This window comes from Delphinapterus leucas, chromosome 7 (genome assembly GCF_059928025.1).
Source record: "Delphinapterus leucas isolate spDelLeu-1000000601 "Yukka" chromosome 7, BTC_Dleu_Yukka2, whole genome shotgun sequence".
Taxonomy (NCBI): Eukaryota; Metazoa; Chordata; class Mammalia; order Artiodactyla; family Monodontidae; genus Delphinapterus; species Delphinapterus leucas.
The window spans coordinates 23,251,332-23,373,227 of NC_143135.1; the positions used below are offsets into that span (position 1 = coordinate 23,251,332).

The following is a 121,896-nucleotide window of genomic DNA, read 5'->3' on the forward strand; positions in this document are numbered from 1 at the left end:
TTGGCTCACGTATACTGCTGCTTATGCAGAGGAAGAAAAAGGGGTTATTGACGGGACAGAATTGACTGGAAGAAAGGGAAAGAGAAACACCAAACTAGTTCATGCTGTCATTTTGCAGCTCGCTGTAGACCTGAACTAAGATGTGTCAAGAGATCAGATCAGTCCAGGGAACAGCAAAGATTAGCTGGCATTTAACATAAAACTCTTTAACCAGAGGTCACCTAGAATAACTCTCACGTATGTGTCCATGAAGAGACCCGAGGACCATATTCGGAGAAGGTTAGTACCCACAAACGACCTGGGCCACAACCTGGGTTATTTTCCAAAGGCAAAGCAAAAACCCATCCCCTTTCTGTGAAATTCTTAGGTGGAGTTGATCCATCCAGGGAATTGAGGTTTTCTTGTTTCAAGGAGGTGTCCCATTTTGTGGGATTGAGGACCTAAGAGTATTGGCATCACATGGTTTGGGAAGCTGCCTAGCATCGTTTGTCTGATCAAATCAGTGAGTACTGGGGTTTTTTGAAACCCGACCAAGGGATTAAATGATAAAATCAGGTGGGTTATGAAAATATGTGAGTCATTACAGATCTGACCTTTTATAGATTTCCTGGAAGAATCAGACATCCTCTTTAAGGTAATGAACCTGAACCCAGTGGAAGCATTCAAGTAATGTCTTTTGCTGTTGGTGCCTAAATGGAATCTAATAGATGTCACGAATGATGATCATGGAAAGGAGAAAAAAAACACAGGTTTTTACTATACGGATGTCTGGACTACATTGAACCTTTGTTTTAGCTGTTGGGAATTGCCACGCGATTAATAGATTGCCCAGAAGTTGTTCTCAGAGCGGCCTTTCAGTTGGCTGGTTTATGGCAGGATGCTGGGATTTAAATTAAAAAGTTCAGCCTTGTAGGGTAAGCATGAGTCAATTCTTGGGACAGAATGTACTTAGCATTGTTTCCACCCATGTGTGAGCGGAGGAAGCATATGTACCCTGGACATATGCTTCTCATTGGGAAATGTGATCAAATGTCTCTCTCTGGACTGGTTCTCGTGGAAAGTCCTTGGCATCTTCTCAAGCCTCAAGTAAAGGCTTCTAAGCTCCTGAATTGCTAGGTGGTCTCTCCCAAGGCACGTGTCAGAGGCAGGGGTGCTTTGCTCTTTGTGGGTGGGAGTTTGCTCATTCAGGATTGCATGTCCCTTTAAAAAATCTGCGTTGCTTATTTAAATTGAATTGCCTAAATGTGCTGAAGGTTTCTGGTAGTTTTGTGAATCTGTGCAGCCCAATAACAATGTTAGTAATGATGATCATAGCAGGAATAAGAGCTAACATTTCTAAAGCACTTCCTTTATGCCAGACACTGTTCTATGTGTCACAAGTTTTAATGCATTTAATCCACAAACAGTGGGGTTTCAGGTTTATCCCTCCATCTTCTCCTTCTCCTTTCAGAGCTAAAATTAGCCAGGATGCCTATACACCCTTTCCAAGATGGCCAAGTAATTGCCAACTTTTAACTGTATCCATACAGATTTGACTTTTAATAGAGTTTAACTGAAGAGAGCCACGTGTTATAAGTTTGAATAAGAAGAGCAGTGGACTTTTAGAGTTGCTCATAAAGACACAAATTGCTGATGTGAACGGAAAGGGTGAGTGTTTTCAGAAATGAAGATTTTGGCAAATCAGTTCAGGTTTATGACAATTTTAAACTGCTTCAGATTAGTCGTTAATGTTCTTTTCTAGCTCTTCCTCTGCCTTTGTGGAAAGATGTATAATATGTAGCCACGAGCTGCTCTAAGGCTATTATCTTCCCAGGAGGTAGGGTCCCCTGAGTGTCCTGTGTTTCATCACCCAGACAACGTTTCAGAATAATCGGTACCCAAAGTGCTACAGTACAAAGGCATCGGGCCACTTCCACTGTGCCTGTGTTTTAGAATCTGGGGATTCGGTCCTTTCCTAAATTCATGTATTGCTTTTCCTTTTGAAACGTGCGAATGCACTTGTGAGGTAGGAGACAGTGGTATTGCTGATCCTGTTTCCAAGTTTGAAACCAAAGGGCTGGGCCTGCGTTTAGGAGAGCTTGTCTGGTTCGGTGTGGCTTTATTCTGGCTGAAACTGCTTAAGGAACTTCCAGGTGTAAGGCTGGTCCCATTTGCCATGTGCAAGTGTTTTCATTTAGAATTGCCTATTTTGTGAAATGGTTTTTCTTAAAGAAACTCACATTGGAATGCAGGAGAGGGGTATTTGCAATTTTCTAGATAGCTTAAGTCATGGAGGTGTCTAAAATAAGAGATGTAGGCCCCAAACAAAAGAAAACAAGCAAAACAAACAAAGCAAAATAGACAAACAAAAACTACTCTAATTGTTCAGGGTCTGAATAATCTGGATTTGATCAATGTGACAGGCAAAATCAAGGATAATGGCAAAATCGGCATGAATATGCCTATTCAGGCATATCTTTTAGGGTTACTTTTCAGGGGCTTTGAGAGGAGGTTCATTTATTCTTAGCTACTTTATTTTTTTTTTCACCTTGTGACTCTGCCTTGGGAATAGAATGAATGGAGAGAGCATGAGCTTTGGCCATCAGGAAGATCCGGGCTTAAAAAATTCTGGTGTGGGGCTTCCCTGGTGGCGCAGTGGTCGAGAGTCCGCCTGCCGATGCAGGGGACACAGGTTCGTGCCCCGGTCCGGGAAGATCCCACATGCCGCGGAGCGGCTGGGCCCGTGAACTGTGGCCGCTGAGCCTGCGCGTCCGGAGCCTGTGCTCCGCAAGGGGAGAGGCCACAACAGTGAGAGGCCCGCGTACCGCAAAAAAAAAAAAAAAAAAAATTCTGGTGTGGCCACTCAGCTGTCTGGTAACTTTTCTGAGCCCCAGTTACTTCATTTGAATATGGAGTTGATAATCACTCCTCTTTGGTGATGATCAAATGGAATGATGGATGTGGAGCAGCTGGTACATAGCGTGTGTTCTGTGATATTCATCTGGCTCACTTTGCATCTCACTCTCTGAGTTGAGGACAAACCAGAGGATGATTTGATAGAGAGAGCCAGTCCAATTTTGGCTGAAATAAGAAAGTCGACAAAGAAAGGGAAGCCTACAGTCTCTCATGATAACATGGTTTTCATGCTATATCCCAACTCTACTCTTGACTTGCTGTGTGACCTTGAGAAGCTGTTTAACCTCGCTGATCCTCAATTTCCTGATGAGTGAATTGGGAATAATAACAATGGTTCCTTCCCCCCGAGGGCTGTAGAGAGGATAAAATGAGCTAATGCAGGCAGAGTTTTACCTCAGTGCCCTGTACATAGTTTCAGGGAGCCGTGCATCTGTTTTTCCTTTACCCCTCTGGCTGCCGGCTGCCAGCCACCTTGACCCTCATGAAGACTTGGTTCTCTCTGGCTTGCCCATTCCTCCTTATGTGTGTCAAATCCATGCCTACGAAGTGGTCCTTCAGCCTCCAAGGGATCCAGGCCTTTCCTGGGCAGCGGCCATCTACCTGTGGGTATTGAGTAGATTTGTTGAATAGCAACACTGAGAGTGGGAATCTGAGAGGGAAAGATGAGACTGTCACGTCTTGAAGCACGTGTAAGTGATCCGTTCCTTTTTCTCTTCCAGTTTTACTGAGCTATAATTGACATGCAACACTGTATAAGTTTAAGGTGTCCAGCATAATGAGTTGAATGACGTACCTCATGAAATGATTATCACAATAAATTTAGTGAACATCCATCATCTCCTATGGATACAAAATAAAAGAAATAGAAAAAAATTTTTTCCTGGGGATGAGAGCTCTTAGGATTGACTTTCTTAACAACTTTCATATACAGTGTAGAGCAGCGTTATTATAGTCATCATGTCGTACATCACATCCCCAGTACTTATGTATCTTATAACTGGAAGTTTGTGCCTTTTGACTGCCTTCATCCAGTTCCCCCTCCCCCAATCCCCACCTCTGCTAAACGCAAACCTGGTCTCTTTTTCTGTGAGATGGTTTGTTTGTTTGTTTGTTTGTTGAAGTATAATTGACCTACAGCACTACGTTAGTTCCTGGTATACAACATTGTGATTCAGTATTTCTATACATTTAAACCTGTAGTGATGGGTTTTTCTGAAGAAGATACAGGTTTCTAAACCTAATCATTGCCAGCTTTCCTTTTTATTGTTGTTTACAGTTTTTAACAGATTTAATGTCAAATCAAGATAACTACTTATTCACATACATAGGAGGAAACAATGTAGCTTGATTACAATTACAAAGGTAAACACATTAGTTTATAAACCGAGAATGTCAGTGGTTTTGATCCTTTTGTCAACAACAGATTCTAGAAAAGTTTTAGATAATTTCAGACTTAAAGAAGAACTGTAAAAATAATATGGAGAGTTCCCGTATGCCCCTCACTCAGCTTCCTGTAATGGTAACATTTTACATAACCACAGAATATTGATTAAAACTAAGAAGTCAACCTTGCTCCAATGCTATTAGAACTCTTTTGGATTTCCCCAGGTTTTCCAAGAAGGTCCTCTTCCTGTTCTGGATTCCGATCCAGGATCCCACGTTGCATTTAACTGCCCTGTCTCTTCCCGTCTGTGACAGTTTCCTTGTCTTTTATGACTCTGACACTTTTGAAGAGGACTGATCAGTTATTTTGTAGAATGCCACTCAAGTTGGAAGTATCTAATAATTTCTCCATTTCTAATTTTTTAGTTGGCTGCTCTATATACACTTGACTACCTAGGCCAAGAAACCAGTTGCAAATGAATGTTTCAAGATCTAATAAATCTAGTTGCTTCTGAGGCTAGCCTGGTGTGGGTATTAGAGAGCCTAGAGGTTAAGAGTATGGACTCTGGAGACAGAGAGACTGGGTTTTGTTCCTGGCTCTATGACTTACCTACTGTGTGACCTTATGAATGTTACTTGACCTCTCTGTGCCTAGTGTCTTCAACTACAAAATGGGGATAGAAATGACTTCTTCGGATTATGGTGAAGGTTGAGTTAAAATACAAGGTGCATCAAACAGTCCCTTGCGGGCTTCCCTGGTGGCGCAGTGGTTGAGAGTCCACCTGCCGATGCAGGGGACACGGGTTCATGCCCCGGTCCGGGAAGATCCCACATGCCGTGGAGCGGCTGGGCCCGTGAGCCATGGCCGCTGAGCCTGCGTGTCCGGAGCCTGTGCTCCGCAACGGGAGAGGCCACAACAGTGAAAGGCCCGTGTGCTGCAAAAAAACCAAAAAACAGTCCCTTGCATGTAGCCATCACTCAGTGTGTCTTAGCTGCTACCATTGCTGCCGTCTGCAGCCCCACCCCACAGAAGTTCAGGCCTAGTGATATCCTGGTGTCACTTCTCAGGTCTGCAAATTCAGGTGTGGTTCTGGCCAGAGTGATGACTTTGCAGCAAAGCCCTGAGGTTTTGGACATGGGCCTCAGGTCCCATGGAGAAAATCCATTTCAATGGGAGGATTGAACCTTGGCTGCCGGGACCATATAGAGGTTCAGTCTCCAGGGCCTCCTGGCGGTGCTCAGCTCTTAGAATGTACTTGTTGCATCCCCTACCTTGCCCAGTTCCCAGACCAGTGTACCCCCAGGCCATGCTGTATTAGTCCCGCAACCTCCCCTCTACCAGCAGATGGGCTCACCCACAGCCCTTCACCTTGATACAGCCCTTCACCTTGATACAGCCCAGCCTGCAGTCCTCTATCTGTTTCTGATCTACTCAGTTTTTAGTGTCTTTGCTCCTTTTCTATTTAGTTTCACCTGCACCTCCAATGTTTGGTTCTGCTTCTCTGGCCCTGTTTCTGCCTTCTTCCCCTCACCCACAGCTGGCTTCATGCCTACCCTGGACCAGTTGCTTCCTGTCCCCAGGCTCAGCCCCTGGGACCTGTCGTGTGGCACAGACTGAGGCAGGTCCTTGTGACTGGTGTCCCTGCTGGGTTTGCCCATCTCATGAAGGGACTCTACCCTGTTATGGAAACAGCAGCACTTGGCCATCGTCCTCGAGGTCTGAAAGAAGGTATTCAAGGAGAGGGGAGTGCAGAAGGACAGCTGTAGAAGGGACAGGGGGCAGGAGCCAGCCAGCATTTTGTTCCCTGGTCCCAGGAAGCCCTTTTTCTCATCCAGTGACTGGAGGCCCCTCTTGTTGCCTCAGGCTGCGTTCCAGAGACCGTGTCTGAGAGGAGGCCTTCTCCATGCCCTAGATCCGGCTCAGGCCCTACTTTGGCGAATCCCGGTGCTTCTGAAAGTCTGCCCCCTGGGTTGTACACAGACCTGAATCTCTGACCGTGCTGTAAAGCAGGCAGGTGTAGTGAGCAGAGTCCAGATGCTCCAGCCGGAGTGCCTGGGTTTGCATCCCAACTGCCACGTGACAAATGAGCTCCGGCAGGTTACTGCAATCCTCCATGCCTCAGTTTCTTCATCTGTAAAATGGAGCTACTAAGGGTATCTACCTCACAAAGTAATTTTAAGGAAGCTCAGAAGGTGTTGATCCTAATTATTTTTATTAGCGGGAATTTCTCGAGGCCACGTACATCTTACTCGTATTTGTGGCTGGTCCTGGGCTAGGTCCTTCCTGGTTATTGAGAATATGTTTGCAATAAGTACCTGAGGATTTGAGAATAAATATCTCAAGTTGTATGGAGTGTGCACTTGGGAGATACTCCAAGAAGTAGAAAAGTTAATAGTCTAGCTCAGAGGGTTTTAATGTGGGCTCCAGGCCTGGGCTCCAGAACCACGGAAGCAGGGGAGATGAGGCTAACATATAGGATGAAACCACGGAGAATAGTAACCAAGCAAAGCCATCAGCTGGGTGGTATGAGCTGCTGCTGGAGGCTCTGTATGAAATGATGAGATTCTAAGTCTGGCTGAACATGAATGAAAGAAGCATCCAATCCTAAGAGACAAGACGGCAGGGAGCATGGCGTGGCTGCCTGGAGGGGTGATGGGGGGAGGGGCAGGGGGAGGGTAGCCTCATCATTACTCTTCCCAGGCACGCTTCCTTCTCTTGCCCTCTCCATTCCCTCCCTGCCTTCTCGCCAAGTTGCTTCTTTGCTCGCCCTTCTCCCTGCCTACACTGTGCCCACACCTTGGGGAGCTGCCGACGGTGGCAAAAGCACCAAGGGCTGAAGGGGGAGTCGGATTGTGGGCCAGACCCCCGGTCTCCTTCCTAAACTTCCCATGAGGATTGGTGGTTTCATGGCTCTCAGGCTGCTCTTACTGTGTTCCGTTGTTGTTTTTTTTCAAATTAAACAAATTTTAGACCCGCAGCCTAGTCAAATGAGTTTCCAGATCAGGTAGAGAGATGCTTCTTAAACCTCAGAGGGTTTAAGGATCACCTGGGGATTCCGTTAGAAATTCAGTTTCTCATTCCTCAGGGCTGGGCGGGGCCTGAGACTCTGCATTTCTGTCTCCTAGGTGACGGTTGCTTGAGTATCTGCTGATAAGCAAGAACTCCAGCACATTAATTCAGCCAGTGGCACTTCTGACTGTTTGATAAAGAATTAAAAGTACAAAGGTGTTGCCTTGAGCCTCACTGCAGGTGTTGCCTCCTCCTAGAGATGGTAAATGAGATCACAGTCTGCCTTGGCAAAGGTTTTGAGGCATTGTTGGCATATTCCCTCATCTGCTGGTACCAAGGAAAATGAGGCCACAGGTTCAAAACCAGCTTTTCAGGGAGCAGTCAGCTTTACTTTGCTCCGCAGATGTAGACTGTAACTCAGTAGCCATTGGCCACCAAAGTCACATGCAAGGGCCGGCGAGGGGAAGAGAAAAATCCACTGTGATTGAGGGATGAGGTCCTGAGGGCCCAGCCGGACCATGGTAGATGTTTCTCCAGGTCAGCACGAAGGGAGTGAATGTGGCTCTGGAGGAGTTGGTGCCATATCCAGGTGGTAAGGGGAAGCCGTAGACAGGGGGTGAATGGAATGATGGGAAGCAAGGGGATGGGAGCCATACTGGAAGTGTCCCTGATGGGCTGCGGGAGGGGACTTGCTCCGGATGCAGGAGGCAAGGTCCTTCTCACTCAGGGTGGCCACCAGGCTTAAAGGTGCAGGGTGAGAGTCAATACGGGTGAGTCAACCCATTCCATCACCTGGTAAGGAAAGAACTCAACACTCACCCTGCTGATGGGAGAGGGGCTGCCCCCCCTTTCTGGTTCTCTGAGCCCTCACAGGCTGTCAGATAGGGAGGGCAAAAGTTCACATCTTCCACCCACTCTGGCCATCTCTTCTTCCCCTTCACTACTCAGCACAGACAGCGCATTCTGTTCTTGGTCTAGGAGGTTATGGAATCTCTAACTGTCCACCAAAATGCCGGGAAAGAAGACTCAGCACTGAGGCCTCTTACTGCCCGTAGTTTCTCCCCTCTGCCGTCAGACTCAAGTGAGACAGCCACTCACACGGAATGGAAAGAGATCTCACCTCACCCTGCTTGGTCCCCATGCCCCTGCTTAGCCCTTCTCTTCACTTACCGCTCCACGTGGAAGAGTCCCGCTGCCCCCCACTAAAGAGCAGAGGTACCTTCTAACAGCCCCTCTGTTCTTTGCGCTTCTCTTCCAATTTATAATCCTGTCTGTCGGGCTGCTGGATGCGGGGACTCCAGGCTGCTTCTCTCGTGGCTGGCGGGGCATAGTTACCGCCAGGCCAGCATCATCCTTGTTCACTTGAAAGCTCAGGTAACTCATGCAGTTATCTGAGGACAGTCTTGGCTACTTCCTTGAGGAGGCTTAGCTCTGCCTGGAGTACAGGTGGACCACCACCAAAGGGAAGTAGGAACGGATAGTGGAATGTTCTACCGTCACCTCTCCCCCATCATTTCCCCTAGAGATCCTTGATTTCCACAACCAGATGAGCTCATTACTTTATTCCTATGTGAACAGTTTCTTACTTTTCTAGCTCTGGATACTTATCATATTCTGATTTTCGTTAGCATTAGTTATGTATTTGAGTTACTACCATACCATCCTACCCAGCCCCCTGCCTCACCATGTACACCCCGCCAACATCTATGATGATCAGTTGTCAGACAGTGGGGTCTAGCCCTGTTCGGCCTGCAGTGGGTGGCATAGAAGGCAGTCCATGAAAATTCAGAATAAATGTGTCAAATCCTGATATGGAAATGCCAAGCCCCTTTCAGGCCCTTAGATATGGCTGTATCATTCTCTGGTGGGTGTGAGGGATCTAGAGTTAGGGACAGTGCTTTGACAAGTATCCACAAAGCCATTTTCATAAATGAAAGAACATAAGTTTCCATCCAGAACTTCCCCCCTCCTGCTTCCCATGAATGCCCATGGGCAACCTGGGGTGTCCGTAGCCACAGCACTAAGTGTCCTTCAGCTGCTGGCCGGCCAAGTCCCTTGGGGGGCTCCCTGAGAATGTCCAGACTGTCCTTTGCTTCCGAATCAAGTGATCAAATCCAAAGCAGACAGAATCCAGCAGGCACTGGGGATGCAGAGTGGCTTTTTCTGGATGGTTCCACTTGTCCTGGGACTCCCAACCTCAGCCAGGGACTTTTGGGGTGCACTCTGGGTGTGGCCCTGTGGTGGGTCAAGAACACCCCGGGTCCCCTTTCCCCCAGTCCCACAGACCATGTACCTCCTTTATCCCCAAGGCCCCGTGTCTTTATTTCCAGCCTCCAGCCTGGGTTTCCATTCATTCTCTGCACATTTGTTTTACTTCAGTTTGGGAGAGGCAGGGAGGTGCAAGGCTGCTGATATGGAACCTGGAGCCTTGTAAACAGATTCTTGGATGGAGCATCTACAACACAGGGGATGCTGAAATATAACTAATAATTTTTAAGCTAAAAGAGTGTCTGACTCACTCCACCCTCACCAATGCCTTGAGTTCCATGACAAAAGACCCATCCCCTGGGTATTACTTTAGTCTTCAGAGCCCCTAGTCTCTGGGAAGGCGGTGGGGAAGAAAACTCCACTCCGGGATGTGTTATTTCTGCTGCCTTCACACTGTCAACTCCAGAGCAGGACTTGATGTTGGTGCTTTAAGACCAGGGTATGGGGAGGGAAGGCGAGTGACATGTGTCGTGCGCTCGCTCTCTTTTCCGAACTTGTGCTTCTCTGTCATTTTACAGTGCTCTCTGCAGATGGTGATCTGAAGTAGAGTCGGAGTAAAATCAGGTGAGAAATGTATAAATGGAATATTAAAAACAGAAAGGCACAGGGATGACAGCCTCGTCCACACTCACCCCCATCACAACAAGTAGCAGGGCTCCACACAAACGATGTGTCTCCAGTGGTTTTAGATGAGATCTCTGACCTCACGTGCTGTCCTCCATGAAATGATAAACCCCGGCACAGGTTGGCACACTTTGGGGGTCAAAGACAAGGCAGGCGCATCACAAATTGGGCCTGAATCTGCTCCCTATTGCTTATGTCCAGGAAACAATGCCCTCTGTATTTTGGTGGGAGGCAACCAAGCAAGCTTGCGGAGTTAGGAAAAATAAAATAAAACAGGACAGGAGTAAAAATACCTGACTTAATATAATGACAATCCTGGTTGCTCTTTCAGGCAGTTGCTTATAAAAGTGGGAAAAGCGAGGCTGTGTGACCTTGACAGATTACTCAACTGGGCCTTCCTTTCTTCATCTGTAGAATGGGCATCAAAATACCTACCATACAGAGTGAACAAGGATAGATAATAATGACAGGCGTAATTTAGTGGGCCTGACTGTGGGCCAAGCATTTTTCAAAGGTCTGCACATTACAAAGTAGGGACTATGATTATCCCCATTTTGCAGATGAGGAAACAGAAACCCAGAGAGGTTTAGTGACTTTGCCAGAATTGCACAGCTAAGAAGTGGTAGAGCAGGACTCAAACCTATGCTGTTAATAATGAAACCACATGAGGTAAGGATCCAAGGCAATGATACAGCTTTACTCAAAGCGTGAAACAGATGCTCAATGAAATGAAAGACGATTTTAGAGGACACATGAGATGATTGTTCACTGGCGGCAAATTGAGGAACATTGCATCACGTGGTGAGAAAATTACTCCCTTTTCAAATATCTTCCAATCTTTCTGATTAGGACAAAGTTAAAACCTTGGTTAGGTGCTGCTAGGCCTTTATCACTGTCCTAAAACCTTTCAACTTCCCTTTTTTTTTTTTTTGTGGTACGCGGGCCTCTCACTGTTGTGGCCTCTCCCGTTTCGGAGCACAGGCTCCGGACACGCAGTCTCAGCGGCCATGGCTCATGGGCCCAGCCGCTCCGCGGCATGTGGGATCTTCAGGGACCGGGGCACGAACTCGTGTCCCCTGCATCGGCAGGCGGACTCTCAACCACTGCGCCACCAGGGAAGCCCTCAACATCCCTTTTAAACCAGGAGAGCAGGAGGCCAAGGCTTCAGCAAACATCCAGGTAGAATTCAATAAAGATGTTTGTTGTCACATTTGTTTTCACGCTTACCTTCTGTTTATGACAAGTGTTACTGGGTTTTCATTGACAGTAGTCATGTAATATTCCCTCTGAAGATACATGTATTTAAGTACAAAGAATCCATCAGTGCTAAATATTATTAAGTCTGTACTAGTAGAGGTGGTATTCAGATATGGCAAAAATAGCAAAGGCCGATGTGAGTGACTCAAGCATGAGAAATCCTGTGATACATCATGAGTAGGTTTCAGCCTGGTGGGTTGCGCAGGGTTCATACTTAAGTGAATGTTAAGGACAGAGGGAAGGGAGGCTGCCAGTCTCTCTTTCCATCTGCGAACAAAGGACAAGAAATGAGCTGTTGGTAAACTGCATGCGACGGTCTTTCCCTTGAAATTTTGGGTCTGATTTTAGCTTGTTCTAAAGACTGATGGATCAAGCAGGGGATGAAGAAAATGAGGTTGGTTTTGGTCTTCAGCGAATCACGGAGGCTGAGTGCTGGCCGTGGACCTCAGCTCTTAGGGTCAGACCCCAGGTTACAAATGGGAGGCTCCAGAGGAAGAAGGGGTTTCCCCCAAGGTCAGCCAGGCAGAGAGAGCCGCAGTGTGACTAGTGCCTTCATCCGTTTCTAGGCCAAATGCCTCGTCTTAGTCTCTTTTCCCAAAATAGTCACCAGGCCTGAACTGGTTCGTGGTAAAACCCAGATGGCTCAGGGTTCAGTCCACCTCTCTAGGTGCTAACCGGTTCCCAGCACTGCATGAGGAACCATGAGTTACAGGAAACTCCACAAAGGGAAGAAAGTAAATAATCATCTCCAACCTCAAGGCTCTGCTGTATGATTTTGCCCTTGGACGAGCATCATTTGGGAGGTAAGTAGCCCAGGTTTTCTAGAATAGCATCAGTTAGGAAGGTCCCTCTAGGAGTGATAAGCCCTATACTAGTCAGGTTTCACCAGGTTATGCTTCAGTAACAACAACTCCCAGATGTCTGTGTCTTACAACCACGGAAGTTTGTTTCTTGTGTCTTTACCTGTTGGTTGCAGGCCAGCTGCAGGTATCCACCATGTCTCCTCCATGTGGGACCCAGGCTGAAGATGCAGCCCTTAGCTGGGTCATGCCATTGTTGTAGCAGAGGGAATAAGAGCAATGAGAGAATCATGTGAAGGTTCTTGATGCTTCTGCTGGGAAGAGACATGTGTTATTTCTATCTGTGTCGGTTCGGGTACCTAAGGGCAGATTCCAGAACAAGGATTCCAGCACAAGTAGTTTATTTGGGAGGTGCAGGAAATACCAGTAGGAAAGGGAGAAGTGGAACGGCAGCCAAGAGAGGGTGGGTTATCAAGCCCGCTACCACTGTGGGCAGCTCCAGTTTAACCCATGGGGAAGTCTGTGGAGACAGGGCAAATCACATGTCCTGTTATGCTTGGAATCATGTGTCCTGTTATCCTCTCCAGGAATGAGGGAGCAGGTGTATTTACACATTCAAACCTGCCAGTCCCTGGTTGAGGGCTGCTCCTGGCCGGGGCATTTAATTCCCAGGCACTTCTGACCTGAATGGGGGCAGAATAGCCTTTTAGCTTCTGAGAAAGCCCTCAGGCAACGATACACAGACACTGGCGATTGGAAGTCAGCTGGAGTGCATTAGAGTGATAGGCGTGTGCTATGGGTGAGGCAGGGAGAACATCTGAGACATCTCTCATCCCATTGGCCAAAGCGGAAAGGCAAAGCATGGCATCAGGAATGGAGACATATAATCCTCCCACAGAGGTGCAAACAAATATTTGAGGTCTGAAGCACAGTTTGCAGCAGGCCCTGAGCCATGATGTACGGAGTACAGTAAACTCTTTAGTCAAGAGCATCAGTGATGCTTAATTGAGAACTACTAGGTAGATGAGGGTGTGTTGACCTTGGCACCATTGACATTTGGGGCTGGATAATTCTTTGTTGTGGAGGGGATATCCTATGCACTGTATCCTATGCACTTTAGCAGCATCCCTGGCTTCCACCCATGAGATGACAGTAGCATGTTCCCACCTCCAATTGTGACAACCAAAAATGTCTCCAGATTTCCAGGTGTCCCCTGGGGAGCAAAATTGCCCCCGCAGAGAACCCCTGATGTGGATTATGCATGCATTGCTATTTCCCAGAGAATTGAAATAAATTGCTAATTCCCAAAGAATTAAAATAAATCATAGGTGCCTGGATAGAGGAGTTCACAGCCTAACTGGGGAGACAAACAGCAAGTCACTCAGTGTTGCAGCACTTCGAAATATGGAAAGGAAGCAGAAATATGTAAAAGAAGCAGAAATAGTTCAGGAATGGAAAACATCCATTCGTTGAAGGATGGGGATGGACAAGGAAGGCTGTATAGAGCCAGAAACAGCTGAGTAAGGTTTTGAAGGATGAAGAGGAGTTTTCCAGATGAGCGATACCACAGGTAGAAGTTAAATATAATCTTTGATGATAGTGGAGACTTGGGAATGCTATAATAATTGATGTTGGAAATGCTGACTTCAGAGCCTTCTCACACTCAGGCCAGTATGCAGGACTGTAGTTGAATCATCTTTACCTTGTGATGACAAAGCATTCTGAGTTCAGATGGACCTGGGTTCCAGCCCTCCTCTGCCATCCACCAGCTGTGGGCTTCTCTGACTCCCTCCCCATTTTCTTACCCGTAAAATGGGTATAATACCTACCTTATGGGATTGCCTTGAGGACTAAATCATGCTATGTCTATAACTCTCAGCCCTGTGCCTGGCACACAGTATGAGAGGAATAAATAACAGTTAATCATTACCATAAGTATTATGAAATATGCTGAATTTGCGTAATGATAGCTAACTTTTGTTGAGTGCGTGTTATGCTCCAGGCACCATCACAAGGGCCTATATGTATTAGGCTTTGAGTACAGTAGCTCTTGTGACTATTATCTCCGTTTGACATATGAAGAGCTCAAGGCACAGAGTAGTATGTGTGGTGGGTGAGTGGCACTCAGGCGCCAGCACACTGTCTGAACGGGCAATCACTTTGCTGGATTGTTTAGTACTTAGCATTTCCCCTTAACTTTTTGAAGAGAGATCAAGGGCTTGGCTATAAAGTTGTTTCCACCAGTTAGAGCCAGTGTAGCAACTTTTGGATAAATGAACTTTTCTCACTGTTGGCTGAAGGTCCTTAATACACTTACATATTATTAATAAGAAGGTGGGTGAGCAGAGACTATTTTTTTGTAAATAAAATTAATTTATTTATTTTTGGCTGCGTCAGGTCCTCGTTGCTGTGCACTGGCTTTCTCTAGTTGCATCGAGCTGGGGCTACTCAATTGCGGTGCGTGGGCCCCTCACTGCGGTGGCCTCTCCTGTTGTGGAGCACGGGCTGTAGGCGTGCGGGCTTCAGTAGTTGCAGCACGCGGGCCCAGTAGCCGTGGCTCGCGGGCTCTAGAGCGCAGGCTCAGCAGTTGTGGCGCACGGGCCCAGGTGCTCCGCGGCATGCGGGATCCTCCCGGACCAGCACTCTGTTCCACGAACTGGTTTTAAATCCAGCCTCTGTGTACCTGGTGACAGCTATGGAGATCAGCACAGGGTCCCAGCGTCTGGGGGATGCCCTTCTTCTGCCTGTGGCCCTGTGTTTTGCTAAGCTCTCATCTCTGATAGCCTCTTCTTGTAGGAACAGAAAATACAGCTCAAAAAAAAAAAAAGAAAGAAAGAAAATACAGCTCAGTGAGGGCATGGACCTCAGTGAGGGCATGGAACTACATATGGACCTGCCATATGTAGTTCTGCATCCTGGACCCATTGTAGAAGCTCCAGCAAGAAAGAGTCAGTGAATGAAAGGTGTGGACGCTCCTTCTGTCACAACACCGCCCATCGAGTGCCTAGACTGCACCTGATCTGAGTTTCTCCCGTCTTGGGCTCAGGTCGTGGCTCCAATTCTTGCCGGCTTCATGTTCCAGGGTAGATTTCTTTCCCTCTCTACGTCTCATCAGTAAGGTGGAGAGAATAATAATTCCATACAGAGGGTGGCTGGAAGAATTCAGCCTAGAGCACCCGGCTTATAGAAAGTACTCTTGGTGGTAGTTCTTCTGTTTGTCATTTCGAAAATGGAGCTGGTTCTGTTGACGGGGGCGGGGGAGAAGGACTGACATCCTAGAATTCCACAATGTGGAGGGATCTTAAGGTACCCTCTGGTTCTGTACCCCAAATGATATTTGAAACCCTCTGGTGACCCCCTGTTGTACAAGTGACAAAAACCTTGGCAACCTAGAGAAAGAGGCATCTGTAGCAGCTTTGCTCTCATTAGCTGTGTCCCAGGCTCCAGCTGGGACCCCTTCCTTGCTGCCACGCAGCAACCTGCTCTCTGCCTCCTACTCAGGCATCCATGGGTCTGCGGCAACCCCAGAACATTCTGGGGCAGAATGTGAACGCGGCTCAGGCTGTGCCTGACTAATTGATTAGCTGGTTGTTTTCTCTGCACGACACCCAAAAGATGGTCCCACTCTCTATGCCTCACCAACACCCACCCCTGCCTCCTCCACTTCCCATTCTTTCTCGAATATTCATGCCTCACACTGCCCCTTCTCTAGAGAGACAGTAAACCCCTCCAGGGAGAGTCAGGGTCATGCGATGGTTCTGGGCATAGGCTCAGGAGTCTGAGTTTGAGGGTTTGGATCCCAGCTCTGCCATGGAGCTGCTGTGTGACCTTGGGCAAGTTACTCAGCCTCTCTGTGCCTTCTCCTGGTCTACAAATGTAAATAATAGTAGCGCCTACCTCACAGGGTTGTTGAAAGATTTAAATTCGCCAAACACATGTAAAGCATGTAGAACGTGCCTGGCACATAGTAAGTCTGCAGTGAAGAATAGCTAATATCAAGATCTTACAGTGACAAATGGCACCAAGAGAGGATGAAGATGCTACAACTAGAAGAGCTTGAATGTAGTCAAGCTCCCAAGGGGATCTGAGATCTGAAAATCCAGTTGGCTGTGGATTTGCCATGGATTCTAATGGCAGCTCTCAATAGCAAAATTGTTCAAAGGACGTTAAGGGCTCATAAAGGCAATGGCTATTGTACCTGAGAAATATTTGTGGATTGAATAAATACTGATGAAAATAATAGTTACTATTGTGTTGCATGCTATCCATGTTCTAGGTATGTACATGTATGTTGACTGATTTAATTTTCACAACAACCTTGTGAGGTATTATATTATTATTATTATTTATGAATGAGGTATTTGAGGTTCAGAGTTGTTAAGTAATCTGCCCAACGTTACACAGATCATGAGTGGTGGAAGTAGGACTGAAATCTCAGGTGGAGGCCCAGAAGGTGTCCACTGCATGCTATAGACTTACCCATGGCTGAGATTAGGAACCAAATAAAATACATTTTTTTCCCAGATGCATAGCTCTTGTGAAAATTTCGGATCGATTGGAAGGCTACAACATCTCCGAACCTTAACAGGAGAGGGTTACTTTCATTTACGTTGGGAATTAGAAGGTAAAGACTCAGTACTTTGATGACTCCAGGTTAAGTGTCAGGGAGCGAGGCTGCCAGGGATGGAATGGTTAATGATCGCAGTAGCTGTAAGGATAGTGATAGAGGAGTGAGGGTAAGTGCCAAGGGAGGATGGTCTCGTGACAGTGACTGGGGCTTGCCAGCAAGCTTCTGGGCTCGCCGAGTGGAAAGTCACAACACCTGGATAGGAAACAGGTACGGTTCCTGCTTATGGAGAGGAAAGGGACATCAAAGGCCTAAGGTGATCCTGATGAGGTCTTTAACTCCCATAATTACACAATGTTCAAACAAACACTTAGTGACCTTGAGCTTTTCAGCTAAGTGACAACAGTCAGTAGGACAGTTTGTTACTTCTGTGACATGAGAACTCTGGCTAGGTAAACTTTAAAGCAACGGGCAGATTTTTCTCAGAGGTACAACAGCACCGAGATGGAAGACAGAACTCACTCCGGTGCTACGTGGCCAGTGCGTTCCTGGAGACGAGAGGATGGTCAGGTTAGAAGCCTTGGGTGGGGTGGCGGTGGACAGTGCGGGGCGATGAGAAGAGAGGAATCCCCTTATATTCCTGGAGGAAGAGGAGAAGCAGAAGGTGGGACAATGGGTTATTATAAAACACTTATTGGAGCCTATTTTGGTATTTGGCAAAGACTCTTGCTTTTCCCAGTGGTTGAGATAACGTGGGCTTCCTTCTGTGAACCAGGTCTTCCCTAGAAATGTAGAGGTTTCAAGAAAGAAGGAGTACAAATTGGGAAATATAATCTGTTCATCAGAAAAACAATTGGCCCTGAAACATCTCAGGCTGGTGAAGAAAATGTGTGGGTCCCTGCACCCCAATGCCTAGCAATGAACCAGGCACATGGTTTGCTTCTCAATGAGTATGTTTTGAATGAATCAGTGAATGAATAAATGATATTCATACTTTTTCATATAGACGTTTTCTCCTTTAGATGATTGCTTAAATAACATATTAATAAGGTGTTTAGGGATGAGTTGGAAAAACTGTACCTTGTACCAAAATCATCACCCGTGATTGCATCTTGAAGAACTTAAGGACCCAGAAGAATGACACAGAGTCCTTAACGAGGATGTCTTCTGCAGTCAACCCCAGACTCTTTCTAGAAGTTCCAATGTTAGCTAGCGTCTTCAGCAATCATTGCTGAAGAAATTGGTCCAGATAAAAGTCCATGCACCTCAGCTCTGCCATTTACCTGTTGTGCGGTAACTGTATTCCCCTGTGCAAGTGCACGGTATGTGAATGACTTTATTAAGACTGTATCATCAACCAGTTAATCCTGCTGCAAAAGGTCTTGGGACCAAAGATTGAAAAGCGAAAGTGTAAGTGATGTTGCACTTGGTGTGATGGAAAAGCCAGCAGGCTTGGTTTACATGATGGAAAGATATTTTCTGATATTGCTAAATATGTAAGGTGTTTGGTCCAATGCTCTACTCAGGGACCCTAGCATTTCTTATTCCTCTTGCAACACAAAGTGTAGGTGTTACAAAGACCACCAGCTCCTCATGCTGTTTTTCCCTTCAAATCACTCTTTTTTTTTTTTTCCTCCATAATTGGGAAGACAATGGCTTATGTTCATTCTGTTCTTCAATCATATCTTTTGAGTGTTTTCTATGTTTTGGGCCCAGTTTTAGGGTTTACCAGAATTGGAGCAGTACTTAAATACTCTATCCTTTTACATGCTGATTTCTGTTTTTAGAAGCTCAAAAAGATGATAAAAAAATAATGATGGGACTTCCCTGGTGGCGCGGTGGTTAGGAATCCACTTGCCAATGCAGGGGACATGGGTTCGAGCCCTGGTCCAGGAAGATCCCACATGCTGCGGAGCAACTAAGCCTGTGAGCCACAACTACTGAGCCAATGTGCCTAGAGCCCATGCTCTGCAACAAGAGAAGCCACCGCAGTGAGAAGCCAGCATACCCCAAAGAAGAGTAGTCCCTGTTCACCGTAACTAGAGAAAGCCTGCAAAGACCCAATGCAACCAGAAATAAATAAATTAATTTTTAAAAAATGAGTCAAATGAAGCAGAAAGTGCTGATAGCAATAATTCAGGAAATCAGAAAGAAGAGATAAACTGTGGAAAGGTTGGATTTTGGGCGAGGACTCTATGTATTTGACACAGTGGATGACACCAAGCTGTAAAAAACCTGATGATTTTCCTTTTTCACAGTAATATAAATGACTTATGCTTTTCACATTTTGCCTCACTGTTTAAAACTAAGTCCTAAAGGTTCATTTGTTTATAGTTTCTTTTTTTAAAAAAAGGTTATTAATAATATGATCATAAAAGTTCTGTATGCTCATTTCAGATAACTGTCAAAATATTTAAAAGTATAATTAAGGGGGAAAAAATCACCTGCAATTCCTTCAACCAGAGATAATCATTATTAGAATGAATCTTTTTCTAGTCATAGTATAGGATAATATTTGAGATCATGTTATGTATCTTTAGTCTTATATCTGTATTTTAGGCTGCCTTCCCCCTCCTCCCTTTTTTAAGAAAACGAACTCAAATCATTTTACTGTAAACTCCTGTTCTAACGTCCCTTCTATCCTCGTGGTTTTTCTTATGTCCGTTCTTGTCTTGTACAGGCCTTGTGGAGGACCTGCTTTATGCCCAGCTGTGTGGACGGGCACTAGGTTGCCGTGTGGGAATGTGGATAAGAAATTACATCTTTAACTGGTTTCATTATACTTCACTACTGTTGTGGTATCATTTGCTTAACCTCTTCAGAGTGATTGAATGCAGCTGTTCGTAACTTTCTTATTATCTAAATAGTGCTACAAATGACCATCTTTGTCTGAATTTAATTTACTTTTCTTGGACATTGTTCCCAAGATGGAGTTACCAGGCCCATGAATATAAACAGATTTATAATACTTGTTACCTCTTTCCAGAATTACTAACTCCAATTAATACTCCCACTTATGATGTCCAAATGTACTTGTTTGCACAAAGCCCCACTCCTGTCTGATTTAAGTCATTATATTTATATTTGCTGCCTTAACAGGGATCTAAAGTTAAGTTCAACAGGTTTGAATTTACTTTTGAAAACTTGTACCTTTTCATAACCAGAGGTACATGCAATGCTTGCAAAAAAATGTGCGAATTAAAAGAGCATGTTAATTATTAACAATAAACAATACTTTAAAATATGTAATGTGCTAGTAGAAAGTTAATTTCTACTAAATAATAAAATTAACATGGTATTTTGTGTTGGGGAAAAGCTCTGAAAGAAAAGGATTGCTTCCATTTTCATTTCCCCTCATTTTTCTTTATCTTCTCTCCAAATTGTCAAAAATTTTACACCTCTCAATGCCATTCACCTACTTGCCCTAAATGTTTTAAGGCAAGCCTAAACAGCAAGAGAAAAGTGATATTCTAGACCTTCAGAACCAGTTTGCTTTCAAGTGGCAGAACAGGGTCCTTAAATTTCCTTGCCTCAGAAAGAAAAGACATAATGTATTCTTGACCCAAAGTGACTGTCTTGGAATGTTAACCCCTGTCTGCTCACCTCCTAACCAAAGGCATTCTGCCCAGAGTTCCAGGCGAGCCCTGGTTGTTGTCTGGAGTCTTAATCTTAGCAAATGCACAGCCATAACACTTGACCAGAGACATGCATAAACATTATTAAATTCTCTCCAACTAAACCTTTCTACGATGCAGGGATACCAGTGGGGTCAAAGATCTCATCCCTGTACATTTTATTGAACAAAGGAACACAAGCCCCTATTATACCTTATTTTTAACTAATTGTTAAAAATCAATTAGTGGAACTTCCCTGGTGGCGCAGTGGTTAAGAATCCACCTGCCAATGCAGGGGACACGGATTCAATCCCTGGTCTGGGAGGATCCCACATGCTGCAGAGCATCTAAGCCTGTGGGCCACAACTACTGAGCCTGCGTGCCACAACTACTGAAACCTATGTGCCTAGAGCCCGTGCTCCACAACAAGAGAAGCCACTGCAATGAGAAGCCCACGCACCCCAACAAAGAGTAGCCCCTGCTCGCTGCAACTAGAGAAAGCCCATGCGCTGCAACGACGACCCAACGCAGCCAAAAAATAATAATAATAATTAAAAAAATCAATTAGTGATTTTGTATGTGTTTATTATAGGTTTGTGAGGATGAACTTGGAAAAAAAGTCACAAGCTGCCCCCATTTAGATGTATTTGATAGCATTCAACCCATTCAGGATTACCCACTGTGTGACTACGTACCAGGCTATGGAGTCTTTAGAATCACTGTGGCTGGATGTCTTACAACCCGCTCAGAAGACCAAAACAACTGTTATGGGTAGTTGGCCATGCACTGTGTATTTCACATGATTCTTTTATTTATATCCAAAAGAAAAAACAACTCTGTAGTGGGCAGTGCTATTATAATCCCCTGCCATTCTCCATAGGAGAAAACCGAGCTGTCAAGAGTTACCTAAGCTTGTCCCGGGAGACAGTCGGCCAAGGTGCTGAGTCTAGGTCTGTAATTGGCCTCACTCACTCCAGAGCCATTGTACTGACCACGCCCTGCTGATTTGCAGCACCCATGCAGTCAAACAAAGTGGTCAGCAGGCAGGACCCATGGGTGCTGTCCTCCTAACGAGCCTCGGAATGCCGCCAAGTGCTGACCACCGGAAATGGTACCAGTTATGGGAGAGAACAGAAGAGAGACAGTGGGGATGAATGGGGTGGAGATGCGGGAGGAGGGTGCTGAGGGCCAGGAGGAGGAGGGAAGACCACCTGAGGTTTTAAAGTGAGCCCACCATGGTTGGTCTCATCTCAGACCCTCAGGCTACTGGTTGTTTTTCATCCTGAGAGTAAAGTCTACGCTTTGAACTTTTCTACCAACGAGGTGGAGGCATGTGACCTCACACTGGTGGAAAGAGCCTGCTGCAAGAGAGAAGTTCTCTGAAGGCTTGTGTTTGGTCTTTGTCTTTCAAGCACATTTTACATCACACTCCATCGTCTATTTGTGTTTATTTCTATGTGTTGTGTTTTAAACTACCATGTTTCTCTGCTTCTGACACATAATCGTTTATAAGAGTTTCCATTGATTTCATAATAGCATGGGGGCGGGTAAACCTGCATTAATTATAAGGCACATTCCATTTTCAGAAATATTAAAATACAGGAACCAGATGTATCTGAGAATTGAGACAATTCAGTGAATTCTGAGTAAAATTGCTGCTCCCAGAAGATGTGTCATGTTTCTGGTGGCTCTGGGGCTGTCCTCTGGTCCATATTTGTGTACATACGGCAGTAGACAAGTGCCTTGGTATATGATGCACAACCTTAGATGTGTTGTGGTGAGGGGAGCATGTTGTGGTTGGGGCCGAGAAGCGTGAGGAATTGCCCAGAGCTCATTCTGGGTCCTTTTCTGACATCTCTCAGGGCAGGGTTCCTTGACCTTTGCACTGTTGGCATTTGGAGTCAGCTAACTCTGTTCAGGGAGATGTTTAGCAGCATCCCTGGCCTCTGTCTGCAAGGAACACCCCTTCTCTTCAGTTGTGACAACGAGAAATGTCTGCAGATATGATAGAATTGCCCCTGGTTGAGAACTGCTGTGTTAGGGCGAAAGAGAAGCGCCTGAAGCAGTGGACCAATACAGAGCCTTTGGCCGTAAGCTTTCCCTTTTATTCTAGGGGGTCTCTTGTGCCAGGATACACCGGTAGGGCACCTCTGTCATCTGGCGGCTGATGTTGTCTTTGGCCTTTATCTGCCAAGTGGCCAGATCTGAAGGTTTCTAGGGATCCTTCTAAGTGTGAAATTTTTCTCAATGGTTGAAAGGATTACAGGATTTGAAAGAGTATCAATAATAACCTATCGTACCATTCCAATACCTCTGTTGAAGTTTTCCTTCCTCAAGGTTTAAAATGTATACTATTATTGTACTAAATGTTGTGGTCATATTATTTATTTAACATTCATTCAAGTGAGGATTTGGCTTATAAATGAAAGAGGAGTAAGAAAGAGTCACCAGGAGCCAGTACAGAAAAATAATAAATGCCTAAATATTATTTAACAGGCAGTGAATTAAATATCAACATGGTCCAGAAATGGTAGGAAGATGGCAAGACTTTCTTCTCTCCTGAAAGTCTAGCTCGTGTCCACCCTTGTAGGTGGTGATATTTGCCAAGAATTTTTTTTTTTTTTTGCGGTACGCGGGCCTCTCACTGTTGTGGCCTCGTCTGTTGCGGAGCACAGGCTCTGGACGCGCAGGCTCAACGGCCATGGCTCACGGGCCCAGCCGCCCCGTGGCATGTGGGATCTTCCCGGACCGGGGCACGAACCCGCGTCCCCTGCATCGGCAGGCGGACTCTCAGCCACTGCGCCACCAGGGAAGCCCGCCAAGAATTTCTGAAAGGAATTTGGAATCATCCAGCTCTCATTAGAGACTCAAGTTTATTCATGAAGCAAAGAATTATTGAAATTCCTATTGTGCTCTCTTTTTTTTGTATTTTCAAAAATTAAAAAAAAATTTTATTGAAGTGTAATCGATCTACAATGTGTTAATTTCTGCTGTACAGCAAAGTGACTCAGTTATACATACATACATATATATATATTCCTTTTCATATTCTTTTCCATTATGGTTTATCACAGGATATAGACTAGAGTTCCCTGTGCTATACAGTAGGACCTTGTTGTTTATCCATCCTATATATACTAGTTTGCATCTGCTAATCCCAAACTCCCAATCTGTCTCTCCCCCAGCCCCCTCCCCTTTGGCAATCACAAGTCTGCTCTCTATGTCTGTGAGTCTGTTTCTGTTTTATAGATATGTTCATTTGTGTTGTATTTTAGATTCTACATATAAGTGATATCATATGGTATTTGTCTTTCTCTTTCTGACTTACTTCGCTAAGTATGATAATCTCTAGGTCCATCCATGTTGCTGCAAATGACATTATTTCATTCTTTTTATGGCTGAGTAATATTCCATTGTGTATATATATATATATATATATATATAATATTACATCTTCTTTATCCGTTCATCTGTTGATGGATATTTAGGTTGTTTCTATGTCTTGGCTATTGGGAATAGTACTGCTATGTATTGTGCTCTTAAATGGTGATTTAACTGTGAGGGAAAAAAGGCCCAATCCTGCCCTCATGGCAGGTACAGTCTAGTGGAGGATGGTGGACATCAATCCATTACACAGACAAATAGGGAAGTTAGACCTGATCTTCGAGGTCAGGAAGGCTTCCTGAAGGAAGAAATATTTGATCCAAGACCAGAAGGATGAACAGGAGTCCGCTAGGTGAGGCAGAGGCGGGGATTTGCTTCTGTACATTTGTATGAACGGCTTGAGTAGTGGAAACCTTAACAGTAAAGAGACAAGTGAGTGAGAAAGTCAGTGCATATGCTTCTATCAGAAGGTTCTTATTTATTTATTTATGGCTATATTGGGTCTTTGTTGCTGCCCGTGGGCTTTCTCTAGTTGCAGCGAGCAGGGGCTACTGTTCATTGTGGTGCTCGGGCTTATTGCAGTGGCTTCTCTTGTTGCGGAGCACGGGCTCTAGGTGCACAGGCTTCAGTAGTTGTGCACAGACTTAGTAGTTGTGGCTCACGGGCTCCAGAGCACAGGCTCAGTAGTTGTGGCGTGCGGGCTTAGTTGCACTACGGCATGTGGGATCTTCCAGGACCAGGGCTCGAACCCATGTCCCCTGCATTGGCAGGCGGATTCTTAACAACTGTGCCACCAGGAGGCCCTATCAGAAGGTTCTTAAACAGCTGCATTTACTCCATCCTAAATCACCCTTAGTTGTAATCTGCAAAAGCAATTTAATAATAGTTTTTTCAAGTAGAAAGGCAAACACCGCAATAGATGTATATATTGAATATTATATGCAAGTATATATTCCAATTTCAGAAGTTCTAAAATATTTAAAGAAAAAAGAAAGCTTACCTTAGAGCCAAGGAAATAAGGCATCAAAATTCAAGTGTCAGAGTCTCAGAATTTCACAAATCATCCAGGTGGGCACAGGATGTTACTGTACTTTATGATTTACATGAAATTGACTTGAAGCTCATACTTGGAGGGCCACTGAGCCTCTCTTCCATGGATTCTTAGAGGCTTGCATTTCTCCAAGGCACCTCCCAACCTGAGTCCTGCTTCTGTTGAATTCTTCCTCTCCACCCTGTCACCATCTGTGCAGGCTCTTTCCACCCTGCCTTCCCTCCCTGGAAGCCGTTTTGATGCCCCGCTTCCCAGGGTTCCACAGCCTTAAGGCTGCAGACACAGCAGAGCTTACTGATGGTCTGAGCGGCGAGGGAAGCGGGTGGCTTACACTGCAGAACAACACAGCGGGTGGGATACAGTGGTCCCTTTGGCATTTCTGTTCTTAGGGAAAGAGTGTGTAGTGATGTGGTTAAGAACAAAGTTTCTGAAGTCAGGCTGAGATTTTCAAAACCCACTTACTCTGTCACTTTGGGCAGATAACTGTACTTTTTGGTGCCTCAGTTTCTTCACCTGTGGAATGGGGATGAGAGTAATACCTACCTCACAGGATCGTTGTGGGTATAAAGTGCTTGGAAGGACATCTGGAGTTAAGTGCTTTGGAAATGTTAGCTATCATTACTATCAACATTATTATTGCTATTATTATTGAAGGTCCTTTGACCACCCCTGCTAGCTAGGATAATCTTCATTGGCCATCTCCGCCACGCAAGCTCCCACCTCCCCACTGTGTTGATAGGACCTCTTGCTTCCTGGTCAGTATCCTCCCTTTTCCTCCCCAGATCCCTTCTCCCCCACCCCCTGAATTCCCATTTACCATTTACATCTTCTGCGGCACTGTTTACCCATTGCGTTAGCTTACTCCCAACTGTCTCAGCCTAACTCCTGGAGTGAACTGTGTCCTTTAAGGTGCATTACAAAAGAAGGGCAGCTCGCATTCTCTCTCTCTCTCTCTCTCAGATTTGGTACAGCTCACTCTGAGATGTTTTTACAAATCTAACTGGGGATGATGTTATTAGGAGGAGAAATTGTGCCAGTGCTTTGGAGAAGCGAGCTGGAGCCTGGCTGGTTCCTCAGCCATTGGAGTGGCTTCTAGAAAAACAACCTTGGCACCGGGACAAGATGAAAATGCCTTGTCTCTGTGACCTCTGAGGCTCGGCCAAGGCAGGAGTGGATAAAGAGCTATCCTGCCCCGCCTGCCAGCCAAAAATAGGCCAACTGCATCACAAGGCTGTCGGTAAATAAACCTTCCCTCTGCAGAAGGCTGTGGCTCAGACTGGAAAGGGGCCAGGGACAGGTTAATGTAATTCACTCCCAACCCTGACATTCCTCTCTTAGCATCAGAGGCAGGCTTGGAAAGCACGTAGTGCTACATGGAAGTGTAAAGTCGTAACCAGGCACGACGTGTTAAGCAGCCAGGTGACGGAGCATGTGCCAGTGAGGTTACTTACAGATTAACTATTCTTTGTCTTTACCGTGAATAATGTAGACTTATTTGGGGGTCAATCGGCTTACTTGTGTAAGTTTTTTGTTTCTTGTTCTAAAGGTTAATTTGTGTTTGTTGTAGAAAGTTTGAACATAAAGGAAAGAATCAATAAGGAAATAAAATGCATCCGTCAATATATAAGGAAATAAAATGCATCCGTCATCCTACCATTACAGCCACTGGAAACTTTTGGTGCATTTTTTTTTTTTTTTTTTGGCATCTTGATGCAATGTACGGTTTTCCTAAAATTGTGATCATATGCGGTTTTCTGTCTTGCATTCTAAAAGTACACACAGAGTACTCACAATGATACTGTCTCTCATGAGGTCACTAAATATTACTTGAAAACCAGATGGTTTTTGGCTTATTAACCTCCTCGTGGCCGGGCTGAGTGCGGTGGAGTGGTGGCACACATGTCCACGTTGGTAGGAAAATATGCTAGTCTGGAGTGTTCTTCAGACTCCACAGTCCCAGGTGCCCACGTGCCATCTGTGAGAGCGGAGACGTGCTGGCCATTCAGGGAGGTGGGGAAGGAATGGGAGGCTGCCCCAGCTTCCCTGGAGAACGTGTGACACAGTGAGTAGAGCCTGGCCTCCTAAGGAGAGCATTTCTGGTTTGTATTCTGTCTATGCCACTAACCAGTTGCCTGACTTTGATTAACCTATCTCATACTCTAAACCTCAGTTTTCCCATCTGTAAAGTGGAACTAATGATTGATTGTATCTATTTCTTTGGGAGAGTACCTGACTCGGAGTAAGTACTCAGTAGCAATTGTTAGTATACTATTACGATTAATCTCTCAAATGAAGACTGGGTCAGCTGATTCCATTCTATGAGGATAATGGGTAGATGGGTTCACTCTGTAAGCAAATCTCTAAAAGGAAATAAAAATGTGGGCGGGATTTAGTATGTTCTGTCAGAGAGGTGGTATGGTCAAGGTGCAAGATGATACAAGGAATGGAATTAAGGCTCCTTCCATTACGCTTTTAAGGCCATGAGTGGAGGGTGCTTCCAATGCCTGCTAGGAGGTCACCCACCCCAGGGTCTGGGTCTAGACCAGAGAGAGGCTCCAACCCCAGGCGGGCATCTTCCCAATCAGACTTGATGGAGCAGCTAAGAGTATTTAATCCATCGTCGAAAGTTTTGTTGCTTCTGCCAAGCTTGTTAGGGCCTGAAATTGACACACTGGGATGACATCTTATCTTGGTGGGCCTTCGTGGACGGATCCCCAGGTACCGGGGGTTCAGGTCTGGCTCCAGTCAAGAACGGGGGAAGCATCTGAGGTGGCTGGAGAGGCCCGGGTTTGAAGCCCAGCTCTGCAGTAGCTATAGGACCTTGGGGAAGTTTCACACCCTCAGTCTCTCTTTTCCTTCTCACTTGATCTGGGTTAAACGTTTGTACCTTGTGGGTTGTTGTGAGGATTAAAAGAGATAAAGCCTAGGACATGCCTAATGCCATGCTGGACTCACTGTAGATGCTCAGTAAATGTTGATAGCATCTTCCACCCCTACACTCTGCAAGATAAAACAAGGAAGAAGAAGAGAGTCTCTTGGTTTCTCCATCTGGAAATAAGAAGGGTTGATAAGACTTAATGGCTCACTCAGCCTCTGGGGTTTGGGAGATGTTGTCTCGTCCTCCGAGTGTGAGTCCTAAAAGTCAGTAGTGATTCCTGGCACATCCTGGCAGGTAACCAGAGTAAATGCCATGTGCCGGGCACTGAACTGAGCCCTTTGCATGGGTCATCCCATTCAGAGCTTACATTCCAAAAAGGAGAAAAACTGAGGCTCAGAGATATTAAGAAACTCACTCCAAGTTTCTTAGCTGGTAAGTGGTGGAGCTGGGATTTGTACCCAGGTCTCACTACCTCTGGAGAGCTTGTTCATAACTAAAGACTTCTTCCCCCTGCTGGAAAAAATAAGTACAAAACAGACTAGAATGGCCTTTTCAATTGCTAAACTGTAAGCTCCCTGAGCCCAAGGACTGTGGGTTATTCACTCCATCCACTCCCAGGCATGCAGCAAACAGGAAACTGTGGACAGACATCCAGAAAATCTAAGCATCTGAGCCAGGCTTCCTTTAAATGCAGATGTCCTGTGAATAGGAAGTGCATTAGATACATATCTTTGCTATGAGAGACACCAGGACTTTGTCAGGTCTCTGGGTGAGTGCCCAGAGCAAAGGAGATTGCAAATCTGGAGGGGAAGGGCCTTTCCTCGCTTTTTGTTCCTCTACAAAAGGAAGGGAGGAAAAGGAGCTAGGATGAAGAGGACAGCTCCATAGGTTTCAAAAGAAAAAAAACTATCTGAATGATTGATTTCTGGGCCCTGGGCATTTGCCAGACAAGGTTTGGTGGTCTGCAGTCCACAAAAATATCCATGTTTCTAAGGACTTATAGAAAACTGCCACTTCATCCATCCTTTGATGTTTTGTTCCTAGGGTCCTGTTGGCCTTTGATTCCCTTTGCACCTTTGATTCCTTCCTGATTCTCCCTTTCAATGTGGGCTTGTTTTTTTTTAATCATCTTTATTTTCATCCATATAGTCCACACCTTAATTCCGGCCTCATTCCTCACTGCCTGGGCCCCTGCAGTGCCCCCCATTCACATCCCTGCTTCCAATCTTGCTTCCTGTTTCTCCCAGATTCTCCTTCCACTTTGTTCCTCCTGTTGCTGAACTTTGCCTTTCCCGTCCTGCCTCCAAGCTTTTGCCCTCCATTTCCTCTGCCAGATGCCTGTCTCCCCTTCTCTATCCCTATCGAACGTCTACCTACAGCCTTCCAGACTCAGCCCACACTCTTCTTTCTCCTTTGTGACTCTGTTCCAAACTGTCCCATCCATCTCTTTGTAACTCCGGTAGCACTGATGCGTGTGTGCATCGTTCCTTCGGCAGTTAATTATGTGCTTCCTTCCTCCCCATCTATTCAGGAGTTCTTTAAGTGTCTGTCTTATCACTGAGTCTCCACTACATACAAGACACTCTGCTGAGGGTTGAGGGACAGCAAAGAGGATTATAGGGTTTGCTCATCAATAAATACTTGAGGGAAGACCCCCAGAAATGGCTGTTCATTGGCTCAACCCATTGCTAGAAGTTCTTTCACTAACCGCAGGGGAGGCCAAGCTGGGCGTGTCTCTGCTTTTGACGTTCCACAAGCCTCCTTTGCAGAAGCAGATGCCTGGGGAATGCTTTGGTGTCAGCCTGGATTCACAGGCCTGTTCCTAGTGAGGCCGTGCCCATCAATTCCAGAATTTATCAGCTATGTTAGTAACATCTCTTGCAGGGCAATGCATGGATGCTGTCCGTTGGCTGGGTACTTTCCCTGAATGAGGGCAACCTCAGCTCAACCCAAGAGGAGCCCAGACTGTCATAGGGAGTTTGGCCCCTGGCAGGGTCAGAATGGAAAGCTGGCTTCGGACGAAGAAGGCCCTTCTGCCACCCCTGCATTCCGAAAGCTCACAGCACCCAACTTCTTTGTCGTCATTGTTCTTAGGAACAAATGAGTGTGATCATTCATTTAAACATTGGCTGAGCACAGTGATCTCTGTTCCCTAGTGCCTACCTGGCACAGGGCCTGGCACAAAGATAAATATGACAGTCTCGGGGCTTCCCTGGTGGCGCAGTGGTTGAGAGTCCGCCTGCCGATGCAGGGCTCACGGGTTCGTGCCCCGGTCCGGGAAGATCCCACGTGCCGCGGAGCGGCTGGGCCCGTGAGCCATGGCCGCTGAGCCTGCGCGTCCGGAGCCTGTGCTCCGCAACGGGAGAGGCCACAACAGTGAGAGGGCCGCGTACAGAAACAGAACAAAACAAAACAAAATATATATATGACAGTCTCTGCTCTAAATGAGCCTACATCTAAGAAATAAAGTGTGTGCAAATTACTGAGGCAAAGGTGGCAAATATGGGCAATCAATTATGTGTCCATGGCAGACATTTCTAATCTATCATAGAACTCATTCATTTTGAATCTGGATTGAGCTTCAGAATCCTTCTCAATACATTGCTCCAGGCAGCCACTATTTTTGAATTGGATTTTGCCCCAAAGTTGATTGGCTTGTGATCCATTCTTATCTTTAAGGTGGTCTAAAGGCCACTGAGACAAGGGGAGGGAGGCTCATTGTATTGAGTTACTGTGTCTGTCCCTTCGGTGGGAGTGCTAAGAAGTAGCACTGCTTTTGGGGAAGCCCCTTAAGATGGCTCCTCATGACGCCTTCATGCTTCTCCTGCTCCTCATGACTCCTTTCTGCCTCCTTTTTGGAGGATTCTCCTTCCTCCTCTTTCCCCACAAAACTAGTTGCGAGATTCAACTCTCAGCCTTTCTAAGGTCCTTGTTCTTGCCTGTTCTCTCACTTGGAGAGCTAATTAGAGCGGTTAACTCCCAAATCTTTATCTTTAGATACATCTTTTTCCCAAGTCTCCCCTCATTCCTTTGGCATTGGAGCACCGGTATGACCTGAGCCTACTTATCTTTCCCACTCCCTCCCCAGCCCCCGCCCCTTGCCTCCAGAACCTCTGCTGGGAGCACCTGGGTCCAAGTCCTGTGGAGTCAGCCGTGGGGTGTCCTGCCCCCCTTCTCTGCTTGGTCACGTCTTATCCAGCCTCTGAGTCTCAGCTGAACTGTCACTTCACCTGGAAAGTCATACCCAACTTCTTTATGATTTCAGAAGAGCACCACGGGCCGAGATTCTTATTATCTTACTCTTTCAGGCATTCAGCAAACAGCTACTAACCGCCTCCTTTGAGTCTGCAGTGAATACAATACAAACCTGCCCTCAAGGAGCTTAGAGTCTGGCCACACTCCTGCTGTTAGCTCTTGTTCACATGTCATGTCTCTGCCATCAGACCAAACCCCTTGTGGTCACTGTGTCCCCACCATCCTGTACATATAGTTGACGTTCTCCACATCCTGAGTGGACTGAAAAGTGGCCTCTTTTCCTTTTTGGTTTGCTGTCAACTCCATCGAATATGTGGTTCTCAGGGAAGCTCACAAAGGGTTGGAGCGCTGGCAGGAGAAGGAACAGCCCGTGGGGGCTGGACCCCAGAGCAGTGGGAGCTGGGTAGAGATGGACACCTCGAATGGAAAGCAGTTCTGATTAAAATGCCATAAGAACAAGGTCTGGGTTTGAATTCCAGCTCTTCTGCTTAATAACTAAGAAATGTTGGCAAGTCACTTAATTTCTCTTTGCCTTGGTTTCCTCATCTGCAAAATGGGTCTTAAAGTAATGTCACCCCTATAGTGTGGCTGTGAGGTTTAAATGAGTAAATGGGTTTACATGAGCGTAAAGCACTGAAAACAATGCTTGGTATACGCATTGGCTATTACTTAGACTTTCCTGGCAATGGGATTTACTGGGGATTTTCTTTTTTATATCTTTCTGTAAACAAAGTGCATATTATTTATGTAATCTGAGAAACAGACAAAATTTTTTTTTTAAGAGACAGGGAAAGAGTCTGGTGGGTAAGGGGGTCAGCGTTAGCCCTGCTAACCCCTGCTCCTTGCCCCGTGTGTGTATTTCTTGGTGCACTTCGTGTAGGAGAGGTAAGCTTCAATCCCCCTGTCTCCTGTCTGTCCCCGTTGGTCCCTCCTAGCCTTTCACAGTGTAAAGCTCCAACCTTCCTGGGTGCTGTCATCACTGATGCCCAGAAGTCTTGCATGGAGAAAAGGAATGAAATCACCCAAGGGTTCCCTCGCAGAGAGAATTCGCTGATCAACGCAGTGGCAGGCGCACCAGGCCGGGGTGGGTTCCTCAGGACGGCGCAGAGGGCTCCAAGAGTGGGAAGGTGTGTGTAACGCCGAGCGGAGAAAGGAAGAAGGGCCAGACTCACGTTTGCAAAAGCAGGAGCCAAGTCCACACATTTTATGAATTTTTTATGGTGAAGCTGTAATTGGAACCCTCCTATTTAGCAAGAATTATTACGTGTGATGGTCTTAACACTGAGAGCCCTGTGGGGACCTGAGAAACTGGCAGGGGAAACAGGCAAAGTAAACACCACAGAGTGGGTTGCTTGGATTCAGCACGCTGCTTAAATCTGCCTATTGATTGTTTTTTTAATTACTGTTATTAATTTTTTACTCTGGGGCATTCAAAACTCAACTTAGAGACAAACAAGGAATATTTGTCAGTTACTTGCTGTCTCTCTGAAACAGAGCTGCTAAGCCTAATTGAATGGTTCGATTCTCTTACTATTATACCTTCTGGAGACTAAAAGTGCCTCTGGGTCACTTCCAACTCAGAAGGCAGTGGGATCGGATCCAATCAGAGTGCTCAGGACCCAGAAGGCTTTCCCTGCACAGAGAGGGGGCAGTGAGCAAGCCTGCGATTGATCCTGTTCATCATTGCCCCAGGTTAATTTCTCAGTCTCCCAAGATGAGGGAAGGGCCTCCCATCCCTTTGGAAATTCAGAACCAGCAGGTTGTCTGAAGAAGGAATTCATCTCCTCTTTGTCTCTTTCATCCCATGAGGGATGGCAGCCATGATTCAGCCATTTGGAGCCACACTAGCTCCAAAGCCACCATCTTCAATGGTTGGAGTAGAATAGAGTTTCTTCACTGGGGTCCATGGACAAAAGGCTCCAGGGGTCTTGGGGTAAGGAAAATGTTTCTTTCTGTGCATTTTCAGGGGGAAACTTCTTGAACTGCATCAAACATGTGCTTACAGAATTTGCCTGTGTGCATGACGGTAAGGAAATCCTCCTTGCTGTTTTTAGAAGTCACCACCTTGCCTGCTTCAGGGCCTTTGCACTTGCTGTCCTCACGCTCAGAATACATTTCCCAGGGATTCCACATGGTCACCGTTACTTTCTTCAAGTCATTGGTTAAATGTCCCCTCCTGACCCCCTTATATAAAATAGTCCCCCATCACTCTCCTTCCCACCCACCATTACATCACTCCATTGTTTTCTCACAGTACTTTACAGTACTTATTACCATATGACATTAATTATTTGTTCATGACCTCACTCTTTGTGAGCCTCTGTTGTGTTCACTGATCTTTCTGTGGTATGTAGGATAGTGCCAAGCCCAGAGTAGATGCTCAGTAAATATCTTCTGAATGGATGAGTAAATGAACGAATTAATAACTTTGATCATATTTGGGTCTCAGATGTAAAAAAGTATTTTTGAAATGATGGAAAATGAAGGTCTGAGTTCTTTTTAAAAAAATTTTATTGAAATATAGTTGATCTACAATTCTGTGCTAGTTTCAGGTGTACAGCAAAGCAATTCAGTTACACACACACACACATATATATATATAAACATATGTATTCTTTTTTTACATTCTCTTCCGTTATAGGTTATTACAAGACATTGACTATAGTTCCCTGTGCTATACAGTAGATTCCTGTTGGCCATCCATTCTATACACAGTAGTGTGTGTATTCCAATCCCAAACTCCTGATTTATCCCTCCCCCCGTCCGGAGCAACCACAAGTCTGCTCTCCAAGTCCGTGAGTCTATCTCTGTCCCGCAAATAAGTTCACCTGCATCACTTGTCTAGACTCGCCACACAAGCAATACTACATAAGATTCATCCTGCTCTGTCTGGCCCACACCACCTAGCACGATAATCTCCAGGGCCATCCATGTCGCTGCAGATGGCAGCATTCCAATCCGTTCCATAGCTGAGCAATATTCCACCACACACACACACAACACATCCTCCCTTCCATCCATCCCTCGATGGCTTCCCAGGCTGCCTTCATGTCCTGGCCACTGCAAACGGTGCTGCTGTGAACTCTGCCACCTGAGTTCTTAGTGTGGCCACTTCTCAGCCATGTACCTTGGGTTTCAAGAATTTCATCTGCTGTGAAATGCTCACCTGGGCACTGCAATGGATGTTTAGGCAGAAGCCTTCTAGGGATTTCACAGTGTTGGTGCATCTATCATTGATTTCATCAATCCTTCGAAATTGCCAGATCTGTGTGTGTGTGTGTGTGTGTGTGTGTGTGTGTGTGTGTGTCTGTGTCTGTGTCTGTGTCAAAATGAAGGGGTCAGATCTTGGTGCACCGATATTATTATTATTATTGATTGTTATTATTCTGGTGCACAGATAATGGGTTACCCCCTGTGAAGATGGAGTGCTGACATTACAGACACATCACCGTGTTTGTTGTTACTTGCCTGAGCCCTCACAATGTGTCAGGGCGGGACAGTGATGAAAGTCTCACTTGCAAGCAGCAGCCCTATCCTAGAATCATTATTATTAACATTCTGGGGAAGATGTCCCAGTGTGGAACGTAAGTGGCCAGGACCAGTTTGGGGCTAGTATTTTCTGTTACATGAACTGCTGTGTGAATGGGATGCAACTGTCTCTGTTACTGGCCAAGGAAAAGTGGAATTCAGACTAGGAAAAGAGATTCTGCATTTTCCTCTAATTTTAAAGAAGATAAAAGGTACCCAGTTTTCCAGGAACTGCATTTCCTCTGGTCCTTCTGGACAGGTTATTTGTTTTGTTTCTTGGGCATAAACCTCAGAATCATTTCGGACTTAAGGTTATCTTTTGTCAATATCTGTGTTGGGTGAGCTTGGAAGTAAATTCAGCACAAAGGGCTTATGACCTCCCTGATAACTCCTTTCTAAAGGACAGCTTCTAAATTTTGTCTTTTAAAAAGTTAATACTTTCCTGCATTAAAAAATTTTATGTCCTCTTCAAAACATTTTAGATGGCTGATTCACCATTCCTCAAAATAAATTTTAATTATAGAGCATGACACATGACATTCTTAAAAAGTCAAAACCTACACACACAAAAAAAGCCTGCAAAAAATGTGTATACACACACCTGCCTCGAAAATCCTCTTTTATTCCCAGAGTTAAACCCTGAGAGTATTTTTTTGCTTCTCCTTCTAGAATTTTTCTCCATGCATTATAAATGTCCATTATAAATGTATAACATTTTCACATGTTTATATCTTGGAGATTTTTCCAAATAGGGATACATCAGCCTTTTTAACACGTACATAGTCTTTCATTGCATCAAAGTGTATCAGAATTTTTTCAACCATTACATATTGATGGAATTTAGGTTATTTCACAGGTTTTACTATTATAAACAATTCAGCAAAGAATGTACATCTCTGTGCACAGACATACACATTTCTCTAGGACAGATATTAAGAAAAAATGTTTCCGGGGTGGGGGTCAAAGGGTATTGCACACTTCTTATTTTGATAGAAACTACCACATCAACCCTCCCTCCACCCTGTCTTACCAATCTAGACTCCCATGTTAAATTTCCCATGTCCTTGCCGATCCTAGATGTTATAACTTCAGAGTGTTTTGTCAATTTGATGTGAGAGCTGCTGTTTTCCTTTGCTCTGCCCTGATTTCCAAGGTGATTGAGAATCTTTTTGTCTGTTGCTTGTGATACTGCCTAGGTTGGTGGGTTTTTAACATGGTTTTCACAGATTTTCGTTAATAAGACTATTTCAGAAATGCCTCTCCTCCAGGGCTGACACTCAGGTGATAGTTAAAATGTTGAAATATTTTGCAAAAACAACCAGCTTTTACCATATGTGTATTGATAGTGATGTGAAAGTGATTTGGAGGTATAAAGCATTTTCTGATCTGGAAGTCAATATGGAATCATAGCTCTGGTTATGTTATATACTTTAATAACTCTGAAAACACAGAATCCTATGGAAAGGAATATGTTGGTGTACATAGCTGGCTTATAACCATACTTTTAAAACTAATGTTAGAAGAATGAGACTCCCTCTGTCACTGATGTGGTCTGTGGCTAGGTAATAAACCAGATGAAATAACCAAAAATAAATAAAATATTGAAATACTTTCACACTTGTTGGTAGAGTGCCCTGACCTCAAGTTTCTGTTCCCTCACCCCCTGCCCTGGACCTGCCTGGGAGGGCAGCAACTACGAGGTTAATAAGCAGGCTAGAGCGGCAGGGGACCTTCAACGCCCTGCCCTGTTGCAGTTCCAGCCTCTATTCAGGTGGTTTGGCACCCTGACGTACCATTTAAAAAATATTTCGACAATTTTCTCCCCTACTCTCAACCAAATGTACTCCACCTGTGTTTTAAGCCATTTGGAAGTTTCTGGCTTCTGAGACATTCACTGGAACATACCGCTGGCTGGCTTCTTGAACTGGCCTCTGCTTTGTTTGCCGATTTCCCAGGATTACGCTTACGTAATTTCCTTTTGCCCTTAGCCTGCACGCCATAATCCCAGAGGGCACACTGGGGGAATAAGATGCCCCTTACGTAACTTGTTACGTATGAGTCCAAAGACCCAAGTCTCACTGGAGTGTCTGCTGAGTTTTCTAAGAAGTGTGAAAATTCACTTTGACAAGGGTTTATGTTGTCTCTTTTAGTCAATTGAATGCTTTAAAAAGCATTTTGTTATTTCAAAAATAGCCGAAGGAAATGGGGAAAGAAGAAAGGACAGTACTGCTACTCTGTGGCAGACACTTAGCAGAAGTTATTGTATCTAATTTAGTCTTCTCTGAAATCCTCTTTCCTTCTAAGAAGACGGAGGGATGAAAATGAGTAGCTGAGGCTCATACAGCTGGAGATACCAGCCCTGGGCTGTAAAGCCAGACCCAGGTTCTGCCTATAGAATGTGCGTGTGTGTGTGTGTGTGTGTGTGTGTGTGTGTGTATGTGGACAGCTCTGTTTCATGTCCTGTTCTCTTGAAGACAAACTTTGCCCACTGACATAAAGCTGATAGGAAGCTGAGACCATTCTGAAGACTTCCAGTACCTTGGGGGCCAGGCTGAGGCCAGCTCTTTGATCTCTGTGCCAGAGATACCCTCCCTGGACCTGGCTCTGCCCAGATGGACTGGAAGCTTTGTGGCTAGAACACTGGCTCCTTAATGATCCCCTTCCCCTTTACCTCAGAGCTATGGCAGACCCCAAAGCAGCAGGTCCTGTGTCACATGCTTGCCTGTCACGAGCTGGGTCCCATTGCTTCTTCTCTCTCTGTTCAGGGAAGTGACATGGAGAAGAGATCACGCCAGGGTGTATGTTTGCAATGGCCAATCTCACCAAGCCTCAAAGAAAAAGCTTAACCAGGAAGCTTGAGGAAATGGGGTTCTGGTCATCTAACTTTTGAGTCATTGGGAGATGAAACTAGAAGCGTTTGTCGTTAAATATATTTTTGGTAATTCTCTTATTTTTAATCCTTACATTGAAAAAGTAATTAACACACAAGGCAAAACGTTCAAATTTTGCTAAAGAGGAGGTAATAATCAATGAGTCTCCCTCTCACCTGAGATGCCCATTTACTCAGTCTTCTCCTCAGAGGCCATCACTATTAACAGTGTCCTGTGATCCACCAGAAATATTATCTGTAATCTTTGTGAATACAATAGCAAGCGTGTATAGTTTGTATCTATCTAATCAACTGTCCATCCATCTAACCATCCATTCTTCTATTCCAACGTATGCTTAACTCTTGTTGAAAATCATTTGATATTCTCAAATTTATTTTCTCATCTTGGTTTGGTGTGTTAGGACCAGTACACCCTGACAGAAGGTCTTGTGTGTCCCCTGGGATGCCTGTCTGAGGTCCAGTCCTCATTATAAAGTCCTCCAGCTGGTGAAGGTATAGCACTGAGTCACACACCAACCTCCCTGAGAGGTTGTGTTGCCACACCCTGCGCCATACTCCTCCTGGTGTCCGTCCTTCTCTTCAAAGCAGAATATAAGACGATGCTGTAGGAGTGGGGTGATAATTTTCCCTCTGCTCTTCTAGGTTCTTGGCTGATAGCTCGTGTAATAAAAAGGCAGGTTAACAGGAGAAAAACAAATTTAATTACTTATGCACATATGTACAAGAACTCCATAAAGATATGAGACCCAAAGGCAGCCCGGCCGTCGAGACTTATATACCATCCTGAGCTAAGGAGAAGGATAGGGGTCTAGGGCTTCAAAGGGGAGGGAGGCAGTTTGCAGGGAGAGAAGAAGAGCAGATATTTGGCAAACAAACATTTGCCCTGCCATGCAGTTAAGTCTCTCAGATGAAAAGCTTACCTCTGGTAATAGCTTTCTTCCAGAGATACAGACCTCCTTTCTAAATTCCTTTAGGCAGTTAGGGGGAAGGTAAAGAGCTTTAACTGAGCCTGCCGGGTCTTGATTGACTCAACTCAAAATAATCCTCATACCAAAGAGGCATATTTTGGGGTGGCATGTTCTGCTCCCCTTCAGGGCCCTGTGGGATGGATGGATCCAGTTGGGTGAGATTTCATGGAGTCCGTGCTTCAGCAAAGACTGCCCTTACTGATCCCTTGCTAGAGAAGGATCCTGATTTATAATCCTACTCCCTACATGGAGACTACCTTTTTACATAATGTTGATTGCTAGATAACCGTATGCTCCAACAGAGGGAGGTAAGTTTTCTCTCCAGCAAATTTTTTTTCCCAGTTAAGTATGGCAAGAATGAAGGTCTGAGAAATGGCTAAGACTCCAGTTTTTATTACAACTTCCTCTGAATTACCATGTGAGAAGCCAGTACTCTACTGGGCCTTGTCACGGGATAGTCACAAGTAGAAGGCACCACAGAGATATCCAATGCAAATGCCTCATTTTACCAATGAATCTTAGGCCCAGACCAGAGACAGCACGTGAACAAGTTTATACAGCAAACTAGTGGCACTTCAGAATTTGTAGCTGTTACCTCTGGCCCTTCTCCTGCAGTTTTGAAGGACTCTGCCCTGTAGACACATGGTACACCTAGGACGTTTTTAAACAGAGGTAGAATCAGACCATAAACATTTATTGACTTTTGGATCCAAACTGGGTAGCGTGGTGACTTAGTATCGGTATTATTCTTGGCACATTCTTGAGCCAGTGGAAAGACCTTATTCTGGACCAGCATGTGTTTTTATGACTCAGGAGAACTCCTTGCTGTTGGGATGACTCCGATGTTTGTTTTACATGAAGATTACCAAACACCTCTTGGTACTTTTGAAAACAGTGTATAAAATGGATAGTTACTCATTGCCTTGCTCACTGCCCTCTGTCACTATTTCTGTTGGCTTGGTATGCCGGTAGCCATCCAAACATCTAGGTTCCAATTTGGCTGTATGCTGATGAAAGGGTTCCCCTCAAATCCGCGATCAACATGGACAGAGAGAGGCCCATGGGCATTTTTATCTACACTAAGTGGGTCATACGCTTTGGGCAAATTCTTCATGACTAGCAAAGCCCTCTGTGGGTTTTGGTTAACCGGTCATCCTGCAGTGATCCAGAGGTGGATATTATAGGACCACAGCTCTTTAGCTTTTTTTTCTTTTGCAAATTTATTTCCAACTTTCATTACTCAGGGTCATTTACATAAATCAATGAAAAGAAAATTTTCATGAATCAAAAACAAGCCATATAGTCCTCTGGTCTCAAGTACTACAGAGACCTCAGTAAACAGAATGGAACATTTGGGATTTGGTTTACTGTCCCTCTAAGCCAAGGGTCAGCAAACTTTTTCTGTAAAGGTCAGATAGTAAATATCTTATGCTTTGTGGTCCGTTTGGTGGGCCATGATTTTCTGACTCCTGCTCTAGGCTCTAGTTAGTTAGAAAAAGAAGACCAAAGGCTGGAGTTTTTGAATTGGCTGCCCAGTTATTTGAATGTACTCTTTAAAAACGAGCTTTAGAGTTGGACAGATGTAGGTTTAGTTCTGTGGTTCTGCTGCTTAGTGGGTAAGTTTAGGCATGTTAGTTTCCTTGTCTATAAAATGGGGACAGTAATAGTCTCCCCTTAAAGACTCATGAGGATCAAGCAAAGAAAGTCACTTGCCACAGGGCCGGTATCTCTAAATGATGGCATAACTAGCGCTATTACTGATAACCAAGACCAACGACTAAGAGGGACTATTCAATAACGTGCAACTGAGGAGCTGACCTGTCGGTTTACCTTCACAGGGAGCGAGGTAGGGGATGCCAAGAAAACTCTTCTCATCATCATCTTCTAAGGGGGAAAATCTGAGACTGGATCACACTGGCTTTGCATTGTTGCTAGGAGCCTAGCGCTAACTCCTGACAGGCCGTCTTCCTTTCTCCACAAAATGAGTCCTTACATCATTCAGACGAAAGTGCAAAACAATAATCCCTTTCTTCTACACACACACACACACACACACTCACACACACACTCACTCTACCTGGAACAATTCAAGCACAGGTCTATGATGCAGTAATTCAAGGAATATCTAAGAAAGCATTCTCATCTGGAAGTTCCAGGTTCTCGCAGCCAACATATTGTGGTGGAAAGAGATCGGGTTTTGAATGAGCACAGATCAGCTTGTCATTTCCCGCTCTGCCCTTTCCTAGCTATTTGACAGCAGGCAAGTTACTTAATCCTGCTTCCTCAATTGTACACTAACTTACAATCACTTCTCACACGGTACAAAATGTCTGTCTTAAAAGATGCTGCAAATAATGGCTGCCCAGCCGGACCGCACAGGCTGGAATCCCAGTGACCAAATCTGCACACCCTGCCCTTTATGGCAGACTTGTAACAAAAAAAGGCCGAAGTGATTCTCAGCATTTTAGCACACGCTGAGTCATTACTCTAGAAGGTTCTAATCCTGCAACCATGATATCAAGGAGACCTGCTGAGAAGACAATGTAAAGCCTACTCCACCCTCTGTGGCATTCTAGCCTGACATTGATTGTACCTCCTCCATTGGCTCTATCTGCTGTCAGGTCACTTGCTTTTCTGTGTTCACAATTGTCCCCTGAGAACCTTTGCTCAAAGTTGTAAGTCATGTGACATCTTTAGTAACAACATGATTCACTCTAAACCATGCTCTACCTGCTTTGCAGCCTGGCCAATAAATCTTCATTCCTTGATTGGGGATTTTATTTCAGCACACAGGGAAAGGCCTCCATCTATTCAGTGAGGAAACTAAATGGGACAAGGCCTGCTAACTTAACAGGAGCCAGGCAGGTGTGCAGATGAAATCAGGAGGTAGTTTACTCTCCTGTTAACATTTTTCTTTTCAGGCAAAACAGCAGTGCAAGCATGATGACAAGTGGTATTTGACATTTGGCCTTCATGTCAGGGAGCAATAGGTACTGGTGGGGACTGTGGCAGACTGGAAAATCTGTGTCTGTCTAAAGGACAATCACTTCTCAGTTCTAGCTGATTGTCGCCACTCAGGAATGAAGTCTGAGGATAGCTAGATTTTTCCAGTACTTTAAGAGATGGGAGAAATCTGGATTTTGATGTGAAATCTACTAGCTTTTACATTTTGTTAAATAATTCAAATTTAAAAAACAGCAACAACAACTGTGTGTTACTCTTGCATTTATAAGCACTTACATAACCTGAAAGAGAGAACTGGTGGGGAAAAAATGAAGTTGGGATGGGGGAAGATGGTCTTGTGGACCAACACCTCAAAAACTGTATACAGGGCTTCCCTGGTGGCGCAGTGGTTGGGAGTCTGCCTGCCGATGCAGGGGACGCGGGTTCGTGCCCCGGTCTGGGAAGATCCCACATGCCGCGGAGCGGCTGTGCCCGTGAGCCATGGCCGCTGAGCCTGCGCGTCCGGAGCCTGTGCTCCGCAAAGGGAGAGGCCACAACAGTGAAAGGCCTGCGTACCGCAAAAAAAAAAAAAAAAAAAATTGTATACAGCCTTTCTTGTAACACACTCCAAGTGGAAAAGCTTGCCTATTGCATTCAAGTTTTGTCACGTTCCTTAGACATTACTTACTAAGGCAGGAAAATGGTCAAACACCTTTAGTACTTTTCAATAACAAGGTCAAAACGAAGAGTATTGATGTTTAGTTAAGAAAAATTTAAATGATTAACAATTTATTGGCAGTTAGCACTGCAAATTAAGAGGTTTTTAGAATTAATTCCCAACTTGTTATCGTTAACAGTGTTACGGAGTGTTAATAAGTTACTGCTGACTGAACTTAACAGTAAAGAAAAGGAACCCTTGCCTAAAGGAGTGAATGCGTTCTGTGACTTCTCTCCATTATTTTTAGTGTAAAAATATATGAATATATTCTTAGTGGCTGAGAAAGAGACCTCTTTGGGAGGACTTGACATGCTGTGTAGACAGGGGGAAGAGACACACTCCAAGGAGCATGCTGGAGGCAAAACAGCTGGGCAGCTGTTGGACAATCCATCAGGCTCGTGTTTTGCTCAATGGACTATGGAAATTGAGAGTGAGAAATTTGGGGGAGTCTGAGGAGGAAGAACAAAGATGCTTCCCACGAACTTTTATTAGGTGTTTGCTGGGTGATGTGTGATGTAAAACCTCTTCCCCTTCTCCCCATACGATAGTGATTACCGTGTATTGGATTGTGGACTTGCATCTGCTTTCAAGTAAGGGACAGTGGGCTGACTGTGAGCACCTAGATGGGGTGGGTAGAGGAAGGAGGCAAAGTCACCCATGGCAAGAAAGCCTGCCACTTCTGTGTTAACCCAAAGCCCTAGGGTGTCCTGGAGTCCAGGACACTGATATCAAGGAACACTGCAGATCTCACCCAATCCCTACTGATCTCGGAGAGGCAGCAGTGAGCGGTGGCTTGAAGTAAGATCTTAGTTTTCTGCCCAGGAATTGCACCAGGGCAGCCTGGATGAAAACCAGGAATCCTGGCTGCTCGTCCACCAGAGTCTAGAGGCTGGAAGCAAAATCCCCCTGGCCCTTGCCCCCATTGAAAAATGCATTTCTCAAGGAGGCAAAAACTGTAAAAACAGGTACAAAGTTTATTGTTAGAGACACAGCACAAGTGGAAGATCACACAGGGAAACAGTTTGTTTAGTTAAGGCAGAAGGCAAGCAGAGAGATACATACCAGGAGAGAAAGGGTGTGGGCATCCCCCCTAATAAGGAGGAGTGCAGTAAAGAGGCGGTTAAGTCAGTTATATCGGGCAGCTCTTTCGGGTCTTTGTTTACCTTTGGCCAATTACCTGGTTTCTTTTTCCACACCTGCCCTGCCCTAGGGCCCTCCTCAGCATGTGTGCACAACTCTTTTCCAAGATGGATTCCAGCCCAGAGGCCTATGGGGGCCTTGGCATCACCTAGTATGGGGTGGCACCCCCTCCTTTTTGACCCCCAAGGAACCTTTCTGCACATGTGCAGTGTCTCCCTTGCCCCAAGGATGGGAAATATGTGACCTCTTGATCTTTTACTCAGACAGGGCCTAGCCCCTCCCTGTCCCTGCCATAACTGTTATATTAAAGTGTCCACAGGAGGCAAAGTCCAGCGATTTACTCTGTTCTTGTTGTTATTTCCATCTGGAAGTGCAGACAGGAGGCTGGTCATAAATATCTAGCCTGGAGCCCACTTGCCTCCTGCCTCAGGAAATGTAAACAGGAGACTAGTTGTAAATGTCCGGCCTAGAGCCCATCTCTTTCCTGCCCCAAGAAATGTGAACAGGAGGCCAGTTGTAAATGCCTAGCCTGAAGCCCATCTATCTCCTGCCTCACTATAACCATATTTTATCCTAGCACTTAATTTGATCGACTGGTTTTCACTGAACACCTTGGGTGTCTGGCATTGTACATGCCATTATATGGTGGATACAAGGAGTGACAAGACATGATCCTTGTTTTGATGTCATGATTTAAGAGCCAACCAGATAAGGCCTTGACACAGAAAGAAACCACACTCAAATAAATGAAAGATTTTACAAGTTGAACAAGATTGAGCCTTTCTTCCCAAGCACCTGGGATGAAGGGCTTTCACCTCAGTTACTGTGGAGTGAAGTGGTGTTGGTGGCCCAGTGGCCAACATACCAGACCACTTCCAGGGGTGTCAGGGAGAGTTGCTGCTGGAATGACTTCAGGAATGCATAAAAATTCAAGGTATGATCACCTATGTTAATTAGAAGCCCTGGTTGCTTTTGGCAAGGTCATCAGACATTAGTTTGAGCTTCTGGTCAACTTCAAGGCTAAGGAGTTTTGTACATCCTTTCCTTGTGCTTTTTTTAGGCTCCTTTCCAAATCTGTATCCATAGGAGGAGCCTCTTGTTCAGTGCCTGAGTTAGGAAGGCTTCTGCCACTTACCAAAGTTACCTCCTAGATCCTACAGACTTGGGTCCCCCTTGTACCTGTACCTTAACAAAGTCTTAATGAGCACCTAATGAGTATTGGGTCCAGGGGTAGATACAGACCCTTCCCTTTCAGAGTTTAAAGTCTAATGGGGAAGACGTTCAGACATCAAGGAGACAATCTGAATGTGATGAAATGTGAAGTGCAGGATATTACAATAATGAAAAGTAGGTTGGGGGCTCAAGATAGGATTACTCAAAGAAACGACATCAGAGTCAATTAAGATTTCAGGTTCTAACGTAAGAAGTAATACAGTTCTAGAACGCCATGAACTGCGACTGGCTCTTAAAAAGGGGGAAATGGATCATGAAAAAGGATGTAGTCCACTTGTGGGCTGTGCCATGTTTACATAGAGCACCGTGAACCAATCTGCCTCAATAAGCTACCAGTTTGAGAAATGCACGTTCTTCTCTTAAGAAGGAATTTTCCTGGTGAGAGGATTACCCTTCTGTGGTGATTGAATGACTCAGTTTATCACTTGTGAAATAAACATATAAAACTAGTTAAGAGGAGATTGGGCAGTCAATCTGGTGGAATTAGCAGGGACTGAACAGTTGACAGACCGATAGCCACATATTTAGTGGCGTATTAGAAGGAACCAAAGTAAGAAGAAACACAAGTCATCTGGGAGGCCCTGAGATGCTTCCTTGGGTTTTATTGTTAAGCTAAAGCAATAAAACAGCCAGTTACTTTTACCAGCAAAAGAGGCTTACCCGGGAGCAGTGAAGAATTGCAATTTGGAACATGCAACTATGGTGAAACATGGGCAGGTCTGGTAAAGCAAAGGAGAGGCGACTCTTTTATGGAGGAGAAGGGGAAGTTGGGAGGGGCTGTTATAAACAAAAAAGTCCATTGGAGGAAACTGGGGGTTCAAAGTCTAGGGGCTTTTCATTGGCTGAGTTGTGACAGTCTCTCACTGGCTGAACTGTTGCCAGGCAAGCAGAAATTTCTCTTCCTCCTGCTCAGGGTAGTAAAGTAGGGTCTCTCCCTGCTGGGGATGCAAAGTATGTCTCTTCCTGTTGGTCTGTGCATGAGAGCTCTCCCTTCTGGTCCTCTGACTCCATTGTAGTGGGGTTTCCCTTCATTAATTTTTACAGGTGATGGGAGCCATTTAGAAGCATGATGTTGACCAACCTTTGAAACAGATTAGTGGTTAAGCAAAGGTTGCTTTAGCCTGTGTTTACCTAGAGCTTCCCTCAAAGCTGGAAGAAGGAAGGAAGGGTGGTGTCGAAGAATTCTGCCTATATCTCAGTAAGGGAGGCTGAGAAGCAAGTATTCGAGCATACTGCCTCTCCGGACAGAACTGCAGAAGGAGAGGAGTGGATACTGATGAAAACTCTCAGTGTCTGCCACCTTGCCTCTTAGGCTTATGATAAACATCAAATAAGATGCTTAGCCTGGGATCTGGTACTACACTAGCTTTCTATTGTTGCTGTAACAAATTGAGTGTTTTAAAGCAGCACAGATTTATTTGTTTTCTTATAATTCTGCAGATCAGAAACAAAAATGGGTCTCACTGGGCTAAAATCAAGGTGTCAGCAGGTCTGTGTCCCTTTCTAAAGGCTCTAAAGAAGAGTTTGTTTCTTTGCTTTTGCCAGCTTCCAGAAGCTGTCCACGCATTCCTTGGCGCATGGCCCCATCCTCCATCTTCAAAGCCAGCAATGTTGGACTGGGTCTTTCTCATGTTGCCATTTCTCTAGCTCTCTCTCTCTCACCTGCCTTCTTCTACTTTTAAGAATCCTGGTGATTGTATTGGTCCCACTTGAATAATCCAGAATAAACTCTCCATCTCAAGTTCAGTTAATTAGCAAACTTAATTCCCTTTGGCCATGTAACTGACATAGTCACAGGTTCTGGGGATTAGGACATGGGCATTTTGGGGGAGTGGGCATTATTCTGTATCCATATTATTATGCTGGTACACAATAAAAAGTCAATCAATGGTCCTTATTTATTACCAGTACTCTTAGTAACTTCCTTCTCAAGTGTGAAGTTACCTACTGGCCTTCATTCTTCAAATGCAGGACTGAAGCCTCAGCTCTGGTAGATTTTAGAAAGCCTTCCCTTGACTGGATCAGGGGGGCAGAGACGTGGCCAGACCCCAGATGGAGGGCTGTGTCCGGTCTAGGAGGAACATTGTAATGGGATGTAAACGGTTTGAGGTGCTGCAACCAGGATGGTGAGGAATTTGAGGAAGAGAAAAATCTGGGCAGAGAGGAGAGCTTCCTTCATGCGCCTGGAAAGCTGGTGGGTGGAGGAGGAATTAGGCTTCACGTATTACAAGCGTGCTGTGATTAAGAGCATGCACCTTGCACAGGTAGAGCTGGGTTCACATCCCAACTCAGCCACTCACCAGCTGCCTGGCTTTGGGCAAATGACCTCACCTCTCTGATCTCCAGTTTTTCATCTATAAAGAAGGAATAATAATAGTATCAACCTCGTGAAAGTGTTTCGAGTGGTCAGTGAGACAGTGCATGTGAAGTGTCTAGTACATTGCCTGGTGCTAACTACTATTATTATTAACTGGTTCCACAGGGTAGAAAAATAACCAGTGGGTGGAAGCTACAGGGAAACAGATTTAGGCTCATGGTAGAGGAAGAGCTTTGTAATAGTCAGAGCTGTCCAATGGTGAGATGCTGAGACGTGTGAAGTCAAAAGCTCTCCTTCACTGCACCTGTTTGGGTGTTGACTAGACATCAGTGCATGGACTGACGACACCAAAGTCAGCTGGGTGCTTTCTAAAAAGTCGGGAGGTCTAGGACCCACCTGATGTGCTGAACTGGGATATTGAGGGATGGGGCTTAGAGATCTGCGGGGTTTTTTTAAATTAATTTATTTATCTTTATATTTATTTTTGGCTGTGTTCGGTCTTTGTTTCTGTGCGAGGGCTTTCTCTAGTTGCGGCAAGCGGGGGCCACTCTTCATCGCGGTGCACAGGCCTCTCACTATCGCGGCCTCTCTTGTTGCGGAGCACAGGCTGCAGACGCGCAAGCTCAGTAGTTGTGGCTCACGGGCCTAGTTGCTCCGTGGCACGTGGGATCTTCCCAGAGCAGGGCTCGAACCCATGTCCCCTGCATTGCAGGCAGATTCTCAACCACTGCACCACCAGGGAAGCCCCGGTTTTTAAATAGACTTAATTTTTAAAGAAAATTTATGGAAAGTTTAAAAGTTAAAGTTTTTAGAAACTTTACAGTTTTAGATTCACAGCAAAATAGAGCAGCTGGTACAGAGAGTTCCCATTGACCCCCTTTTCCCACATGTGGACATCTTCCCTCACTAACAATACCCCACCACGCAGTGGTACGTTTGTTACAATTGACAGACCTACACTGACACGTCATTGTCATCCAAAGTCCATAGTTTATATTAGGGGTCACTCTTGGCGTTGTACATTCTGTGGGTTTAGAGAAATGTACAATGACATGTATCTGCCATTATAGTATCATATAGATACCGGTTTTACTGCCCCCAAAGCTCCTCTATGCTCTGTGTTTTCATCCCTACCCCTGGCAAACACTGATCTTTTTACTGCTTGCCTAGTTTGCCTTTTCCAGAATGTCATATAGTTGGAATCATACAGCAAGTAGCCTTTTCAAACTGGCTTCTTTCCCTGAGTTACATGCATTTAAGTTTCCTCCGTGTCTTCCATGGCTTGATAGTTCATTTCTTTTCTATTAGCACTGAATAATATTGTATTATCTGAATATACCACAGTTTATTTATCCATTCACATAATGAAGGGCATCATGGTTGCTCCCAAGTTTTGGCAATTATGAATAGAGCTGCTCTAAGCATCCGTGTGTAGCTTTTTGTATTTTGGATCCAGAGACAGATTTGGGGCTCCAGACCAGATAATCAGGACAAACCAGATAATTTGTCTGAGGCTGAGATTGAGGGAAGACCGAAAGCTTCCCTGGTTCTGAAATTCTAGAATTCCATGTAGTTCTTGCATCAGGCTTTGGTTTGGACTAGGCATTTGCCTTCTCTCCGGACTTTTCTCCCCCAAACCAAAATCATTCTCTTGATCAAAGGATCAGTGTCGATGTTTGTGGTTAGCACAAAGTTATCTAATATAAAGAGCAATTTTTCTAGTTCTGGAGACAGAGAGTGGGCTGACCTGTTCTTCCAAGTTCAAGACTGCCTGGGTTCAAATCCAGACTCTGCTACCCACTAACTGTGACTTTGGGCAAATCTTTTCCTCAGTTTCCCCTTCAGTAAAGGTTGCTAATAATATATTTACCTCCTGAGATTCTCGTGGGTATTAAATGAGTTCATACACATAAAACGTTTAGAAAGAGCATGTCTAACTGCCTGGTACAAAGTAAGCTTTGCATGAACGTTACTTGCTATCATTATTGTCATCATCATTTTTATCCTTATTATTACAAGTTACCAGACATGTGAGTGCGTCTGAAGTGAAGAGTCCTTCCTGGTGAAGAGGTGGGGGAGCTGGAGTGACCCCTGGAGGCATCTCACACCAGCCTGTGCTTCCTGCACGCTGTGGTTGCCTGAGGGGAGGAGCCACTTCAGTGGATGCCAGTCCACTCTGGTACACCTGAGGCCGCAGCGGGGCGTGGGCGTCCAGGAGCATGGATTGTCCAAGACGGGCAACAAGGTGATGGCTTTCCAGAGCTCACAATGCCTTTTCCTTCCCCTAGGGGCACACTCCTCTGTTGTCCTTCTCCAGGAGCTAGGATCACATGTCCCATAAGTTGCTAGTGCCTGGGCAGAGACGGAAGTTTTGTTGTGTCCATCACTCTGCAAACATCCCTAGAGAGGATGTAGCCAAAGGACCCTGGACTCAAAGGCAGAGCGCAGCAGAGGTTTAATTCTGGCTGCTTGACCACCTGGTTCAAATTCCAGTTCTGCTGCTTCTGAACTTGGGCGAGCTTCAGAATCTCCATTTCTCTCTTTTTTTTTTTTAACAACTTTATTGGAGTATAATTGCTTTACAATGGTGTGTTAGTTTCAGAATCTCCATTTCTAAGACGGACTAATTCTTTTCCTCTCAGGGGTGTCATGAGGAAATAAGTCAATGGGTGTGAAAATATTTTGTGAACTATGCATATTTTAAGTTATTATTAACTTATGTGTTTAAAGGTCAACAGATGAAATGTTGGTTATTATTTATAATTTAAAAGATGAACACACAGAGTGAATTAAGTCAGAAAGAGAAAAACAAATACGGTATGCTAACACATATATATGGAATCTAAAAAAAAATGGTTCTGAAGAACCTAGGGGCAGGACAGGAATAAAGACAGACGTAGAGAATGGACTTGAGGACACGGGTAGGGGGAAGGGTAAGCTGGGATGAAGTGAGAGAGAGGCATGGACATATATACACTACCAAATGTAAAATAGATAGCTAGTGGGAAGCAGCCGCATAGCACAGGGAGATCAGCTCGGTGCTTTGTGTCCACCTAGAGGGGTGGGATAGGGAGGGTGGGAGGGAGATGCAAGAGGGAGGAGATATGGGAATGTATGTATATGTATAGCTGATTCACTTTGTCATACTGCAGAAACTAACACACCATTGTAAAGCAATTATACTTCAATAAAGATGTTAAAAAAATAAAATAGGACTTCCCTGGTGGCGCAGTGGTTGAGAGTCTGCCTGCCGATGCAGGGGACGCGGGTTCGTGCCCCGGTCCGGGAAGATCCCACATGCCGCAGAGCAGCTGGACCCGTGAGCCATGGCCGCTGAGCCTGCACGTCCGGAGCCTGTGCTCGGCAACAGGAGAGGCCACAACAGTGAAAGGCCCGCGTACTGCAAAAAAAAAAAGAGGGGAGGTCAGGACACTGGATGTGAACTTCGCTACTGCCCCAGGCAGTTCGGAAGTCACTGAGTTCAAAACTCTGTGGCCACAACAGGGTTTCTTGAGGCTAGCAATTTTCTTTTTCCTTTCTTTTTTAATTTGGAGGCTATGTTCACATGTGTGTTCAATTTCTGAAAATTAATCAAGCTAGTTACTTAAGATCTATGTGCTTTTTTGTGCACCTTAGACTTGAATAAAGACTTTAAAAATAAACAAGCAAACTAAGTAAATTACGGTGTTAGAAGTAAATATATATTATATTTCTAGCTTGGACCCCAAATGGCTGATTCCAATGGCAGTGGATTTGCCAACAAAAGAACAGGTACTAATTTGACCCAGAAAACACCTTATATTTGGGGAACATGTAAAGGTCTCCTTCAGGTGAGACAAAAGCAGTGGGGCTTCTGGGTAGCCCAGGTTACAAGAGAGTGGTCTCACAGGCCAAAAAAAGAAATTCCTGGTCTTTGTCTGCCTCTGCTTTTCCATGCCCATAACTGCAAAGTACTCTCACACACAGTTTATCTTCCAAAAGAAGATTCCCTGAAGGCTCGTCCCTTTGTGTTCCTCTTTTATTTTATTTATTTATTTAATTAATTATTATTATTATTTTTTGCGGTACGCGGGCCTCTCACCGTTGTGGCCTCTCCCGTTGCGGAGCACAGGCTCTGGACGCGCAGGCTTAGCGGCCATGGCTCACGGGCGCAGCCGCTTCGCGGCATGTGGGATCCTCCCGGACCGTGGCACGAACCCGTGTCCCCTGCATCGGCAGGCGGACTCTCAACCACTGCGCCACCAGGGAAGCCCTCTACCCTCTTTTTATTTGGCTTCTGGGTGTGGTTCTGGTCAGGACCTGTGTCGAGAAGTTTTCCCCAGCAAGTCTTGTTCTTCAAGATAGATCTGAGAAGCTCCTTCTCACTGGGGTGTCAGTGAATGCTTTCCCCTGGATTTCTGGCTTTAATCTGGCCTCCTGCGGGGATACAAAGGAACAGGTCTCTCTCGAGAAGGAATTTCAAGGCCTCTGGGAGCCAGAAGCGGGTGAATTTGAAGAGCAATAGAGAAACCTTAAAGAAGCCCTGAAGCATCACCCCACGGTGTGGCCTTTTGAACGCCAGCCCTGGGAGAACTGACCATTGGCATGGTCACGGTGGTGACTTGCCTTCTTGCTTGGAACTAACACTGTGTTTCGTGCTTGTCTGCTTGGTCTAAAAGGTGAGAAAAGGCCCACAGACAGACTGCTCTGCTCACGAAGAGAGAGAGGACTGCGCTGAAGAAAAGCAATTGTAGGGTGTGACCAAAACGCCCAGAAAGTCTCAGCTATTGGACGCCTCACCCAGTTTCTGCTGGTGCCTGAAGGCCCTGCAGCTAATTAAGCCACTTAGTCAACATTCCAGCCACTCCCCTGTCTGGGGCACTGATTGGGAAGGCTCAGTCTAGGAAGCTTCTGGGGCTGGAGAAAGAAATTCTCAGGCCTCAGGGCCAAATCCAGAGCTCTGTTAATCAAGGGAGCACCTCAAAATCAGAATCCCATTGGGAAGGGAATAAATGCCCAGGCTCTTTGGTTGAAAGATCACATTTTGGAGAATCCAAATTTAGGGATGTTGATCTTGGCAGTTGAGTCCTAAGACGTCTTCCTGCGTCCTCAGCAGTTTCCCCTGAAGGCCACGTTAGCTGAGCCCAGATTGGTTCACGGCTCCACCTCCCCCAAGAATGCTGGAATCCGTGGAGCCACCACGTTTGGGCAGGGCCGCTGGATCAAAACCAGCAGCAGGGAAGGGCCAGCCCTGGGTGGTGCTGACCCACCCCTTCCTGCCACCCACTGGTTTTTCTAATGCAGGTGTTTGTGCTTTTGCTCTCATCTCTCTTCTTCTCAGATTTCCTAGTCTTTGAGAATACTACCCTCTAGAACTGTGTCACACAGAACCTGTGACTAGAACATGCTTTTTATTTAGTCACCCCTTCATTCATTCATTCATTTATGTTTTTAAACATACAATAATTGAGCATCTACTATATGCCAGAAACCATGCTGAGTGTGGGGAAGACAGAGTCAAGTAAGTCAAGATCTTGCCTTCAAAGAGTTTATACTCTAGGGCTTCCTTGGTGGCGCAGTGGTTGAGAATCTGCCTGCTAATGCAGGGGACACGGGTTCGAGCCCTGGTCTGGGAGGATTCCACATGTCGCGGAGCAACTAGGCCTGTGAGCCACAACTACTGAGCCTGCGCATCTGGAGCCTGTGCTCCTCAACAAGAGAGACCGCGATAGTGAGAGGCCCGCACACCGCGATGAAGAGTGGCCCCCGCTCGCCGCAACTAGAGAAAGCCCTCGCACAGAAACGAAGACCCAACACAGCAAAAATAAATAATTAATAAACTCCTACCCCCAACATCTTCTTTAAAAAAAAAAAAAAGGAAAAACAAGAAAGAAATTCACTAATCAAATAATAGAACTATTATTCTAAAAAAAAAAAAGAGTTTATATTCTAGTGGGGAAACAGACAAGTAAATTGTGATAAATACCTTGAGAGAGGTAAGCACAGGTAAGCTCCGGTAAGCTTACCTGGGGCTAGGACGCTCCTTTGGAAGGAGCGTCCAAAAAGCAAATTTGGGAGTCAACAAAGGCTTCCTGAGGGAAGTCACACTTGAATTGAGTTTTGAAGAAGAAATAGAAATTAGTCTACGAAGGCTGGGTTGGAGGGTAGGGTGGGGAGGACATCTTAGCCGGAAGAGACGGTTTGCCTCAAGGCAAACTGATTGGGGCCAAGTTCCGTGTGGCTCAAACCCAGAGTGCATGCCCCATGAATCTCCTCCAGTTGATTGAAGTTATGTGAAGTTTTCAAATGTATTTTCATGTTGTTCCGTGAACCAGAGGGGGTGGCATTTACTTCAGAATCGACATGCCTCTGGGGACTGGGCTGGCCAGTGTGCTCCTAGGCCGTGGCTCAATCTTTACTTTTCGATAGGGTTCCCAATTTGGGAAGATCAAACACCCCCATCCCAGTCTGTCTCTTGGGCCTGGAGGTTTACTGTGCCTTGGTGTCTTATTTCTGTTTTGGGTGGTGAGCCTTTCTGGAAATGGGCAATTCCACTGGGTCAAGGCCGACTTAAGTCTCCACCCTGGGGAGGACTTCACAAAAGTCCAAAGGTTTTATACTTGAGACTGTATTCCTGATGCTCTTTGAGAGGTAGTCTAGGCCTTTCCACAGTGTGGAAGCCTACAGCAGTGGGAACTTCCCAGGCTCCCACCCACTTGGACCCCCTTCTGGGACTTTCTTTTTGTAAAAAGCACAAATACCATTTGTTGCTAAAGTGACTTATTAAAACTCAACAGTAGCTAAGCTATCTGAATGGTCATTTTGCACCATTTTGGGCATTTAAGACAAAGAAAGCAAACTAAAATTGAATATCAATTATATGTTAGATGCTGTTGGTGCTTTCATAAGTATTATCTTATTGAAGGCTCTATAATGACCCAGTGAGTTGAATGTTATTGTCCAAGAGATTAAATGAATGCCTTGTCCCAGCCACAGCTGCAAAAGGTAGATTTTAACCAAGAATCTGATGACCACGTTATTATGTAATTTCATTCCACTGAGGTGCCTTCTCTCAACTGCTAATCAGAGCCAGTGTTTTGACTTACGGCTCTTGGCAGAGTGAGTGCGATTTTACTTAATCCCTCATGGCTTTGTCTCCCATTACTTCTTCCTTCTCTCCTACTACTTCTTGTGTGAGAACATCCAAAGTCCCACCTGACTCTCTATTTGCGATTCATGTCATTAGCCAGTTTGAGCCCCTTGGCCTGGGAAGTGATATGGAGAAAGGATTCCTTTCCCTCAATTTTTCATCTTGAATGTTCCTGTGAGTGCATCCTGTCCAGTTCCACGGGACTTGACTATGAATGAGATAGGTGGACTCTCAGTGATTCAGTGGTGGATTTGGCTATTGGCTGGTCCCAATGCCAGTTCACCTGTTTGACTATATTCCCACGGCATTGACCTGCCCACCTTAGAAGTCTAGACTGAGAATTGGTCAAGCGTGGATGGGGGATTAAGATGATGCCTGTGTCTGAATTGTATACTGAATTTGACCCCAAACTCAGCTTTAGTAGCACTAGAAAAACATGTTTATGTAGCAGAGATAGGAAAGGTAAAAACGGAGATAAAGACATAAAGAAATGGTTGTCACTGTTATTATTGGTTTGTCTCTTATCTCTAAGTCACCCATGATCTCTAAGCTCATTCAGTGCTGGATAGAATAGAAAGGAGGCTGCATCTCTGGAACTGAAGGCTATTGATTACCACCTCCCACCCCAGGAGAATTAGAGAATCACAGAATTTTAGAACGTTAAAGAATTTCTAATCCAGCCCTCTTATTTTACAGATTAAGAGCCTGGGACCTCAAATATAAAAATCTGCCCAAACTGATACCTAAACCCCATTGGTATTTCATGTTAAGAGTGTGTTTTTATCATTTCGTAGTGCTTTACTCTTCTGTCTGTTATGTCAAGTAACTTTACATTAATCTTATATTATTTCTGACACAGCCAGTTAGCAGCAGCCCTGGAGTTAGAACCCAGACCTCCTGACTTCCCATCTCATGTTATCTACTAGGTCCAATCCCGTCATAATTTGGAATAATTGTAAACTGTGCTCTTTAGCCAGACCTTCCGATATTCAAGAAGAAGCTTAAGATGTATCATTTGTGAAGCCTGGTGTTCACTGGCAGGACCTTTCCAGAAAGCATTTATGTGATCTAGGAAATGGACACAGTGAACAGAAGGGACTGAGGAGATTTTGGAGGGTGTGAACTTCTAGGTTTCATTCATTCTCAGGATCGATGAGGACACAGTATCTGTCAGAGAGATTCTGACTTCTTGGTCAGTGAGCACCCTTAACATGGTTAAACCAGGTCTTACAGGATCTAGCACGGGTGAAGAGACTGGTTGTTGGAAATTCCCAGCTGTTTTAGAGTTCCAGTCCCTTTTCCTGTGGGTGTGACATTCTTTAGGGAACCAGGGAATTCCCAGATATGGGACAGTCGCAACTGTAATCGCCGTTCTGTGGTGCTTGGAGCTGACAGCACTGGTATTTCCGGCATTCTTTTTCAAGTACCTTGACCACCTTGGGGGAAAGCCCCATCAACAAACACTATTTTTGCTCTTGAGGGTCTGACCTAGTGTCCCCCCATTAGGGCCATTTCTGGACATTGTCTCTTCTGTGCCTCTGAGGTCTTTAGACTTGGGTAGCAGAGGGTCAGATGGTGATGCCCATTGCAGACCTCACATTCTCCAGGCAAAAACACACCGGTTGCTTTTAGGTTCCTTGGGGAACATTCTGTTGTCACCTCATTGAACCAGCGAAGGAGGAAAAATAATTTGGTGCCAGATAAGTTGACACAGAAGTGTGCCGGCAGGAAATCCGAATCCAGCACCACATCTAATGAGCCTGTTATTTTTATTTTATTTTATTTTATTTTTGCCGTACGCGGGCCTTTCACTGTTGGGGCCTCTCCCGTTGCAGAGCACAGGCTCCAGACGCGCAGGCTCAGTGGCCATGGCTCACGGGCCCAGCTGCTCCGCGGCATGTAGGATCTTCCTGGACCGGGGCACAAACCCGTGTCCCCTGCAGTGGCAGGTGGACTCTCAACCACTGCTCCACCAGGGAAGCCCTAATGAGCCTATTATTAGAGGCTCTTGGCAGAGCAAGGGAAAGCAAATGCAAATGAAAAGCAGGTCCTGAGAACTGTTTAAAATTTAGCACCAGCCCCATTACACGTTCCCTTTGGAGTCACAGAGGATGTTTTGCATGATAAGCTGAGCTTGCCTTTGAAACAGGACTCACATGGATTTGTGTGAGAAAGACGGGGCAGTGACTGCAAAATTAACAGCTGTTTAAACAGTTTAGTGGAGAAGCTAAGGCTGAAGGCAATTATAGGCTCATTGTTCAAGTTTAAATTATACAAACTGCTCTCACATCGCATGGCCTTACTTTGCTGGGCAATGGAGAGAGATGTGGCCTAATTGGCTTATACTGTAGTAAAGAATTACATTGCTAAATCTTCCATCCGGAAGGCACCCGGGTAGAAATAGAGGGGGTGAACAGTGTGGGGAGAGCATCAGGCTTGATGGATTTGGTATAACCAAGCCATGCCTGGGCTTTCAAAATCCTTATTTCTTGGTTCCGTCTGCATGGCCACGAGTTGTAGGGAGGGAACATTCATGAGGGAATAAGTGTGCACACTCGAAATAACTTATTGTCTTTATACAGTGGACCTACCCAGATCAGGCCTTGCCCTTTCTGTTCATTGCCAAAGAAGTAAATCTGTAAGCTGTCATGACCTCAGGCCTCCTCCTGTGTCCAACTCACCTTTCTCTGATATCCATTTCTTTTGCTTGGAACTGGGACAGTCACTGAACCTCCACCATATTCATGATGGTAATGGGATGCAGCATTACTGCCTTGACTCTTATTTGAATCAGTGCCTGTGCTAAAAACCAATGTGTGGACACCAAGATTGGCATCTGGTGGGAGCTTCGGTCTCTGGTTTGGACCAACAGATTTCCAAATTGTGTGTATGCCATTTATTTGCTAAGCTCTGGACAAACTGCATAGGTAATTTAGGAGACCCCTTATTCCTCCAGGTTTCTGTTCAAATGTCCCCGTATCACGAAGCCCTCCTTCTCTGACCACTGGATGCAAAATAACTCTGCTTTCTTCCCACCTGTCACCCACTTCCTAGCACATTATCTCCACTTGAAATATATTTATTCGTTTATTTGTCATCCCACTAAAATGTACAGCCTGTGAGAGCAAGGGCTTTGTCTATTGTGATATTTTATCACCTAGAATAGCATGGGGCCTGTAATATATGGCCAGTGGGAATTTGTGGAACAGATGCAGAATGGTAGGAGGGGTGCTAGGTGGTATGCTGCCAGTCTTCTGTAGAAGGGCCTGGTTCCCAGGAGAAAGCACAGTGCCCTCTATAGTTGCTCTCCAATTCTTAATTTCTGTGAGCAAACATTTATCAAGTGCTTGGGACCAGGTGTTAAAGGTGCTCTTAGGGTTCAAATATTGGTAGAGGATGTAGACATTTAAATTAAATCCATCCTTTAAGATCCAGCTCTGGTATCAGCCCCTCCTGGGGGCCTTTCTTGAACAGGCTTCTTCCCCAAAGCTAGGTTAGGCACCATTCTTACCGTGTCCCATAACATCCTGTACAGGGCCTTATCATGACCCATATGTAAAGCAGACAAGTACCACGCAACGTGCTTTGTGTTTCGCCTTAAGAGCTCCTTAAGCACGAGGATTACACCTTACTCATCACTGACTATAGTGTTGGACACACAGAGTCCTCAGTAAACACCGGTTATCCTTGTTATTGCCGCTGTTACTATGTGCATTCAGTAACCAGCATTCACATAGCTGTGGATGTGTGTAATCTCATTTGAAAAACTATATCTGTTCTCGGGATGTAATGAAAGTTGTTAAGAGAGTCAATCCTAAGAGTTCTCATCACAAGGAAAAAATTGTTTTCTATTTCTTTAATTTTGTACATATATTAGATGATGGATGTTTTCTAAACTTACCGTGATAATCACTTCATGTTGTATGTAAATCAAATTATTATGCTGATCTCCCTGTGCTATGTGGCTGCTTCCCACTAATGACCACCTAGAGGGGTGGGATAGGGAGGGTGGGAGGGAGACACAAGAGGGAGGAGATATGGGGATATATGTACATGTATAGCTGATTCACTTTGTCGTACAGCAGAAACTAACACACCATTGTAAAGCAATTATACTCCAATAAAGATGTTAAAAAAATTATCTTGCTGCTTACCTTAAACTTATACAGTGCTGTGTGTCAATTATATCTCAATAAAACTGGAAGAAAAAACCCCAGAATTATAGGAAGAAATAAAGAGCATTGGAAATGGTGAATATAAAATAAAGCAAAAGCAAAACTATATCTGTTCTTCTGAAGATATATAAGGCTTAGAAGCAGCTCTGTATTATGCTATACAATATTATTTAATGTTATGTTCTATAATAGTCTCCATTTCAAGCTCTCCTTGTGTTCTGGGGGCTGCAGGGATCAGTTAGACTGGTCTAGGATCTTTACAAAGAGTTCTCCAGGGACTCCCTGCATCCCCAGAGGCCAGCCAAGGCTCTGATGCACTTTAATAATGATTTTCTATGTGCAGAGGTTAGGAGCTCCTCTGAGCCTGGAGCACATGTTTAACTTCAAGAGGGCAAGTGACAGGCATTCTCTCAGTACTTGTGGGTTCATGACATTTTGATGCTGCCACTTTGATGCGGCTGTTTTGATTCAGGGCTTCAGGGACATTTTGTCATGGCTTAAAAGACAAATCATTAAACATACAGCGATTTTGTGCAACTAAGAAGTGTGGCCAGTAGGCATCCGACCACACTGCTGGATCGGGTGTGTACGTTAACCTAATAATTGTGTGTTTTCACTTGGACACGGCTGCCTTGATGCTTGACACTTTCATCACATCATATGGATCCTGCCAGGATGTCTGGTTTAAATACGTGTGAGTCTCACTGAAATACCAGCCATGTGCCTGATTCTAACTTCGGTGGCAGGAGGGCTTCGAATGAAGCAGAAGGCAGGGGATTCCGCTCTCAAGGGGCTCCTAGAGTTTTTGCCAAGGGCTGGCTAACGAACGCATTCACCACTTCTGAACGCGTACGGCCCCCATTCTCCGTTGGCAGCTTCCTGGTTTACAGCTTCAGATTACTGGCTGGAGAAGTGTTTAAAAAATATAAAAAGATCCTAATGCAAGCATAGAAATATGGTCTATCCGTGTTAAAAAGATAGTTATGATCATTTTCCCTGCTGTGCTGTAAAAAGAACTTTTCCGTCTGTTTCACTTGGTGACAGGAGGAAGTGGTACTTACTGCTCACCGGTCAGAAAGCCCCCGTCTGCTTGCTGTGAGCTTCATGCCCTATTTTCTTCTTTAGACTGTCTGAGCGATCATTAACACACACGTATGCCAGATAGAGATTGCCCCCAGACTAACTAGATGAGTAGAATATTAGGCCATTAAGGGAAGCCCAAGAAGCTTATATTTTGACTAATGTTATCATCTGGGCGTTCTACCAGACCATGTCACATTATTCCTAATTTTAAAATATTCTGTTATTTATTTATTTATAATTTTTATTGGAGTATAGTTGATTTACAATGTTGTGTTAGTTTCAGGTGCACAGCAAAGGGATTCAGTTATACATATACATATATCCATTCTTTTTCAGATTCTTTTCCCATATAGGTCATTACGGACTATTGAGAAGAATTCCCTGTGCTATACAGTAGGTCTTTGTTGATTATCTATTTTATATATAGTAGTGTGTATATGTTAATCCCAAACTCCTAATTTATCCCTCCCCCCCCCACCTTTCCCCTTTGGTAATCATAAATTTGCTTTCTAAATCTGTGAATCTGTTTCTGTGTTGTAAATAAGTTCATTTGTATCGTTTTATTCTGGAAGCAAGTATATTAGGCAGCCTGTTATGAAAAAGTAAGTCTTGCGTTGGGTCCCTGGTCTTGACTCTGAGATTCTGGAAGCTAAGCTTGGTGTCTTGAAAGAACGATGGTGCAACTGGGTGGGTCCCCGAACTTAAATGTCACGCTTGTCGTGAATGTTCCCCGGAGAAAGGAACTACTTGTGTTGGCTGCCATGCCAGGCCCCCAACATACATTATCATGTTTAACTTCCACAAGGTAGGCCTCGAGCCCTTCTTTCTATAAACCACACAGCTAGCAAGTGATAGAGTCATGATTTGAACCCAGGCTCTCTGTTTCCAAAACCCACACCATTTCCATTATAACCAGTGATTCCAGACCACTAACCTGAAGAGTTCTGTTGGTTCCAAAGGAAGATCTTCCCAGTCTGTGGTGAGAATATCTGGGTGAAGCTGACACCTGCCTATCTGGCAAGGTATTGTCGTTTATTCAGAGACTGTGACTTGTCTTTCTAGGTGTTAAAGAACTTGTTTTGTTTGTTTGTCACATGATGGTGGTTGTAAATGGCAGCTAACAAAGGCGTCCTAAGACGTCAAAGTGAAAACTTGGCCTCCCTATGTTGGTCCCCAAGCTTAAATTTGAAATTTTATTGGCCTGGGAAGTGACATAGCTGGAAAAAAAGGCAGTATACCCATTATCCTGGCAAGGGCTCCATTGGCAGAGTCTTAGCATAGCTTGGGTTCACATGGGGTTTTTCTGGAAGAGGGCTGGGGTGCCTCTACGGGTGAAGGTGATCGCATGCTTCTTAAAGCCATACTTCTTTGACACGGGGTAGCATGACTATTGGCAGCTTAGAGGAGTCCTGATAATGCAAGTGACCTTTTAAAAACCACAATGGAATGAATTTTTTTTTACTAGATAAACCATCTTTTCCAAAAGAGAGGTAAAACTTGGACTGCTAGCATTTATGACTTTTCTGTGTCCAGAATGGGGAAGGCTTGAGCTCAGAGGCATTTAATTTAGCAGTGACTTAGGCTGTGACGCTCCTGACCTTAGATTATTCAAAAGCCATCTTCTTGCTGTTGATACAAGAATGAAAGAGCTCAGGTTTTGAAGCCAGGCATATATGGAGTTTGACTATCCATTCCTTTTAGCCTGTGACCCTGGGCAAGTTACTTTCTGTAAAACAGGGCAGAGATACTTGCCTCAGAGAGTTAGCATGGTGGGCAACTCTTGGAAAAACCTCCCACTGCCTATGTGATGCCTTTTTCTGTGATGATCCAAGATACTAAGGATAAAAGCACTTGGCGTGTTGGCGTTCAGCGTGTCCTAGTAACCTGCTTATAGGCAAACTGGAATTCAGGGTGCCCTGAATTGCCCTGGTTTTTACTTTCCTGCCCATGGTTCCAGATTCCCAGCTGTGCCTGGGGAAGGCTGTTTCGCCTCCTACAACCTGAGACCCTCAAACTGCAGAGATGCCCAGCGGACTCTAAGCACTGCCTCCCCTTCTGTTTTAGTGCCAACAACATGCCCAAGCAGGTGGAAGTACGGATGCACGACAGCCACCTCAGCTCGGAGGAGCTGAAGCCCCGGCATCTGGGGCTGCGCTTGTGTGACAAGCTGGGGAAGAATCTCCTGCTCACGCTGACCGTGTTCGGTAGGTGACAGGCTTGCCCCACCCTCCCCTCTTCCCCTGGTCTCTCCTGGCTAAGTGTGGAAGCTGCTTCTGGAAGCCAGCCCTCCCCCTGGAAAGCAAGCCACACGCTCTGCCTAACTCTGCCTTTACCCAGGCACGGCTGCCTCAGTGATGCCATCTTCCCTGCCACCTGCCCTAGCCATGTTTGCCCCCTTGGGATTCTTGTGGTTCTCAAATTTCAGTATGCGTGTACATTTCCCATGGGTATGTCAGCATGCAGGTTCCCAGGCCCTACTCACAGAGACTCTGGGCCACTCGGAGTGAGACCTAGGAATCTGCATCTTAGCAAACCTTCTAGGTGATTCCAAAGCAGATGGTCAGTATACCACATTTAGAGAAGTACCTGTGTCCAGAAAAATGCAACAGTTGCCCTAAACCCCACTAACAGGGCTCCCAAAGTCTGACCTTCTTCAAGCACCTCATTAACTTAGATTCAGTTAGCACATTGGCTAACGAGGTCCGTGTGGAAGAGGCTTGTCCCAAAGCCTTGATCCACTCCAGCTCCACCTCAAAAGCCTTACTCCCCTGCCTCTGGCCTCACGCAAGCTCTGGTTGTCCTTTCGTGTGACTGTTGATACAGACTTGGCCTTGGGTTTTCAACCAGGATTGATTGAAAATGGGGAAAATTGCGGTTTCTTATAGTGACAACCACATCTTTTCCTTTCTCAACGCCCCCTCCTTGTTCTTCAACTCTTATGAGGCTATACAATGAAGCAATGAAGAGCCATCTACACACACACACACACACACACACACACACACACACACACACACACACACATCGTCCATGGCTTCTCCGTCGAGTCAGTCATCTTGGATGTCGGTGGACTAGAGTCAGGACTGGGAACTTGCCCCCCAGCTCAGTTCACTTAATAGAAGAAGACCACAGGTGTGGTAGGGTTTTCCAAGGGTTACCCTCCACAGAAGCAAATTTCATTCATCATAGGTTTTGAAGAAGTGTGTTTGTCACCTGTGGAAGAAAAAAAGATAAGGCTTTTGGCCATGTTACTCCCTTTGCATATCTGGAGTTAACACCATAGCCACATACCTAGGACCTCCCTCCCCACCTTACTCCAGAAGGTAGTTTATGTTGGCCACCAGTTTGGAGAGATCCAAGGTTTTCTTGTGGAATCCCTGTGTATGCAAAGTGAAAGGCTCCTGCTAGCATCTCTGCCCAAATTGTTTCCTCCCAAATTATATATTTTTAGACACCCACCTTGACCTCCCCTAAGATCAGCAAGTCTCAAGATTATGTACAAGGACACAGAAGTCAAAGACAAAACTTCTTGAGGATAAGCCATGGGGAAATTACCGGAAGTCAAAGAAAATAGAAGAATAAAGAAAACACCCCAGCTTGGTCACTTAAATGTTCCTTTTATCTGGTATTCAGTTCAAAAGGGAAGAAAAACATTAAACACCATGGAGTGTGGCCAGCCTAGGCTGCGAAGAGAAGCAGTATCTGGCACTGTGGATTATTTCTGCTGACAATCTGTGACTCTGCAAGTGGATGATATCCTCAAAGAAGTCAGAGTCAAGTTGCCAGGTTACATTTCCCACAAAGCCTTGAGAAGGCTCTTCTTGACTCTTCCGGTGCTGCCTTCTAGAATAGTTGGAGATACAAAGTATTTTCTCACGAGTCATCAAAATTCACTTTTCTAATGGTATTTTTGTGATGTGCTAGTCATCCTCTGATGACGGAGAAGTATGAGGAAGGTCAATGTCATTGAACTACATCTCTAGAGCTATTCATTTGATGAGGGCAAAAGCTAAATTCATATTTTCCCCCCTTTCTGATAGGTGTCATCCTGGGGGCGGTATGTGGAGGGCTTCTTCGCTTGGCATCTCCTATCCACCCTGATGTGGTTATGTTAATAGCCTTCCCAGGGGATATACTCATGAGGATGCTAAAAATGCTCATTCTGCCTCTAATCATCTCCAGTTTAATCACAGGTAAGACCACCTCCCTGGCACTGGGCCAAAGCGGGTCATACTCCCACTCCAGCTTTTGGATTGACCATAGATTCTCAGTTTGGTTGAATCAGTGAATGTGATCATCTGTGTCATTTCACTTCAGAGCCTCGGTTTTTCCTGTCTCTAAAATTGGGATAAGCAACCCTAAAAAAAGAGTTTGCCATCTATTGGTTGGTCCATCTGTCTGTCTAGCAACAAAAGATAAAAAGGAAATAGCCGCATGTTAAAAGTGATCATATCTAGTGATTTTAATTTTTAATGTATACTTTTCTCATTTCCCAAATTGTATTTGTTCAGAAACTGACAAATAAAGGTAACAAATAGAAAAAGAAATTTTCTCTTTACTACTTAATTTGGTGTAGAGGGAAGTGGGTATTAAAAATAAATGAAATACTAGATATGAAACCCTTCGAGTTTTTCAGAAGAAAGGTACCCTTAATGTATAGGTCATGTTCACTTGTCTTTTGGCTGAAAGAGTTGTTTTATTTGAAAGAATTTTTTCCCCTCCCTGGGCTTATACTGGTAGCTTCCTCCTTACCAAATAATATTATTCAAACAAGGTATAAATTGATGAAGTTTAGAGGCTAAGCTCTGAGTTAGGGATGAAGAACTGGGCTTTGGTTTATATCTGGGTGCCAACAGGCTGGGTGACCTTGAGAAAGCTGTACCTCTGGACCATCCACCTTATGAAGGTAGTGAAGCTCTGGTAACTCCAAGAGATTCAGATGCTACAGTCTCACAGCTGGTTGATCAGTGAATCCAGTGAGGGAAAGAGCTAGGACTCAGTGTCAGGAGGATCTTATCATTCAGCCCCAGATTGAGTGAAGCTATGTTTTACTTTAAATGCTCCTTTTTAAACCAGAGAAAATTTGTTCTCCATGCCTGTTTAACAGATTGTACACTGGCCAACCTGGTAAGGAAACCTCACTTCCGTTGGCCAGAATTAGACTTCAGGTTGTAAGGCGAAACGTGTCACATATGGGTCAGCTTCATTCAGAGAATTATTAACATCAGTAATAACTTCCTCCCCCACAGCAAAAAAGACTGATCCCCAGAAAGGGTTGCATCTCTCAGTCTAGTAAAAGCAGGAACTGAAACCAGGAAGTAGAAAAAATGAAGAAACTACTGGAAAAAAAACCCAATGAAGGCTGGAGTTTTTGTGACTTGCTTGGAATTTCCGCTAACCATCACAGAAGCTCCTGAAATATAGATGAAGCTCCCACCCATGCTGGGTGTTTTGTGCACCTGTTCTCACATCCCTACTTGAGATCAGAAAATGTGGTATCCATCAAGTTTCACCTCAGGGGAATGAGAAGGCTGTGCTAGAATCACTTTTCCAGACTTTTGATTTCATGACCAGTAATGTATTCAAAAGACGTTTTGAATACACAGGGCTACCAATCTTTTATTTTCCTAAGCGAGGATATTAAAACCAACAAAAAAACCTAGCATGTACCAGGACCACCACTTCATAAAGAAAGGATATCTTAATATCAAATAATTGGGAAGGACATAATCTCAGAATTAAAAATTGAAGAGAGTATTCAATTTTAACTCACTCTTGCAGACTGACAAAAAGTAGTCACCAACCAGTTTATAAACCCTGAACCAGATGTTCTCCAACTCTCCCCAGTTCTCTAGAATCTCAAAAATATCCTTGGAAAATTGAGTTGTAAACTGTGGAATTGACCAAATATTCAGGTGAAGAAGCTTTAATTAACCATTAATACGTTTGAGTAATACGAAGCCGAGGGTTGGTTATAGGTATGCAGAGAGGGGCTAGTAACAGGAAAATAATAGAACTAATAATTCTGGATTTCTTTTCCATCCAGGGTTGTCAGGCCTGGATGCTAAAGCCAGTGGCCGCTTAGGCACGAGAGCTATGGTATATTACATGTCCACGACCATCATCGCTGCGGTGCTGGGGGTCATCCTGGTCTTGGCTATCCACCCGGGGAACCCCAAACTCAAGAAGCAGCTGGGGCCTGGGCAGAAGAACGATGAAGTGTCCAGCCTGGATGCCTTTCTGGACCTTATTCGAAATCTCTTCCCTGAAAACCTTGTCCAAGCCTGTTTTCAGCAGGTAACCTAGAGTTCTGATATCCATTGTTCTCCAAACTCCTAAGTTACAAAGGTGGTAACTTAGAGACTGTTTCAACAAATCAGCTCTGGGGGGTAATTTTTTTCATATTTATACTCTGCCTAGGGGTTGTATGGGGTCATCTGGGGCAGGAGTTTAGGATTGGAGTCGTGTTGTCTTTGTTTTTTTAACCTTCCCTTTCTTTTGCAGTACACTTAATAACATTTAGCTCTGGGATCCCTCTTCTCCTTTTTTTCTTTGATCTCTTTTTCTTCTCTTTGGTTCTTGTCTCTGTGTCGTCCAAGGGGACATTTTGATCACCCTTGCCCACAACTCTCTAGAGTACTCAGTGGTTCTTGATCTTAGCAGTATAGCAAAACCACATGTGGTCCATTTAAAAATGCACGTGCTCTACAGAATCAGAATCTCCAGGGTGGGCCCGGGGACTGGGTATTTGTCAAATTCTGGTAGTAATACATGAGGATTTTGGAAAGTTTATAGATGCACATAAAGTAAAAATTCAGGTCCCCACGTCGCTTCCCTAGAGCTACTCATGTTTCCTCCTATATATTTTCTTTGTCACATACGCGTGTGTACGTGTGCATAAAGTTTTAAAAAGTTCAGCTTGGGTGGTGCTGCATCGTACATACTGTGTTACACCTTGCCTTTTCGTTTAACAGTGTTTTAGCGTCATCTCTCTCTTTCGTTTTTCATTGTTGTGTAGTATTTCCAAAGGATAAATTCTAGAAGCAAAACTGTCCTGCCAAAGAGTTGATATTTTGAATTTGCTGGATGTTGCAAAAATAGCCTTACAAAATTTGTATCGATATATATGTTCCTACCAGCTGCACACAGGCATATCTAGTTTTTAACACACGACTTTTAAAACCAGTTGATTCTGCTGGGTGTGTTACCGACCAGGGTTCTTGGACTCTTTAATCAATAGAAATTGATAAGAGGCCAGACGAGAAGTTCAGGCAAGGCTTTTTTGGACTTGTGCTGCCATACAGCGAAAACAAGTAACAGCTTCCCTCGCTCCCTCCCTGGGGGTGGGGGGCAGGGCCGGCAAGCTGGTCCCTTAAATGGGGTGAGGGTGAGGATGGGTCCAGGGCTCAGGCGGGAGGGGTGGCTTGGGTGGCGTGCCCACCCCCTTGGTGGTGCTGTGTGCAGCTTTTGCTTTTGCTCCAGACACCTCAGAAGTGGCAGTCGGGTTTTGGGTCTTTTTGTATCTGGTTGTTCATAATTTGCCCCAACTGCGCATGTACGCAGTTATTTTTAGTCCCTTATAGTTTCTTTGTATCCTGCTGTCTGTCCAGGTGCAAGCACTGCAGCAAAGAGTCCCAGATATCCCGGGTCCCAGATCCCAGCCTCTTTCAAGTGGAACCACTGAGTTAGCTGCCCAGGCCCCCCTCACCAGCCTGTTGTCTAGACCTACGTTTAGGTTCGAGTACACCTCAGTTCACATTAACTCTGGTTGGAAGTAAACTAGAATCAAGGAACCTCCTTCAACCATTTCCAGGGAATCACAGAAGAATACATTGAGGAAACAGGTCGCAGAGAAGAAAAGTCTGCATTCCCAGCTGCCCCCAAAGTGCCATTGCCCATCACCGCTGAGCCCAGTTGACTCTGGATAAATCTGGAATATGGTCTCTGATTTCCAATACCACTTCAGAGGCACTTGTAGCAAGGAGCTATATTAAAGGAAACATTCCAGGCAGGGGAAGTTGGGTGGAGAGTGAATAGAACCAGGCTAGGGAAGGGGTGCTTACCGGTACCCTCTCTGTGCAATGTGCCTGCCCCTCAGCCAGCCTGCTTAGAAAGATGAGTTTGCTTGCTTTGGGGTGATAGACGCAACCGGGTGCCAAGTCTATTCTTAACGTTTTGGAAAGAGCGCTCTGGAGCTGTAGCAGCTGGAGGCTGAGCTGGTAGGAGTCTGGGGGTAGGGGTAGCATCGGAAGGACGGGGAGTGACAGGTTTGGGCCTCCCTTCTGTGCCCCATCACGACCACGCTCCATGCAAGAAGGAGTCCCTTTCGTCTGAGTCAGTGAGGCAGAACTGAGAAGCAGGCAGCACCCAGAGCTGTTGCTCTGGGCTGGGGTGAATTTCTGTGGTGTCAGCCATGCTTATGCTCCCTGACCTGTCTGGTCGATGGGCAATCTCTAGTGCCCCCCAGGGCAAGGGGCACTGGGGGACACTAGAATAGAGGACCATGCCATTCCCTGCCTCAGCCCTGCCCTGGACCCACCCCTCCACTGACAAAATTCATCTGAGGAGTGAGCCCTTAGTCCTCCAGCTATAAGCCCAAAGACATGGTCCTTTGGGTTAGATCACTCAGAGAAGTAATCATGTGGAATATTTGACTGCAGGGTGAGGGAGGGTGCAGCTTCCTTAAGCCAGACTCCAGGCAGCCCAGAGGAAAGGAAGCTTAAACTAGGTGCAGTCGACAGGCTTAGGAGGGTCTTGAAGAGGGTTGGAAGAAAGGGAACTCTTTGACGGTGACATGGAATTACCAGAGAGAAAGGGTGCCGGGTGATGCCTTCCGTGCCCTTGGGGTACAGCTGGGAGTGGTTTCAAATAACCTCTCTTGGGTGGAGGGAGCCTCAGGACCAGAGTTAGACACAGAGACATAAAGAGAAAGGCGTGCTGTCTCCAGTGCAGAGGCTCCTCCCCCAAGGTGGCAGGACCTGTGTCTCTGAGAGCAGGGAGGCCTCCTGTTCACTGCTTCGGGCTGACTCTGAACCAAGGTGAGGTTTCCAAGGTGGCAACGGGCTGTCAGGTGTGGCCTGACCACATTCATCAGGCCCAGTGAGAGTGACCACATGGGGTCCTTTCTTCCGGGGAATTCACTGAACTGGGTTTGCTCCTTTGGCCGATATTTGGGTGCACAGGATGCCACAGAGAATGAACCAGTCGGGGTCCCTGCTCAGTGGAGCTGACTTACTTTCAGGGACTGTGGGGAGATAGACCAGAACAAATGTCAGGTAAACGCACAAGGTACTTGAAAATTAAGGTAAGTGCACTCTGAGAGCTGGAGCAGGATGATGGGCTAGTAACTGGGGGAGACGTCTGAGCTGAGACGATAAAGGGTCAGAATGAGCCAGCCCGGGGCTTCCCTGGAGGCGCAGTGGTTAAGAATCCACCTGTCAATGCAGGGGACACGGGCTCAAGCCATGGTCTGGGAAGATCCCACACGCCGCGGAGCAACTAAGCCCGTGCGCGACAACTACTGAGCCTGCGCTCTAGAGCCCGTGAGACACAACTACCGAGCCCACGTGCTGCAGCTACCGAAGCCTGTGCACCTAGAGCCCGTGCTCTGCAACAAGAGAAGCCACCGCAACGAGACGCCCGCGTACCGCAACGAAGAGCAGCCCCTGCTCTCCAGCAACTAGAGAAAGCTGGTGCGCAGCAACGAAGACCCAAACGCAGCCAAAAATAAATAAATAAAATAATTAAATTTATTAAAAAAAAAAAAAGAGTGATCCAGCCTGAGGAGAACTGGGGGAAGAGCCCGCTAAGCAGGGGCAGAGGCTCATGGAGGTTGGCAAGCATTTGGTGAGAAGAGAAGCAAGGCTGCTGCTTGGGGAGTGGAGTGGGTGCAGGCGGACCTGGCAGGCCAGGGTCAAACTCTGGTTCTTACTCTAAGAGTTTAGGCAAGGAGATGACTGTTTTTCTATTTTTATTTAATTAATTAATTTATTTATTTTTGCGGTACGCGGGCCTCTCACTGTTGTGGCCTCTCCCGTTGCGGAGCACAGGCTCCGGACGTGCAGGCTCAGCGGCCATGGCTCACGGGCCCAGCTGCTCCGCGGCATGTGGGATCTTCCCGGACCGGGGCACGAACCCGTGTCCCCTGCATCGGCAGGCGGACTCTCAACCACTGCGCCACCAGGGAAGCCCTGTTTTTCTACTTTTAAAAAATCAACCTGGTAGCTCTGGATATAGACAGAGCTCCAGGTAGCTACTTACCTGGGGATCGCAGGTAGCCAGGAAGAGGAGGTGAGTCACTGAGCAGGCTTTTGCAGGTTTTAAGGTGAGAGACCCTGGTGGCTCGGACTGGAGTTGGCAGCCAGCTGGGGTTCTTCAACCCAAACAGGCTTGAACTGAGAATTCAGAGAACTCGGCCTGTCGTCCAACCTTCCACTCAGCTGCTGAGCCGTGCTCTCTGGAAGCTAGATTTTGGAGCTGAACATAACTCATTTTGAATGCTGCTTCAGTAAACCACTAGCTGTCTGTCCTGGGGTTAGTTACTCATCCCTGTGAGCCTTGAGGGGCTCCTGTTGAAACAAGAAGTAATAGTTGTCAAAGGTGGAGCAGCTGGCCGCCCCCCTGTTCCTGGAAGCACCATTTATTCAGGCCCATGGCCGTTACTCCTTTGAACTTGAACTTTGGCTTCTTTAGCCTTCTCAGGATAGGCCTACAGTTGGCTCTGATCCCCACTTTGTCCCCAGGAGGGTGACTCTGTTGTTCATGGAAGCTTCCCTTCAGATCCTTCTTGCGTTCTCTCTTTGTGCCAGCGTTGCCCAGACCAAGGGAACCAATGAACTGCCCGTTCCCATTTAGCTGGGGCTGCCCTTCTCCCTGCACAAGTGCATGTGGCCAGGTTAGAACACAGAGTACCTGCCTTGCCTCAGGGAATGCTATGCTTCCCTCTCTCCCAGTTAGGAGAGCTGGTCAGGTCAGCCTTGCTTACTCTCGGGCCCAGCTGCTGTACGGTTGGGTCCATAGAGTTTATCAGGCAACACAGGTGGTGAAAGACCTCAGTGGTGGTCAGTGCATCTGAGTTGAGGTCCCAGTTCTCCCAATAATTCTATGACGTCTATGAGCCACTTGACTTCTCCATGCCCCCTCTTCTGTATCTATTCAGGCTTCAGCCATCTGTCGCCTACTACGTGCCGGCACTGACGTTCTAGGATTCTGCATGACTTCTGTTTTAATGCCCCTGGAGGTAGTGTTTCTCGGGGCTTAGACGTGAGTTTTCACAGCATGCAGGGTGCCTGGCACCTTTAAAAATAGGGTGGCCGCCCCAGATGTCGAGGAATAGCGTGAGAGCTTCTTAGGGGGCCGTTTGCACAAGGATGCTTGGGGAACATTGAGCAAGGCTTGGCACCACCGCCCCGAAGGAGTGGGTGTCTTCCCACCTTACATATGGAGTATGAGCCAGTGACCCTGCCATGGGGGCTGCTGGCAGCTACATGGAGCTTCCCAGCAGAGCCAGGCTCTGGGAGGAGCCTCAGTGAGAGTGGGCCTGTGAAGATTCCGTGCGACAGGAACCAGGCAGGGAGAAGCAAATCACCTGGATCATGAGGTGCTGATCTGACTTCCAACAAGACCCCTGCCCTCCTGTTTGTGACCAGATCCAGGACCCTCCACAGGGGCTAGCAGGGCATCCAGCTGGGTCTCACATTTGCTACTATCTCCACGGGAATGAAACAAGCAGACAGGCATCCCTCAACTTGAAGCTTGGGTCCCATTACCAATCACACTGCTTATAGTAGTTACAAAAGAATGTTATAAATCCCGTCATTATCGTGGGATGAGGACAGTCGTATCCCACTGCATTTGTGCCATGAAGCGTCACTCTGTCAAGCACAAACATATAAAATATTCCCCGATTTCATAACCTTGTTTGGCCATTTCTTAATTATAATATTTTTGACATATTGGGAATTCAAACATTTATGTAAGCGGCCAGGCTTTTGGTGACCTTTTACACCAAACCTCTCATCTTTATGGTTTTTTTTCCCCACTCCATTAGATTCAAACAGTGACAAAGAAAGTCCTGGTGGCCACTCCATCAGACGAGGACAGCAATGCCACCAATGCTGTCCTCTCGCTGTTGAATGAGACTGTGACTGAGCCGCCTGAGGAGACGCAGGTGGTTATCAAGAAGGGCCTGGAGTTCAAGGACGGCATGAATGTCTTAGGTAGGCACACTGGTCTTCATCTCCTTGGGGGAGGTGCCTCTGCCGGGGCCACGTGGCCAGCTTTCCCTGCAGGTCAGCACCTAGGCATCCTGGCTTCCTTCTCAGAAAGCCGATCGCCCTGCTGTCCTGTAGGTGGAGCAAGAGGCTGTCTCTGGGGAGCGAATTCGAGGGTCACTGGGACTGAAAACTGAGAGGGGAGGGGCGAGGGAGACGGCAGGAGCAATAGCACGTGGGGACGTGGCAGCTGGACTGGGGTATGGGCGAAGCGAGGGGACTGACGTTCGCAGGGCACTTCCCCCCACTTTCTGCGTGGTGTTGGCAAGTCACTCTCTCTGACTCTCCATTTCATGAAGTTACATGTCCAATCCTTTCATTTCCTAAGCATTTCTTTTTGAGGCGCCCTTGTGTCTGTCCCAGGACTATGCTAGGCATGGGGGCTGTCCCACCCCAGCCCTCACAGTCTGTAAACAAATGCAGTGCTATCAGGAGCGAAAGTGTTGGCACTGGTGCCAAAACGAGCTTGTCAAAAGGAGACTGTCTGGCTTAACTTTCTGGGATTTCAGTGAGCTTGGAACCTTCTGAGAGTGTCATCCCAGGGGTTCTTTGGCTCTGACGTTAGACTGTTTTGTATCCAGTTTGGATCCCTTATGGACCACTCACCGGTTATCTAATCGTGGGCTGGCTCCTCCACTTCTCAAGATTCATCTGTAAAGTGGGCATGGGGTTGGCATTTCTCCTGTAGATCATTGTGAGGATTCAATGAGATTGTGCACGTAGGCACGATGGTACGCGCCATATGCTTTATCATGTGAGCCGCTGTCATCATTAAAGGCCGGGGGTGGAGTGCTAAGTGGCTCAGTAGAAAACACCCCACAGGGGATAGAGACTCCCCATTGTGTGGGTGACTCCAGTTTGCTCACTTTACTCCCCATCCACCCTCCGGGTTCACTCCCCCACCCATAATAACCCCCATCCACTGTTAGAATGGTGTCCCAAGACAAGACATTTGGTCATAAGCTGGGAGAAATGGGAGATCTATGTGGAAGAAGTATGTTGATCCACGCAAGCGAGATTTCTAAGGATTTGAATGAGAGCTGTTTAGAAAAGGTTGAGCTCACTTTACCATCTAGGAGATCAAATGCCCTTGTCTCTTTGCTAGGGGCATCAGATAAAATACAGGGTGCCCAGTTTCATGTGAATTTCAGATAAACAACAAATAATTTTCAAGTGTTAAGTATGTCCCAAATATTACATGGGATATACTTGTACTAAAAAATGTTTTTCATTGTTTTTCTGAAATTCAGATTTTACCTGGGAGTCCTTTTCGTTTGTTCTAAATTTGGTAACCGTTCTCCTTACTTATCCAGAACGGTGGAGAAACAGAGGCGGAGGGAGAAGGATTGCCCGACCAGTGAAAAGTGTCTTTTTCTTTGACCTGGCAGGAAGCAGAGAGAGAGGGAAGAGATAAGCTGACCGGGTTGCCAGGCAACAGAAGATCAATAAACATGGCTGACAACCAGTGGGAGGCGAGAGGAGAAGATAGGAGAGTTCCTCTGAGAAGGAGGGTTTGCAGATATCCTCAGCATCCAACCCTGAGTGGCTCTTCTCTCCCACTGTCCAGATATCTGTGACCCTTTCAGGCATTCCCAAATCCCCTTGCCCCACAAACCCTATGGTCAAAGTGGCCCCACTATTTTCTACTGTGGCCATGAGTAATGGGGCCAGAGCTTTGGGGTGAATCATTCAGAAGACTTTTGTGGTCATTTCCAGAGTTCTGGTGGATTCTGGGAAGTCACATGACCTTTGGCTGTACCAGGGAGTTTCAACACAATTCACGACTCTCTCAACCCCAGTGACCAAGTCTAAGAGGGCTTTGTTCAAATGAAACACCCCTGTTCCAGCGACTTCAATGAGGCAGTGTTTACAGAGGGAAATGCACAAGCTGGCTGTGGGTTTCCAAGTGCAAATTGAAGCTCTGGAAAGCTAAGGGAAGTTAGATTGTTGAGAAACTTCCCATTTACAAATCATGGCTGAAATAAGGTTCTTTCCATTGTCTTCCAAGGGCGGAGATGGTGGCCTTTTGGTTTTGGTTTGTTTTTCGGCTTTGGAAAGTCCCAAGGATCAAGCATTGCAAGAGTGAAGAGAAAAATCCTGGCTCTGGCCCCCACTTCTTTAAAGACTCATTTCTTTACCCCCCAAAACTCCAGACTGCTCTGGGCTCTACTTCAATCCCAACCACTTAAATCAACTCCTGTGAGAGACAGCTCCTTTCAACATCTCTCTCTTACACTCATAGAGATGGCCCGTTCCTGGTGACCCTGCCAGGGGAGCTATTTTATTCTAGTTCTTGGGGACCTTGAGACCTTGAACATTTTCTCTTAAAATTTCCAAATGGAATTAACCAAGTGATACTAGCTTTTCTCAGCCAGAATGTTCACAGATTATTGCTCACCACACACCTAGCAAACTCCTCTCCATGGGCTTGACGAGAGCCTGAATTTGATTTCCTCCATTACCACAGAACTGGGTCGCTCTCTTCTGTCACTCTGATTCTAGGTCATGCTAATTCTCATTAAGCCTTTGTGTTTATGGCCAATAACTCACTTATAAGTCACTAGTTAAGCTTTCTGGCCAAGAGCTAAAAAGGGGAAATATTAACTACCGAGGATTAACAATTTCAGTGCAAGTGATAGATTCTTTTTGCTGAGGGTAGCAAAGGGTAGTTGAACAGTCTGGGTTAACGTGTGCTTGGTGTGGGAGGTGAGTGGTTTCGGTGACTAGAGAAAAGGTAAAAGCAGAGGTTTAGAAAGAATTTTCCCCTAAGAGAATCATATTATAATGCTATCATTTACTTTGATACAGCTCAAGACTGCAGGCATAAAAGGACGGACGCAATAGGAAATTGGATGGAATAGGGAGGGACCGGAAATGAAGTCTGCCAAACTGGGACAGGGTAGGTGTAAGGAGAGGAGGGAGAGAGAGGGAAGAGTGGATGGCCCGTACTGCAGGTCAGAGAAAAAGTCAAATGGGCAAACAAGGGCTTGTTGCCAAGGGGACAATGACATTGATTTATAGTCCATGCAAGCCTTCAGCGTTGGAGCCCCAAGATTGGCAATAACAGATTGGGAGCTGGGGGGCGCATGATGACTGGTTATCAGAAATCCAGAGAGCCTTCAGGCAGTAACAGGGACATCCGTTAGCCATGGGAGGGTCTGGGTGAGACTCCAGGGTGAGAGGCCGAGGAAGAGGGGTGGGACAGAGTGGAGCCAGAGAAAATATTCTGGGGAGAGAGAAGCCAGATCTTGCCTTGGAGGAGCTAAGGTATCAGGCAGGTTCCCTGGACGGATACTCAGGGAATGAGGTAAAAGGTAACATAGAAATAAGACCCAAGGTTGGCTGTTGGGCTTGGTCCAGGACCTAGTGCAATATGATGCCAGCATCAAGAGGTGGGAACAGGGTTCCTCAAATCCTCCTGGCCTGGGATTAGATTGAGCCTGGGGGCTGGGGGGAGGGGGGCTGCATTTAGATGGAAGTCAAGGGATATCAAGTGAAGGGAGAAGAGGGCCAAGGAAGTAACAAAGACTATGTTCTCACTTTATGATCCTGAAAAAAAAAACACAATAAAAAAGAAAGCATTCTAACCATTTTGACCATGGAAACAATGACGATGAATTAATAAATAACAGGTTAAATCCAAACAAATTGGGTCATTTGGGGTTTCCCAACTGTTTTGGATTTTTCATTGCTTTCCCTTGGATTTTTCGAGATTCTTCCTCCTTCTCCAATTAGGCACACAGCAACAGGAAAAATATTTTATGTTTAGGATTTTCCTAGAGTGAAACATACCAGCCATGCATTAACTTGGGATAACACCAAACTAATACAGACACAACCCTGGCAGAGACTGAATTGGCTAATTGGTCTCTGCTATTCTAATATTGGCTCCAAAGTTTGCATGGTAATCCCCAAGTCCCAACAAGCCTTCCTTCTTTAATCTATGTACTAATGGAATCTGCTTCCACATGATTTCATAAGTGAGGAGGAGAGAGAAGAGAGTACTTTTCAGTTTGGAATGAAAATGAATTCCTTTTCTGCAAGGAACTAACCTGCTTACATTTCCACTTGCTTGTGTGGAAAGGATTCAGGAAAGCCATAATTATCCAGGGGAAAAGTGTGAAGCGTAATGCTTTTGTCTTTTAATGCCTAATTCATAGGGTAACAGGTGGTAAGAATGTGGCTCCATACGCGGGGGATAGTAATGAACAAGGGAGAAGAAACACATACTTGGTAATTTGTCCTTCTGTGTCCTGTGATTCACCCAACAGGTCTGATAGGGTTTTTCATTGCTTTTGGCATTGCCATGGGGAAGATGGGCGAGCAGGCCAAGCTGATGGTGGAATTCTTCAACATTTTGAATGAGATTGTAATGAAGCTAGTGATCATGATCATGTGGTAAGTGGGCTTGTTCTTACTTCACGGTGGTGGCGTGTGAGATGGCCTTGGGGTTGCCAGAGGACACTGGAGCCCTCCCAGCAGGAAAGAGTGGGCAGGTGTGAACCAAGCAAAGGGCACTCCAGAAAGACTTTGAGAAAGGGATGCAAATCTCTTTTTTGGAGCTTTCACTAGAAACTGGGCTGGAAAACTATAGCCTGTGGGCCAGATCTTATCTGCCATTTGTTTTGTATGGCCCGTGAATTAAGAATGGGTTTTATGTTTTTATTTGACTGAAAAAAAAAATCAAAAGAGAAGTAATATTCCACGACAGGTGAAAATTATGTGAAATTCACATTCAGTGCCCATAAATAGTTTTGTTGGAACCCAGCCATACCTATTTGTTCATGTATTGTCAAGGGTTACTTTTGTGCGAAAAGACAGAGTTGAGTAGCTGTGACCAAGACTGCGTAGCCTTGTAAAGCCTAAAATATTTAGTACTTGGCCCCTTACATAAAATGGGATGGCCCCTTCCATCCCTGCCCTGGAAGAAAAGACGTAAAAAAGAAAAAAAGAAAGAAAGAAAGAAAGAACAGAAAAGCTGAAAAAACCAATTAGTAATCCTGAAGGTGAGCGGTATCAGGATACACTACACCAAGACAGGGCCAAGATCTCAGGGATATGGCATGACCCAGGGTGTCTGGGAGAACCACTGCGCCAGTATTCTGGTGTCCAAAAGCAATGCACCTTAGACCTGGGTTACTCGTGACTCATATAAAAAGAAAAGGCAGTTCTCAGGCCATGCAAGAAAAAGTGAAATCACAAAAGATTAGAATTGTAAGTGCTCTTGGAAATCTGGTCCCACTCTCTGGTTTTACAGCAGAGAAAACTGGTCCAGAGACACTAAATCTTGATTCTTTAACATCATCGTGACCACCATCATCATAAAAACTATCTTTTATTGATTTCCTCTTATCTGCCAAGAGCCATGAGAGTGCTTCATACCTATCAAATGTAATCCCCACAACCCTGCAAAGATGGTGTTATGGTTCCCATGTGACAGAAAAGGCAACTGAGGCTCACTGAGGTGAGTTAACTTGCTTAAGAGTGTATAGCTAGGGAGAGGAAGAGCTGGGGTTTATGCTGATATCAAAACCTTTGATATGTAAGCGGGTGGGGGTTTTTTGTTGTTGTTTGAATCATGTAAGCAATATTGTCTCCACTTCATTTCATGTGTGTTTATGATCAGTGGTTCTGAAGTATAGGGTAGCCCAGAGCATAGGTGTTCTCTCCTTCACCAAGGAAATTGTGTCACCTCCAGTCACTGGAAACTTCTCGTGTCCGGTATCTATCAGACAGAAAGATTTTTACATACGTTCATTTCAGACCCCTATGACGGTCCCGTATGCCTGCCTAGAAATAAGGCCAAACCACATGTGTGCTCTATTTGCCACAGGAATTCCGCATTACAGATTCCCTGTGCTCCCCACCAGCCTCCCCACTCCTCCTCTGGTCCTCCTCCGATTCCATGTGTCTTCCCCTGAAATTACACCTTCGTTCTCTCTTCTTCCTTTCCTTGACCCTTACTCCCAACTTACAAGGGCACAATCTGTTCTCGACTTGTATTTTATCTCCAAACATGATGATGTGCCTGTAGTAAATTCTTATTAAAACTTGAGGAACGAGGGGCTAGCTGAAGGCCCCAGGGTCCTAGATCAAGAAGATGTTTCCCGTGATTTCATGAACCGTATTTAATAGGTCTGGCTGGTGTTGATCATTGCTTTCTTGTACTTTAGAAACATGGAAAGGATGCTAGTGCAATAGTGTGTTCTTTTCGATTATTGTACTGATTCTTCAACTTCCCAGTCAATGCTAGTTTTCTGAATATTTCTTTTGTGTGAAGACTTAAAGTCACACACGAGGTCATGCTGTAAAAATATTTTTAAAGTCTTTTAAATCCATTCTGAGCTTGCTGAGAGATTAATAAATGGTAATACACGAAGCAGAATAGGCCTCTTGGTTTTAAACCTTAGGATCTGCCTTCATTTCCTAAAATTCCTAGCAGAGTGAGCACCCTAGCTCTAAATATGCAGTCCATTTTTCTGTATAATGACGCCAGCGATGTGGGTAATGTATGAAGATTCCTTCCTTTATCCATACCACTGTCATTTCCACTGAGCCCTTGGAGCAGAGGGAATCTTCTAGGAAATCAGATGAGTCATGGGATAAAGTGTAGCCTCCCTTCTCTGCAGGGATGGAGTGGGTGTGGATCGAGAAGTTTCCTCTTCACTGAAACCAAATATCCTAAAGATTTAGCATCATATCCCAGGAGATGAAGAGCAATTGTGAGTCAGGAATAAGACCTATGGAACAGTTTCTGACAGCTGTTGGGTTACCTCATCTAGGCTAACCGTCCGGAGGGTGTAATATGACGTGAGATGCCAATCCTACACATTTCTTTCATTCTTTAGCTGCTTCATCAACAAGTGAAAACGATGTGTGTGAGAAGGTTCTGGATAAAACAACCAACCACTCCTTAACTGACACCCTCAAAGCTTAAATCATCAGAGTTCTTTCATAGTCTTCTCTACGTGGTAGTAAGAAGAGTAGTGATAGCAAAATGCATCTTTGAGGACATTACTATTATTCTAACAATAATTATTATAAAATTATAACAGAATTATTAAATTCTTGCTATATGCTCAATTCTTTTTCAATTACTGTCCTGTACCTATTACCGAGAAGATAATAATATTATAATTATTATTAAATCACAACTAAGATTTACCAGATTCCTGCTGTATGCTTAATACTATTCCAATACTTTGCATGCATTGACTCATTTATTTTTCACAATAATACCTAGCAAAAATAGGTACTTTGGTGAGCCCTATTTTCCAGAGGAGAAAACTTAAGCACAGAGGTTAACTCATTGCACAGCCTAAGTAATTGGAATTATAGAGAAGCATTACCTTAATCAACTTCCATCTGACCTCAGACTGGATTGAACCCAGGGTCCTCCTCTTACTAGCTGTGTGACTTTAGGTAAGTTAGAAACACTCTAAACCCCTCATCCTGATCTGTGAAATGGATTGATCATAGAATCCGTATCATAGGGTTGCTGTGAGAATTAAGTGAAATTGTGACCAATAGTTATGGAGCATTTCCTATGTGCCAGGACCTGTCTGAGCGTTTTGTATGAACTAGCATTATTATTGTTGTTACACTGTAATTACCATTATTATCAATTCAATCTGTAACCCTTTGCTTCTCTGTATTTGTGAATTCCTTAAGAATCCCGCAAAGCCCTCTGTTTTTGTTTTTGTTTTTTTTGCGGTACGTGGGCCTCTCACTGCTGTGGCCTCCCCCGTTATGGAGCACAGGCTCCGGACGCGCAGGGCCAGCGGCCACGGCTCACGGGCCCAGCCGCTCCGCGGCATGCGGGATCCTCCCGGACCGGGACACGAACCCGCGTCCCCTGCATCGGCAGGCGGACTCCCAACCACCGTGCCACCAGGGAAGCCCCCGCAAAGCCCTCTGAATCACCAAAAAATAAGAAAAACCTTCATTTCAGTGTGATTTTCATATCCTCATTTTTTCACAAAGTGCTTTAAAACATGTTTTTCAAAATCTGCAAAACTTAAATAGAAAGTAAAACTTTTCATAATCTCACCACCATAGAAACATAAAGTGAGAAGTGAAATCTCTGCTCACTCTTTCAATTCTCCCTCCCAGTTAACCCACCACCACCACTATCCATCCATCCACCAGTCCACCCATCCATCCATTCATTCCTTCACTTCCTAAATACTTTTGAGCACCTCTGCCATGCTGACAACAATTTTAGGCACTGGTGATATAATGGAGCCTGGAGGCTCCATGAACTGACTTTCACTGTATCCTGATGAAAAGTTCTAATCCTCATAGGGTAACTCCCAGCAAAAGTCACTCCTTGGATACCCAGAACCTTTCCCTAAGTGGACTGGGAATATGGAGATTTGTGTTACTTCCTTACCCTGAGTACCGAGAGCACCTTAGGTAACTCTTGGAATGTATGTTTAAGTCTTTATTTTTTTTTATTTTTTTATTTTTTATTTTTTGCGGTACGCGGGCCTCTCACCGTTTCGGCCTCTCCCGTTGCGGAGCACAGGCTCCGGACGCGCAGGCTCAGCGGCCATGGCTCACGGGCCCAGCCGCTCCGCGGCATGTGGCATCTTCCCGGACCGGGGCACGAACCCGCATCCCCTGCATCGGCAGGCGGACTCTCAACCACTGCGCCACCAGGGAGGCCCCTGTTTAAGCCTTTATTGACAGACTTGCAACTCTGAGTTCTCTCGAAATCTGTCCCAAACTGGCAGAGTGGTGTTGCTGTTGGCAGCATGTGGGACAGAAGCAGAGTGGCTTTATGGCAGGACTGAGAAAGTCCCTCCACTTACCTCCACTCCAGGTGTCTGGCCCACCATCTGTCCAATGCCTGAAAGTCCCAAATTTATCACTTTAGTGGGTTAAAACCAAAGGCCTTGAATAAGATGCAGCTAAATAAAGTAAATGGTTTCCAAAGACTAACCAAGGACTATCTGTATTTCATCAGTTGCAGATCAGATTTTATTCCTGGAAACATTGATTTATTTGGAAACATTGATTTCCAAACACATTAGAATTACCCAGGAACTTGTTTGAAATATAAATGTCCCAAGGCCAGCTCCAGGAAATTCTAACTCAATAGGTATGTGGTGGGTCCAGGGGATCCATGTTGTTTCGGGCAGGCCAGGTAATTCTGAGGCAGAAGTCTATGGATGCACTGACTGAGTTCAGGGTATGTTAGTGCTGTGGATGGGTCTGTTTGTGGAGTAGAGAGCAGACCTGAGGGGGCATCTTGGCTGGAACCTTAGGATGACAAGGACTGAGGCGCAAAGTGGGCAGAGGCAAGAATGGGTGATGCAACGGTAAGAAAAAGATGCCACAGGCCAGTCCTGGATGAATCAGTGGTTTTGAAAATGAAGCCCAGAGCTGAGGATATAGCCAGTCTCAGGGCAGCAAGGGAGCCATTCCCTCTCCCAGCTCTGTAGTTATGTCCTTCTAATTTAGAAACTGGTCCAACAATTACTGGGCATCACTTGGCTTCAGAACACTCAACGGAGCTCTCAGCCTCTTTATGCACTTTAGTTTATGGCTTTGTTTGCTTCATCTCAGAAACTTTAAATGGTGACCTTGAGCCCTGAACATTTGCCTTTTCTTTTCCATTGAGTATATTTTCAACAAGGTAATTCGTTCATATGGAAACCCAGGAACTCAGAAGCTCCAGCTCCTGAGTGGAGGCTTAAGCTACCTGCTTTGAAAACAGGTGCAGGGAAGTCATGACCCTAAAAAACATCATAGAACAAAGCCTCTTTCCCTGTCCTAATTAATGCTCATTCTAGTTCCAGAGACCAAAGTGTTTGGGTTAACTAGGGCCCCTGCTTGCCATATTTATTTACCCTAACACTCTACCTTCCGGCCTTTGAATGACACTGTCCATTGATATTGGGGACTCAGGTTTCTCCCAGCGAGCTGAGTGCTCTGGAGATAACCTGTTACCTCTCTCTAACATTGGGCTCCGGCAGATGTGTCCTCCAGGGGTCTCTATAGCTGGTCTTGCTTGGCAAAGAGCCTTGAACACATTTTCTCTCCATTCTACAAATCGCTTGTCCTAGAAGAGCAGGAAAATTGAATGGCACCCAAAACAGCTCGTATTTGTGTTTTTCTGGACATCTTTAAGGGGTGACTGGTGCTTGGGAAAGAATTAGTCTCTTGGTTTATGAAGCTAGATGCTTGTTGGTTTTATCAGAAAGTGCATTCTGCTTAGTTGTTTACAATCGCAGGGAACACAGAGCTGGCCCCTGAGACCACCCGACTGATCTATGAGATGTTGTGACTATGGGCACAGCAAGATAATATAAAATGGTGGGAAAGCCGAAGGTTTAATGACTTGACTCCCTAATTCCCGGGAAAGCAGCCCTCAAATATTGCCAGGCTTCACCTCCAGGAACGGAGAAACGGAGACTACAGGCTAGATGCTCCTCAGGGAGAGTAGCCACGCTCATGTTTTAACTACTTAGTGTCAGTTACAAATCAGCTCTTTCAGGAGAAGATTCCTCTTGAGAAAATAGTTTGCACATAAAAACATGTGCAGTTGGGTGGCAGTAGCCTGTGGGATGCCTTAGGAAACCTCTTCAACTCAGACTTGACTCATTACGCATAAGTGATGAGGGGACATGGGGAAAACAGAACCTGCAAGGGACTCCTGTGTCAGGAGTCAGAGAACTAATGGCACTGACAGGGATGGGGGAGGGATTTTTGATAGTGCGTACCTATGCATGTTCAAAAACTTAATCCTCACAGCAATCCCATGAGGTTGCAGGTAGCCTCTCTACACCTCGACTTGCACATCTGTAAAACGGGAATAAGTCACTAACCAAGGTCATATAGCTGGTAAGTGGCTGGACAGGCTCCGTGTCTCGTGTAATCGTGTATATGACTCTCGTCTACTCCTCATGGCTTTGCTTTAACCCAGGAAGTGCTTTTGCTCCAAACAACTGAAAAAACAAAAGCCACCCAATCTGCTTGCTGGCCCTCTCTTTTTCCTGACTCCCCTCCCCAGGCTGGGAGCGTGACTTCATTTGCCCCACAGTCTTTCTTTCAAATATGTTCATAATTCTTAATAAGGTGTCCACGTTCCCACAAACATTTTCATTTCAGTCAGAAGTGTTACAGGCTGAACAAGTTCATGCTCCAACACCACCGGATTAGGCAATAAAAAAAGGGTGTTGCCAAACGTGCAAAAAGTATACCCAAGGCGAGAGAGAGCATGGTTAGCTGACTCAAGAGTGAGGGCAACAGTAGATTGTTTCCAAGCACGCTATAAATTAATAATAATATAGAAATATAAAATAAGTCTATTTTAGGATAGATTGGTAGAGAACAAATTGTCTGCTTATGTACAGAAAGCTACAATTGCTCCTTCAAGGAAGTGGTTTGGTTGGCAGGGATGAAAACCCCCAGTGGTACAGTTTCACAGATCTGAGATTATTCTCCTCCTCCTTCCTGTTTTCATGGTCTTGGGCCAGTTATTTAACTTTTCCAAACCTCAATTTCCTCGTTTGCCAAACAGGCATAATGATTCCTTGGTTTTAGGGTTTTTGTAAGAATTAAGTGTGTGGATGTGTCCCCATATTCTTGAAACACGATGGATGGCAGCCAGCATTACTCTTGGAGTAGGTATGGAAAGAAACACTTTCAGACTTGGAAGTAATAAAACCACATTTTTCTAAACATGCTTCTTGGCTCAGATGGTTTTCTTGTTTGGGCAGCTCTCTCTCTCTCTCTCTCTCTCTCTCTCTCTCAATGTATTTCCTAGATTCCTTCCAAGGCAAAAACAAAGCACTATCTACAAACACCAGTGTTTGTAAATTGGTGAAACTCTAATGAGTTTTCTGAGAAGCTCTAAGTTTATTCTCAATGTTCAAGGAAGGAGATCTGGAACAGAGAAATCAAATAAGATTCTCAAAGATGTAACCTGGGTGTCTCTCAACTTTTATCTTGGTGCTTACTTAAGAGGTGGTAAATGATGTCTCCTTTAGCCCTAAAAAATTACCTGAGCAACAAAGTTTGCCTTGGGATTTTTCAACAAAGCAGGGGCCACCAGGTCCATAGGAAATATTTCAGATAATGCAGTTAGTCGGAAGCAAAATATAACATCTATTGAATCTCATAGTCCTCTTTTGGCAACACTCTACAGGAATGCAAAGGGTTTTCCTCAGGGTGTGGTATGAAGGAGGGTCCTGATTTAAATTCTGAATCCCATCACCAGCTCTTCAATGCTTTTTTATTTTCTTTTATGTTTTTCAGGTACTCTCCCCTAGGTATCGCCTGCCTAATTTGTGGGAAGATCATTGCAATCAAGGACTTAGAAGTGGTTGCTAGACAACTGGGGATGTACATGATCACGGTGATTGTCGGCCTCATCATCCATGGGGGCATCTTTCTCCCCTTGATTTACTTTCTAGTGACCAGGAAAAACCCTTTCTCTTTTTTTGCTGGAATTTTCCAAGCTTGGATCACTGCCCTGGGTACCGCTTCCAGGTAGAGAACACAAGAAATCACTGTTGTTTCTCTCTGCTCATTCCTTTTCCTTCTTTGTCACTTCCTCTTTTTCGAAACCTTCCCATCACAGCGTTCATTGAGAACACTTTTCACATATTTTTAAAATATTTTTGAAAAAGTGGAACATTTTAGATTCTTCACTCCTTTTAGGAACTTTTAAGCTTTCTGATGAACTTTTTGCTGGTATGTAGCTATCTTGGAACTATGATCCCATATTGTTTCCCAGGTGAATACATGCTATTCATCTCTAGACATAATTTGCCACATATAGCATTAGTTCAGTTTTAAATGTTTTCCAAAAGGGTGTAACAGGATGTTATTTTATTTAAGAAATTCTCTCACCTGTGATTTGAGAAAGGCTATTATATCACTGTACTGGAATAATTTTTCAAAAGTAGGAGAACAAGGTTTTGCAGGGTAAACGGTAGGTTAGGTGAGATTTTTCAAACAAACCGGAAATCAGACAAGTCTTTGAACCTGTAATGGAACTACTCTGCCCCGTTGACTTTGAGGAAAGTCAGGTTGGCATTGATTTGACTTAACATTGACCGAGAGTCAGTTCCTTCTTCATTACCTAGTCCCAGTTCCTCCCAGAGGCCAGTGAGGACTCCAGAGATATGCAAGCAAAAAAGCCTCTTTTTTTTTTTTTTTTTGATATCATCTTGGACTGAATTTAGCAAAAATAAAACCAACAACCCAACAAAAACAGATACATAAGAAACAGCCAGCAATGTAGAATTTCAAAGACTAAAAGAGTTTTATTCTTTCAGCCTGCAATAGTTGCTTTTATTTCTGCACGTGTATCCTTGGGTCACAAAACAAAGACTGAGGCCATAAAGCAGGTGGCAGGGAGGCAAGTAAACTCTGCAACCCATAGCTCAGCGTTATCTCTGGAGTCACAGGTTGGCAGGTCCTTGTTACAGAACCCATGACCACTCACTGCCAGGGAGGCAGCCGCTCTGTGACACAGGGAGACTGCTTTTTTTTTTTTTTTCCAAAACTACTGAGCAGTCAGTCAGGTTTTTCTTAAGTGACCTAACAGGCCAATAGTGGTGACAACCTGGGAAAGCCAAATTATATTTCCATCTTGCAAATCAGTGAGAATTCTGTACTAGTAGAACGTGAGGTTTCAGAAAAAGCGAAAATCTATACAATTCGGGAGATCTAGATTCTGCATTCAGTTTCCCAAGATGAAGGGAAACACTTCAAAATTTCCTTTTTCCTTCTTGGTCCTATACATTTCTTATCGCTAAGTATCTCTATCCATAAAGATTTTCTCATTTTCGTGAAAAAGTTAACTTTTTTTTCAAAAATAAAAACAATCATGTTTAGTTTTATTTTTGTTTTCTGGTTATGAGCATGGTATTTGGTCATTATGAAAAAGTTCAGACAGTGTATAAAATTTTGGAGGAAGAAGAATGGGCAACACCACTGATAACTGGTAGTAACCTTTTTGTTAATCTTTACAGTTATGTACATTTCCAGTTCTTATTATGTATAGATATTTTACACTGCTATTTTCACTGGTCAACATATCATAAAAGTTATGTTATATCTATTAATATAGCCCTTACTATATCTATTACTACATATCTATTACTACTATTTTTAAACTTCATAATAATATACTGTAGGTACTACAATACATCCCCCACCCCAAATGTACATTTAAACCTTGTCTATTAAACAGGGCAGTGACAAGCATCCTTGTAAATACATTTCTGCAAGGATGTTTGGTGATCCCCTCAGGATAAATTTCTAGAAGTGGAATTTCTGAATCCAGTGGTAAGCACCCTGATGGTTTTGAAACATATCACCAGATTACTATTTAGAAAAGTACACTCATTTATGTACCCACTAACTGGGTACGAGTGTGCCTTTATCCACCTGCTCATCAACACTGAACATTATCTGTCACTTTAATACTTTCAAATCCTATTGGTGAAAAGTGATCTCACTGAATTTGCATTATTTTGATTACTAGTGAGGGGAAACATCTTTTTTATGTTCTTTTTGACCATCCTTCCCTCCCCTCTTCTGCCCTGTGAATTGTTTGTGAGCTTAATTTCCTGTTGGGGTGTTTATCCTTTCCTGATTGGTTTTCAGCTCTCTACATGTATAGAAATATCAACTCATGTGTCATATGTTGTAAATAGTGTCCCCCTTCACTTGACATTTGTCTTAAAAACTTACAGCGCTTTTTTTTTTTTGCGGTACACGGGCTCTCACCGCTGTGGCCTCTCCCGTTGCGGAGCACAGACACAGCAGCCATGGCTCACGGGCCCAGCCGCTCCGCGGCATGTAGGATCTTCCCGGACCGGGGCACGAACCCGTGTCCCCTGCATCGGCAGGCGGACTCTCAACCACTGCGCCACCAGGGAAGCCCTTACAGCGCTTTTTGCCCCTAGCAGGTTTTAATTTGTATGTAGTCAAAGTCGTCAGTTTTACTTTGGTATTTAGAACTTTGATTTTGCTTAGGGATATCTTTTCCGCCAAAGATTATAAAATATAACTTTATATTTTCTTCCAATACCTTTATGGTTTTGATACTACACTATTTCAAAATATTATCATTATCTTTTCTTTTGAATGACTAGACAATTATCCTAGTCCCTTTATAAGACAAAGGTAAATCTTAAAAGCATAGGGAAAACCCAAAATCATATTTAAATCAAAGACAAATTCTTGGGTTATCTGACCAAGACCACAAACATTAGACTCATATCTCCCCCTTGCCCTGTATTTCATCTGAAAAAAAAATATGGTTTTAATCTTTGGTTAAAATGTGGCTCTTGCCTAGATGAGGAATTTCTTTTTTAAAAAAGTCACTGTAGCAGGAGTCACGTACTAAGAATTAACTCAGGGTTTATTTGCCTTTATGACCACAGGGGAAAAGCCCTGGGACAGCCAGCGCTAAATATACTTTCCACCTCCTCAGACGTTGGACTGAATGGGGATGTGCAGGGGAAGGGTTGACCCCGTTTTCTCAATAGGCACAGAGGCTGGTGTCAGGGCAGCTGAATGGAGTGGGGATGGCCTGCGACACGTCTCTCTGCATCCCTCTGACTTCCGAGTGCGCTGTTAAAACTAATCTGGATAAAAACAAGAAGAATCTCAAGTACCAGACAGTTATTATTCGTTTGAAGACTGTCATATGGCCACTGAGGCAGGAACCAAAAAAACAATGTCAGAATGTCAGCCTGTCAACACAGGAAAGAGTTAAAATTCTCAAGTCCCAGTTTGGACTGATGGGGTACATATGGATTTTTAAGACACAAAGCCTGTCCAGTAGTGACATTAAGAATATTTTCAGGCCTTACCAGTTGTTTCTTCCAATCTGTTGAATTGTCTAAAGACCCTTTGATGACACTGTGGGAAAATGAATGCAGTAATAATAATGGATATGTTCCAGTCCTCCCAGCAGTGTCCTTAGATTCATACCGATGAGAATTCAGCTGCCAACCATAGCCTTGCTGCCATTTCAGACTAGTCATGGTGTCCTGGTAACCTCAAAGGGGCCTTAGGAAAGGGCTGGGAGTGTGTGAGAGAGGAATAAAGGGACACTAACTTCTCATTAAAACAGCTGGGGCAGCAAGCCAGGTACGATGGCACCCCAGCATGTGAATGAGGCCAGACTCCAACTTTTCTCCCTGGGTTTATAAGGTTTTGGTAATGAGAGATCTCCAAGCATCCATTTCTTCTCCCCACCTAAGACCAAAGAGGAGGCATGAGAAAGACCCCTGACCTAAAATCACAAAGAATGTTCCAGTAAGATGACTCTGGTTTCCCTAAGGTTGTTAATAGGGCTTGTGGGTCCGTGGGTTGATAACATGCAGATCTAGGAGACCCTAATTTTAGAACTTTAGGGACTTTTATGGTTCTGCGTGGGCCCTGGAATCTGCCTTTTACTTAGCGTGCCTGAAGCTGACGGTCCTGTCCCACTCTCTGAGAAACCGACACCTCTGCAGATGTCTTTGTCCAGCTTGGCTGGAGCCCTAATTTTGACAAGTAGAAGGAGGGAGCTATGACTAAGGCTGTAAATGCAAGAGAGAGAAATGTGCTGTCTGCACTGGTGACAGTTTGCTAACGTTTGAATAAGAGAAAAGAGAATGGACCACAAGGTACTCCCATGGCAGTTGGAATGTTCTACATTGCTTTCCATATTGCTTAAACTTTGAAGCAAATCCGCCTGCCCTCCCATCACCTCTATCCACATGGAAATAATATTCTGGCTTTCAGCAACACTTACTCTTAGAAGGCACAGAACATGTCAGGAGTTCTGGCCTTTGAGATTGATTCATATGGTCGTGAATTCCCATCCCATGCCTGGGAGGAGTGGGGGTGAAGTCACTCCCTGTTGGGTGTTTGATGAGCTCCAGAGCACAGGCTTTTCTGCCCTATGTCATTGGAGAGACTGTAGAATTGGCAATGACCATTTATCAGGGAGTTGGGCTGTCTGTGAGGGTCCCCAGTGAATTGCTAGAAGCTTGGACTCTTGCTGAATGGTCATTAACATATTTGTCCAGCCTTCTCAACATTAGCAGGCCCGGCTCAGGGCAATTCCCAGGGGCTAGATACAACCCATGTAGTCCATCTTGTTGGGAACAGTGTTTCTAGCATGAAATTATGGGTCATTCAAGAATTCCTCATTCCATCTTACTGTTGATAGCTGATCCTTTTCTGACACTTTATTTTGGCAGCCAATTGATGTGGGCAATCACGTGGGCTTCAATATTTAATCCAAGATGGAAACAATGACCAAAGGGAAAGGAGAACTTGAAGCTCTGAGTAGATCTCAAAAGCTAGAACCAACAAAAATATTTTGCTGACTATTACCATGTTAATAAGATTGTATTTGAGACCCCAAATCAATGGGCTTTTTTTCCTTTATTATTAGAATTAAATTTTATTTGGATTTTATTTTTTAAATTTTTGCTGGAGTACAGAACTCTACTCAATACTCTGTAATGGCCTATATGGCAAATCGATGGTTTTTAATTTAGCTCCAGACACTGCTTTTTTCAAGTCACATTGATTGGAACAAAAGAACGAAAGCTTTGTGGTGGCATTTCGGTTTGTGCTTTGTCTTGCTTCTCTAAAATGGACATAACTCTTGTCTCTCTCTCTCTCTTTGCCCCTTAGTGCCGGAACTTTGCCCGTCACCTTCCGTTGCCTAGAAGAAAATCTGGGGATTGATAAGCGTGTAACCAGATTTGTCCTACCAGTTGGAGCAACCATTAACATGGACGGTACAGCCCTTTATGAAGCCGTAGCCGCCATCTTTATAGCCCAGATGAATGGCGTCATCCTAGATGGAGGCCAGATTGTGACCGTAAGGTGAGTGAAATGGGTGGTGTGAAGCACTGAAACAACTTTTGACCTTATCCCCTTACACGCTAACTCCATTTCACAGAGGCCACTTGAACTGCTGTTCTCCAGTTAGAAGAATGGTGAGGGAAGTAAAGGAGAAGAGGAACTACCGACAGGCTCAAAGGGAAGATTGGTTCAGAAGGAATCAGGCTTATACTAATGCCTTATGTGTGTATTGCCCATGTGAAGTTGCTTCAGAAGTTTGATGTTATTTGATTTTTAACAGTCCTGTGACATTGCAAGGTAGTTATTTCTATTGTTTAATAGATGAGGAAGCACAGGCTTGAAGGGGCATGGTAGTTTGTCTGAGGCTGTAATACCATCAGTAACGAGCCAGCAGGGCTGTCACTGGGGCCAACATCGACTGACTCTGGATCCAGTTTCTCTTTCATTAAAATATGTTCCCTTCAGCATTCCAAGGAGTGACGGCAAAAATGATGAAATACAGGGAGGAAGAGATTCCTCAATATAGTGTAACATTATATTACAAATAAACAGCAAATATTTTTTGTTGTTTTTACTAAAGGTATTTTTACCATATGTATTCAACATTTAAAAAAATTCAGAAAGAATACTTTTCCAAGACGTCACTAAAAACACATCGCTTCTCTGCAAACTTAAAGATCACACCTACTTACATATATTAATTTATCTAATCCTCACAACCATCCTATGAGGTATGTACTTGTCTCAGTCAGCTCGGGCTGCTGTAACAAAATACCATAGACTATGGCTCAAACAGCAGATGTTTACTTCTCACAGTTCTGGAGGCTGGGAAGTCCAAGATTAAGGGGCCGGTGGGTTCAGCTCCTGGTGAATGTCCTCTTCCTGGCTTGCATATGACTGCCTTCTAGGTGTTTGCTCACATGGCCCTACCTTGGTGCATGGAGAGAGAGAGCGAGCTCTCTTACATCTCTGCTTATAAGGGCACTAATCCCATCATGAGGGCTCTACCTTCATGACCTAATTACTTCCCAAGGCTGTATCTCCAAACACCATCACACTGGAGGTGAGGGCTTGAACAAATGAATTCAGGGGGGACACAACTCAGCCCATAGCAGTACTGTAGGGGAGCCTCAGTTTCCTGTATAATGGGTACAATAATCACATATTCTAGTGTGGCTGAGAGCATAGTCACCTGTCAATAAATGTTAGCTACTAGTATTATTACTATTACTGATGCTTAATAAAATACAGTACTCCTAGGATATGAAAGAAAAATGTGACTATGATATAGTGAGTGCCATGATGTTACTCAGTGGAAAACATGCTTTGGGTCAGATTATCAAGCCATCTAAGTCCTGTCCTAACAGATTGCATGTAAGACTGCCAATCTCCCTTGCTTTAAAATTCAAAGACAAATAGAGCTTCTTAATGGCCCTGAATTCTCCCCATTGATGAAGCAACCATGCTTCGCATCAAGCTCACACCATTAGATGAGGACTTAGAGGTGGGAGGATGTACCAGGGAGTGACCAGGTGGTTGAGACTGTGCTTGAATTATTTAAATTTATCCTTTATTTTAACAATGATACGACTGAGAATTTTCACTGGACAAAGGATAAAGTTGGCCAAATGTATTTAATACTTGTGCCCCTGGCAACTTCAGCTGAATCTGCCATATCTGTATATGTCACAAGGGCTGTGTCTGGGGGGACCGCCCCCTCTCCATGGAGTGTATGTAGTTCAATGTCTTCAATTTAGTCAGAAAAATATAGCCAAGTCCAGCTTCATTGCTGTGCTTCCAAGTACATTCCTCATCTTTTCATTTCCCTGCAGGCAGGAGAACAGTGGCCAGGAATTCTCAGCAAATTCGTTAAGTCATAGCGTTTTCAATGTGAGGAGGAATCAAGGGACATCAAAAGCCAGTGTGGTATTGGAATCAAGCAGACAAGTGTTCAAATCCCAGCAGACCATGTTCAAGCTGTGTGACCCTAAGTTTCTCCACCCTTCCAATCAGTGGTACTACCGTATGTACCTTGCAGGGTTACTGTGACATTCTGCTGTGATTAATGTGTGTGTGGTAACTTGTACAACATCCAAGAACCAGCCATAGGGAAATGAGTCAGGGGAGGACAGGAAAAGCAGGAGGGGATAAAAGGACAGGGGGAGATCACCGCCCAGGGAGATTTTACAGGACTTACAATGCCCCAGACACTCCACCTGTGGTCAGGTGAGGGTATAATTGGGATGGAGGAACAGAAAGAGAACCAGCCACCAGGAAGATTTCTTTATAGGATTTTGTCTCACACAACCAAGGGGTAACAAGACAATGTGGCCACAGTACACAGGGATGTGTAAGAGTGACTCATGTAACAGAAGCAACAGATGTAAACAAAATTGCCTAGGCCAGGATCATTGGAACTTGGGAAGCTCCCCTTCCCTGGTGTTCTATCCATCTTGGGAAAATGACTGAGAATTCCCACCTGCCAACTCTCAGGACTAGGGATGTTTTCATTGCAAAGCAACTCCGGTTGCAATGTGCTGGCCTCTTCTAAGTGCTTTATTTCTGAGCTCCTGATGCCTCTACAAGTGAGACACCATTGTTATCTTCTTTTCTACAGATAAGAAAATCAAGGCACAAAGAGGTTAAGTAAGTTGCCCAAAGTCATGTGGTTAAGTGGCAGAGTTGGGATTTGAACCTAGGTCATTCAACTCTAGAACCTTCACTGATAACCACTACACACTACTACCTCCTATGACCTAGATGGATCTCCCACCAAAATGGAGTTCTTTAAACCCTGACAACAACTCCACGTTAATGGAGCAGGGGAAAAGCAAAGATGGGTTCTAGATCCCACCTAGGGGAAGGATGGCAATGTGGAAAAACCAGTGCAAAACACAAAACCTCCCAGGACCTTTCTTTCCTCATATGTAAGAGTAGGTAAATTTGGGTTCCTCTTGACTGTAAGACCAGGATTCTGTGCTTGGACACACCAGTTGGCAAACCAGTTTGGGAGTCTGATTCTTAGTTTCAAGCCCGAAGACCTACCAAAAAAATTCTGGAATCATATAACCACAAAGAAAGCAGCCCCTTTTTTCTTTTCAGCAGCTAGAAAAGCAAGTTGCAAATCCATGTTTTCATAAGCCTCCTTCCATTTAGAAATGATGATAGCTTTTATAATTAACATCCAGAAAAGAGGAGAAAAAGTCACTGCTCTTTGCTGGACCACAGAGGCCCTCTGGTGTCTAGACAGGGCCCTTGAACCCTAGATTAAACCCTCTTCCGGAGATGACTTCAAAATGGTGCTGGGTATGCCCTAGGCATTGCTTGGAAAGCAAGGGATGAGATGCTTCAGAAGGAAAGCCTCCTGTTATTTTATTGTCATTTCTTGGCACCCTCTTTCTGAATAATGTATTTTCCAGCCCATGGTGAAACGTCCAGGCATCTGAACCTTAATGCCCTTTGGATTTCTTTTGATTTGTTCTCCCGATGTCCACTCAGTTGAGTCTGTATACTCGCTGTTACGAGTTCTCATGTTAACATTGGCAACCTTCTCAGACTCTTGCCACGCAGACTAGAAGTCTCTGCTTCTCACAGAGACGTAAAGGGGTAAGCAGAAATGAATGCTGTGGTGTTCCTGTGGAAGGATTAAGGGTGACTTGTTTTTCTTCTTTAATATTCCCTTGCCTGCTTTTAGAGCCACGCTTACCTTGTTTGAGCCCTGTGATATATTCAGTGAACTGCATGTCATGATGGGGGTAAGACTCTCATCCATGAATTTATAAGCTTCCACCAAGGTTAAGCAGAATCCAAATAGACCCTATTTCCTGGGTCTTGGTACTCCAGATTTCTTTATTCCTTGGGAGGAAAAGGGGATTTTATGACTGCCGGGAGAAATTAGAGCCGAGAATTGCCTGCCAGGGATGGTTTTGCCAAGACCACTTTCTCTTCCCTTGACCTGGCCTTTTCTGTTCTCACAGCCTCACGGCCACGCTGGCCAGCGTTGGTGCAGCCAGTATCCCCAGTGCCGGGCTCGTCACCATGCTCCTCATTCTGACGGCTGTGGGCTTGCCGACCGAGGACATCAGCCTGCTGGTGGCTGTGGACTGGCTGCTGTAAGTGTGTGTGTGTGTGTGCTTCTGCTGGGGGTGTGAACCCTGCCTCCCAGGGGTGGACAGGATGCAGGGCTGCAGCCAAGATCTTCACCAATCCCCATGAGAACTCCCCTGTTTCCTTCCTCTTTTCTTCCTTCCAACATTTGCTGAGTGCTTATTTGGGAACCAGAAAAGGAAAAGAATCTTTGAGGGCTTCAGAGTCTAGTGGAGGAAGCAGGTAAATTATAAGACAAAGTTAAAAGCAAAGCTATAAGCGGGGCTTCCCCGGTGGCGCAGTGGTTGAGAGTCCGCCTGCCGATGCAGGGGACACGGGTTCATGCCCCGGTCCGGGAAGATCCCACATGCGGCGGAGCGGCTGGGCCCGTGAGCCATGGCCGCTGAGCCTGCACATCCGGAGCCTGTGCTATAAGGGACCCATACCAAAGCAGGCAAAGGACCTCAAAGCACTATGCTGAGTGAACGAAGCACAAAGGAATATATACTGTATGATTCCATTTATATGATGCTCTAGGAAAGACAGTATAATCTCTAGCAATAGAAAGAGATCATGGTTGCCTGGGCCCAGAAGTAGAGGCATGAGGATTGACTGGGAAGGGCACAAAGAAAGCTTTAGGAGGGATAGAAATGTTCCATGTACACAGGTATGCACAGGTGTCCACATTTGTCAAAACTCACCATACCACACGCTTAAAATGGATACATTTTATTGTATGTAAATTACACTACAACAAAGTAGATTTTAAAAGAGCACACACATAGAAGAATAGCGATAGAGACAGACACACATCCCAGTCTAGGATGGAAGGGCAGAGTGGAGAAGTCAGAAAACAAGGAAGATGGCTGCTGAATTTGAGGGCCTACTATGTGCCAGCTGCGGCATGGAGCCCTTCACTGCTGCCTCTAACAACTGCCATTTTATAGATAAGAAGCCTGAGGTTTAGGGAGAATGAGTAGAGATTTGGCCCTATGTCTGCTTGGCTTTGGAGGCCACCAATTCATAATCATGGCCCTATTCAAGCTTCTAAAGGCAGTGATAGCTGAGCTGGATCATAACGGGTAAGTAGAAGTTACCCAGGTGTCCATAAGTGGGGGGGAAAATAGGACATTCTGGTCAAGGCCAGCCCACACAAAGGCACTGAGGCAACAAATCGTATGGGGACCTATGAGTGGTTTGATATTGTTGGAGCACAAAGTGTAAGGCAAGGAGTGGTAAGAGGTGAGGCAAGATGGACAGCCTTGAGGCCATGCAGAGATGCTTGAACTTGACAGTGTATACATAGCCCAGCTCCCTTTCCCAGTGAAGGGCATTGTCCTAGTGTGGGACTCTCAGCCCATTCCCAAAGGTGGGTCAGTCTAGCCAGATGGTCCCCCAAAAGGAGGTTGGAATCAATTCTTGCTAAGGTCTCACTGGGGCTCTGATATTCTATGGGATGTACACTGATACTTCCGGTCCAGCACTGGAGCTAAGTGACAGGAGCTGGGGGATGCCATTGGCTTCAAAGTCAGAGGCTTGGAGTAACAAGTGCAGAGATCCAAGGCCAAAGTGCTCACACTTATTTTCTTTTTATTACCCTACATTCCATTAGCAATCTTTCTGACATTTACTGACAAAGATTTTAAGAGCCAGAAGCCACATTTTATGGACTTGAGTTTCCTCAATGCTAAAACAAGTTCCACTCTTCTACAACCACCCTTCCAAAGAGAGAAACGTGCACGTGACTGAAGGGAAGAAGGACATCTGGGAAGGCTAGAAGGAAGCCTGGTCTTTCCAGAAAGCTTGCTTGCTGTTGAAGTTTAGGTTAGAACTGAGAAGTGCACTGAACCTGTTCAACTCAGGAGGGCTGCGAGGAAGGGCACGGATCTTCCTGACTGGTTCTTCCGTCACCAGAGAAATGCTCTGGAAATGCCTTTAGTGGGAAGGTGACGAGCAAAGGAAATGACTCTTATCTGTCCCTGCCTGTCTCTCTCAGGCGGGGGTGGCGGGGTCCTCAGCGCCACCTTGGTTGCTCTCTGTGCCCTACGCTGGCCCCAAGGGGCAATCTTTCTCATGAGGTCCATTCAGACGGGGCAGTCATGGGGGCAGCTGAGATTCGGTGGCGGTGAATCGTGGAAGGATTTGGAGGGAATAGGATGGAGACAAAGGGGTGGGGTTGGATTTGGTTAGGAGGAGGACAAAGAGGAAATGAAGACGGTGGCAACCGCTTGGGGACAGAGCACACAGCAGGAGCTCAATAAATGCATGCTAAAAGTCACCCACAGAGCTGCTGCGTGATAACCAGGGGCCTTTCTACACATGAAGAAAGACAGAGGAAGCTATTAAAGTCCCAGCTGCTTCCCTTGTGGCTTTGGCTTACTGAGCCCCCTGCCTCTTTGCCCCTTGAATTTTCGTTGTCATCGAGGGTCCTTTGCCTGCTCCAATTACGTTGCCTATTCTCTTCTTGGGCTCGTTGCTGAGGCTTGAAATCCACCATTAGAGATTCATCTCTTTAACAGTTATTATTATAAATGCTGCCTCCATTATAATGCAAATGCATTTCAGTGGAAAAATGTACTTGTGTTATCAGGAATGAAGGAAAGGAGCAGATATTTCGTGGTACCACCTGCTCTTTTTTTTTTTTTTTAACATCTTTATTGGAGTATAATTGCTTTACAATGGTGTGTTAGTTTCTGCTTTATAATAAAGTGAATCAGTTATACATATACATATATCCCCATATCTCTTCCCTCTTGCATCTCCCTCCCTCCCTCCCTCCCTATCCCACCCCTCTAGGCGGTCACAAAGCACCGAGCTGATCTCCCTGTGCTTTGGGGCTGCTTCCCACTAGCTCTCTATTTTACGTTTGGTAGTGTATATATGTCCATGCCTCTCTCTCGCTTTGTCACAGCTTACCCTTCCCCCTCCCCATCCATGCTCTTTACATCAGTTTAAAGTTAATCCTTAAAGATCACTATGGTGTGTTTAACAGATGAGGAAACTGGGCATCAAAAGGCACAGGGGAGCTTGTGCGGCCAGGTCAGGGCCCTTCACGCCACCGCACACAGCATCCTAGTTGGTACCCAGCAGATCTAACAGTGGGGAGGAGGAACAGAGGGGTCCAGAGTCAGAGATGTTGGGGAAAACAGACCGATTCGGGTTACCCCCGGTTCTACATGCTAATCAGAGAGTTTTTTGTCTGGCCTGGTTTTTCCCCTCTCCCAGGACTAAAACAAAACAAAACAAACAGGTTAAGTGGGGACAAATGGGATACAATCAAGGTCTCAGCCACTCTTAGAATTCAAGTCCTCCAGCCCCACCCCCCCAGGTCATTCACTGTGGGCCCTGTCTTTCTGACAGTCATGTGCTTCCAAGCCTGTTGGAGGAGAGACACCTCATGAAACATTCAAGACCCTGTCTCCTCCTGACCTAAATGTTAGCGAATGGGCGCTCACATGCTCACACTTGCACCCAGAGCAGGGCATCTTAACTCCAGGGCTGAAATGTGCTAGCAGAAGGGAGTTGGCTGAACAACAAGAAAATGATGATACATTTGGATTAACTCTATTGATGAAATTGCATTTGAGAAAACTCTACCCCAGGCTGCAGCTGGAAAGGGAAGAGTGATTGAAGGCTCGCCTCTAGTTCTGGGGTCTGATCTCAGATGGAAAGAGGCGCCGTGAACAAGGGAAGAAAGGCAGAGGCAGGAGCCCTGGGTCTGAGCTCTGCACCTAGTCGCTGTGGGGCTGTGGGCGAGTTACTTACTCTCTGGATTCAGCTGTGTCGTGTGCACAATGGGAACAGTAACTTACCAGCTTGAAAGCACAGTCTAGACCCCACGCCCTTGAGTGCCCTTCTAGTTTTAAGACCCAGACTAGGCTTCTGCTGGTGATGGATGTTTGTATACAAGTAAGCATGAACGTTCCTTTTCAGAAGAAAAGAAGAAGGGAGGGTAGAGGATCCTGGGAAAGTGTGCATAGGGGTCTGTAGCTAGGTCAGATCTGCTTTGAATTAGGAATGGTTCCACATTCTTTGTCACCAGCAAGAGGAGTTCTGGAAACACGCTCTTGGTCATGGGCGCCGTGGCTGTTGGGTGCCCATCAGCGTGTGAGTGGGGCAGGGGGATGAGTTGAGAGAGGGGGTGCAGGGATTCCCTGGTGACATGTAGTCTGTGGGGGGAGAGCAGAGACAAAGAACAGGGGGGCATTTCTTTTCCTCCCCAGGCAAGGTTTGTAAGCTTTCAATTTGTAAGCTTTCAACTTTTCAATTTAAAACCAAACAAAGCCCGCAGTGACATTTAATGTGCCATGGTGTTTGCCAACTGCTGGAGATCAGCCAGCCTCATTACTGCCCGCCGAGCCCTGGACGTTTTTCAATGAACAGGCTTAGCTGCTCTGTAAATGTCATGGTGGAAACCAAGATTCTGAGCCCTGAAAAGTATCCAGTCCTAGAACACCGGATGGGTGGGGCTGGTAAAAACAGAACCTTCCCCAGAATCTAAGAAGCCCTTTGTAACAGGAGTCCTTGGCAGGTACTTATGAGATCTTGTGACACCCCTCTCTCTCTGAAGGATTCAGGATGGAAGGAGAACTGTGGGCCAATACCAGGAAGAGATGATAAATAACTGGGTCTGGGAAAAGGAAAGCCAAGTGGATCTACGGCCCACTTGTCACATGGGACTGCTATAGTGAGATTGTTCCTGGGGACATATTTGCTCATGAGGGGGTATACTTGAGATGGCACTTATAAGGAAGCCTGAGGGAGCCTCCACCCTGCAGTGGGCACTCAGAGGCTCCCTCATTAGCCTCCCAGGATGGAATGGAGCATTGGTTCTCAAACTCGAGCGTGCACCAAAACCTCCTGGAGATTCAGGAGATCTGGGGAGGGGCCCAAGAAGTAGCTTTTCTAACAGGTTCCCAGGGGATACTGATGATCGGTCCAGGGACCTGACTTCCAGAAGCAATGGACCAGAAGTAGGGAGCAGCAGTATATTCCTGACTGTAGTATATGAGCATCTCTACTCTTTTTTGAGCACTGGTTGACATCGTGTGCATCCATTCAATGAAACTAGATCAGAAGGACCCAGGACTCTGACAACTAATACTCAGTGAGTGCCCCTTCATTGTCAGACATTGTTCTAAGCACTTGACATAGACTTGTTTAAAAAGTTGCAGCAAATTATGAGGCAGCTAGTAATATTATCCCTGTTTTACAGTTGAGAAAACTGAGGCTCAGAGCCAAGAAACTTATCTCAGTTTAGTAGATATTAAAGGGCTGAACTGGGATTCAAAGTCAGACGATCTAGCTACTCCTTAGATGTTCCAGGCTTGCCCATCTGGGTTCTTGTTCTCTTATTTAAGACACACATAACTGATTTAACCCTCATTCCATGTCTGGTGGAAAAGAACACCAATCCCTACATCTACCCTATCTCTGAAGAGTCTAGGGGCTCATGTTTAAGCCTTTTGCTTTGATTTCCTATTTCCACTGATTTCTCCTTTTTCCTGCATCTTACCTCATCTTCTTTCTCTGTCATCCTTAGCATGACATCCTTATCCTTTTCGACTAAGTCTTTTCTTCCCCTGCTAAAGTGTCCCTGACTCAACACAGTGTAATTGCCCATCAGGGGGGTGGGGTGGAGGCGGGGCGATAGTTCCACACAGCGAAATCACGTTTTAATGCTCACAAAAGAAATATGTGCTCCTGGAAGGGAGAGGAGGGACCAAGCTCGGGAGAGTTATAAAATGAGAAAGAGAAGTCTCCCATCACCTACAACTGAATCTTGAAAAGGAGCAGAATATGCGACTCCCCGCAAAATGCCAGTTGGCATGTGGGTTATTTTAAGCTGAAAGCAATCAAGACCCAGCAGACTCAAGACAAGCTTTTTACCTCCCCTTAACTGCCTACAAGAATTTAGAAAGGAGGCCTATACCAGGAAGAATGCTATTACCAGAGAGAACTTTTTCACCGGAGACACTTACCTGCGTGGCAGGGCAAACATTTTTTTACCAAATATTTGCTCTTCCTGTGAATTGTTTTTCCCCCACTTTCAAGCCCCAGACCCTTATCCCCTTCCTTAGCTTAGGATGGCATATAAACCTCAACTGCCTGACTGCTTTTGAGTCTTCTATTTTTATAAGGCTCAGGTATGTACAAAATTAAATTTTCCTATATGTACAAAATTACACTTGATCTTAGCCATAAGGCCGAGAAGCAATTGTATATGTACAAAATTAAATTTTCAATATAATTATTAGACCGGCCAAAGAATCTAGAAGGGAAGAAGGGAAAATTTTTCCGCCCCTATAATTTCAGGTCTTGTTTCTCTGAAGTAATCACTGCTAATACTAATTTACAGAAAGTAAAATGTTAATGATAGGCATTTATTTTCTTTAAAAAAAAATCCTTTAGTGTCCCCCACCATGGGGAACCTCTCCCTACACCTGTTTAGTTCCAGTCTCTGCCTGCCTCGCTGGGCTTCCTGGCTCTCCTCCTCTGTGTCTTCCCCCAGCTTTCAAGACACCTCTCTCATTCTCCTCTGCAAGGGAATCTGGCGTCTCTCGGTGTCTCTCTCCTCCTTCTTCTGGATCTTGTCCTGCATCCTAACTTGTCACCACCAAAATATCCAACTGGATGTTCGCTAAACAAAAGAGAGTTCTCTTTCTAGAGTTAATCTGCTGCCACCTCTTAAATAATGATCCATCCCCACCCTGCGTCCTTCAGATGCCTGCCTACCTCCTTCCCCCAGGTCCTGCCCATGTCATAAACGAATATGGTATCAACTCTCAAAGGGCTAGTAGTCTAGTAATGGGGATAGATGTGGTCAAAAAATCCCCACAGTGCTATGTGCAGAAGAGGAACGTATAAGACGTGATGGAGGAGTAAGATAGGAAGTGATTTGCTCCCCTTTTCTCTTGGACTAACGATGATGATGGCGGTGAGCAGTTAAGGTTGAGCGCTGAGTTTGGGTCAGGCGCCCTGTGAAGCCTTTTATAGGCAGAGTTTGGCTGAGGACCTCTCAGAGGACAGGCGCTCCATATGGGTTAGCCGTTGTTACCTTCTCCACATGCTTGCAGGTGGGCATTACTTTCCGTGTTTCACAAATGAGAAAACTGAGTGGAAAAAGCTGTTTTCCCAGCTAATCCTGCTGGAGCCAGGATTGCAATCCAGGCTTGAGTCCAAAATTCACACTCTTAACCCATGCTTCTGTGGGTCCTTCTTCCCTTCCCTAATCCCATGTGGTTTGAGCTCTCAGCTGCCCGGAACCGTGCCAGCCTTCTCAAGGTCTGGGGCCTCAGGCGACCCACCTGCCACACTGTGCACCCTGCATTCTGAGAGGCAGACACAGTGATCTGTTTCCATGAATATTAAGCTGACTCACATGAAATTGCCAATAGTCGGCCTTTCTGGACTCATTAAGATGGTAATTTCATGTGGTTCACTCCAATAGCAGGGACCAGATGAGTCTTGAGTGACCCTGCCCCCTTGGTTCTGTTCGTCTGTGAGCAGGACTTCCAGACAATCCCACCGTCTTCCTGCCAGAAGATTTAGACTGAAAGAAGGAGAAGGAGAGAGAGCACCTTGGCAAATGCTTTTCTTCCAGGGTACCAGACCCGGCGCCGCCGCATGATGGGGCTTCGTCAAGCTCCCCTCTTGGTTTTGATTCCTGGTAGTCCCCAAAGAATAGCTATGTCATCTGTAGTGAATTCATTCAATTAAAGATTCTGCCTTCACCTCTGTCCCCTTCTCAAGGTCCTGACACACCACATCCAGACCCAAGAATAACAGCAAGCACTCTAAAATTCTTCTTACCAAGCAGCCTAAAAACTCCGGAGGTCAGCAGGGTTTCATGAACGGGTCAGGGCTGTTGGGAGAGAAAATGAAAGTATTTGCCTGTGGAGAAATTTTCCACATGTGAACCATAAATCCCCATATCCTGCTTTTGGCCAGAATCGGACTTCCCCAGAGTTGGTCAGATATTCCCCTGGTGGCCTCAAAAGCAAACTGAAATTTCTGTCTTCTGTCTGCCTCTGTCTACCATTCTGTCTCCTCGCCGTCTCAGTCAGTCTTCTTGAATAAGTTGATTCTACATAGTAATGCCCTCTTTCTCATCTCTCGTTCAAGTTTCTAGTGATGGCAAGCAGGCTTCTGTTGTCCCTGCCTCCGTATCGAAACTACCCTTGCCAGGTCAATCATGGCCTCTTCCTTGCTGAAACCAAGAGACACTGGTTTCCCTTATCTCACCCGACCTCCAGGCAATCATGGGTATTGTCCTTCACGCCTCTATTTTTGAAACACTCTTCCCCCAGGCTCTTCTAGTTTCCTGCCACCTTTGCAGGCTCTTACTCCTTTGCCCAGTCCTTAAACATTGGTGTCCCTCAGCGTTCTAGACTAGATTGCCTGCTTGTCTCACTCTGCTTCTCCCCAAGGATGAACTGAACCTGCCTTGGCTCCCATCCATGGCCTCTCTATGTGTTGACTCCCAATTTCCTACCTGTAGCTCAGCTGTCTCTCCTGACCTTTAGTCCGTATTCCCAACCACTTGCGGGACATGATACCAGAACCTTTCTCACCCCAACCAGTTGTGTCCCCTACATGTGGTAGTCCTGTCCACTGGTTGTCCAAACCAGAAACTTGGGAGGAATTCTTCACTCTTTTTCTTTTTTATTCTCTATAACCAATCAGTCCTCAAGTCCTGTAATTCTGTCTCCTAAATGTCTCTCAAATTCATCTTTGTCCATATTCCCCACATCTTCACTAAGTGGATTTTGATCTTTCAGTCTTGCCATCTTTTACAATGGAACAAGCGTGATCCTTCCCTTCCATGGCTCCTCGTCACACACGGGATGAAGTTCTAACTCCTGCACTTGACCGATAAGGCTATACGTGATTTAGTCAGTCCTTACTTTCTGCCTCTCGCTGTACTCGCTAGTCATCCTCAACACTCCTGAGGGCGCCCACCTCTTAGATTTCACACGTATTAGTTCTCTCTTCTCTCTAGCTCATTATCTCAGACCCACCCTTAGCGCCTGACTCAAAACACTTCTATTCAAGCCTTTGCTGGGGCCCAAGTGTAGATAAACTGTCCTGCCTACAAAACCCAAGAACACGCAGCACTTATTCCTATTAGAATATTTATCTTGCTCTAGTGGGGGATACAGACAGGTAAAGAGAGTGTGGGTTCTACCAGAAAAGAGAACAAAGAAAGGGTCTTTTCTTGCTCTTTACTGCTTGGACACCTGGCATAGTGCACACACTAAGATGCTTGTTATGTACCTGTTGAATGAATCAATGAACTAACAAAGAACTCAGCAAGTATTAGAGTCCACATTCTTCTCTTATTTCCACTTAGCCATTTTCAGGCTTATGTGCTCCTGCAGTCTTTAATGAGCATTTAAGGCATTCCCATTGTGTCTCTCATTTCACTTAACCCTCGCAACTCCTTGTGAAGCTGGAATTAGCCTCATTCCATATTTCATGCTCAGGTAAGAAGTGAAAGAGTTAGAATACTTGGGTTAGGGTTTTAGCCCTAAGTCCAGGGCCCTTTGCATGTTGATTTGGGCATCAAACATTAGTCTGCTTTGATTTCACCCAACTCTGTCTTCCATCCATTACTGTCCTGGTGACTATTTCCATTGGCTAGAGTTCCTTTTCAAATTCAAAGAGACCTGAGCGTATGGAAGAGACATGAGCATTGTGCACATTTGGAGAAAGCTCACCCAGAAATGCTATTCCCCAAACTTGGTTCAGTGACTGCTCAGAAGAGTGGGGTTTGGTGTCAAAGAAAGCCAAGGGTTGAGGAAGGGGGAGTTTGTGAACTTGTATCACTCATTTGAGTGGAAATGGCTTTATTAAGCTGGAAAAGTAATTAACCCTTGAGCATAGTATTTTGTGCTTTTGTCCCCGTGATGGGATATGAGTGATGCTTATCTCCAAAAGGGGAAGGAGACAGCACATAATGTGTATGAGCTGTGGATCAGGAACTGGCATTATCTTCCCCAAATTTTGTAAAGTAGGTATTTTGACTGGATGAGAAAAATTCTGGTTGGGGAAGTCACCCAGGTCACACCGTTCATATGTGGCTGAGCTAGATTCAAAATCGGGACTGCCTGGCTCCTGGGTGCTTTACATCACATGGCAGACAGTGGATCCTTTTTAGTTTAATTTTATCTATTTATTTATTTTTATACAGCAGGTTCTTATTATCTATTTTATACATATTAGTGTATACATGTCAATCCCAATCTCCCAATTCATACCAGCACCACCACCCGGCCCCTGTTTTCCCCCCTTGGTGTCCATATGTTCGTTCTCTACATCTGTGTCTCTATTTCTGCCTTGCAAACCAGTTCATCTGTACGGGGATTCTGGATTCACGTTGCCTGTGTCCAAATATGGTTCTGTGACTCTACTAGGGTGTGTGACTTTGGGAAGCCACTTATTCTCTTTGGGCCTCAGTGTTTCCATCTCTTAAATGTGGATAATAGTCCTTCTTGTAGAGTTGTGGTGAGGATTAAATGAGGATATAGAGGTAATATCTATAAGGTAGATTCCTATACAAATAAAAGTCAGCTACCATCATCATCACCACCACCATTACCTTTGGTCCCTCTACTTGCCAATAAGGCAGATTCTTCTGGGCCATGAGATAAGTGAGTATTCAAAGCATTCCTCTCCAAGACTTTAGTGCTCTTTGGAATTTAACAATTGATCAGGGGTGTTGGGTGCATGGCTCAGAGCACAGACCAGGAGGGATGGAAAGTATAGTTGAAAAGCAACAAAGTAGACTACAACTGCATGATGAACAAATAACTCAGCTGTTTAGTTGGGTGTGCTGCCATAGGAATTGGGCTATAAATAGGGTTAATGTTTTCAGGGTAGAGAGTAGCTTAAGCAGGCATGTTTGGATGTTCTACCTAGGAGCTGCCAAAAATGTATATGAATTGACTTGATAAGATTAATAGTGATATTAAAAGTATACATCATGTAAAATTAATGTTTTGTGAGCTCTTATTAAATGTCTGGAACTGCGCTAAGCATTTTGTTCACAACAACTCTTATGTAGGGAACACTTTTATTATTTCCATTCTATAAATGAGACAACCGGGGCTCACAAATGTTAAGTATGATCAAGGTTGTCCAACAGGTAAGGGGAAAAGCTGGCATTTCATCCAGGTCAGCCTGCCTCCAGAGTCCATGCTTTTCTTAATACATATTCCTTCTCATCTCCTTATACTGGGGCTTCTTAGTGATCTTGATTTCAAGAGCCTGATTCTGTGGATGACCTCAACACCCAGTCTTCATTCATGTTAGACTATCACGCTGAGGCAGATTCTCTAAAGCGGAAGGGAGGGGAAGAGCCTTCTCAGATGGAGAGATGCCCCTGAGAGTGCAAGCTGGGCTCTGATCTTTATTTTTTCATGGGCAGCATCTTCCTGCTTGAAACCAGAAGGCCAGCTGGCTCCCAAGTTCCTTGCAAGAGAACAAGGCCAGACTCCTCCTAGTACAACTTCATAATTACTGTTCTCTAATGAGAAATAGATTTGATCATAGCAACTAGAATTTATTTTAGGCTTTAGTTCCAAGAACCTATTAAGGTTTCCACTTTGCCTTAAACCAATTCTAGTATCTTCCTTTATTTATTTATTTATTTTATTTTATTTTATTTTTTTGCGGTACGCAGGCCTCTCACTGTTGTGGCCTCTCCCGTTGCGGAGCACAGGCTCCGGATGCGCAGGCTCAGCGGCCATGGCTCACGGGCCCAGCTGCTCCGTGGCATGTAGGATCCTCCCGGACTGGAGCACGAACCCGTGTCCCCTGCATCGGCAGGCGGACTCCTGACCACTGCGCCACCAAGGAAGCCCTATTTATTTATTTCAAATTGAAGACCAGAGTGCCCTGAACTAAGATGTCTCAGCATTTTTACCTAAACTCCTTCTTCTTCTTTCTTTTCTTTGTGGTTTTCCAGCATCCTTCTTTTTAGAGCTTTGAGTATCTCATAAGCCTGGTCAAAAGGACTCTTCACACTGATTTAAACTTATGGGTGAGAGACTACAACTTACTCTTAAGAACTTAATTAGTTTTCCTGGTGCTGACGTTCTAAGAGGGGATGTTATCAACCATCCTATTTTTTTCAAGTCAGAACCTGAGAAACAAGATTTGAGGAAGGATTTTTCTCAACCCTTCTTGGTTCAAGAGGCCCTCTGGAAGATTTTATTTATTTTTTTAATTAACAGAGAACGCAAGAGAAAGCATTTTGGTTTTTTTCAGGACACATAGGCACTACACATATAGGTCAGGGAGGAAATTGTGAGTGGGTTTCTTACCCAACAGCTGTGTATGTGTGTGCTAGGGACAGACTGGGGCCCAGGGAGAAGGCAGTGTTGTTTTGGTGCTTACAAAAAAGATGAATTTTCTACTATGGGGGAATTCACAGGTGGTTGCACTTTCCTATAGAATTAGTAAATAAAATAAGTGGAGGTAATCTGGAATCTTTGAAGAACAGTTTAAATCAAGAGGACTTGCTGGACACAGCTAGGAATGGCTGCAGTCTGGGAGCTAATTCTGAGATCTGGACACATTATTTCCCTCTAATTCTTCCTCCCCTCCTCCTCCTTTCTCTTTTCCTGTTGTTTATTGGGCGCTTACCATTCATTAGACATTTTGCTAAGCAATTTACATACATTGTCTCATTTAATTTTCATACGAGCTTATGAGAGGAGTATGATTGTTATCTCCAGCTGACAAACAAGGAAATCAAGGCTCCTAAAAGTTAAGTCACTTGCCCCAGACCAGGCAGAGGGAAAGGTAGAGCCAGAACTCAACCCCAGGTCTCTCCGTTCTAGACCTTGACCTCTCAACCATCACATCGTACTGCTTCCTCACTAAACGTGTCCTGTTCTTTGTCCCCAGGGACAGGATGAGAACATCCGTCAATGTTGTGGGAGACTCTTTTGGGGCTGGGATTGTCTATCACCTCTCCAAGTCTGAGCTGGACACCATTGACTCCCAGCACCGAGTGCATGAAGATATTGAAATGACCAAGACTCAATCCATTTATGATGACATGAAGAACCACAGGGAAAACAACTCCAACCAATGTGTCTATGCTGCACACAACTCTGTCATAGTAGATGAGTGCAAGGTACCTTTCCCATTCATGGATATCGAGACCTGTATATAAAAGTGCATGCTCAGTTTCTTAAAGCCCTGCATGTATTATTGTCGCATTTATTTTTCTAAAGAATCATGTAACTCAAGCGTCTATGAGTCCCAGATCATCTAACTCTGTGTCTAACGTGGCAGGGAATCAACAAGTCTAATGGTGAAAGAGCCAATCGGTTGCTTGTTTTATCCACGTGATGTAAAACAATCACTTTGACTCCCCCGTCCACCCACTCCACAAATTCAATCAGTTTTCTTTGAATATTATGCTCAAGAATTTGTGGTTTCTAGGGCCTTGCTGGCTTTCAAATATTCTGTTCAAGTGAAACATCAAGAGAAATACCCAGAATCATTTGATTTACACAGCACAAATATTCCTTCTTGCTGTATATCATGTATTGGTCAGAAGTGTGCCCACATGACTTTGTGCAGCTATCTTTCTCTTCATTATTTTTGTGGGAAGGTGAGTTTTCACCTGGCGATCACTCTGCTCCAAGAACGGGGAAGCAATTTCAAGTAAAGAATAACTCTCCTTCAGGACAATTATCCATAGATGGCTTTAAAAAAACACTATATGTCACATACTGCCTGGCAGCACCATTCTTCCTGAAGCATGGATGTTCTAGACTCTTTTCCAAGCTGTTGGATGCTAAGTCTTCAAGCTTGATTGGCTCTGTCTAGCCTTCATTGTAACTAACTTGACATTGTCAAAGTGTCATGACCAGAGTGAAGCAAACTTGGAGAAACCCTGGCAGTGTCAACTCTTAAGGGTTGTAAGTGGCAACTGAGGACAATCTGAACCGAACACAGATTTCTGATACCTTTTTGACTCCTGTTGACGGATCTCATTTAATAGTTAATTTCTCCCTATGTTATTTCTGGGTCATTCCAAATATATGCCATGGCTTCTGCCAGACAACTAAGGATGACACAGAAGCAATCCCCTCTACTGGACTGTATCATAGGTGCAGCCACCATCTTTGGTTCATCCCCTCTGTATAAGCTACATGTGTGGGTAAACCAGGGCTCTGATGCAAATTAGGGAGGGACCCCACCCATCAAGAGGCAACTGCGTAAATTAATTGGCTCAGTGAAAACAATTAAAATTGTTAGAAATTCAGATGCACCTAAATGGTGTACTCCATTCTCCTGGAAAGTTCGTGTTTTCCACACCTCAGTGATTGTGCTGGATTATTCGCCATCAAAATGTTAGTTTTGGTAAACAAGGGTCAACATTCCATGGAATAGCTTTATGCTCTATTATATTTAACAAGTATTCATCGTGTGCCTTGTGGGGTTTAATTGAGCACCCCCATCTTATTCCTATGACCTCCTATATTTTGATTATTAGTCAAGTTTTATTGAGTGCCCATAATCGGCAAAGCCCTGAGTTAGGCACTGGAGGACAGCAAGATGAATGTGCAGTTGTATAGTGGAGATACAGCTTGATCGCAATTACTTCCCTATGAGGAAAAATAGTAGTAGGAAACAAAATAAAATCACCACATATATTCTTTAACTTTGCAGTTATATATAAGAAGAGTCCTAGTGGTTAACTGCCTTTGGTGCGGCCCTTTTGGAGCATCTCAGGAGAGGCTTCTTAACGATATGGTGTAGGACAAGTTTTGAGGAAAGTGTATAGGCATGGAGATGTCTTTAGATTTCAGACTTCCTGCAATTTTTTTTCCCCTTAAAGCATATCAGGACAAATGTGCTTCATTTATTTTAGCAAACAGTTCAGTCCCTGTTTGTTGGACAGGGAAATGTTGGTCAGCTGTCTCTATCACTGTGAAGTAAGCCCATGAGAGAGACTGTGTCCCTGTTTATCACTGCTGTGCCCTAAAGCAGTGCCAGGCCTGCAGTAGGCTGTTCAGAAATATTTATTGAGTGTATACTTTTAGCATCTTGACCCCATGCTTTAATTCAGATAACCTTTTTTGCTGGACAGTTTGATAGAGATAGTGGCTCAGTCTTTCTAGGTAATCGACCACCAAACCAACCACCTGCAAACTCGTTGGTGAATTAGTGTTTAGATGGTCAAATGGTGAAACTGAGCAGATCATGGAAATGATGAAACGGCCATATTGGTTTAGTAACTCTTTGGCGGTTTGCAGTTTTTAGTGAAGTGATGGGTTCAGCTCAGTGAAGATTGTGAGGCGAGGCCAGTCGACCCTTCTCACTCTAGACCAGTTAACTGAGTTGACACCTATATGCAAAGGAGGCAGTCAGAGCTGTGGAGATGAATTTGAAGGCTTTCCCAGAATATCTGAGTCCCATCTACTTCTGCCTTTGAACCTCCTTCTGGTCCATTCTCAGTCTCACTGTTTTAAAAGCTGAGTTGGGAGACATCACTGCTTACTGCCAGTTCTCCCCTTTTGGCTCTTCCATTACCCAGGTGTTGGGACGGAGCCGGGTGGAATAGACTGGGGGAGCGGAGTCCCTGCTTCCTTTAATCCAGCCAGAAAAAGGAAATGCCGAAAAAGCTGCAGTCCCAGCTACTTCAGAGACACAGGTCTTGGTATTTGAAAACAACAGCCTCCCTGCCCCTGCCACCTGAGCTCTGTCTGGTTTTCCAAAGGCACCATGATTCATAATGTTGCACAGCTATTGATCTGGTTCATCACTGAAAGCCAAATAGGTACATTCAAGGTCATGGTGAACGGGCAGCTTGCTCCAGGCAGTTAGTTTGTCCCTGGCCGTCTTTCCTGACAGTTCGCTGAAGGGGAAACAAGTTTGCTGCTGCTCTGGTCACAACTTTAACCATTCTAAGCATTGTTCTGTCATGTTGGTCTCTCTATTTGCAAACTCTTGCCTTATAACCGTAGTTTGAAGTTATGCGATGTTTTTAATTTTAATCAGAAGAACTGCATGTGATGCTTTCATTTGCTTGTTGCATGGTCTTTTTTAAAAAAAAAAACAATGCGGGGGCCTCATGGGGACCGGAGGAATGAGTAGTTTTTATTTTCATTTGCTTGGTTCGTGAAAGGTTTTCTGTTCCTAGCATGTTGTGTGTGTAATGCATGCCTCTCACTTCCACTTGGGTAAGAAGAAGGCCAGATTTCTTTCAAACATTGCTGCGTTTGTCATGTCTCCATATCCTAATGCTTCCATAAATCCAGTCTCTCCATTATGTGGAATATCAGTCGTGGGTTTAAGTTTGCACATGACGTTGAGGACAGACAGATGGAAGGTAAGCTAGGAAAACGACTTAGAGGTGGAGGGGAAAACTTCCCACTCTGTGTAAGGGTTCAGTTCGCTGAGAGCCAGGGAAGCATAATACTGACAGTCTGGGGATTATAGTTGATTAATAAATGTCTGCAATGAAATAATTTAGAGATACTGATTTCAGCCTTTTAATTCCCTCCTTTCCTTTTTAATTTTTAAAGCCTGGATAGCTTATATGGTAGAGCCAGACCATCAGGGTTTGAAAATTGGACGTGTATAAACTCCACCTGGCCTCATTGCAACTGAACCTTTCACGTGCATGAGTAGAACTAGCTGCCTAGTTCTGGATTTTTTTTTCTCTGTGGTTGTTTGGAGTAGCACAAGGGCACTATGTTTTCAGGACTGCATTGTTGTGTGGGGGGGTCTATGGGTAATTAGACACCCTCATAACCCTAAAAGCATAGTAGAAGTTATTTATCCCCCAACTTGCAAAGTATCTCTAGTCGCTCAATACCCCCCAAGGCAAATATGTATATTTTTTTTAATGTTTGCAAATCAGTGTTGAAAACTAAGGCCAGTTCAAAATCAATTTGGAAGGAACAACGTTTAAAATTAATATTTAAGTCGTGTAGTAGAACCTGGGTCTGGTGGTCCTCCACATAACCCCCCAGGTGGTTTTTCTGGTTCGTGGCCCGTAAGCTGGATATTGATGATAATTATTTTCAGGTAACTCTGGCAGCCAGCGGAAAGTCAGCCGACTGCAGTGTTGAAGAAGAACCTTGGAAACGTGAAAAATAAGGATATGACTGTCAGCAAATTCTTGAATAAACTCCCCAGCGTATCTTATGGTAAAAGAGGATATAAACAAGCTTTCTTTAAAAAGAAAAAAAATATTTCTATGTTTACTTAATCTGTTAGCTGAGGCTTAGAGGATCTGTTGTGAGTCAGTGATAGGCACGGTGCTGTGTCTTTGCCAAATAATGCTTGGTAACCATCTAATCTTCTCACTTGTATTATTGTTTGAATGGATGCCGCTGGAGGAATCAGTTTGAATTGAAGACGCGTTCTTGCCAGCTTCCCTTTTCTCTCACGATGCAGAACCGTGGATGCTCTCTTCCCAGGGGACACGACTAAAGCCGTGTGGCACATTCCAGGGATTTGGATTAATGAGCAGACAGTCAGTGTGTTACTCCTTCCAGTGTTCTCCATGCTTCACCTTGTAACACACAAGAGATTCTGTTAGAAGGCTTCGGAAGTAAATCCCCTTAAATGTCTTGTAGCGTATGTCCTTGTGTTGATTAAAACAAAGTACCCATCTTAAGGTACAATTTCTCTTCTGTATACGCTTTAAGTTAAATGGCTAAATGTTTCAAAGAGAGTCATAGTGGGAGCCATATCTTAAAGGTAGCCGGTTATGGAACCCACTGAGTCTCTGCTCTACCCCATCTAGTTTATGGAAATAATTGTTGAATTTCAAAGTAGGTTTCATAATTTGCTCTAAATTTGCTAAGGGATTAGGATGTAATTTACATATAACTTCTGTATATATTGACAAAAGTAAGAGAGCACAGTCAGCATAAATTTTAACCAGATTCAAAGATTCAAATTTGTTTGTGTTTCGTTTGCATCACCTGGCATAGTGACATCAAGTGAGATTATTTGATCTAGGCTTCAGTGTCTTTGTTTCGTTCATACAATTCTTATTTGGGTCTCTACCAAAAAAAGACGTTCTTAATCCCCAACTTATTTCAGTCATATTCTCATCAAACTAGAAGGCTTAATCATTTTACTCTCCTCACAGATGGAGGATAGTCAGGTTGGCTGTGCCTCTTTCAATACTAATCTCATGATAAAAACAAAACCAAAACACTGTTAGTTATCTAATATGCGGAAAGCTTTTTGTTATATTATATCACAGCACCTAAAACCAGTTACAGGACACAGTTGGAAGCAGAGCCCATCTTTTCCCCCAGTCTTCTCTGTGGAAAGGAACAGAAAACAAACATAGGTGCAAAATCCTATAAAGGTGACATTCTTATGGCAAAGTCAGGGCAGCCTTGAACCATGAAGTAGGAACAAAGGTTGGCTCTACGGAACTTCACAGATGGAATCTTCTCAAGGCTGTGGAAGTTTGAGGGAATACATAATATAATTGGAATAGCCCAGTCGGTGCCTTGCATGCTGTAGGCACCTCCAAGCTACATTTTTCAACATTTTCTGTTGAATAACCCACAGTATTTTCCTAAGGTTGCTGGCTTTAGGAGTTTGCTGAGGACTTGAGCATGAATCATTGAGAAATAAGCACATTTGACGTGTGTAGAACCTTGGTCCAATGTGAGGGTAAGGTGTTTTTCTGCTGCCAGCAGATGGGTGCTGAGATATTCAGGAAGAGTCATAGAGTCCAGATTTTCTTAGGAGAGGGTGTTTATGGACATACATGCCGTTTATTACCCTCTCCTTGTGACTTTTCTCTTCCAAATCAGATACCTTTGGAACACACAAGAGACATGAGATTCTAGTAGTTTTGTCTCTTAAGCTCTAGTGGGTTATTTTGGGGGATAAAAATCAGTGTTGAGGAGTATTAAGTAGTTTTTGCTTTTTTTTTTTTTTAAATACATTTGTCTTCATTTTCATTAGATGGACAGTTAAGAGGGTGGCCAAGGGCATGCTGAAATGTAGTCGTGGAAAATGCATCCTTTACAGCAGATGTCGTGGGTCAAAGGGACAGTTCCTGGGTTTAACTGTGAAACTGTTAAGGATCATCGTTAAGTGGTGCTCCCAAGAGCTTTTTTACGGTGAGGAGAAGGATTTAGGCAAGGCATCTAGGAGCCTGTGGTTTTGCTGTTTAACGCCAGCTTAGCACTTTTACATACTGGCGTGTTACTCAAAGGAGTGGTCTCAGGATCGTCTTCCGAAGACTCTGCCTAAAAGTCTTCCCTGTTCGTTTGTCTTCAGCTTTTTTCTAGTTATCGAGTTAACCTACAAATATATAAGGGGACAGCGTGTTCAGAAGAAACTAGGTGCACAGCTTAGCAAAGCAGGGTTTTCAGGTTTGAAACTATGCAATAAGTTTCATGAGAATATACTTAGGAAATCAGTTCATCTGGAAGTTCAACAAATCAGTAAAAATAAGCGACGTCTCAAATTCAGGACTAGCCTGAAAACCCAGGATGTATGTAGAGCCGGCGTGTGACTGTGTCCTCTGTTTTTTTAGGCCTCATTCATTCTTCTCATGCCATACCCACTGGGGTTTTCCTTGCCCAGCATATGTGCCATAAACAGAACAAGTGGATCCAGAATATACCTCTAACAACCATTTTCTAAACAGGATATTATAACCTGTCAGTTATATGCATAGATTTATTTTAATAGGTCCAACACAAATATGAATGCTTGTAACAGTCCATTAATGTTTGACCATACATAAATGTTATACTTGTATACAGACATGGCAGGCCAGATACATACACTGCGTCCTTTAGGTTCTGTTAAGTCAGGGCTTTGGCAACACCGTTTTTTATGAACTCATTCACTATTTTTAGGAATCAGAATTGTCAGGAGAAAACCAACGAGGTAGACTTTTATTCTCTCCTTTCTCATTTATGTCCTTTGGGAAACCCAAGTGGAGTCATCATTTGGTTACCTACTACAGTTCAATGAATCAAGTCCTATCAGTGAAAAGAATCACACTCAAGGCAAAGCTTTACGTTAGATCTTTGAGGATGTGCCTCCCATGCAGAGAGCATCGGACAATCAAGGCAATCGTCTAAATCACGCAGACCTTCAATATAAGACTTCAGATGGTGAGTTTTGAGCCAGGGAGCTGTCAGGTTTGACTCTTCACTTCCTATTGTGTGTGGAAACACAACCTAGAGCCTCATTGCCTGCAGAAGTGGCCATGTTCCATAAAATATAAATATTTACTTCTCTTCAACTGCTCATCAGCTTTGGGTGCTCAGGAAAGTCTAAAGAAAGGTTGTCAAAATGCCTAGCTTTTGGATTTGGACGGGTGGAAGCTGAGAAAGGCTTAGGGTAAATTCAGATTATGGGGAGATGTACTCCTGGTAGGTAAGGTCAGGAATCCCAACGACCGGTTGAATAGAGGGTCTCAGATCATTTCCACTCGTGCACAGAGAAGTATGTCATTTGCAAGTTTATATCTAGTCAAGAAGCCCCTTTGGAGTTGGGTAACTCACCTACTGGATCCCCAGAAGGAAACCCAAGCCTGCCATGCTTTTGCAAATACCACACTTCCCTTTGTTCCCAATAGCAAAAGTTATGGTACAATATTTCACTTTTGTCTGAATCAAGGGTTCTGTCTGTGCTATATTTTCCATGCAAAGAAGGTCAGAGGATTAAGGCAATCATGTAGCTAATACAGATCTTCATGATCTGAACCAAGTAGCTATTAGAAATATGGCAATGAATCCAAATAGGTACCCACATGCTCAGAGAGAATTCTCCATAGTTCAGACTCTTGATAAACAAGCCTCAGCAGCTCTTGCCTGGTGTGATGACTAAATGCTCAGCAGTTACACCCAATGGAGGTGGCTCTTCCCACTTCGCTGCTCTTCAGTGCTTGGGGCCATACAATTGTGTGGGTTGCCAGTTTGGCTTTGCTTATTCTCCAAATAAATTCACTCCAAGCCAAGAAAAAGGAACAAATGGGATTTTTCAATTATTGTAATACTTGCTCTTTAAATAAGATATGATAGTCTAGGAGCCTAAAAAGATTAAGTTTGAAAACAAAAGGCTTGAAGGAATTCTGAAGTGAGAGTTTTGTAAATCTAGTTGTCAGAGAAGATAAACGGTCTCAGGATCTGGTAATTTCTGGCTAAAACCAAGAAGGACTGCTGAGCGCCAACCCAGGGACGTTGCACCGTGGACGGATTTGTCTCCTTGGATGCAGTGAGTTCAGAGCTGCTCAGACATCAGCTGCTCATGACTTTTCTGAAGAGAAAACCCGATTCCCACTCTTCCTTCTCCTCCCTTCTTATTCCAACCATCATTATTGCTGCTTAAGAGACAGTTCAATAAATGACCATCCAGGTTAGCGCGAGGGTCGGTTTTAGAATAGATGACAGGGACTCTTAACTGAGCAGTGTCTCATTTCACCGCACAGCACAGCTAATTCAGGGAATGACATAGAGGTGAGGAGAAATAATGCAGTTGGGTGGAGAAACTTTTGACTTAGACTCTGCCCATTTTTATTCATATAACTTACACAAGTCACTTTACCCACAAGCTCCACTGAAGAAAGAAAAAAGTGAAGTGCTGGATTCAATGATTAAAACCCCCATCCAGCCCTATGAAACCACCATATAATGATCTCTACTTTAATTTCTTCTTTCATAAGAGGCTTACTACTATAACACATTAGCTATTTATATTGTAGGTCAGAGGGGCCCACAACAATGAATAATCAATTTGGATTTTTCTCGTCCCCTTTGGGGGAAATTAGATTCAAGCCTCTCTCTTCATCTGAAGTTTTACAACAAGCTTGGAAGATGGCCATGTTCATCCACAGTTTGGTATTTGGGGATACAACAAACCTCCTTTTATAAAGCTGTCCTTTGCCTAAGGCACTGTCCTAATAGAAGTAGCCATTCAGCTCAGGGAAAAATGCCGCCAGAGTCATCATGAGGGGCCAGGGTGAGCCTACGGCCTCCCTCAAGGTCTTGCATCATTCCTCTTGTGGCAACAGGGCCCACCCCGAATACCCTAAACACACAGTTTCCTCCAAACAGTCCTAATTGCCAACCCAGTATGGGAATTTGGGAGCATCTGGCAAATCAACTTGAACACTCATGAAACTGGTGGAAGACTTACACAAAAACAGCGACTGTCTGTAATTATTCCCTTTCCACTGGTACGCAGACACGCACATCCATGCACAGGGTGGGCCCGGGCCAACTCCTTTCTCTAGAGAGGTATGCAGAGATATTTGGTTGAGTTCATTTTCAAACTTTCCTCTTGGTTTGCTATTACTGTGGGCATCACATCACAGGTGGAGAAGGTCTATCTTACAAGAATAGACTTGTATTGGTGATCATTGCCTTTTTCAATGCCCAGAGTTTCTAGGCTGGATAAAATGTGTGGTCTGTCTGCAAGGTGCATGTGACTGGCCATGGCCTTTGAACAATCTCTTGCACGTTCTGGTACTGCTGCAATGGGCCATGTTTGCATCCTTGCTCTTTGTCCAAACTTCTGCTAAATACGCAATACATTTGGTATTATTGTGTCGTGAGCACCTTTATTGCCAGAGAAGACTTCAGCTCTGTAGATGCAGAGCAGAGGGATGTAAAGCTAGTACTAAAAGGATCGAGTTAGTGTTTGTTTGTTCGTTTAAATTTTTAGTGCAGAAGACCTGACACTAGAGCATCAAGAAAAAGATATTTCTTAATGGATCCATATAAGAATGTATGGAAAAGTAAGAGAAGCCCTCAAGTTCTTCTTTTGTTCACTCTAAATAATATCCTGAGTAATCACTGATCAGCTTTTTTTTTCCATGTCCAGCTTTGCCTCACCTTCTTACTTCTGGTGCAAATATCCATTTTGATATTTTTTGAAGTCCTTCTGATTATTATACAGGGCCCTTTTGTGCTGAGGATAAAACCTGCTACTGGAACAGATCCCTCTACCTTGCAGAGTCAGCAGTTGACCTAGAGCCTGGGTAGCAACAGGTCTCCAGTTCCTCCGGAGACACCTCCCATCCCTGGGTGAGTGTTGGAACGTAACAGCTGACTGTGACCCTTGTCATCTTTCCCTGTGGGGTTGGGGATGATGCAGCAGGAGACTCGCTCCTTCTGGGGCTCCGCTTTTTCTCATGGCAACCATTTAGCTGCCTAGAAACAGCCTGTTGCCTTCGGTAGGAAAGAGGTTCACACACTAGCCAAGGAAGTTAGTCTAGCATATCTCTGAGTTTTCGCCTCCATGGAGCAAATTCTCTGAAGTGTATGATCAGAACGCTGGCACTGTGGTTGCTCACTTCTCCAGGAGAGTTATTCTCCTTACTAGGAACTCATCCTTTGGCATCCAGATCTTTCCATAAATGACCTTCACTCCTTCCCTTCTTCCTTCCCCTGGGAAACCTCAGCATTGCATTTCCATGTTGCACAAGACAGATCAGGTTATCTGGTCACTGCAGAGATTTGTATATAAAAAACTACTTTTGTGAGGATTTTTGTATATCGTTTTTCTATTTGTTTTCTATGGCTTGAGGAGAGAGCTGGCAAACTGTGAATCTAATTTGGTCTTGCTGCCCACGGATATATTTTGGCTTCCTGGTAAAAATCTATGTTACCAGGGACAACATATTGCCCTCTGATCAGTATTGCATCCACCCCCAAATTCCTCCAGTCCAACCTTACATTCTTTTTTAAACAAATCCGTGGGCTTCTTTGCTATTATTTATAAAGAGCATGAGAAAACATATTTAGAGTCCTGGATATTATATGGTTAATATTGATTTAGCCTTTAATGATGTTATAGGTTTGTATCTATTCTTCATAAACCATAAAGAACTCAGTGTAGACTGAATTGATCTATTTAGTATCTGTAATTTTGCAGACAGATATCTTCTTACGGTATTTTCTATATAACCGCATACGTAGAATTACAACTAATTAGAGCACAGGGCGTTTCTACAGCAATTTAGAGCTGTCAGTTGTTTCCTGAGCATACAGCCACATTTGAAAAATTTAAGAACCCAGTCCTTTGCGATGCAATGAACAAAATGACCATTAAGAACAAGGAGTCACTTCAATCCCTTAGCTGGTTAGGATATGCATTTAAACAATTAGTCTTTTTAACTCACGGAATGGTGCTGACTCCTTATTATTATTTTTTTAAATTAATTCATTTATTTATTTTTGGCTGCACTGGGTCTTCATTGCTGGGCTTTCTCTAGTTGCCGTGAGTGGGGGCTGCTCTTTGTTGCAGTGTGCGGGCTTGTCATTGTGGTGGCTCCTCTTGTTGCGGAGCACAGGCTCTAGGCGCACAGGCTTCAGTAGTTGTGGCTCGCGGGCTCTAGAGCGCAGGCTCAGTGGTTGTGGCGCACGGGCTTAGTTGCTCTGCGGCATGTGGGATCTTCCCGGACCAGGGATCGAACCTGTGTCTCCTGCATTGGCCGGTGGATTCTTAACCACTGCACCACCAGGGAAGTCCCCTGACTCCTTATTTTTGACACCAGGCCTTGTTTTTCCAGCTAAGCATTCTAATTTTGCATTTCTCCAAGAAAATGAGAAATAAGGTGATAATAGTTGGATCATTTCTATGTCAGAATCTCCCATGCCTTCGTAGTAATTTACGTGAAAATTGGCTTAGGAAAACTTTGAATAGAGAGATTGAGGGTGAGTGCAAGGAAGCAAATCAGGACAGATTTGTCGCAGTTCGTTCTTGCCAAGCAAATTGGTAGTAAGTGTCACATTGTTATGTGAATTGAGCACATATTTTTAAGAAAAAAAAATACTGGTACCAGCTCTGAAGCAATACTCCATCACTGGGGCTTAGAGTCACATTGAAATTGTTTAGAAGCAGCCCAGGTAGATTCTGTCCTCAGGTGAGTAACAATCTATGTAAATTTCCCCAAAAGGCAAATCAATAACTATTGCAAAGACAAGGGAGGGTCTTCCTTCCATCAAACACGCTTTCTGATATGGTTGTAGGGCTAGTATTTTTGCTATGTTTTAGGAAAATAGTCAGTAACATAGAAAGTGTACCGGTGTGTATTTGAACCCGCTCCTCATTAAGCAAACAGATTAGATGTGCCCTCAGCTGGCGACGACTGTATCTGTGATTTTCAAGTACAGATAGCTGTCAAGCATGAAGTTCTTGTGTGTACACAGTAACACTTGGTTCACGCATGAAGAACAGTGCCTATGCACTTTGTGTAGCTATAATGTAGGTGTCTATGTGTAATTTCAGTGAAATGGTATATAGATGTACTGTAATTTAATTTAAATGTTATTTTTGGCCGTTCATCTAAGTGCGGTAGACATGTTGATTGTCGTTTTGAAAACCCTTCTTTTCCTTCCTAGATAACTAGTAGTGAATAATTTTTCCTCTTTCTTAAAGTGACTTGGGAATGTATATCATGAAGAACTTATCTATGAATCCTTTGTACCGATGATTGTTTGAAAGTCTGTGTGTGTCCAGTATCTTTGTAAATGTGCAATTCGGGGCAAAGGAGGGTTGGATATGTGTCATGATTCTTAGTGAAAGGTCATCTGAAGTCTATGTAGTGCCCAATGAATGCAACTGTGGAAATTTTGATTATCTAGGCTTAGGTAGATTTAGAATGAGGACATTTATCTACAGCCCTCCTTCACTTGATGGATTGGGCTCACAGAGACAAAAGGCTCGTCTCCTTCTCAGCATGAGCATGTTAGCATTATATCCTTAGGAAAAGGTCTGTCTCCTTGGTTGCCAAATACTGACCATGATGCTCATGACTTAAAGGTTCTGAAGAGCCTCGTCCTCCTTGGTTTCTTGAGTCAGGGTACAGGAAAGACATTCACTGACTAACTGCCGTGTAGGCAAAACCCCACAAAAGCACACTTCTGGTAGTAAATTGCACAGTTGTCTCTAGAAAGATAAGAGAAGCACAAGCATGGTCAGTGTACAGCTTTGGGGTTGCAAAAGAAAATAAAAAAACCAACTGGTGAAGCACAGATCCCACATATGTGAAGGGAGTAGGACCTCTACCTAGTAGGCTTCGTGTGTGTGTTTCAAGCAGTGGAAGAGGAGGTTCAATGCAATTATATACCTGCCTCCAAAACACACATCCTGTCTAATTATCACTAAATGGAATGCTGTGGGGTCTATAGTTCCTGTAACCCCCTTTTCCTCTGTAAGGACAGAGAAGGATGGCCATGTGCAGCTGGGAACACTGAGTGCCCCTCTCTTCTCACAAGAGGAGTGAAGCTTAAGAGATCCTCTGAGGGCACAAAGCACGTTAATTTTCAGTGTCTTCTCCAATGATTGGAGTGAAGGAATGTAAATGGGAACAGGCACATTTTTTTTTTCCTGAAAATGTGGCTTCTTCAACTCCCGTCAAATTCAGGATGAAACCTTACCGAAAGAAAGCTAACCTTTAGGCTGGATTCCCTTTGAAGATTCTTTTTGTGTCCAGAATGAAAGATAAGAATAATTGTTTCCCTCACATAGCACATAGTGTTTAAAGACTAATGAATGAAAAAAGATAAAAACTTCAACTAATTTTGGGGGTGTTTCTTACATATGGTACTAGGAAATGCCTTGCTGGCAAAGCACATTTTGGGTAGTTGAAGTATTTTGTTCTCACCTTTAGCTTTCTAAGCTTTCTTAAAATGTGGATTGATTACTGTAACATTACATGTGTAAAATAACTGGATATTCTTTATATACAGGAAATAATCTGTAAATCCAATATTTCACTAAGTGTTTTAACTTTTATGTATATATCTCTCATCAATAAATGTGGATTCCAATTTCTCTTGGTTGTTGCCTCTCCTTCAACTCCAATTTTAAACTAGTGTTGGTTACATGGTGTCTCCAGTGCTCCTTTTGGAGAAGTTTGTGGATCAAAACCTACAGTGTCTAAATGAATATTTTCTAGGAAGCCTAACTATATGGTGGAATCACATCTTACGCTATAAAGTTATGAGTTGGGGCTTCCCTGCTGGCGCAGTGGTTGAGAGTCCGCCTGCAGATGCAGGGGACACGGGTTCGTGCCCCGGTCCGGGAAGATCCCACATGCCGCGGAGCAGCTGGGCCCGTGAGCCATGGCTGCTGAGCCTGCGTGTCCGGAGCCTGTGCTCCGCAACGGGAGGGGCCACAACAGTGAGAGGCCCGCGTACCACAAAAAAAAAAAAAAAAAAAAAAGTTATGAGTTGGATAAAAATGGTGTATAATCAAAATTATCCTTGTGAACAGCCAGTATGTGTTACCCCCCAAATCTCAGGAGCCTAAAGCAACTGAGGTTGATTTCTTGCTCATGTGGTATGTCCATCATAGTTTGACTGGGGGACTCTGTTCCACGCCATCCTCACTGAGGGGGTCTGAGGGAGACTTCCCCCTTATGCTTCTGCACTTGCCAAATGCAGGAATAAGAGAACATGGCACATCTTACACTGACTCCTAAAGCTTCCTTCCAAATGTTGTATGCCTCACTTGTGCTCATTTATCAAAGGCCAGAACTAGTCACATGGCTCTACCTAACTTCAGAGAGACAGGAAAGTACAACCTTACCAGATGCCCAGGAATAAAACTGGAAAGAGTTGATGAACAGCTCTAATGAGTATTAGGCCGTAAAAAATTCCTTAAATCATTCATAAAGGATAGTATACAAACACATAGTCTTTCCATTTGTCCAACACAGCAAGTTCTTCTCTAGTATTGAGAAAATCATTGCTATGGAAGTAAGTGACGAGCATTTAGCAGTCACGTTGTAGAAATAAAATGCATGGTCTTCAAAAGTAGGATCACAGTCAGCGTAAGATTTTCATGCAGTGAAAGGTGTATATTACAGGAAAGGAGCCCCACTGAGAGAGTGACAGGTTTTCTGTTCACGCTCCAGGGCACCCACATATTGAATAGAATGGCTTGGATTAGTTGAATTGTTCTCTCTCATTGTTTTTTGGGAGGAAAGGAAGCAAATATTTGATTTTAACTAAATAAAATACATGTATGTGATACATCACAATTTCTTTCACCAGTGTCAGCAATTTATGTAAATTGTTGGTGAAAATGGACGCTTCCTTTGAAAAGGCACTTTTCCTTATCCCTTTGGAGTCAAGCGTACGTCACACCCATATTCAAAATGTTATTAAAACCTTATTTACAGAAAATATGCTCGTCGGTGAGTTTCTGGGCTGCCATTTGGTCTTAAAGTAGCAAAGAGCCACAAATCAGAGTCAAGATAAACTTAATACATTAGTATGGATACAATTTGATCATTATCAACTACTTCTTCAAAAGAGGACACAGGCCAAGAGAAGCTTGACTTTGCTTGTTCAGGGAGTATGATCCCCATGTTCTAATTTCTTACCCTGTCTTCTGGAACAGAGGTGTTTAATCCACCCACTGTCATTGTAAGGCCACTTGTATGTTGCTTCAACTTAAAGAAGAGAAGAAAAAGGGGAAGAAGAAGAATTACTATTATTTGGGGGGTGAGAATGGAAGGAGGAATTGTAGACTAGGAACCAGTAGGCAAGAGTTCTGATCTTTGCACAGTCACTAAAGATTTGTGCAAATGTGGTCAAGTCCCTTTGCAATTTGGAAGTC

General features: G+C 44.6%; 1 protein-coding gene across 1 annotated transcript; it reads left to right on the forward strand.

The window, feature by feature from the left end:
* Nucleotides 1-61,178: 61,178 nt before the first annotated feature.
* Nucleotides 61,179-120,347, forward strand: SLC1A2 (solute carrier family 1 member 2). The gene is made up of 10 exons (XM_022583638.3): nucleotides 61,179-61,314; nucleotides 63,151-63,303; nucleotides 65,157-65,407; nucleotides 71,160-71,328; nucleotides 75,654-75,780; nucleotides 83,647-83,880; nucleotides 89,044-89,238; nucleotides 93,195-93,329; nucleotides 106,216-106,447; nucleotides 110,359-120,347. The coding sequence occupies exons 1-10, from the start codon at nucleotides 61,185-61,187 to the stop codon at nucleotides 110,428-110,430; spliced, it is 1,698 nt and encodes a 565-aa protein (XP_022439346.1). The 5' UTR covers nucleotides 61,179-61,184; the 3' UTR covers nucleotides 110,431-120,347.
* Nucleotides 120,348-121,896: the final 1,549 nt, after the last annotated feature.

Excerpts from the sequence above, each read along its gene's own strand:
- SLC1A2 (XM_022583638.3), top strand. The coding sequence starts at position 61,185 with ATGCCCAAGCAGGTGGAAGTACGGATGCACGACAGCCACCTCAGCTCG. Across the intron at positions 63,304-65,156 it reads CATCTCCAGTTTAATCACAG|GGTTGTCAGGCCTGGATGCT; the intron begins GTAAGACCACCT and ends TTTTCCATCCAG. Across the intron at positions 106,448-110,358 it reads TCATAGTAGATGAGTGCAAG|GTAACTCTGGCAGCCAGCGG; the intron begins GTACCTTTCCCA and ends AATTATTTTCAG.